This window comes from Triticum aestivum, chromosome 6B, assembly GCF_018294505.1.
Source record: "Triticum aestivum cultivar Chinese Spring chromosome 6B, IWGSC CS RefSeq v2.1, whole genome shotgun sequence".
NCBI lineage: Eukaryota > Viridiplantae > Streptophyta > Magnoliopsida > Poales > Poaceae > Triticum > Triticum aestivum.
The window spans coordinates 434,655,299-434,799,477 of NC_057810.1; positions in this window are offsets into that span (position 1 = coordinate 434,655,299).

A 144,179-nucleotide genomic window follows, 5' to 3' on the forward strand; every position below is an offset into this window, starting at 1 on the left:
TTTTGAAGGGTCTTTGTCTACTACATCAATTGGCAATTGCTCTACTTGCGAGCCATTAGATTCATCAAACTTCATGTCTACCGTCTCTTCAACCTTTCGGGTGAAATAGTTATAGAGACGGTAAGTGTGAGAGTTTGAGCCATAACCGAGTAAGAAACCCTCATGAGACTTAGGAGAAAATTTAGGATGACGATGCTTATCAAGAATATAGCACTTTGAGCGGAATACTCGAAAGTATCCTACTTGGGGTTTGTTACCGGTGAGAAGCTCGTATGTTGTCTTGCCGAGTAGCTTGTGAAGATATACACGATTTAATGCATGACAAGCTATCTCACCCGCTTCCGCCCAAAAGTGTTTTGGTGTCTTGTATTCATCAAGCATCGTTCTTGCCATCTTAATAAGAGTACGGTTCTTCCTCTCAACAACTCCATTTTGTTGAGGCATATACGTAGCGGAGAACTCATGTGAAATCCCTTCTTCGTCAAGAAAGGTATCCACATTTGCGTTCTGGAACTCCGTTCCGTTGCCGCTGCGAACCTTCTTGATCTTTACTTAAAATTGATTTTGGGCCTTGCTAGCGAAGTTCTCGAAGATCTTTTGGACCTGCGATTTATCATCAAGAAAGAACACCCACGTAAATCTTGAAAAATCATCTACTATGACTAAACCAAACGAGTTTCCACCGAGACTCTTATAGGCGTTTGGACCAAAGAGATCCATATGAAGTAGCTCGACCGGTCTTCTCATGGTCATGATGTTCTTCACGGGGTGGCTACCTCCAACTTGTTTTCCTTCTTGACAAGCACTGCACAATCTATCCTTGTCAAATATAACATCTTTCACTCCAAGGATATGATCACCTTTAATAAGCTTATCAAGATTTCGCATGCCCACATGACCTAACCTTCTATGCCACAACTAGCCTTTAGAAGATTTAGCAATTAAGCAAGTTCTAGGTTGAGCCTTTTTAGTGAAACAACAATGTAAAGATCACCTCTACGTATACCAGTAAAGACCATATTGTGATTATCTCTTCGAAACACTTGGCAATCAAGTTCAGTAAATAGGACATTGAAGCCAAAATCAGCTAATCTAGATTCGGAAAGTAAATTATAGACAAGAGATTCAACGAGCATAACATTTTGTATGGAGCTATCCTGTGAGATGGCAACCTTAACAAGGCCAACCCACTACTAGGAAAAGGGCTATAGATGATATGGACACTAATGGCGCACCAGACATGTGGTGCGCCACTACTATATACTAATGGCGCACCATGTGTTGGTGCGCCATTAGTGTCCAAATACTAATGGCGCACCACATCCACGGTGCGCCATTAGTAACAAATTTTTTTGCAAAACTAGTAATGGCGCACCAGGGGATAGTGCGCCATTACTAGTTTAACTAGTAATGGCGCACCACATCCACGGTGCGCCACTAGTAAAAAAAATTCAAATTTTTTTTATTTTTTTTAAAACTAGTAATGGCGCACCAGGGGATAGTGCGCCATTACTAGTTGAACTAGTAATGGCGCACCACTCCCACGGTGTGCCATTACTAACTATTTTTTCAAAAAAAAATTCAAAATTTTTTACAATTTTTTTAAAACTAGTAATGGCGCACCATGGGTGTGGTGCGCCATTACTAGTTTAACTAATAATGGCGCACCACTCCCATGGTGCGCCATTACTAGTTTTTTCAAATTCCACCGAATGCACCCCCCCTATGGACCGCCTTTCCAGTTTTAGAAAAACTAAAAGAAAATGATGAAAATGTCAAAAAAATAAAAGAAAATAAGTTTCCCATGTGATATGTGGTCTAGTTGTTGGGAAAATTTACAAATATGAATTTCGACTTTATTTGCAAAATCTCTCTGAAATTTGTAAAATGGGCATAACTTTTGCATACGAACTCGGATTAAAAACTTTTTTATATGAAAAATCATCTATTCAAAAAGTTACATCTAAATTTAATCGGGGGAACCTCGTTAAACATTTTCAAAATCCTCAAAAACCTAACAGAAAAAAAGTTACGGGGCTTTTAAGATCTGGAGGCAAAAAAATCAAAAAAATTCAAACTTACTAGTGGCACACCGTTTGCTAGGTGCGCCACTAGTAACAGAAAAAAAATTAGATTCGATTTTTTTCGGGAATTTTTTTTAAAATATGATACGTAATATGAACGGAAGTTTGAAATATTTTTTCAAAATTTCATCACACTCATGAACATGAACAAAGTCCTAAACATCAACAAGGTTTAATACGATTGATACGCTACATATATCAACAAGTGCCTGTGAAGTGAGCTGGTGCTGGGGTTGGATACAACTTTGAAGTTAAGCGTGCTTGGGCTGGAGTAGAGTGAGGATGGGTGACCTTTTGGGAAGTTTTACCATGGAGTGCGATTTGACCTAAGATTAAGCATATTGACCCGAGATTAAGCCATAGTGACCCGAGATTAAGAAAAAAAAATTAAAAAAATATGAAAAAAAAATTGAAATTTTTTTTTGAAAAAAAATTATTACTAATGGCACACTTCTATGTGGTGCGCCATTACTAAGTCAGATAGTAATGGCGCACCTTAGTATCTTGTATACTAATGGCGCACCTGTGGTGCGCCATTGGTAAAAAATACTAGTGGCGTCGTACTAGTGGCGCACCAGTAGTGCGCCAGTAGTAGGCAAAACTGGTGCGCCACTAGTAGGCCTTTTCCTAGTAGTGACCACCTTACCCTTTGAGTTATCACCAAAAGTGACATACTTTCGAGGGCCGTCGTTTTCAGCTAGCTCACGAAACATATCCTTGTCTCTGGTCATGTGATCGGTACATCCACTATCAAGAACCCATTCCTTTCCTCCAGCCATGTAGCCGCAGAGATTAGCCATAAGACCAAAGTGTCTCATAGACTCATCGAGATCAAAGTCACTATCATCATCCTCATCATAGTATCCATGTTCAACATAGTCTTGTGATTGATCATTTCCTAGAGAGAATGATTCATTAGATAAGTGATCATCACAATGTTCATCTTTATGAATTCTAATGGCTTCGGAGATGATATTGCTAATGATTCCAACATCTCCTTTGGCACGCATAAGGTCACAAAGCTCAAACAAACAATCACAAAACTTAGGATCATTGGAATTCATCTTACTTAAGGCAATTGACTTATGAAGAATCACAACTAGATTTAGCAGGGAATAGTTTGGAAATCGTTCCTCAAGAAATCTACATATAGTGTGTATGCACAATCAAGAGTAGGCAAGCAACCAATCAAGTTTCTAGGTAAACCTCTAGTGGTAAGATTGACAGTTCTAAGGTTGTGGATCATGTCAATAGACTCATTGAGAGTAGGATGCAAGGGATCAACAAGGGCGCACAAGGAGTAGTAATGTACTTGTTCAAATGATATTCATTGAAAATCTCAAGCATCTCATTTTTCCACTCACGAAAGAACTCTCCATCAAGAATAGGCACTCTATGTCTAAGACTCCCTAGCGTAGACTCATCCATCTTCCTCCAATGGTGATTAAACCAAAGCAATGGAGACCAATGCTTTGATACCAATTGAAAGGATCGAGAACAGGTGTCTAGAGGGGCGTGATTAGACCCTCAACAAAGAAAAGTAGCAGTTTTTAATTTCTTCAAGTTAAGGTGGAGTTTTAGCACAAGTTTAAACATTCACAATACATTTCAAGCAAGCACGGCAAGAGTATATGATCAGCAGAAAGTAAAGCATGCAACTTGCGAGAATGTAAAGGGATGGGATTGGAGTGTGCAAACGCAATTGGAGACATGAAGATTTTTTCCGTGATTCCGATAGGTGGTGCTATCGTACATACATGTTGATGGAGACTTCAACCCACGAAGGGTAATGGTTGTGCGAGTCCATGGAGGGCTCCACCCACGAAGGGTCCACGAAGAAGCAACCTTGTCTATCCCACCATGGCTATCACCCACGAAGGACTTGCCTCACTAGGGTAGATCTTCACGAGGTAGGCGATCTCCTTCCTGTACAAACTCCTTGGTTCAACTCCACAATCTTGACGGAGGCTCCCAAGTGACACCTAACCAATCTAGGAGACACCACTCTCCAAAAGGTAATAGATCACTACTGCATGTTGCTGCTAACGTGACACTACGATCAGAGACCCTTCGACAAAACTATGTGTGATGCATTAATCGCAATGGTGGTGTGAAAAAACCGTCAAAAAAGGTGCAAAACGTTTGTGATGGAGGATGCATCAAACACGGTTCAGATTATAGTTACGTGTGTGATGCTGGGCATACGGTTAAGTTCAATTTACTGTTTGCGATGTGGCAGAACAAAAGAAATAGGCAGCCAGATGAAGGCGTGTGCGATATACAGCTTACGGTTCACTTGGATGAACTGTTTGTGATTAGGCAACACAAAAGAAACGGTCAGCCAGATCAAGGTGTGTGTGATATACGGCATGTGGTTCACTCGGATGAACTTTTTGCGTTGAGACAAGTGAATAGAAACGGTTCAATATATCAAGATGTGTGTGATACATGGCAAACGGGTCTCTAATCAGAAATGTGTGCGAAGACCAATAATAACACAAGCGATTGCTTCTAATAAGACGTATGTGTTATGCACTGTCTACACAACATGTTCTGGTGCTAGCTCAATGTGGTTCGTGTTCATCTGATCATCATCTACTTCTTGTGTTAGCTCGAAGTTCCTTCTATGCTAAGTTTCCATTAATTGATGGTGTTTTATGAACACACCACCGTTTCCCGCCATTACCTCACCTGTTTCCCGCCACCCAGCAATATTGCGCATAAACCTAGGCGATGAAGGAAATATGCCCTAGAGGCAATAATAAAGTTATTATTTATTTTCTCATATCATGATAAATGTTTATTATTCATGCTAGAATTGTATTAACCGGAAACATGATACATGTGTGAATATATAGACAAACATAACGTCACTAGTATGTCTCTACATGACTAGCTCATTAATCAATTATGGTTATGTTTCCTAACCATAGACATGTGTTTTCATTTGATTAACGGGATCACATCATTAGGAGAATGATGTGATTGACATGACCCATTCCGTTAGCCTAGCACTTGATCGTTTAGTATGTTGCTATTCCTTTCTTCATGACTTATAAATGTTCCTGTAACTATGAGATTATGCAACTCCTGTTTACCGGAGGAACACTTTGTGTGCTACCAAACGTCACAACGTAACTGGGTGATTATAAAGGAGCTCTACAGGTGTCTCCGAAGGTACATGTTGCGTTGGCGTATTTCGAGATTAGGTTTTGTCACTCCGATTGTCGGTGAGGTATCTCTGGGCCCTCTCGGTAATGCACATCACTATAAGCCTTGCAAGCAATGTAGCTAATGAGTTAGTTATGGAATGATGCATTATGTAACGAGTAAAGAGACTTGCCGGTAACGAGATTGAACTAAGTATTGGATACCGATGATTGAATCTCGGGCAAGTAACATACCGATGACAAAGGGAACAACGTATGTTGTTATGCGGTTTGACCGATAAAGATCTTCGTAGAATATGTAGGAGCCAATATGAGCATCCAGGTTCCACTATTGGTTATTGACCGAGAATAGTTCTAGGTCATGTCTACATAGTTCTCGAACCCGTAGGGTCCGCACGCTTAACATTACAATGATAGTTTTATTATGAGTTTATAAGTTTTGATGTACCGAAGATTGTTCGGAGTCCCGGATGTGATCACGGACATGACGAGGAGTCTCGAAATGGTCGAGACATAAAGATTGATATATTGGAAGCCTATATTTGGATATCAGAATGGTTCCGGGTGAAATCGGGATTTTACCGGAGCACCAGGGGGGTTACCGGAACCCTCTCGGGGGTTAATGGGCCTTAGTGGGCCATGAGGGAGAAGAGGAGGGACGGCCAGGGCAAGCCGCATGCCCCCACCCCCTAGTTCGAATAGGACAAGGAAGGGGGCGGCGCCCCCCTTTCCTCTTTCCCCTCCCCCCTTTCCTTCTCCACCAAGGCAAGAGGGGGGAGTCCTACTCCCGGTGGGAGTAAGACTCCTCCAGGTGCACCCCTAGGGGGCCGGCCGCACCTTCCCCCTCCCTCCTTTATATACGAGGGCAGGGGGCACCTCTAGACACACAAGTTGATCTTCGTGATCGTTCCTTAGCCGTGTGCGGTGCCCCCCTCCACCATATTCCACCTCGGTCATATGGTCGCGGTGCTTCGGCGAAGCCCTGCATCGGTAGAACATCATCATCGTCACCTCGCCATCGTGCTGATGGAACTCATCCCCGGCACTTTGCTGGATCGGAGTCTGGGGATCGTCATCGAGCTGAACGCGTGCTGAACTCGGAGGTGCCGTACGTTCGGTGTTTGGATCAGTCGGATCGTGAAGACATACGACTACATCAACCGCGTTGTCATAACGCTTCCGCTTACGGTCTACGAGGGTACATGGACAATACTCTCCCCTCTCGTTGCTATGCATCACCATGATCTTGCGTGTGTGTAGGAATTTTTTTGAAATTACTACGTTCCCCAACAGTGGCATCCGAGCCTAGGTTTTATGCGTTGATGTTATATGCACGAGTAGAACACAAGTGAGTTGTGGGCGATACAAGTCATACTGCTTACCAGCATGTCATACTTTGGTTCAGCAGTATTGTTGGATGAAGCGGCCCGGACCGACATTACGCGTACGATTACACGAGACTGGTTTTACCGCCGTGCTTTGCACACAGGTGACTAGCGGGTGTCTATTTCTCCAACTTTAGTTGAACCGAGTGTGGCTAGGCCTGGTCCTTGCGAAGGTTAAAACAGCACTAACTTGACGAACTATCGTTGTGGTTTTGATGCGTAGGTAAGAACGGTTCTTGCTCAGCCCGTAGCAGCCACGTAAAATTTGCAACAACAAAGTAGAGGACGTCTAACTTGTTTTTGCAGGGCATGTTGTGATGTGATATGGTCAAGATGTGATGCAATATTTTATTGTATGAGATGATCATGTTTTGTAATCGAAGTTATCGGCAACTGGCAGGAGCCATATGGTTGTCGCTTTATTGTATGAAATGCAAATGCCCTGTAATTGCTTTACTTTATCACTAAGCGGTAGCGATAGACGTAGAAGCAATAGATGGCGTAACGACAATGATGCTACGATGGAGATCAAGGTGTCGCACCGGTGACGATGGTGATCACGACGGTGCTTTGGAGATGGACATCACAAGCACAAGATGATGATGGCCATATCATATCACTTATATTGATTGCATGTGATGTTTATCCTTTATGCATCTTATCTTGCTTTGATTGACGGTACCATTTTAAGATGATCTCTCACTAAAAATTATCAAGAAGTGTTCTCCCTGAGTATGCACCGTTGCGAAAGTTCTTCGTGCTAAGACACCACGTGATGATCAGGTGTGATAGGCTCTACGTTCAAATACAACGGGTGCAAAACAGTTGCACATGCGGAATACTCAGGTTAAACTTGACGAGCCTAGCATATAACAGATATGGCCTCGGAACACAGAGACTGAAAGGTCAAACGTGAATCATATAGTAGATATGATCAACATAGTGATGTTCACCATTGAAACGACTCCATCTCACGTGATGATCGGACATGGTTTAGTTGATTTGGATCACATGATCACTTAGATGACTAGAGAGATGTTTGTCTAAGTGGGAGTTCTTAAGTAATATGATTAATTGAACTTAAATTTATCATGAACTTAGTACCTGATAGTATTTTGCTTGTCTATGTTTGTTGTAGATAGATGGCTCGTGCTGTTGTTCCGTTGAATTTTAATGCGTTCCTTGAGAAAGCAAAGTTGAAAGATGATGGTAGCAATTACACGGATTGGGTCCGTAACCTGAGGATTATCCTCATTGCTGCACAGAAGAATTACGTCCTGGAAGCACCGCTGGGTGTCAGGCCTGCTGTTGATGCAACTGACGACGTTAAGAACGTCTGGCAGAGCAAACTTGATGACTACTCGATAGTTCAGTGTGCCATGCTTTACGGCTTAGAGCCGGGTCTTCAACGACATTTTGAACGTCATGGATCATATGGGATGTTCCAGGAGTTGAAGTTAATATTTCAAGAAAATGCCCGGATTGAGAGATATGAAGTCTCCAATAAGTTCTATAGCTGCAAGATGGAGGAGAATAGTTCTGTCAGTGAACACATACTCAGAATGTCTGGGTATAATAATCACTTGATTCAACTGGGAGTTAATCTTCCTGATGATAGTGTCATTGATAGAATTCTTCAATCACTGCCACCAAGCTACAAGAGCTTCGTGATGAACTATAATATGCAAGGCATGGAAAAGACTATTCCCGAGCTCTTTGCAATGCTAAAAGCCACGGAGCTAGAAATCAAGAAGGAGCATCAAGTGTTGATGGTCAACAAGACCACCAGTTTCAAGAAAAAGGGCAAAGGGAAGAAGAAGGGGAACTTCAAGAAGAAGAGCAAACAAGTTGCTGCTCAAGAGAAGAAACCCAAGTCTGGACCTAAGCCTGAGACTGAGTGCTTCTACTTCAAGCAGACTGGACACTGGAAGCGGAACTGCCCCAAGTATTTGGCGGATAAGAAGGATGGCAAAGTGAACAAAGGTATATGTGATATACATGTTATTGATGTGTACCTTACTAATGCTCGCAGTAGTACCCAGGTATTTGATACTGGTTCTGTTGCTAATATTTGCAACTTGAAACAGGGACTACGGATTAAGCGAAGATTGGCTAAGGACGAGGTGACGATGCGCGTGGGAAATGGTTCCAAAGTCGATGTGATCGCAGTCGGCACGCTACCTCTACATCTACCATCGGGATTAGTTTTAGATCTAAATAATTGTTATTTGGTGCCAGCGTTGAGGATGAACATTATATCTGGATCTTGTTTGATGCGACACGGTTATTCATTTAAATCAGAGAATAATGGTTGTTCTATTTATATGAGTAATATCTTTTATGGTCATGCACCCTTGAAGAGTGTTCTATTTTTATTGAATCTCGATAGTAGTGATACACATATTCATAGTGTGGAAGCCAAAAGATACAGAGTTGATAATGATAGTGCAACTTATTTGTGGCACTGCCGTTTAGGTCATATTGGTATAAAGTGCATGAAGAAACTCCAAACTGATGGACTTTTGGAATCACTTGATTATGAATCACTTGGTACTTGCGAACCGTGCCTCATGGGAAAGATGACTAAAACGCCGTTCTCCGGAACTATGGAGCGAGCAACTGATTTGTTGGAAATCATACATACTGATGTTTGTGGTCCAATGAATATTGAGGCTCGTGGCGGATATCGTTATTTTCTCACCTTCACAGATGATTTGAGCAGATATGGGTATATCTACTTAATGAAACACAAGTCTGGAACATTTGAAAAGTTCAAAGAATTTCAGAGTGAAGTGGAAAATCATCGTAACAAGAAAATAAAATTTCTTTGATCTGATCGTGGAGGAGAATATTTGAGTTACGAGTTTGGTTTACATTTGAAACAATGTGGAATAGTTTCGCAACTCACGCCACCCGGAACACCACAACGAAATGGTGTGTCCGAACGTCCTAATCGTACTTTACTAGATATGGTGTGATCTATGATGTCTCTTACTGATTTACCGCTATCGTTTTGGGGTTATGCTTTAGAGACGGTCGTATTCACGTTAAATAGGGCACCATCAAAATCCATTGAGACGATGCCTCATGAACTGTGGTTTGGCAAGAAACCAAAGTGGTCGTTTCTTAAAGTTTGGGGCTGCGATGCTTATGTGAAGAAACTCCAACTAGATAAGCTCGAACCCAAATCGGAGAAATGTGTCTTCATAGGATACCCAAAAGAGACTGTTGGGTACACCTTCTATCACAGATCTGAGGGCAAGATTTTCTTTGCTAAATTCGGATCCTTTCTAGAGAAGGAGTTTCTCTCGAAAGAAGTGAGTGGGAGGAAAGTAGAACTTGATGAGGTAACTATACCTGCTCCCTTATTGGAAAGTAGTCCATCACAAGAACCGGTTCCTGTGACAACTACACCAATTAGTGAGGAAGCTAATGATATTGATCATGAAACTTCAGATCAAGTTTCTACTGAACCTCATAGGTCTACCAGAGTAAGATCCGCACCAGAGTGGTATGGTAATCCTATTCTGGAAGTCATGTTACTTGACCATGGCGAACCTACGAAATATGAGGAAGCGATGATGAGCCCAGATTCCGCAAAATGGCTAGAGGCCATGAAATCTAAGATGGGATCCATGTATGAGAACAAAGTATGGACTTTGGTTGACTTGCCCGATGATCGGCAAGCCATTGAGAATAAATGGATCTTTAAGAAGAAGACTGACGCTGATGGTAATGTAACTGTCTATAAAGCTCGACTTGTTGTGAAAGGTTTTCGACAAGTTCAAGGGGTTGACTACGATGAGACTTTCTCACCCGTAGCGATGCTTAAGTCTGTTTGAATCATGTTAGCAATTGCTGCATTTTATGATTATGAAATTTGGCAAATGGATGTCAAAACTGCATTCTTGAATGGATTTCTGGAAGAAGAGTTGTATATGATGCAACCAGAAGGTTTTGTCGATCCAAAAAGGTGCTAACAAAGTGTGCAAGCTCCAGCGATCCATTTATGGACTGGTGCAAGCATCTCGGAGTTGGAATAAACGCTTTGATAGTGTGATCAAAGCATATGGTTTTATACAGACTTTTGGAGAAGCCTGTATTTACAAGAAAGTGAGTGGGAGCTCTGTAGCATTTCTGATATTATATGTAGATGACATGTTATTAATTGGAAATGATATAGAATTTCAGGATAGCATAAAGGGATACTTGAATAAAAGTTTTTCAATGAAAGACCTCGGTGAAGCTGCTTACATATTGGGCATCAAGTTCTATAGAGATAGATCAAGACGCTTGATTGGACTTTCACAAAGCACATACCTTGATAAAGTTTTGAAAAAGTTCAAAATGGATCAGCCAAAGAAAGGGTTCTTGCCTGTATTACAAGGTATGAAATTGAGTTAGACTCAATGCCCGACCACAGCAGAAGATAGAGAGAAAATGAAAGATGTTCCCTATGCTTCAGCCATAGGCTCTATCATGTATGCAATGCTGTGTACCAGACCTGACGTATGCTGAGCAATAAGCTTGGCAGGAAGGTACCAAAGTAATCCAGGAGTGGATCACTGGACAGCGGTCAAGAACATCCGGAAATACCTGAAAAGGACTAAGGATATGTTTCTCGTATATGGAGGTGACAAAGAGCTAGTCGTAAATGGTTACATCGATGCAAGCTTTGACATTGATCCGGACGATTCTAAATCGCAAACCGGATACGTTTTTTTATTAAACGGTGGAGCTGTAAGTTGGTGCAGTTCTAAACAAAGCATCGTGGCGGGATCTACATGTGAAGTGGAGTACATAGCTTCTTCGGAAGCAGCAAATGAAGGAGTCTGGATGAAGGAGTTCATTTCCGATCTAGGTGTCATACCTAGTGCATGGGGACCAATGAAGATCTTCTGTGACAATACTGGTGCAATTGCCTTGGCAAAGGAATCCAGATTTCACAAGAGGACCAAGCACATCAAGAGACGCTTCAATTCCATCCGGGACCAAGTCTAGGTGGGAGACATAGAGATTTGGAAGATACATACGGATCTGAATGTTGCAGACCCGTTGACTAAGCCTCTTCCACGAGCAAAACATGATCAGCACCAAGACTCCATGGGTGTTAGAATCATTACTGTGTAATCTAGATTATTGACTCTAGTACAAGTGGCAGACTAAAGGAAATATGCCCTAGAGGCAATAATAAAGTTATTATTTATTTCCTCATATCATGATAAATGTTTATTATTCATGCTAGAATTGTATTAACCGGAAACATGATACATGTGTGAATATATAGACAAACATAACGTCACTAGTATGCCTCTACTTGACTAGCTCATTAATCAAAGATGGTTATGTTTCCTAACCATAGACATGTGTTGTCATTTGATTAACGGGGTCACATCATTAGGAGAATGATGTGATTGACATGACCCATTCCGTTAGCCTAGCACTTGATCGTTTAGTATGTTGCTATTGCTTTCTTCATGACTTATACATGTTCCTGTAACTATGAGATTATGCAACTCTCGTTTACCGGAGGAACACTTAGTGTGCTACCAAACGTCACAACGTAACTAGGTGATTATAAAGGAGCTCTACAGGTGTATCCAAAGGTACATGTTGGGTTGGCCTATTTCGAGATTAGGTTTTGTCACTCCGATTGTCGGAGAGGTATCTCTGGGCCCTCTCGGTAATGCACATCACTATAAGCCTTGCAAGCAATGTAGCTAATGAGTTAGTTATGGAATGATGCATTACTTAACGAGTAAAGAGACTTGTCGGTAACGAGATTGAACTAGGTATTGGATACCGACGATCGAATCTCGGGCAAGTAACATACCTATGACAAAGGGAACAACGTATGTTGTTATGTGGTTTGACCGATAAAGATCTTCGTAGAATATGTAGGAGCCAATATGAGCATCCAGGTTCCGCTATTGGTTATTGACCGAGAATAGTTCTAGGTCATGTCTACATAGTTCTCGAACCCGTAGGGTCCGCACGCTTAACGTTACGATGACAGTTTTATTATGAGTTTATAAGTTTTGATGTACCGAAGATTGTTCGGAGTCCCGGATGTGATCACGGACATGACGAGGAGTCTCGAAATGGTCGAGACATAAAGATTGATATATAGGAAGCCTATATTTAAATATCGGAATGGTTCCGGGTGAAATCGGGATTTTACCGAAGCACCGGGGGGTTACCGGAACCCTCCCGGGGGTTAATGGGCCTTAGTGGGCCATGAGGGAGAAGAGGAGGGCCGGCCAGGGCAGGCCGCGCGCCCCTCCCCCCTAGTCCGAATAGGACAAGGAAGGAGGGGCGGCGCCCCCCTTTCCTCTTTCCCCTCCCCCCTTTCCTTCTCCACCAAGGCAAGAGGGGGGAGTCCTACTCCCGGTGGGAGTAGGACTCCTCCAGGCGCACCCCTAGGGGGCCGGCCGCACCTCCCCCTCCCTCCTTTATATACGGGGGCAGGGGGCACCTCTAGATACACAAGTTGATCTTCGTGATCGTTCCTTAGCCGTGTGCGATGCCCCCCTCCACCATATTCCACCTCGGTCATATTGTTGCGGTGCTTAGGCGAAACCCTACGTCGGTAGAACATCATCATCGTCACCACGCCGTCGTGCTAACGGAACTCATCCCCGACACTTTGCTGGATCGGAGTCTAGGGATCGTCATCGAGGTGAACATGTGCTGAACTCGGAGGTGCCGTACGTTTGGTGCTTGGATCGGTCGGATCGTGAAGATGTACGACTACATCAACAGCGTTGTTATAACGCTTCCGCTTACGGTCTACGAGGGTACGTGGACAATACTCTCCCCTCTCGCTGCTATGCATCACCATGATCTTGCGTGTGCATAGGAATTTTTTTTGAAATTACTACGTTCCCCAACAGGTGACGCACGACGCACGGAGGCAAGCGCAACCTGTAGCACATCCACATTTTCCAAGCATGCCAACCCACCAAAGCGCTGCCTCTTCCATCAACCTCATCGACGAGGAAAGCACGCAGGCGCCACAGCCCATCGAGGCCGAGGCGCTCCCCGGCAACGCGACGAACGACGCCGTGATGTGCGTCATCGCTAGGGTTGAGCAGACCTTTGGCGCATGGCGCTTGAGCGCCGCGGATCAAGATAGGCATGTCAGAGCCAACAGGCTGCAGCTCACCACACAACATGATCGATGGCACACCGCAGAGCAAGCTAGGCGCGTCCGCCCTGATAAGTTGCGGCTCGCCGCACGGCGAGACCGTTCGAGTGCCGCAGAGCGAGAGGCTCCACGCACCACACATCAAGAGCGGATCCATCGGCGCTTGCCTGCTGTCGACACGGCATCATAGCTGGGTACACGTCCCGTCAGTACCCCCATTCCTCGCCAGGAGTGGGCAGAGGCCCTCAGTGTCGTACTTGCACTAGAGGCCGGCTGCGTCGTACTTGCACTGGACACCTGCCGTGCCGTTCGCATGGGGGCCGCCATTCGCCTTCTCCAAGCCCCGCTGGATGCCAACGCGCTGGCCCGTAGACTCGACCGCCTCCTTGGCCCAGGTGTCCACCTGGGCGCAGTAGAGGAACATGGCCGTTGCATCCTCGAGCGGGTGATTTCCGATGAAATAGCCAACTTGGAGCTCTAGATCGCGCTCCAGATGTACCGCGAGTGTGTCGACCGCTTGGACGAACGCCTGCACGAGTCCAGGCAAAGCCAAGAGCTACCGTAGGCAAGGGCTGCTGGTTATGGTCTCATGGACGTGTTTTATTTTCTTGAGTCGTTTCCACGTGGATAGCTATGTATTCACAGGCATCATAGTATTGCTCTGTTTATTCCTCTGTTTCAATGTGTGTACTATGTTTTCCGTTCTTATATGTTATGTTTCAATGTGTGTATATATGCTTTCCATTCTGTATACGTGGATGATAACAACTAGATTCAAATTAGTATGCAAAAACAAATAGAAAATGCAATTCATAATATATATATATATATATATATATATGTGTGTGTGTGTGTGTGTGTGTGTGTGTGTGTGTATTGTCAGGACCCCGATCCTATGCCACACCGATCTAGCATCTAACACCTCATATCACTTTGCGGCCTCACGCACGGTATTCCCACGGGTGTCGCCTTACCAGGCCGGGACCGTTTGCGCCTTTTGGCTCACGTATATGATAGTGTCGCTAGCATCCATATGACAGAAGACCCGGGCTGACATGGCTAGTCGTAAACCCAAAGTGGCACTAACTTACAGGGACATGCATACATGACCCAACAATGAACGTGTCGGTCATCAGCGAGTGAATCCGGGTTGTAGCAACTGGGCTAGCAGAACTCCGGTAAACCGGGCTGTAGCAGGCTAACAGGACTCCGGTAGACACCGCGTGACATTTCCCCAAAGGGACAGACACAGGAAGAAGAAGGATACATGCCGGCCAGCCTAGGTGTTCCGGAGCAGTAGCAAGCTACCAGGGCTCAGTGGAAGCACTAGGAGACATTTCCCGGTAAGAGCGGCTACCAAGGATAAACAACTAGATAGTCAGATCTCACACATACCAAGCATTTCAATACCATACACACAATATGCTCGATATGTGCAAATACAACATGGAATCACAACATGACTCTACAACTCAAGTATTTTATTCAATAGGCTCCGAGGAGCGAGATATTACAACATGGGTCTCTCGACCCAGCATTCAGAGCATACAAGTCAAAGCACATGCGGAAGCTTAACATGTCTGAGTACAGACATCTACAAATGAAAAAGGCTGAAAAGCCTGACTATCTACCAGACCCTGCCGAGGGCACAAGATCGTAGCTGAGGTAACAAGCTAAACGTCGAAGTCCATGCGGAACTACCAGCGAGACCGAAGTCTCTCTGCAAAACATAAAATAGGCAAAACGTGAGTACAAATGTACCCAGCAAGACTTACATCAGCACTAACTACATATGCATCATTATCAACAAAGGGGATGGTGGGGTTTAACCGCAGCAAGCCAGCTTTGACTCGGTGGCTATACTGAACTACAACTGCAAGTAACTCTGTTGAGGTGGTGTACACGAGTCCACATATTCACCAACCGATACACCACTATGGATCCGCTCCCGTCTCCCTACAAGAAGGCCATCCATAGCACTCACGCTTATCTTGCGCATTTTAGAGTATCCACTTTCACTTGTCTATGAACTGTATAGGCAACCCAGAGGTCCTTTACCGCAGACACGGCTATTCGAATAGATGATGTTAACCCTGTAGGGGTGTACTTCTTCACACACGCTCTCACCACTTACCGCCGTTTACACGACATGTACTCGGCAACATTCAAGCAGAAGCCCAACGAGGGTGTCGGACACGGCCTACCTAAGCACTCAAGTCTCTAGTCCAGGTTTATCGCCTATTCAGGTTCCATCTGTAGGGAGTCCGGCCGAGGTTTCCACATACGACCCCGAACGATGTGTACAGGGTTCCGCAACACCAAACGGGCGCCCGGCATACCCGGCCACGTGCCTACCGCATCACAGCCCACCCCTCCAGTCAGCGCCGCCCATGGCCTCCAGCATACTACAAACACCAAAAATGACTTGCAACTCCTGGACAGAGGACAAGGGTGATTAAGAAGTCGAGAGGGTCCATTGTTTTCGGGCCCAATGCGTGGTAGTAACTGTTTCATGGATCACAAACACAGAACTCAGTTCCTGAGGACGGCTTCAATGAGACAACCCACCACGTACTCCTACATGGCCTCTCACCGCTACCTTTACCAAATCGTGTTCACATACTTAGCTCACACACAGTAGGACATGTTTACACACCTCCGATTCATCCCCGATGAATCAGACCTGACTCAACTCTAAGCGGTAGCAAGCATGACAAACAAGCATGAATGAGTAGGCACATCAGGGCTCAAGCAACTCCTACTCATGCTAGTGGGTTTCATCTATTTACTGTGGCAATGACAGGTCATGCAGAGGAAAGGGGTTCAACTACCGCAACAAGTAACAGATGAGTCGTTGTTGTCCCAACGCAATAAAAGAGAGCAGGAGCGAGAGAGTGGGATTGTATCGAAATGAACAAGGGGGTTTTGCTTGCCTGGCACTTCTGAAGATAATATAGTTCTTCATCGGTGTCATCGAACTCATCATCGGAACCACGCCTACTGAGAGGGGACAAGTACAGGCAACAGAGAAGGAAACACAATCAATGCAATGCACAATATGATGCATGCTCATGACATGGCAATATGAGTGTGTTGGCCTAATGCAACTACAACCATATGGATTTGGGTCATATTGAACCAAAGGTTCAACCCCAAATTCAAATTATGAATTCAAATAGTGCCTTATCATGTTTTGATATAAACAACAGGTTTAAGTTTCTTAAACATGCATGAAACGAGTGCAGATGGATAGATTGGATTTTTCTGATCATTTTTCATACATAACTTATTTCATTTGGAGTTACGGTTGAATTTCTGTGATTTTTAGAAGTTTAGATCATTTTTTGAAATTTATAAATCATTTCTGATTTATTTTAATTCCAGAAAATGTTTACTACATCAGCATTAGGTCATGCTGACGTCAGCAGGTCAACAGGGCTGCCCCGGGTCAAACCTGACCAGTGGGCCCACTGGTCAGTGACTCAAGGGGGTGATTAGCGCGGCCATTAGCAGCTACTCACGACGCCACGTCAGATACGCCGGTGATGAGTCGCCGGTGACCACAGTACATGGCGGCGAGCTTTGGAAATCGCTGTTCAGCGATGGTTTGGTGCGCGACTAGGCTCTACGGAGAGCTTGGAGTGCTCCGCGTCCAGCGGTGCGGGTTGTTGAGCGTCCGGTGGCCGGGAACGACGTCGGCGAGCGTTTGGGCGGCAGCCGGCGCTCGGGTGAGTTGCGGGTTCGGTGTTGCAGCGCGCAAACAAACCAACTAACGCGCTAGCCATGCTCTGTGTGCAGCCTCGAGTTCGTTGGACACTGGTGCATGACCAAATGGTCACCGAACTGACGCCGGCGTTGAGCTTGCGCGGCGGTGGGTTTCGGCCTTGATGGAATCGGTGGCCAGAGTGAGCAAAAGAGAATGGGGGTAGGGGTGAACGATGGCAGGGCTCACAGGGGGTCGGTTGGAGGGCCCAGCGGCTCGGGGGAGACGTCGGAGGTGGCGAGCAGGCGCCGGCGATCTTGGCCGTCCGAGGTTGAAAAAGAGGGCCATGCAGACACTTCGGTGCGCCCCCGGTTGCATGGGTCGTCGAGGAGGAATACAGAGCTATGGCGGTTCTCCTGGACACGCTTGAGGGGCGAGGGAGGGCCGGTGGCCGAGGTGAATGGTGTCGGCGACGACGAGCTCTCCTCGGTGACGCTCGGGGGAGAGGGGCAGACGAGGGAGAGACACGGGAGAGAGGGGGAGAGTGACCAGGGGGTTGCGTGGCGCTCATAGGCGCGTCGGGGTAGCGGCGGAAGCAGGAGGTGGCGCAGCGCGTGGCAGCACACAGCAAGCACGCGCTCGTCCTTCTGTCCAGGGAGTAAGACGACAGGGGTGTTGCGGTGGTGGGTTGGGCCGGTCAACTGGACCGCCAGGTAGGTTTGGGCCAGGTAAGTTTTCTCTCTCTCATTTCTTTTTTTTGCTATTTCATTTTCTGTTTGATTTAGTTATAATACTAAAGCATTTCATAAAATCCTGCAAATAATTATGGATGCTCTCTAAATTATTTCAGTGACCCTTAACAATTTCCAACATTTTTGGAGCATCTACAATATATATAGCATTTAAATATCTCCAATTCAAATATGTTTGAATTAATTCAAAGTCGAAATATGTCGTGCAAAAATGTGAACCATTTTTGGTAGATGCTTCCACCTTGATCCAGAAATGGTAGACATTTTTAAGGGCATTTTGAAATCATTGAAAAAGATTTTAGTTGAACCTATTTGAATTCCTTTTTATGCTAGGGTTTGAACATCCCCATTTCAAATTCATTTGAAACTTTAAACATGATGCACACATGAAGCTAGCCTAGTGCATTGCCAGAAGCTAGGGATGTGATATATATATATATATATATATATATATATATATATATAATCATCACATATACGTGATGGTACTTAACTACTAGGTACAACGCATAAAGTTGAAAATGAACAATACTAAAACTAATAATCCCTCCTGGGCCAGTATTCAGGCAGCCCCTTGCCAGCAGCTGCCTGGTGCGTGGCGTCTTCCCAGTGCGGAGGCAGTACTCCGCCTCCTCCGCCTCGCAGCGCTTGACATACCGATCTGCCTCTTGCTGGCGGACGCGCGCGAATGATCTTGCCATTTTGTTGGGCGCCCACCTGAGCTCCTTGTCCATGGCACGCTGGAGCTTATCGGCCCACCTCCATGCTGCGACGAGGCGCCCAGCGCCTATGACCTTCCTCGCGAAGTACCCGTCTTCGTACACCTCCTCGGCACGATGATGTGCCCGCCCCCAAAGCTCTGCCGCCTCCTTTTTCCAGGTGGCATCACGGGCTTCACAGGCCGCCTGGTACCTAGCTTCCTCCTACGCCACCTCCTTCTTGAACGCCACCTGCCTGGCTTTCTCAGCTGGCGGCAGTGACTTCCACAGATAAAGATTGTACTAGCCCCAAAACCAATACAAATTTGGGGGGTCCGGCGCAACCTCGTCAGGCGGCGCGTAGGGGTCCTCGTCGCTGCTATTCTAGTGAGCGTCCTTGGAGGGCGGCGACTCCTCGTCGGCGCGTGGGCAGACCAGCGGCGCCATGGCAGAGATTTGTGGGGGAGAGAGAGGGCGAGCAAGGGGAAGATGTAGATGAGAATGCAGGCGGAACGACGTGAGCAAGGGAGTATTTATTGGCTGCCGGAATCTAGATCGACGGGGACAGTACACACGCCGGTTGCCGGAATTTACGAGTACTGTAGTTTGAATTACACACGATTCCCGCAGCAAAGTCCATGTGTGAACCTAATAGCTGACAATTTCCAATATAGAACCGTGTCTTATTAGCGATCCCCGCCACTCACCTACCAAACCTCGGGCCACGAGATAGAGTGTCAATCGTGTGGGGGGCAGTTGTCTTGCCAGATCTTTACATTTTCTTTTTTGAACACCGGATATTTACATCGTCTGATGATTTTTTTAACTCGCACACAAGTACATAAATATATGATTTTCAAACCGTTATGGTTAGGCGTTGCTTGTAGATGTAGTTCAAATTTGAATTACGGTCATTAAATGGTTAGAAAATCACTTAGATGTCTTTAAAAGGTCAAATGACCTTTGAAATTTTCCAAATTTCACATGACAGTTGTATTAGTGCACCTTAAACATAGAAAAAATTAAAGTTCGTAAGAGGAAGCTATCTCCCGTTCGTCATCAAACATACATTGTTCCCTCTTGGAACCATGAACCTTCTAGTGAGTTGCTCTGGTTTGTGAGGGGTGTGTGTCCAAACTTTCGTCAAACAGGCCAATTTGTTTACCACATCATCTTGGTGGCATGACATTAAATCAAGCAAGGTTTCATGCTTTTCTGGTCATTTTTTAATTTTTTTGGAATTAAAATGCCATGGCACTCCATGCATGTAACTATGCCTTGAGACCAATATGTTTGAAAACTCATTCTAATTTACTGCACATGGAATTAACTCACCCACAAGTACACAAAAATATGATTTTCCAAACCGTTATGGTTAGGCATTGCATGTAGATGTAGTTCAAATTTGAATTACGGTCATTAAATGGTTAGAAAATCACTTAAATGTCTTTAAAAGGTCAAATGACCCCTGAAATTTTCCAAATTTTCACATAACAGTTGTTTTAGTGCATGTTAAATGTAGAAATAAAATTGAAGGCCGTAAGAGGAAGCTATCTCCCGTTCGTCATCAAACATGCGTTGTTCCCTCTCGGAACCACGAACCTTCTAGTGAGTTGCTCCGGTTTGTGAGGGGTGTGTGTCCAAACTTTCGCCAAACAGGCCAATTTTTTTACCACATCATCTTGGTGGCATGACATTAAATCAAACAAGGTTTCATGTTTTTCTAATCATTTTTTAATTTTTAGAAAATAAAATGCCATGGCACTCCATGCATGTGCCCATGCCTTGAGACAAATATGTTTGAAAATTCCTTCTAATTTACTGCACATGGAATTAACTCGCACACAAGTACACAAAAATATGATTTTTCAAACCGTTTTGGTTAGGCGTTGCATGTAGATATAGTTCAAATTTGAATTACGGTCATTGAATGGTTAGAAAATCACCCAAATGTCTTTAAAAGGTCAAATGACCACTGGAATTTTCCAAATTTTCACATGACAGTTGTATTAGTGCACGTTAAACATAGAAAAAAAATTGAAGACCGTAAGAGGAAGCTATCTACCGTTCGTCATCAAACATGCATTGTTCCCTCTCGGAACCACGAACTTTCTAGTGAGTTGCTTCGGTTTGTGAGGAGTGTGTGTCCAAACTTTCGCCAAACATGCCAATTTTTTTACCACATCATCTTGGTGGCATGACATTAAATCAAGCAAGATTTCATGTTTTTCTGATCAATTTTTAATTTTTTGGAATTAAAATGCCATGGCACTCCATGCATGTGCCCATGCCTTGAGACCAATATGTTTATAAATTCCTTCTAATTTACTGCACATGGAATTAACTCACACACAAGTACACAAAAATATGATTTTTCAAACCATTTTGGTTAGGCGTTGCATGTAGATGTATTTTAAATGTGAATTACAGTCATTAAATGGTTAGAAAATCACTTAAATGCCTGCCTACCGCCCCGCCGCGGCTCCTCCGTCGCCACCCCGCTCTCCTACCACCCTGCCTACCGCCCAGCTGCCAAGAGGTCATCGACGCCGAGCGCGCTCTGGAGCGAGCGCTGCTAGTCATCGTCGCAGGTCGACGCACTGGTGTTTCTCATGAAGAGATCACTGATGCCCTTCGCTGCCAGTGCGACCTCGCCAACGGCGACTTCTCGGTCCACCGGCATGGTCCAGAGGATTTTCTCATCCGCTTCGCAGATCCTGGGCTCCGCGCCCGTGTCGCCACCAGCCGGGTGCGCACGCCCCGCTTCCGCCTCATCTTCCATCCTTGGGGCCGGGCGGTGGGCTCCGAGCCGGTGAAGGATGTGTTCCTTGTCTTGCTGGAGTTATTTGGTGTCCCGGACCATGCCTAACATTGTTCCACCGCTGAGACCTTGCTCTTCCCGTTCTGCAAGATTGAGCACCGTGCGCCTGAGACCCGAAACATGTCCGACATGTATGTCTTCAAGCTCACGGTTTGGACCATCAACCCCGACGCGATCCCGCGCTACTCCGAGCTACTCGTGCAAGATGATGATGCGGTGGACCTCGACGCCGACCCGGATCGTGCCGAGCGCGTGGCGCTCGGACTTGCGCGCTTCCCCGTCCGCATTCATGTCGCCTCCTGCCTCAACTAATGCCGCCCGTCTCCGCCACCACCGCCTCTGCCGCCCGCCATCGGCGATGCTGACTCGGGGCCGAGCTCGCGCCCACTCCCCCCTCGATGGCGGCAATAGCATGACTTCCCTCCCGCCCAGCCGGACAACATGCGCCCTTCTTCTTCTTGCGACGGTCGCCAACGTGGACGTCGCTGGACGCACGCGCCTCCGTCGTGCCGCAAGTGGGCTGGGATCCTGGGGCCCCACCCTAGGAATCTCCCACCTTGTGACCGGGTCCCCGCGCGTCAAAGGCTGGGGCGCCTCGTCAGCCCACCGCCTGTCGTTGGGACCCACCCGTCCACTCCTGTGCAATCCTGTGGGACCCATGGGGCTAGGGACGTTCGTGTTTTGAACGCGCCAATCGCAAATGTGTCTTCTCTGCCAAGAATCGAGGATTCTGCCGTTGTGCCCCTCCCGACCGCGCCTGCCTCAAGCGGCCCTCCCACCCCGCCCTCGGATCCCGCGCTGATCCTGCTTGGCGCGGATTGGCCGGCCGGCTCGGCCTTGGATGCCCCGCCTCGCTTGGCCCCAGCCATGGGCGCTGCTTTTGGCATGCTTCGGGTCCCTGGGGGCGACGTGCATGATTCTGTAACGTCCCCTAGGCCCGCGCCCACCCCACCGCTGCATGGTGCGTCTGTCGCCGCTCCACGCCCTGAGCCATGTATGGCGATCGTCCCATTGCCTGGCATCCTGGCCCGAACTCAAGCTAAGCCCCACCTGCTACTGTCGTGGCACAACTGCCCAACCCGGAGCCAGCTACGGCTGTGACTGACGACCTGGCCATGCAACCCATGCAGATGGCCATGAACGACGCCCCCCTCGCCTCCTTTGTTGATGCTATCTCCGTCCGGGCCTCCTCCCTTCTACCTGCTCCCAAGCCCCGATGTATACGGAAGGAATTGCCAGTGAACTTCATGCCACGGCGTAGCTTTCGGACCTCTCGTGCCGATCTTGGCCTTAGCTCGAAGATGAAAGTAAAACGGGTTCTCCTCCGGCGCCTTGGCCTCATCGAGGATGATGATTCTCCTATCTCCAACGACATTCTCGACAAGTATGCTCTCCTCTTCAAACAGCCACTGGCCGTGGACGTCCTACAGGCCTTCGCAAACTTTTTTGGATGGCAACTACCGGCAACGCTGCCTGCGACCACCCGCGCGACGAGCGCGCGGCTCATCGAGGCTTAGCGTTGATGGGCTTGTAACTCCAACGCCTATAGCTTCTTTGTCATGGATTGCAACTTTAAGGCTATTTTCTGGAACGTTCGCAGTCTTAACTCCGGCACCAAATGTATGGCTTTTCGCAGCGTGATCACTGCTGCCGCCCCTTCCATCGTATGTCTTCAAGAGACTAAACTTGCACTCGTCACCGATTCCATTGTGCTTGACACACTTGGTCCACTCTTCGAGGATTACTTTTTCCTCCCCGCAACTGGCACCGGTGGGGGCATTTTTCTTGCCTAGCGACGATCGGACCTCTCCATCTCAAATCCTCCCATCGGCACGCATCATCTCACGGCTCTAGTTACCCCTTCGGCCCCTTCGGCTGGTGATGGCCACTCGTGGATCACCGGGGTCTACGGGCCACAAGAGGACGAGGCCAAGCTCGAGTTCCTGGACGAGCTGGACGATGTGCGTGAGTCCCGCATAGGCCCGTGGCTCCTCGGCGGTGATTTCAACATGATCGTCTCGGCGGCCGAGAAGAGCAATGCAAATCTTAACCACCGTGTCATGGGTCCATTTTGACGTTTCATTGCCGATGAGGAGCTTCGTGACTTATACATGCACGGTCGTCGTTATACTTGGTCTAACGAGTGCGACAACCCTACCCTGGTCCGCAACAACCACATCCTCTGCACCTCTGGATGGGAGATCGCCCACCCACACTGACTCATTCAGTGCCTCTCTTCGGCATCCTCGGATCACTGCCCGCTCTTGGTCGACTATGTGGTGCGGCCACCGGGGGTTAGATGCTTCCATTTCGAGAGATTCTGGCCAAAGCTTGAGGGCTTCCATGATGTGGTCTTTGAGGCCTGGACATCCGTTCCGCCTGACACCGACCCTTTCAGAAGGATCGTGACACGTCTCAAGGCTACGACACGACGGCTCCAGCGCTGGAGTGCACGTATGATTGGTAACGTTTCCTTGCAGCTCAAGGTTGTGTGGGAGCTCATCGCGTGCCTAGACGCGGCTCAAGACTCTAGGCCACTCTCTCACCTTGAGACTTGGCTACGCCGAGAGCTCAAGGCCTCGTACCTAGGCCTCGCTTCCCTTGAAAGATCCATCGCATGGCAGCGCATGCGCCTTTCCTGGCTACATAGTGACGATGGCGTGCTCTCCTACTACAAAGTCCATGTGGCCCACCGCAAGCAGCACAACGTCATGACGAGCCTCCTGGTTGGCTCCACCATTGTCACCGATCATGATGCCATGGTGGACGCCGCCTTCAACCACTTCTCCGAGGTTCTCAGCACCGCCGCCGAGCACGATATCACGCTCGATCTTCAAGCTCTCTAGGTTCCATGGTTCGACTTGCTCGAGCTTGATGCGCTCTTCACCGATGATGAGATTTGGGCCATCGTCAAAAGCCTGCTGGCCGGCAAGGCGCCCGGCCCCGATGGCTTTACCTCTGAGTTCCTAGTTGCCTATTGGGACACGATCAAGCACGACTGCCACGAAGCCTTCGACAAGATTTACTCCATGAACGGCAGAAGCTTTAAAAAACTTAACAAGGCATTAATCACTTTGCTCCCAAAGCGCGCAGACGTGAGATCACTCTATGACTACCGGTCGATTAGTCTCATCCACATATTTGTCAAGATTGCCATGAAGCTGCTCTCCCTTCGACTGGCGCCTCACCTTGGATCCATGGTTTCTACTAACCAAAGTGCATTCATCGGAGGACGGTGCATCCATGACAACTACATGCTCATACAACAGACGGCCCGTCTCCTCCACAACCTCAAGGCGCCAGGCATGCTCCTTAAACTTGATATCACGCGGGCCTTTGACAGCATGTCTTGGCCATTTCTCCTCCAAGTCTTGAGGCACCTAGGCTTCAGACCACGGTGGCGCGACTGGATCTCTATCCTACTCTCTACGGCCTTGACGAGGGTACTCATTAATGGTCACCTAGGCCCCTCAATTGACCATGGCCACGGCCCGCGGCAAGGTCACCCGGTCACCCATGCTCTTCACGATAGTGATCAATGTCCTCAACACTATGTTGCTACGTGTTGTGGATCCCAGCCTCCTCCATCGCCTTACTACTCGGCATGCGGCATCTAGCATATCTCTCTACGTAGACGATGTCGTCGTTTTCTGCCACCCAGACAGCCATGATATTGCTACCGTGCGCGCCCTCCTCCATGTCTTCGGCAGAGCTACCGGACTGCACACCAACTTCAGCAAATGCTCGGCGACCCCGATCCAGTGCACTGATGATCACATCACCATGATCACCTCCGAGATGTAGTGCTCCGTGGCCCACTTCCCCATCAACTACCTGGGGCTGCCCCTCGCCATCCGCAAGACCAACTCGAGTAGCTTGGAGCCGATCTTTGACAAGCTCTGCTTCAAGCTATCCACCGTAAAGCTTGCGTCTTCGACAGAGCCACTCCTTCGCTCACCCACATCACCTACACCATCAAAGAAGAGGCGCGTCTTTGGGCCAAGGCCAGCGCCAAAGGGCTACTTAACATCATCCCTGGCACGTGCTAGTCTTGACACTTAGGGCCGAGCAAACCCCTTGTTCTAGTTTGCTCCGATGCTTGTGGACCATGCCTACTGCATACATGGCCTTGTATGCGTTGTAATATCATGCTACATTCTCCTTATATCAATACAAAGATACGCAGCTTGCGTATTCGCGAAAAAAATGACCCCTGAAATTTTCCAAATTTTCACATGATAGTTGTATTAGTGCATGCTAAACATAGAAAAAAATTATAGGTCGTAAGAGGAAGTTATCTCCCATTCGTCATCAAACATGCATTGATCCCTCTCGGAACCACGAACCTTCTTGTGAGTTGCTCCGGTTTGTGAGGGATGTGTGTCCAAACTTTTGTCAAACATGCCAATTTCTTTACCACATCATCTTGGTGGCATGACATTAAATCAACCAAGGTTTCATGTTTTTTTGATCATTTTTTAATTTTTTGGAATTAAAGTGCCATGTCACTCCATGCATACGTATGCATGTGTCCATGTCGTGAGACAGATATGTTTGAAAATTCCTTCTAATTTACTGCACATGGAATTAACTCGCACACAAGTACACAAATATGATTTTTCAAACCGTTTTGGTTAGGCGTTGCATGTAGATGTAGTTCAAATTTGAATTACGGTCATTAAATGGCTAGAAAATCACTTAAATGTCTTTAAAAGGTCAAATGACCCCTAGAATTTTCCTAAATTTCACATTTCAGTTGTAGTAGTGCACATTAGACATAGAAAAAAATTGAAGGCCGTAAGAGGAAGCTATCTCCCGTTCATCATCAAACATGCATTGTTCCCTCTCGGAACCACGAGCCTTCTAGAGAGTTGCTCCGGTTTGTGAGGGGTGTGTGTCCAAACTTTCGTCAAACATGCCAATTTCTTTACCACATCATCTTGGTGGCATGACATTACATCAACCAAGGTTTCATGTGTTTCTGATATTTTTATTTTTTGGAATTAAAATGGCATGTCACTCCATGCATACGTATGCATGTGTCCATGTCGTGAGACAAATATGTTTGAAAATTCCTTCTAATTTAATGCACATGGAATTAACTCGCACACAAGTACACAAATATGATTTTTCATACAGTTTTGGTTAGGCGTTGCATGTAGATGTAGTTCAAATTTGAATTGTGGTCATTAAATGGCTAGAAAAACACTTAAATGTCTTTAAAAGGTCAAATGGCCCCTAGAATTTTCCAAAATTTCACATTACAGTTGTAGAGTGCACATTAGACATAGAAAAAATTGAAGGCCGTAATAGGAAGCTATCTCCCGTTTGTCATCAAACATGCATTGTTCCCTCTCGGAACCATAAGCCTTCTAGTGAGTTGCTCCGGTTTGTGAGGGTTGTGTGTCCAAACTTTCGTCAAACATGCCAATTTCTTTACCACATCATCTTGGTGGGATGACATTACATCAACCAAGGTTTCATGTGTTTTTATTTTTTTTGGAATTAAAATGCCATGTCACTCCATGCTTAATTGTGTCATAGCCGTTAGACCAATATGTTTGAAAATTCCTTCCGATTTACTGCACATAGAATTAAATCGCACACAAGTACACAAAATATGAGTTTTCAAACCGTCGTGGTTAGTTGTTGCATGTACATGTAGTTCAAATTTTAATTATGGACATTAAATGGCTAGAAAAACACTTAAATGTCTTAAAAGGTCAAATGACCCCTGAAATTTTCCAAAATTTGACATCACAGTTGTATTAGTACTAGAAAATTTCTCGTTCATTTAAAACACCATCCGTTGCCACTTTACTCCAAATTTGTCTTTCACAGCTAATAAAAAATATCTACAACATCACACACAGTTGTAGTAGTTGCGATGAAAATATCTGGGTCTATTTAAGTCTCCCTCCTTAAGCTTCGCCGGCTCATCTATTCCAGTGCGGGCAACCCCCGAATCCACGAATCCCGATTGTCGGTGTCAAAACTGGCGGATCTCGGGTAGGGGGTCCCGATCTGTGCGTCTTAGGCTAATGGTAACAGGAGGCAAGGGACACAATGTTTACCCAGGTTCGGGCCCTCTTGATGGAGGTAAAACCCTACTTCCTGCTTGATTGATATTGATGATATGGATGTTACAAGAGTTGATCTACCACGAGATCACAGAGGCTAAACCCTAGAAGCTAGCCTATGATGATTATGATTGTGATCGTCCCTCTAAGGACTAAACTCTCCGGTTTATATAGACACCAGAGAGGGCTAGGGTTTACACGGAGTCGGTTACAAAGAAGGAAATATAATATGCAGATCACCAAGCTTGTCTTCCACGCAAAGAAGAGTCCCATCCGGACACGGGACAAAGTCTTGAGTCTTGTATCTTCATGCTCCAATAGTCCGGCCAAAGTATATAGTCTGGCTGTCCAGATACCCCCTAATCCAGGACTCCCTCAGTAGCCCCTGACAATGAGTCCGGCGCGCAGTTTTGTCTTCGGCATTGCAAGGCGGGTTCCATCTCCGAATTTTCCAAAGTAATTATTGAACACCTAAATCGTGTTCGGATCTGCAAGATGATCTTCACATGCCGCCGTAGAGAGCATAGCATAATCTGATATGCAGGCAATTTTTGTACATCGTGCCCCTGCATCATGGCCCGGCCCAACACGAACCAGTTTTTCTTAGCCCGCTTCAATACGCGTTGCGAGGCGGTTTTATTGGCACGCCCTGCCAAAGCAGAGATCGTGTTCCCCTTATCACGGGATCTTCCATCAATACGGGTGTGCGCAACCCCACGACGACTGTTGGCATGACTCTGTGTCTTTAGATAAGTCTCAAGTGGTCACGCTGAGGACTCTTGATATTCACCCCATTTATAAAGGGGCCGAGGCCTATACCTCTTTTCCACCACCCTTGCCCCTTTTCGCATCTCGAGTTCTAACACCCGAGACCCAAGCTTAAACACCCCGGATCCTCCACTATAACCGGATCCAACCTTCAAGGCCGGTGGGTGGCCTCCTCGGTCATAGAGGAGGACATTGTGAAGCTTAGGGAGGTCGGGTATCTGACTGCCAATATCCAACATAGGCTTCCTGCTCCAGGGCAGGTCATCCCTACTCCCGAGCCCAATGAGAGTGTCGTGTTTGTTTCTCACTTCCTCCGTGGCTTGAGCCTCACCCTTGATCCCTTTGTGAGGGGGCTCGTGTTCTATTACGGGTTAGATTTTCATGATCTAGCTCCGGACGCTATCCTCCATATCTCTTTGTTCATCATTGTGTGTGAAGCTTTTCTCCACGTCACTCCCCACTTCGGCTTATGGCTCAAGACCTTCAATATGAGGCCGAAGATGATCGAGGGGTGACACGCGAAGTGCGGAGGCGCTGTAATAAGCAGGAACGCCAATGCCCCATGGCCAGAGGGCTCCTTCCCATAGGTGTCCAATCTATGGCAGCGGAGGTGGTTTTACGTCACGGCTCCTAGAGGCACGAAGTGGGTGGCTGCCCCCGACTTCCATTCGGGCCCTCCATCACAGTTGGCATCATGGACCGATGTAGGACGAGATTGAGGGTCTGCTAGCGATGTGCCAACATTGCAGAGTCGTATCCAGGGGCTTCTTGAGAGGGACATTAGCCTTGTTAGTGTAATTCAGGTAATGCTAATCCGATGGATGTTGTCGTGTAAACGCCGGCCTCTTCGGATGTGGGAGTTCAATCTGGAGGGTCTGCGGACTATTCTGCACTTCTTCGGCCTGACGCTCGAAGGGATGTGTAAATTATTCTTCGGACCACAAGTAAAGTGTCCGGACACCACCGAGGATGCGGGCCTGAGCTGCAATCGCCCAGATACCCAAGTAAGTAACCCTGAAGCCAAACACTTCATTTATATCTATCATAATCCTTATTCTGAAAAATCCCCCGTGGCCAGGAATGGCTCAGCAAGGCGGAGAGGATCAGGTGTCCGGTGCCACTTCCCGAAGGCTCGCCTAGTCCCACCATAGTAAAGATGCTTGGTCGGGTGCTAAGCAAAATGCCCTTAGGGAAAAGCGAAGGGAAGAACAGGGAAGCAGAACTTCACACGTTGCGCATCCAAAACGGGGGAATTGCTACCTCCCCAAAGAAGGATAGACGGGAAGGGGAATCTAAAGCCTCCTCCCCTCGCAGGAAGAAGAGGGCCGCCTCCAAAGACTTGGAGACGGAGGTGCCCAAACAGGGGAAGAAAGTTTCACCAGGGGGGGCTGTCCTGAAGGGCGTCCTCACCGCGTCATGCCCGCCAATGGGCCGGCCCTCAGCCGAGTTGTAAGTTAATCGTAAACACGAAGGTACTGCTTTTCTCCGAGAACAGTAACCAGGATCCATTCTTTGCAGTCCGGCTAGCAGCTCTTCTCGACAGAGTTCATCTTCGGGGGTTCTCCTTCTAGAGATGATGGAAAGTGAGACCCCACGAACCTCTCCGCCTCATGAGGCAGGCGACCCCGAGGTGTCGTCACGGAGGAGTTCGGATCTGCCGAAGCCAGAAGCTAATCCTTCGGCCGCCCTAAGCCCGAAGCATTCGGCTCCCACGGGGGGCAATGAGAAGGGTCCGACACAGTTCGGTGTCCGGCCGGACACACTAACGGGCCTTCTAGAGCGAGCTACTCTCTCGGAGGAGCACCGTTCATTAATGAGCACGGTGCTCGAGAAGATTTCATCCGCCACAAGCGGTTTGAATGAAGCATTTACGAGCCTGTTCAGAGGCTTTGAGGTATGTGATGAAAAATACATAATTTTTTGGCCATGACGCACGCGCTAGGTGTGCTCCATATGGATAGTAGCCCCTGAGACTCTGGTTGCCAGCCCTAGGCGGCAAACGGAGGATCATATCTTGGAGTAATGATCACGTTGTGCTTATGCGCAGGTGTCTAAGGATCCGGCAGCTGACCAGTCCGTTGAAGTTGCCGAACTAAGGAGGCAGATTGGAGCTATTGATGCCGATATCACACTGGTGAACGAGCGGCTTAACAAGTCACAAGGTATGTGCTCTGCTTTCCTTCTTATTTTGTATAGGAAAAGTTAAAAGGAGCATAATATTAATGCGATATGATTGGACTGTAGATGGTGCTTCCGCCGTGGAAGCCCTGAGGGCGGAACTTGCCCAGTCCAAGGAACAGGTTCGTGCTAGCAATGCGGCTGCCCTCAAGGCGGCCGGAGAGAGTCGAACAGGCTGCTCATCGCCGAAGCGAAGACAAAATAGCCGAGATGGTTGTAGAGCTGAAAAATGCCGCCAACCGGTATGAGCTCCTTGAAAAGGAGAATCAGGTGAACTTGGCTGACCTGAAGAAGGCACTTGATATGGCGAAGGAGACGCGGTCTGAAAGTAGGGATGCGCGGGAGGAGCTTCGCCATGCCGGAGAAATCGCGGCTGGAAACCCATAGTTATTGCGGATGAAGTTTTTAGATCCGAAGTATGCTCCCCTGGATCAACGTTGGAGCCCTGCAGACGCGTATGCGGACTTGGCGAAGAGTACGGCTGATGCGGCCAAGTTTTTCGAGGATAAAGGTGATAAAGAGGTGGAGAAGTTGTTCTGGTCGCAATTCAATGCTCCCGCGCGCCCATTGCCGTTGAGTGAGAAGATGGCTTGTAATGCCCCGGATCCGATGCGCCAGGTGTCTGCCAGTTATTCATCGTTGTTTCCATGTCATTTGCTTGCGTGTTGCACTTTGCCATGTCATCATCTACATTTTATATTGTCATCATGTGCATTTCATTTTGCATACGTGTTCATCTCATGCATCCGAGCCTTTTCCCCGTTGGCCGTTTTGCAATCCGGCGCTCCTATGTCCTCCGGCGTCCCCCTCTTCTCTCTTTTCATGTGCGGGTGTTAAACTTTCTCGGAATGGACCGAGGCTTGTCAAGTGGCCTTGGTATAGCGCTGGTAGACCGTCTGTCAAGTTTCGTGTCATTCGGAGGTCGTTTGATACTCCAACGGTTAACCGGGTAACCGCAAAGCCCTCTTTGAGTTGCAGCCAAACACCCCTTCCAAAGTGGCCTAAAACCCAGCAAACTCCCCTCCATGCTCTCGGTCGTTCGATCACGATCGCGTGGGCGAAAACCTCACCTCATTTGGACTCTCCTAGCTCCCTCTACCTATAAATTAGCCCCTCCCCCGAAATCTCGCAGTCCAAACCCTAAAAATTCGTCCCCGCGCTCGCCGGACACGTCCCACCCGCCCGGACGCGTCCGCTCCGCCGCCCAAGCCCAATCGCCTCCCGCCACGTGGCACTCCGCCGCCGTGCCTCGCCGCCGGTTTGCCGCTGCCGCCGCCGCGGGCGCGCCGCCCCGCGTCCCGCGCCTTCCCGCGCTCCGGCCGCCGCCTCTCACCGCCTCCTGCCGCGCCCTCGCCGGCCCTCGCCCGACCTCGCCCATCGCCGTCGCAGCTCCGGCCGCGAGCTCGCCGGAGCCCACGCCGCACCGCCTCCTCTCTCTGGCGGGAACCGGAGCCCCTCGCCGGAGCTCTCCCGCGCCTCCCTCGCTGCCCCTCGTCGTCTCCGGAAAGCCCCGTCGCCGGAGCCACCGTCCTCGACCTCGCCGGAGTTGCTCCGGTGAGATCCGGGGAAGTGGGACCAGATCCACCACTTCCCCGATCCAAACGCCGCCTCGTCCCGCGGGATCCCCTCGTCCAGTTTTCGGAGGTCTAATTTCCACGAAGTCCCGAATAGTTTTACATTATCATGCCATGTTTGACCTGCTATATCTCTGCGTCCGTAGCTCCGTTTCGTGCGTGTAATATGTCAGATTGTTCGCCTCGAAGAGTAATCCATTTCATTCCATTGCATCATTTTCATTTGAGCTCATCTTGATGCCCGAAATGCTGTTGGAAGAGTGCTAAGTGATGTTAATCTGCTGAAATGGTTATAACTTGCTCATTTGTCATTTTTGCCATGATTGATGTGTGCATGTTATGAGGTTGATGTCTTCATGTGTTTTGATCTATGCCATGCCATCTTTCCAGAGGTGCTATCCATGTATTTTTGTGATCAATGTGGTGACTAGCACAAGCATGCAAACTAGGCTTCGTGATATTGCTGATTTTAGTCCCTGTTCTGCTGTTATTTTTATGCCATGTAAACTTGATGCTACAGAGAGATCCATGCATATTTTAAGATACTTCAGTAAGGGTGTTTTGTACATGTGGTTATTGTATATCCATTCATGCCCTTGTTTGAAATTATGGAGTAGTCTAGCATGTCATTTTGGTGCTCTACTTTTGCTTCAAAATATTTCATGGCAGGTTGTTTACATGTTATTCAATTTGGCCAAGGTTGCTATAGTTGATCCTTGCATGCTATGGACTTGTTCTTGCCTTGGTTTGTTTCACAAAAATGCCTTCTTCATGATGCTATGCTTATACTGTCATGCAATGACTTGTGGTGAGTGATTCAAGCTTGTTAAGTAGTGTACATGATGTTGCTGTTTTGCTAGGCTGAATCTGTTATTTCGTGATGCTATATAAACATCTTGCTACTAATCATTATATGCATAATCTGGAGATGTTCTATAAACATGTTTTGATCTACATGTCATCCTATATCCTTCCATGCCCCTGGTTGCATTTATAGGTTGCTGTAGCTTGTTGTAATCTTGCTCTAAAGTTGCTTAATAATGTTGCTATCAGCCTGTTAACATTAAGTTCACTTGTTCCCATGTGTTTTGCTAGTGTTCCATGCACCCTATGAACTTGCTCTTGCCATGCTTAACTTCACAAATATGCCTTATTACTATTGGTTTCCTTGCCATGCCATTTATTGCTTTGTGGTGAGTGGTTCAAGCTCACCAACATGCCTTCATAATTCTGTTTCTGCCATGTTTGAATCTGTAATATAACTTGCTATGTTTACATGGGTGTCATCATATCTTCTAATCCTTTTTGACTCTTGGTCAGTAAGGGACTATTGTTCTATGAAACTAGTAGATTCATTCCATGCCTTTTTTCCCATGATAAGTTCCTGTAACATGTTGTTTTATAGCTCTGAACATTGCAACCTGATGTAATTTCTGCTAAAGTCTGTAACTGTTAATATTTGCAATCTTCCCATGTCCTTTTGAGTATGATCTAGTGATTTCTGGAGATAGCTCAGTGTTCATGTTTTGTTATGCTTTACCTGTACTTCATGCCCATGCCTTTTGTTATTATGTTGAGGTCCTGTAGCATGTTGTTTTGATGCTTGTAAGATGCCTAGTTGCTGTTATGGACGGATTGTTGCTATGACTTGTATAGTGTGTGTGTGTTGAACTGTTGCTCCATTTTGAGTGTGCTCTAAATGAAACTTGCTTAGTTTTGCATGTAGCTTCATATTATCATGTTGCATCCATATTTTGAGCTGTTTGCTTGATGTTTGAGTGCATTTTGCATCAATTCCATGCTTAACTTGTTTTGCTCCTATCTTCTAGGCCGTAGCTCCGAATCTAATGAACTTTATATGTAACTTGACTAGAATCTCGTGTAGATCATCTTGGTGCATCTTAACTTGATGTTTAACAACTTGAACATAAGGTTTGTTCAGATCTGGACCAATTTCGAAATTTGCATATGAGGACTTACCGGAATTGTTATATGTTGTTTCCGGCCTCATTTAAACTTGTCTTGATATGTTGCTCTTGTTTGCATCATCTCTTGCCATGAGTAGTTTCATGTAGCTTTGCCATGCATCATGCTTGTTGTGCATCATGTCTTGTCTATGTGTGGTGTGTTTACCTTGTTGTGTGCTTCTTTTCGATAGTTCCTGTTTTGTTGCGATCGTGAGGATTCGTTCGTCTACGGTTGGTTCGGCTTCATCCGTTCGTCTTCTTCATGGACTCGTTCTTCTTCCTTGCGGGATTTCAGGCAAGATGACCGCTACCCTGGATCTCACTACTATCATTGCTATGCTAGTTGTTTCGTTCTATCGTTATGTTGCGCTACCTATCACTTGTTCATCAAGCCATCCCATATTGCCATGAACCTCTAACCTTTGACACCTTTCCTATGCAAACCACTGTTTGGCTATGTTACCGCTTTTGCTCAGCCCCTCTTATAGCGTTGCTAGTTGCAGGTGAAGTTGAAGATTTCTCCATGGTGGACAGGATTTTGGTTGGGATATCACAATATCTCTTATATTATTAATGCATCTATATATTTGGTAAAGGGTGGAAGACTCGGCCTTTTGCCTGGTGTTTTGTTCCACTCTTGCCGCCCTAGTTTCCGTCATACCGGTGTTATGTTCCCGGATTTTGCGTTCCTTACGCGGTCGGGTGATTTATGGGACCCCATTGACAGTTCGCTTTGAATAAAACTCCTTCAGCAAGGCCCAACCTTGGTTTTACCATTTGCCTCACCACCACCTACCCCTTTCCCTTGGGTCGGCCAACCCGAGGGTCATCTTTATTTTAGCCCCCCCGGGCCAGTGCTTGTCTAAGTGTTGGTCCGAACTGAGCTGCCTGCGGGGCCACCTCGGGGCAACTTGAGGTTTGGTTTTACTCATAGCTAGTCTCATCCGGTGTTGCCCTGAGAACGAGATATGCGCAGCTCCTATCGGGATTGTCGGCGCATCAGGCGGCTTTGCTGGTCTTGTTTTACCATTGTCGAAATGTCTTGTAAACCGGGATTCCGAGTCTGATCGGGTCTTCCTGGGAGAAGGTCTATTCCTTCGTTGATCACGAGAGCTTGTCATGGGCTAAGTTGGGACACCCCTACAGGGTATAATCTTTCGAAAGCCGTGCCTACGGTTATAGGCAGATGGGAATTTTTTAATGTCCGGTTGTAGATAACTTGACACCAGATCCGAATTAAAACGCATCAAACGTGTGTGTAGCCGTGATGGTCTCTTCTCGGCGGAGTCCGGGAGGTGAACACGGTTTCTGGGTTATGTTTGACGTAAGTAGGTGTTCAGGATCACCTCTTGATCATTGCTAGTTGACGACCGTTCCGCTTGTTTCTCTTCTCGCCCTTATTTGCGTATGTTAGCCACCATATATGCTTAGTCGATGCTGCAACCTCTCCACTTTACCCCTTCCTTTCCTATTAAGCTTTGCTAGTCTTGATACCCATGGTAATGGGATTGCTGAGTCCTCGTGGCTCACAGATTACTACAACAACAGTTGCAGGTACAGGTTTTCCGATGATCATGACGCAAGAGCGATGCTTGCTTGCGTTGAGTTCTTCTTCTGCTTCTTCGATCAGGGGATAGGTTCCAGGTCGGCAGCCTGGGCTAGCAGGGTGGATATTGTTTGAGTTCCTGTTTATGAGTCATCCGTAGTCGGATGTTTTTCTCGTATGTTGTATTGTTGTATTCATGTGTCATTGTATGTATTGGATGTATCCCCACTATTATGTATTGTTGATGTAATGATATCCACCTTGCAAAAGCGTTCCAATATGCGGGTCTATCCTTGGTGGGACCTTCGAGTTCCTTTTGGATAGGGTCGCATATTGGGCGTGACAAGTTGGTATCAGAGCCTCGACCGACCCTAGGAGCCCCCTTGTTTGATCGTGTAGTTTGGCCGTTGTTAAGTCTAGAAGAAAACTATTTTCGGAGTCTAGTTATATCGGAGAGTAGGATTCTTTTACTCCTCTGCCCCTTCGTCGCTCTGGTGAGGAATCTTGACGTAGGTGTTTTCAACTACTTCTCTTCCCTTCAAATTTTTCTTAGGATCACACAGTTGGTTTTCCGATCGTTGTTCCTCAGCTATTTGCATCCGGTGCATTTCTCGTCAAGTTGACTCGAGCCTCTTCATCGTTGCCAAGTTCAATCCTTAGTTGTTTTTATTTTTCCCACCCGCCCTCCCTTTTTCTTCTCGGAACCGGAGTCCGTAATCGAGTATCCATCCTACTCGTGCGAAGTCCTTGCCTTCTTTCTTCAATGTTTTCAACCGGTGTTTTTCTCTTCAAGTTATTCATTGATTTTCCCCTTCCAAGTTGCCTTTGTTTTCCCACCCTCCCACCCTTTTCTTCCAGGAGTCTGACTCTCTCTCGACCATCTATCTCATTCATGTGGAACCTCTTCAGTCTTCCCTCAATCATTTCAACCGGTGAATTCTCTTTTGTTCGACATTCTTCATCTCTTTTCCGGTGCACTCAATTCAAGTTTTTCCGGTCGATCATATTCTTTTCCTCGACTCAAGTGTTTTCCCTGCTCGTTCTCCTCTCGTCAGTTTATCCTTCCGGAGTGTTCAAGACATCTCAGAAGATTCGTGTTTGCATTCATTTAATTCGAGGTTGTCACCTCATTCAAATATTTCAATTGTTCCGGTGCTTCATCTATCTGTTCAAGAATCCTTTTCAACGGTGTTATCTCTTCAGTGGGCCCTAACCCACAGGTCTTTTTCCAGGATCTTACCTGACTCTTCTACTTCCCCGGAGTTATTCCAAATTCTTTCAAGTTTGACGTAAGAATGGATTCCATCAGTCAGATGCCTTTCCAAGAACGCGTTCAAATCATTTCATTGTTGGCTCAACCTCTTCGCTTTTCATCCTCCCGGAGTATCCTAGTAATTTTGGTGGTGTTTCTCATCGTCATTTGAAGACCGAAGAAGAGTTTTTCCTCTCAATCTTGCCCGTTCTCTCGAAGTTTCGTGGTTCTAGCTTCATGTTACCCTCTCATTTTGTTCCGTTTGTCGGATATTCTTTTCTTATCCATCCAGAGTATGCCAGGAGTTGTTTTTCCATTTCTTTTTACCGGAGGCCATCATTCCAGTATCGTTCTCTATTTACCCCGGTGCTTCGTTCAAGGGTACTTTAATCAGCTTGTTATCTCTTCGTTCTTGAGCATCTAAATCCCCTCTAGCATATTTGTTCTTCTAATTATTCTCGGTGATTCATTCTCTTTCATCAACCATTTTCTAATTCTTACTGTGGTTTGTTCAAGATCCTCTTTCCTTGATTATCTTTTAATTCATTCGTTCTTTTCAATCCTACCGGTGGTTAATGAAGACTTTCTCAAGTTTTGTGCTATTCTCTCCTTAATCCTTTTCAAGAAGAATAAGTAGGATGTAAAATCCATTGCTTGTCATCAATTTAATTTGATGAAGGATAAGCATACAATAAATCTTATTCTTATTTCATCAGAGTGAGTAATCCCATCCTTCAGAGTTTGTTCGTGAGGAATAAATTCTAGTTCCAAGTGTTCTCATCTATTCTTTCCGGAGTTCAAATTTCCTCGGACATTTCGTCGGAACCTCCATCTAAATCATCGCAATGCTCATCTTGTTCTTTCATCCTTCATTCTATTTCATCATCCTTTTGTTACCGGAGTTCTTCATGGTGGTTCTTCATGATTTAATTCATTCTTCAAGAGCTATCAAGTATCATTCCATCCTCTCTAGTTCATGTTCTATTCTTTCCATGTTCAGCCGGAGTGCTGCCTAAATCCTTTCAGTCTTATTCATTTCTTTTCTCATTCTAACCACTCCGGTTAGAATGAGTGCTTTCAGAGTCTCTCGTGATTCCGTGAGCTTTCGATTCTCGTCATTCTCGTCGTTCCTTTCTTCTTCTCGAGTGCTCTCGTTTCTTTGCTTCTTCTCTTGAGTTCTTGTTTCTCCTCGTCCATTTTTCCCTTCCGTCTCGGTCCTAAGATCTCGGGACGAGATCTCTTGTTAGTGGAGGAGTGTTGTAAAGCCCCGGATCCGATGCGCCAGGTGTCTGCCAGTTATTCGTCGTTGTTGCCATGTCATTTGCTTGTGTGTTGCACTTTGCCATGTCATCATCTGCATTTTATCTTGTCATCATGTGCATTTCATTTTGCATACGTGTTCATTTCATGCATCCGAGCCTTTTCCCCGTTGTCCGTTTTGCAATCCGGCGCTCCTATGTCCTCCAGCGTCCCCCTCTTCTCTCTTTTCATGTGCGGGTGTTAAACTTTCTCGGAATGGACCTAGGCTTGTCAAGTGGCCTTGGTCTAGCGCCGGTAGACCGCGTGTCAAGTTTCGTGTCATTCGGAGGTCGTTTGATACTCCAACGGTTAACCGGGTAACCGCAAAGCCCTCTTTGAGTTGCAGCCAAACACCCCTTACAAAGCGGCCCAAAACCCAGCAAACTCCCCTCCATGCTCTCAGTCATTTGATCACGATCGCGTGGGCGAAAACTGCACCTTATTTGGACTCTCCTAGCTCCCTCTACCTATAAATTAGCCCCTCCCCCGAAATCTCGTAGTCCAAACCCTAAAAATTCGTCCCCGCGCTCGCCGGACACGTCCGACCCGCCTGGACGCGTCCGCTCCGCCGCCCACGCCCAATCGCCTCCCGCCATGTGCCACTCTACCGCCGCGCCTCGCCGCCGGTTTGCCGCTGCCGCTCGCCGCCGCCGCCGCGGGCGCGCCGCCCCGCGTCCCGCGCCTTCCCGCGCTCCGGCCGCCGCCTCTCGCCGCCTCCTGCCGCGCCCTCGCCCGACCTCGCCCATCGCCGCCGCAGCTCCGGCCGCGAACTCGCCGGAGCCCGCGCCGCGCCGCCTCCTCTCTCTGGCGGGAATCGGAGCCCCTCGCCGGAGCTCTCCCGTGCCTCCCCCGCTGCCCCTCGTCGTCTCCGGCAAGCCCCGTCGCCGGAGCCGCCGTCCTCGACCTCGCCGGAGTTGCTCCGGTCAGATCCGGGGAAGTGGGACCAGATCCACCACTTCCCCGATCCAAACGCCGCCTCGTCCCGCGGGATCCCCTTGTCCAGTTTTCGGAGGTCTAATTTCCACGAAGTCCCGAATAGTTTTACATTATCATGCCATGTTTGACCTGCTATATCTCTGCGTCCGTAGCTCCGTTTCGTGCGTGTAATATGTCAAATTGTTCGTCTCGAAGATTACTCCATTTCATTCCATTGCATCATTTTCATTTGATCTCATCTTGATGCCCGAAATTCTGTTGGAAAAGTGCTAAGTGATGTTAATCTGCTGAAACGATTATAACTTGCTCATTTGTCATTTTTACCATGATTGATGTGTGCATCCTATGAGGTTGATGTATTCATGTGTTTTGATCTATGTCATGCCATCTTTCTAGAGGTGATATCCATGTACTTTTGTGATCAATATGGTGACTAGCACAAGCATGCAAACTAGGCTTCGTGATATTGCTGATTTTAGTCCCTGTTCTGCTGTTATTTTTATGCCATGTAAACTTGATGCTACAGAGAGATCCATGCATATTTTAAGATACTTCAGTAAGGGTGTTTTGTACATGTGGTTATTGTATATCCATTCATGCCCTTGTTTGCAATTATGGGGTAGTCTAGCATGTCATTTTGGTGCTCTACTTTTGCTTCAAAATGTTTCCTGGCAGATTGTTTACATGTTATTCAATTTGGCCAAGGTTGCTATAGTTGATCCTTGCATGCTATGGACTTGTTATTGCCTTGGTTTGTTTCACAAACATGCCTTCTTCATGATGCTATACTTATATTGTCATGCAATGACTTGTGGTGAGTGATTCAAGCTTGTTAAGTAGTGTACATGATGTTGATGTTTTGCTAGACTGAATCTGTTATTTCGTGATGCTATATAAACATGTTGCTACTAATCATTATATGCATAATCTGGAGATGTTCTATAAACATGTTTTGATCTACATGTCATCCTCTATCCTTCCATGCCCCTGGTTGCATTTATAGGTTGTTGTAGCTTGTTGTAATCTTGCTCTAAAGTTGCTTAATAATGTTGCTATCAGCATGTTAACATTAAGTTCACTTGTTCCCATGTGTTTTGCTAGTGTTCCATGCACCCTATGAACTTGCTCTTTCCATGCTTAACTTCACAAATATGCCTTATTACTATTGGTTGCCTTGCCATGCCATTTATTGCTTTGTGGTGAGTGGTTCAAGCTCACCAACATGCCTTCATAATTCTGTTTCTGCCATGTTTGAATCTGTAATATAACTTGCTATGTTTACATGGGTGCCATCATATCTTCTGATCCTTTTTGACTCTTGGTCAGTAAGGGACTATTGTTCTATGAAATTAGTAGATTCATGCCATGCCTTTTTTCCCATGATAAGTTCCTGTAACATGTTGTTTTATAGCTCTGAACATTGCAACCTGATGTAATTTCTGCTAAAGTCTGTAACTGTTAATATTTGCAATCTTCCCATGTCTTTTTGAGTATGATCTAGTGACTTCTGGAGATAGCTCAGTGTTCATGTTTTGTTATGCTTTACCTGTACTTCATGCCCATGCCTTTTGTTATTATGTTGAGGTCCTGTAGCATGTTGTTTTGATGCTTGTAAGATGCCTAGTTGCTGTTATGGACGGATTGTTGCTATGACTTGTATAGTGTGTGTGTGTTGAACTGTTGCTCCATTATGAGTGTGCTCTAAATGAAACTTGCTTAGTTTTGCATGTAGCTTCATATTATCATGTTGCATCCATATTTTAAGGTGTTTGGTTGATGTTTGAGTGCATTTTGCATCAATGCCATACTTAACTTGTTTTGCTCATTTCTTCTAGGCCGTAGCTCCGAATCTAATGAACTTTATATGTAACTTGACTAGAATCTCGTGTAGATCATCTTGGTGCATCTTAACTTGCTGTTTAACAACTTGAACATAAGGTTTGTTCAGATCTGGACCAATTTCGAAATTTGCATATGAGGACTTACCGGAATTGTTATATGTTGTTTCCGGCCTCATTTAAACTTGTCTTGATGTGTTGCTCTTGTTTGCATCATCTCTTGCCATGAGTAGTTTCATGTAGCTTTGCCATGCATCATGCTTGTTGTGCATCATGTCTTGTCTATGTGTGGTGTGTTTACCTTGTTGTGTGCTTCTTTTCGATAGTTCCTGTTTCGTTGCGATCGTGAGGATTCGTTCGTCTACGGTTGGTTCGGCTTCATCCGTTCGTCTTCTTCATGGACTCGTTCTTCTTCCTTGCGGGATTTCAGGCAAGATGACCGCTACCCTGGATCTCACTACTATCATTGCTATGCTAGTTGTTTCGTTCTATCGCTATGCTGCGCTACATATCACTTGTTCATCAAGCCATCCCATATTGCCATGAACCTCTAACCTTTGACACCTTTCCTATGCAAACCACTGTTTGGCTATGTTACCGCTTTTGCTCAGCCCCTCTTATATCGTTTCTAGTTGCAGGTGAAGTTGAAGATTTCTCCATGGTGGACAGGATTTTGGTTGGGATATCACAATATCTCTTATATTATTAATGCATCTATATATTTGGTAAAGGGTGGAAGACTCGGCCTTTCGCCTGGTGTTTTGTTCCACTATTGCCGCCCTAGTTTCCGTCATACCGATGTTATGTTCCCAGATTTTGCGTTCCTTACGCGGTCGGGTGATTTATGGGACCCCCTTGACAGTTCGCTTTGAATAAAACTCCTCCAGCAAGGCCCAACCTTGGTTTTACCATTTGCCTCACCACCACCTACCCCTTTCCCTTGGGTCGGCCAACCCGAGGGTCATCTTTATTTTAGCCCCCCCGGGCCAGTGCTTGTCTAAGTGTTGGTCCGAACTGAGCTGCCTGCGGGGCCACCTCGGGGCAACTTGAGGTTTGGTTTTACTCATAGCTAGTCTCATCCGGTGTTGCCCTGAGAACGAGATATGCGCAGCTCCTATCGGGATTGTCGGCGCATCAGGCGGCTTTGCTGGTCTTGTTTTACCATTGTCGAAATGTCTTGTAAACCGGGATTCCGAGTCTGATCGGGTCTTCCTGGGAGAAGGTCTATTCCTTCGTTGATCACGAGAGCTTGTCATGGGCTAAGTTGGGACACCCCTACAGGGTATAATCTTTCGAAAGCCGTGCCTACGGTTATAGGCAGATGGGAATTTTTTAATGTCCGGTTGTAGATAACTTGACACCAGATCCGAATTAAAACGCATCAATCGTGTGTGTAGCCGTGATGGTCTCTTCTCAGCAGAGTCCGGGAAGTGAACACGGTTTCTGGGTTATGTTTGACGTAAGTAGGTGTTCAGGATCACCTCTTGATCATTGCTAGTTGACGACCGTTCCGCTTGTTTCTCTTCTCGCCCTTATTTGCGTATGTTAGCCACCATATATGCTTAGTCGCTGCTGCAACCTCACCACTTTACCCCTTCCTTTCCTATTAAGCTTTGCTAGTCTTGATACCCATGGTAATGGGATTGCTGAGTCCTCGTGGCTCACAGATTACTACAACAACAGTTGCAGGTACTGGTTTTCCGATAATCATGATGCGAGAGCGATGCTTGCTTGCGTTGAGTTCTTCTTCTGCTTCTTCAATCAGGGGATAGGTTCCAGGTCGGCAGCCTGGGCTAGCAGGGTGGATATTGTTTGAGTTCATGTTTATGATTCATCCGTAGTCGGATGTTGTTCTCGTATGTTGTATTGTTGTATTCATGTGTCATTGTATGTATTGGATGTATCCCCACTATTATGTATTGTTGATGTAATGATATCCACCTTGTAAAAGCGTTCCAATATGCGGGTATATCCTTGGTGGGACCTTCGAGTTCCTTTTGGATAGGGTCGCATATTGGGCGTGACATGGCTGCTGTGGCTGAGCTTCATAGGTTGTCCTGTCTTGCAATGCGGTCTGTAATAGACCATCTTTGGCCGAAGGAGCCTAAGCCGGGCAGTTATTTTGGTTTAGTGCAACAATTCCTTGGTGTCGTATCACGGATCGATGCCATGAGGAGGTCGGCGTGTATAGAGGGTGCACGGATGGCTCTTGCCCGCGTTAAAGCATATTGGACAGGTATTGAGGCCACCATCTTTGCGACCCAGAATCCGACAGGAGGCCAGGATCCGGCCGAGCACTACTTGGAGCAGGTAACAGAAGGTGCTTGTTTAATAGAGGCTCAGTGCTCGAAGAATATCATGTTCGAGTGAAAAATCGTGTTTATTGTAAAAACAATGTTATTTTGATTATGAGGCTATATTTATACTTTTTGCTCGAAAGTATTATTGTCCCTCCTGAAAGTTAGCAGTCGTTGGCTTCAGCCCCCACACATACAATGCGGGGGTGTTCGCGAAAAATATGCGTAATCACACCTGATCTAACGTCTTGGTCCATTAAGGAGGTGATCGCACGTCGAACTTGTTGGGGAACGTAGTAATTTCAAAAAAAAATCCTACGCACACGCAAGATCATGGTGATGCATAGCAACGAGAGGGGAGAGTATTGTCCACATACCCTCGTAGACCGTATGCGGAAGCGTTATGACAACGTGGTTGATGTAGATTTACGTCTTCACGATCCGACCGATCCAAGCACCGAATGTACGGCACCTCCGAGTTCAGCACACGCTCAGCTCGATGACGATCCCTGGACTCCGATCCAGCAAAGTGCCAGGGATGAGTTCCGTCAGCACGACGGCGTGGTGACGATGATGATTGAGGGAGTCCTGGATTAGGGGGTGTCCGGATAGCCGGACTACCATCATCAGCCGAACTATCATCGGCCGGACTATCATCATCGACCGGACTCCAAGACTATGAAGATACAAGATTGAAGACTTCGTCCCGTGTCCGGATGGGACTTTCCTTGGCGTGGAAGGAAAGCTTGGCGATACGGATATGTAGATCTCCTACCATTGTAACCGACTCTATGTAACCCTAGCCCTCTCCGGTGTCTATATAAACCGTATGGCTTTAGTCCGTAGGGAACAACAACAACCATTACAATCATACCATAGGCTAGCTTCTAGGGTTTAGCCTCCTTGATCTCGTGGTAGATCCACTCTTGTAAACATCCACAATATCAATATCAATCAAGCAGGACGTAGGGTTTTACATCCATCAAGAGGGCCCAAACCTGGGTAAAACATTGTGTCCCTCGTCTCCTGTTACCATCCGCCTAGACGCATAGTTCGGGACCCCCTACCCGAGATCCGCCGGTTTTGACACCGACATTGGTGCTTTCATTGAGAGTTCCTCTGTGTCGTCACCGATAGGCTTGATGGCCTCTTCAATCGACAACGACGCAGTCCTGGGTGAGACTTTTCTCCCCGGACAGATCTTCGTATTCGGTGGCTTCGCACTGAGGGCCAACTCACTTGGCCATCTGGAGCAGATCGAAAGCTACGCCCCTGGCCGTCAGGTCAGGTTTGGAAGCCTAAACTTCACGGCCGATATCCGCAGGGACTTGATCTTCGATGGATCTGAGCCACAGCCGAGCGTGCCGCGCTGTCGCGATGGGCACGACCTAACTCTGCCGCCGGACAGCACCTTGGAGGCCGCACACGAATCCGCTCCGACCCATAGTCCGGAGCCGATCGCTCAGATCGAGGATGAATGGTTGGACACCGCCTCGGGAGCTGCAACTTCTACGGTGATGGAGCCGAACACTTACCTTGTCCCGCATAAAGCTCATGACTCCGAGGTGCCGGACTCTCTGCCGGACTCCGAACCTCCTGCGCCCCTGCCAGTCAAATCTGATTGGGCGCCGATCATGGAATTCACCGCTGCGGACACCTTTCAGCACTCACCCTTCGGGGATATCTTAAATTCGCTGAAACATCTCTCACTATCCGGAGAGCCCTGGCCGAACTACGGCCAGGATGGTCGGGACGCAGACAATGAAGAAATTCAGAGCCCACCCACCACCCACTTCGTAGCCACCGTCGACGATCTAACCGACGTGCTAAACTACAACTCCGAAGACATCAACGGTATGGACGACGATGCCAGAGACGATCAAGAACCAGCGCCTACAGGGCACTGGAAGGCCACCTCGTCACATGACATACATATGGTGGACATCCCAAAGGGAAGCGATACCGAGGAACAACGGGACGCGGCAGAGGATAATCCCGCCGATAAATAACCAAAACGGCGACGTAGACGCCGCCCTAAGCCCCGCCTCGATCAAAGCAGCATTCCTAACGACCCAGCGATAAAGCAGGGCAAACCAGCGGACGACGAACAGGACAAACCGGATAATCAACCCCTTCACGGAGCAATCAACAGTCCGGACACACCACCGGAGCATAAGAACCTTCACAAAAGACTTGTCGCCCCTGCAAGAAGTTTGAAGAAGGAAAAACGGAAGCTCAAAACAGCGGAAGACATACTCAGAATGAAGTGGAGCAAAATACTCAAGACCGCAGACAAATATGGCAATGGCCATCAAAGAAAGAGCTACCCGAAGCGCAAGCTGCTGCCAGAATTTGACGAGGAAGCCATAAAGCCCTCACAGTCAAAAAATAAAGAGGCCGCTTGGCCGGATAGACGGCCAGATGACAGGCCAAAAGCGACAAGCGGCACCGCACACAAGCCGCCTTATGATCTTGGGAAAACGGACGGCCCAACTAGGTCCATCTACGGGCCAAAAAGGAGGGCCCCAGGAAGTAACACAACACAACAAGTGTTCGAAGACAGCGGCACACCCAAATACAGGGGCGCCGCACACCCGCTATGTTTTACTGATGAGGTGCTGGATCATGAATTTCCAGCAGGATTCAAACCCATAAACATAGAGGCATACGACGGCACAACAGACCCAGGAGTCTGGATAGAAGATTACATACTACCCATACATATGGCTAGAGGAGATGATCTCCACGCCATAAAATACCTACCCCTCAAGCTCAAAGGGCCATCTCGGCATTGGCTCAAAAGCCTCCCAGAAAACACTGTTGGAAGTTGGGAAGAGCTTGAGGACGCGTTTAGAGCAAATTTTCAAGGGACTTATGTCCGCCCTCCGGATGCAGACGATCTGAGTCATATAACCCAACAGCCCGGAGAGTCAGCGCACAAATTCTGGAACAGGTTCCTTACCAAAAAGAACCAAATAGTCGACTGTCCGGACGCGGAAGCCTTAGCAGCTTTTAAACACAACGTCCGAGACGAATGGCTCGCCATACACCTCGGCCAAGAGAAGCCAAGAACAATGGCCGCGCTAACAAGCCTCATGACGCGCTTTTGCGCAGGAGAAGACAGCTGGCTAGCAAGATGCAGCACCAGCGACCCGAGTACATCCGAGATCAGAGATGGAAATGGAAAATCACGGCGCAGGAAAGATCAGCGCCAGAATAAAGAAAAAAGCCCAAAAGGCACGGCGGTCAACGCCTGATTCAAAAGCTCGCGGCCAAACAATAAAACACTGCCTCTTAAGGACAACAACGATGAGCTATCAAATTTAAACAAAATTTTAGATCGGATATGTCAAATCCACAGTACCTCCGGAAGGCCTGCAAACATACCAACCGAAATTGTTGGGTTTTCAAATAGTCCGGCAGACTCAACGCCGGACACAAGGGGCTCGATGCGCCAAGCGAGGACGATGACGAACCCCAACAGCAGAGCACCGGAAGTCAAAAGACTTTCCCACAAGAAGTGAAAACAGTAAACTCACTTCATGTGATAGTACGGAAAACCAATCACTTTCGACCATCTGGATTAGTCCAGAAGTATCCGGAACGCAGGATAGACTGCCCTGATATTGGATCCCGTAATAGACGGACTGCAATTCACGCAGGTTTTGATGGACGGCGGCAGTGACTTAAACCTGCTATATCCGGACACAATCCGCAAGTTGGGATAGACCCCACTACAATTCGGCATAGCCGCACTTCCTTCAAAGGAGTGGCGCCAGGCCCTTACGCCAGGTGCACAATTTCATTATCACTAGAAGTTGTGTTCGGGTCACCTGACAACTTCCGACGAGAAAAGCTAACCTTTCATGTCGCCCCATTTAAAAGTGGCTATCAAGCATCACTGGGACGGGAAGCTTTCATCCGCTTCAATGCAATACCACATTACACGTCTCTTACTCTTAAAATGCCCGGTCCACGTGGCATCATTTCATTAAAAGGTCGCCTGAGACCCCGGACACGGCTGGACGAGTCTGGAATAAATAAGCTAGGGGCTACCTAGCCGCACACCCCTTCACAAGGGTTTGTACATATAAGCCATGATGAGCTAGCATAGGCTCAGCTTTATTAATCTATATTTCAATTTTTATGCACTTTCTCGCACGATTTCTTTTCAAACTAAGTTTCTCTCTTTTTACAGATGAACAGCATGCACACCCGTCCAGGATACGGCACAACGGAGACACAGGCGCAGACGTGTAGTAGGGACCCGTTGCAAGGACTCTTTTCAGACTAAGACCCTACATAAACCTTTCTTACTGTATCTTGTTGCTATAATCCCCTGGTTTCTCATTATAACCAGAGTGGAGACTGGCGTTTTGGCATCGGCCGCGCCAGAAGAACTTGCCCGCACCTAGACACAAGGGGCTTAGGGCATTGTTTTGCCCGCTATTGTAAAGACCGAACACCTTCGGGAGTGTTCGGCGTCTCGAGTTAGGCCTTATATGCATCAGCTCCGAATCATGTCTTTGGTCAAATGTTGGGTTTGCCCGGCTCATGTGTTTTGCTGCCTTACGTTCCGTATCATCGGCTAACGCGGCACCTGGAGAACTACTGCGATTGTGCCCCATTTCGGCTGGGCGAGCACCTCAGTAGAGAAAGCCGAAAACTGACTGTCATGATACAGCGAGAGACTGGTCAACCACTCGATCGACCATGGGAATGTTTAGAATTCCTCCGCTTTAACGAAGGGCCGTTTCCCGGTCAGGCACATACGCGCCCCAAATTTGGAGAGCGCGGTGCCCCTAGGGGCTATGTCATAGCCCCACCCTCGAACTCCATGGCTAAGTGAAAGTGATAAAGCATTATAGTCCGGTTGCCTCGTTTGCTACGCTACCACCTCCTTTACAGGACCGAGACGTCGGATTAAGTGTGAAAACGCGCTATTTTTTGCGAACACCCCCGCACCTTGTGCGTGGGGGCTGAAGCCGACAACTGCATCTTTCAGGTTATACACACGTATACATGAACGACCGCATAGGAGATATTCTATTACTTGAACGCACAAGTATAAAAGGCGCTTACATCATAAATATTGTTTTACATCATAAAAACGTTCATTCGAACGTAACATTTTTTGAGCACTGCGACTCTATTACACGAGCACCACGCCGCACTTCTCCAAAATAGTGCTCGACGGGTAACCGGTTATCATCCGAACCCGGGGTCGCAACAGCGGTGGCATCCATCTCTGTCCAATGTGTCTTCACACGGGCGAGTGCCATCCGCGCACCCTCTATGCAGGCCGACCGCTTCATCGCCTTGATATGCGGCACCGCTCCAAGAAATTGCTGCAATAAGCCAAAGTAACTCTTTGGCTCGGGCCTATCCGGCCAGACATGGGTCACTATATCCATCATAGCAAGCCCGGACAACCTATTTAGCTCGGCCCATTCGGCCAAATGGTCGGTCAGCGAAAGTGAACACTCCGGACTATGGAATTGAGACCAAAACAGCTCTTCCGTCTTGTGATCCTTCTGGCTTCGAAAATGCACAACGGCTTCCGCCGCACTCACTGCTAAGTCATTAAAAGGGTCCTCCGGACCCCACAGTTGGCCCAGCTGAGCATACTTTGGATCCGTAAACCTTCGGCGCAGCAGAAAAGGCTTGCCAGCTACAATTTCTCCGGCCTGGCACAGCTCTTCCTTTACAACCCGCATTGCAGAGCGGGCATCCTTGGCTTTGGCGGTTGCCTTCTCCAGGTCTTCTTGCCCCGCTAGGCGCTCCTTCCCAAGAGCCTCATTACGGTCGGTAGCATCTTTTAACTTCACGGCCATTTCGGCCATCTCTTCCCTGCTCCGGCAGTGTGCGGCCCTCTCGGTCGCTAACTCCTCGGCCGCCCTCGAGGCTGCCGCATTACTCCTTCTGGCCTGCTCCTTGGCTTGAGCAAGTTCGGCCCGAAGGCTCTCCACAGCAGCGGCACTATCTGCATTTCACATACATGTTGTAAGGAGCTGGCTTCGGCTCCCTTAACAGGTGACCGCACAGAAACACTTACCTTGTGACTCATCAAGTCGCCTGTTGACCAGCGTGATGTCCGCATCCGCAACAGCGAGTTGCCGCTTTACTTCAGCAACTCCATCAGTCCGTCTGGCCCCCGGACGACCCGCCACCTGCATCAGAACGGCGGAAATTTAAACCTGCGATTTTGATCCTCGGCACGCTGTCGATTTCGACAACCTACCGAGTCTCAGGGGCTACTATCTATACAGGGGGCATTCTATATGCAAAACTGTTAAAAGGTGTGTCATTTTTACGTACCTCGAACCCCGCCAGCAAGCTCCTGACGGCATTATGCAACCCGCCTTCGGCGGACGAAATCCTTTCAATCACCATGCTCATCAATGCGTGGTGATCTTCTGAGATAGACGCCTTCTCAAGCAGATCCTTCAGCCGTACACCAGTTGGCGCCGAACTATCCGACTTTGCCAAACCCGGGGGCTCCCTCCGTGACAACACTTTAGGCTCGTCCGCCCTATCCGACGGCGCCCCAGACGGAGGCGTCTCGCTCTCCATCATCTCCGGATGAAGGTCCCCCGAAGACGAGCTCATTTGCGAAGGACGGAGATCCGAACTACAAGGTAAAACCTTTAGTTATCCTCAGAAGCACAAATAGGTATGTCCCTTATTATGAAACTCCTTTCTTTCTTTCTACTTACGGCTCGTTGGAGGGCTGATTCTCAAAGGGAGATTGTGCGGCCGGGGCCTCCCCGGACGCAGGGCCCTCTGGCGAAGATTTCTTCCCCCGTTTAGGGGCTTTTGCCCCCGGGTCCTCGGAGGCAGTCCTCTTCTCCCCTTGGAGGGAGGGATTCTCGATCCCCCCTCTTTCAAGAGCCTCCTTAGGCGAGGCAGTAGCTTCCCTGCTTTCCCCTTCGCCTTCCTCTGGAGGCGCAACCTCAAGCATCCGGACCAGCATGGAATCCGGCACGGTCTCGGGGAAGGGGGCCGGACACCATATCAATTTTGCTTCCGCTATCCACTCCTGTTTAGAAGGAAGTTAATCATAAGGCAAATCATCGAAAGGCAAACAAACGGACTTGGAACTACTTACTTGAGTATCCGGGCGATTGCAGCTTAGGCCGGCATCCTCGGTCAATTCCGGACGCGCCTCTTGCGATCCGAAGAATAATTTGTACATCTCCAGGGGTGTCATACCCATGAAGTGTTGAAGAATCCATGGGCCCTCCGGATTGAACTCCCACAGCCGGAGAGGGCGGCGTTTGCAGGGCAGGAGACGCCTAATCAGCATAACCTGCATTACCACCACCATATCAATCTCCCTCGTTTGGAGATCTCGAATCCGGCCCTGCAGTAGGGGCACGTCCTTTGACGGCCCCCAGTTGAGCCCTTGAGTGACCCACGACATCAACCGTCGTGGAGTTCCCAGGCGGAATAAGGGCGGCGGCTTTTGTCTGCGGCCCCTCGGAACGGTAATATAGAACCACTCTTGCTGCCACAGGCCGAGCTCCTCTTGGAAGGAGCCAGCGGGCCACGGGGCATCGGCCCTCCTACTTATGGCCACCCCGCCGCACTTCGCTTGACGCCCCCCGATCATCTTCGGTGCCACATTGAAGGTCTTCAGCCACAGGCCGAAGTGAGGGGCGACGCGGAGGAAGGCTTCGTAGACGACAATAAATGCGGAAATATGGAGGATGGACTCCAGAGCCAAATCGTGGAATTCCAACCCATAGTAAAACATGAGCCCTCTCACAAAAGGATCCATCGGGAAGCCTAAACCCCGACAGAGGTGGGATACAAAAACGACATACTCGCCGGGCTCGGGGGTGGGGATGGCCTGCCCTTCGGCAGGCAACTTGTGTGAAATCTCATAAGCCAGGTACTTGGCCTCCCGCAGCTTTAGTACGTCCTTCTCCGTGACGGAGGAGGGCATCCACCGGCCCTGGAGGTCGGAACCGGACATCGTTGAAGGTCCGAAGCGCTCGAATCTGGAGCTCTAGGTGCTGGAACTTGGAGCAGGAGAGGATTCGGTGGAGGATTGAAGAAAAGAAACGAGCCTTGGTCCCGTTATAAAGAGGGAGAATACCAGGAGCCGTCTCCGTGACCGTTTGGGACTCGCCTTCGATAGAGGGGGCGTGGCGACGGGCGCGGTTGGGTTACCCACGTCCGTATTGATGAGAATCCCGAATTAAGGGGGAACACGATCTCTGCTTCGACAAGACGTGCCAAGGAAACCGCTTCGCTAAATGCGCTGAGGTGGTAAAGTAAAAAACGATTCAAGTAATGGCTTGGTAGTGGCGTGACGGCATGCCGCAAAAAACGTCAGCAGATTGAACTTGTGTATATATTATTCTCTCTACGGTGGAATGTGGAATTTATTTTGCAGAGCCGGACACTATCCTGGTGTTCACCATCTTCTATTATTCGGAGGAGGAACCCGCCTTTTAATGCCAAGCAATATACGCGATGGACTTATCGTCATTGAAGCCTGGTTCAGGGGCTACTGAGGGAGTCCTGGATTAGGGGGTGTCCGGATAGCCGGACTACCATCATCAGCCGAACTATCATCGGCCGGACTATCATCATCGGCCGGACTCCAAGACTATGAAGATACAAGATTGAAGACTTTGTCCCGTGTCCGGATGGGACTTTCCTTGGCGTGGAAGGCAAGCTTGGCGATACGGATATGTAGATCTCCTACCATTGTAACCGACTCTATGTAACCCTAGCCCTCTCCGGTGTCTATATAAACCGGATGGCTTTAGTCCGTAGGGAACAACAACAACCATTACAATCATACCATAGGCTAGCTTCTAGGGTTTAGCCTCCTTGATCTCGTGGTAGATCCACTCTTGTAAACATCCACAATATCAATATCAATGAAGCAGGACGTAGGGTTTTACCTCCAACAAGAGGGCCCGAACCTGGGTAAAACATTGTGTCCCTCGTCTCCTGTTACCATCCGCCTAGACGCATAGTTTGGGACCCCCTACCCGAGATCCGCCGGTTTTGACACCGACAATGATGTTCTATCGACGCAGGGCTTCGCCTAAGCACCGCAACGATATGACCGAGGTGGAATATGGTGGAGGGGGGCACCGCACATGACTAAGGAACGATCACGAAGATCAACTTGTGTGTCTAGAGGTGCCTCCCTGCCCCCGTATATAAAGGAGGGAGGGGGGAGGTGCGGACGGCCCCCTAGGGGTGCGCTTGGAGGAGTCCTACTCCCACCGGGAGTAGGACTACCCCCTCTTGCCTTGGTGGAGAAGGAAAGGGGGGAGGGAAAAGAGGAAAGGGGGCGCCCCCCCCTTCCTTGTCCTATTCGGACTAGGGGAGGGGGCGCACGGCCTGCCCTGGCCGGCCCTCCTCTTCTCCCTCATGGCCCACTAAGGCCTATTAACCCACGGGAGGGTTCCGGTAAACCCCCGGTGCTTCGGTAAAATCCTGATTTCACCCGGAACCATTCCGATATCCAAATATAGGCTTCCAATATATCAATCTTTATGTCTCGACCATTTCGAGACTCCTCGTCATGTCCGTGATCACATCCGGGACTCCGAACAATCTTCGGTACATCAAAACTTATAAACTCATAATAAAACTATCATTGTAACGTTAAGCGTGCGGACCCTACGGGTTCGAGAACTATGTAGACATGACCTAGAACTATTCTTTGTCAATAACCAATAGAGGAACCTGGATGCTCATATTGGCTCCTACATATTCTACGAAGATCTTTATCGGTCAAACCGCATAACAACATACGTTGTTCCGTTTGTCATCGGTATGTTACTTGCCCAAGATTCGATCGTCGGTATCCAATACCTAGTTCAATCTCGTTACCGGCAAGTCTCTTTACTCGTTACGTAATGCGTCATTCCCTAACTAACTCATTAGCTACATTGCTTGCAAGGCTTATAGTGATGTGCATTACCGAGAGGGCCCAGAGATACCTCTCCGACAATCGGAGTGACAAAACCTAATCTCGAAATACTCCAACCCAACATGTACCTTCGGAGACACCTATAGAGCTCATTTATAATCACCCAGTTACGTTGTGATGTTTGGTAGCACACAAAGTGTTCCTCCGATAAACGGGAGTTGCATAATCTCATAGTTACAGGAACATGTATAGGTCATGAAGAAAGCAATAGCAATATACTAAACGATCAAGTGCTAGGCTAATGGAATGGGTCATGTCAATCACATCATTCTCCTACTGATGTGATCCCGTTAATCAAATGACAACACATGTCTATGGTTAGGAAACATAACCATCTTTGATTAATGAGCTAGTCAAGTAGAGGCATACTAGTGACGTTATGTTTGTCTATGTATTCACACATGTATCATGTTTCCGGTTAATACAATTCTAGCATGAATAATAAACATTTATCATGATATGAGGAAATAAATAATAACTTTATTATTGCCTCTAGGGCATATTTCATTCAGTCTCCCACTTGCACTAGAGTCAATAATCAAGATTACACAGTAATGATTCTAACACCTATGGAGTCTTGGTGTTGATCATGTTTTGCTCGTGGAAGAGGCTTAGTCAATGGGTCTGCAACATTCAGATCCGTATGTATCTTGCAAATCTCTATGTCTCCCACCTGGACTTGGTCCTGGATGGAATTGAAGCGTCTCTTGATGTGCTTGGTCCTCTTGTGAGATCTGGATTCCTTTGCCAAGGCAATTGCACCAGCATTGTCACGGAAGATCTTCATTGGTCCCGATGCACTAGGTATGACACCTAGATTGGAAATGAACTCCTTCATCCAGACTCCTTCATTTGCTGCTTCCGAAGCAGCTATGTACTCTGCTTCACATGTAGATCCTGCCACGACGCTTTGTTTAGAACTGCACCAACTTACAGCTCCACCGTTTAATAAAAATATGTATCCGGTTTGCGATTTACAATCGTCCAGATCAGTTTCAAAGCTTGCATCGACGTAACCATTTACGACTAGCTCTCTGTCACCTCCATATACGAGAAACATATCCTTAGTACTTTTCAGGTATTTCAGGATGTTCTTGACCACTGTCCAGTGATCCACTCCTGGATTACTTTGGTTCCTTCCTGCCAAGCTTATTGCTAAGCATACGTCAGGTCTGGTACACAGCATTGCATACATGATAGAGCCTATGGCTGAAGCATAGGGAACATCTTTCATTTTCTCTCTATCTTCTGTTGTAGTCGAGCATTGAGTCTGACTCAATTTCACACCTTGTAATACAGGCAAGAACCCTTTCTTTGCCTGATCCATTTTGAACTTTTTCAAAACTTTATCAAGGTATGTGCTTTGTGAAAGTCCAATCAAAGTTCTTGATCTATCTCTATAGATCTTGATGCCCAATATGTAAGCAGCTTCACCCAGGTCTTTCATTGAAAAACTTTTATTCAAGTATCCCTTTATGTTATCCAGAAATTCTATATCATTTCCAATTAATAATATGTCATCTACATATAATATCAGAAATGCTACAGAGCTCCCACTCACTTTCTTGTAAATACAAGCTTCTCCAAAAGTCTATATAAAACCATATGCTTTGATCACACTATCAAAGCATTTATTCCAACTCCGAGATGCTTGCACCAGTCCATAAATGGATCGCTGGAGCTTGCACACTTTGTTAGCACCTTTTGGATTGACAAAACCTTCTGGTTGCATCATATACAACTCTTCTTCCAGAAATCCATTCAAGAATGCAGTTTTGACATCCATTTGCCAAATTTCATAATCATAAAATGCAGCAATTGCTAACATGATTCGGACAGACTTAAGCATCGCTATGGGTGAGAAAGTATCATCGTAGTCAACCCCTTGAACTTGTCGAAAACCTTTCGCAACAAGTCGAGCTTTATAGACAGTTACATTACCATCAGCGTCAGTCTTCTTCTTAAAGATCCATTTATTCTCAATGGCTTGCCAATCATCGGGCAAGTCAACCAAAGTCCATACTTTGTTCTCATACATGGATCCCATCTCAGATTTCATGGCTTCTAGCCATTTTGCGGAATCTGGGCACATCATCGCTTCCTCATAGTTCGTAGGTTCGCCATGGTCAAGTAACATGACTTCCAGAATAGGATTACCATCCCACTCTGGTAGATCTACGAGGTTCAGTAGAAACTTGATCTGAAGTTTCATGATCAATATCATTAGCTTCCTCACTAATTGGTGTAGTTGTCACACGAACCGGTTCTTGTGATGGACTACTTTCCAATAAGGGAGCAGGTACAGTTACCTCATCAAGTTCTACTTTCCTCCCACTCACTTCTTTCGAGAGAAACTCCTTCTCTAGAAAGGATCCGAATTTAGCAACGAAAATCTTGCCCTCAGATCTGTGATAGAAGGTGTACCCAACAGTCTCTTCTGGGTATCCCATGAAGACACATTTCTCCAATTTGGGTTTGAGCTTATCTAGTTGAAGTTTCTTCACATAAGCATCGCAGCCCCAAACTTTAAGAAACAACAACTTTGGTTTCTTGCCAAACCACAGTTCATGAGGCGTCGTCTCAACGGATTTTGATGGTGCCCTATTTAACGTGAATGCGGCCGTCTCTAAAGCATAACCCCAAAACGATAGCGATAAATCAGTAAGAGACATCATAGATCGCACCATATCTAGTAAAGTACGATTACGACGTTCGGACACACCATTTCGTTGTGGTGTTCCGGGTGGCGTGAGTTGTGAAACTATTCCGCATTGTTTCAAATGTAAACCAAACTCGTAACTCAAATATTCTCCTCCACGATCAGATCGTACAAATTTTATTTCTTGTTACGATGATTTTCCACTTTACTCCGAAATTCTTTGAACTTTTCAAATGTTTCAGACTTGTGTTTCAATAAGTAGATATACCCATATCTGCTCAAATCATCTGTGAAGGTGAGAAAATAACGATATCCACCGCGAGCCTCAATATTCATTGGACCACAAACATCAGTATGTATGATTTCCAACAAATCAGTTGCTCGCTCCATAGTTTCGGAGAATGGCGTTTTAGTCATCTTGCCCATGAGGCACGGTTCGCAAGTACCAAGTGATTCATAATCAAGTGATTCCAAAAGTCCATCAGTATGGAGTTTCTTCATGCGCTTTATACCGATATGACCTAAACGGCAGTGCCACAAATAAGTTGCACTATCATTATCAACTCTGCATCTTTTGGCTTCCACACTATGAATATGTGTATCACTACTATCGAGATTCAAAAAATACACCACTCTTCAAGGGTGCATGACCATAAAAGATATTACTCATATAAATGGAACAACCATTATTCTCTGATTTAAATGAATAACCGTCTCACATCAAACAAAATCCAGATATAATGTTCATGCTCAACGCTGGCACCAAATAACAATTATTTAGGTCTGAAACTAATCCCAATGGTAGATGTAGAGGTAGTATGCCGACTGCGATCACATCGACTTTGGAACCATTTCCCACGCGCATCGTCACCTCGTCCTTAGCCAATCTTCGCTTAATCCGTAGTCCCTATTTCGAGTTGCAAATATTAGCAACAGAACCAGTATCAAATACCCAGGTACTACTGAGAGCATTAGTAATGTACACATCAATAACATGTATATCACATATACCTTTGTTCACTTTGCCATCCTTCTTATCCGCCAAATACTTGGGGCAGTTCCGCTTCTAGTGTCCAGTCTGCTTGCAGTAGAAGCACTCAGTCTCAGGCTTAGGTCCAGACTTGGGTTTCTTCTCTTAAGCAGCAACTTGTTTGTTGTTCTTCTTGAAATTCCCCTTCTTCTTCCCTTTGCCCTTTTTCTTGAAACTGCTGGTCTTGTTGACCATCAACACTTGATGCTCCTTCTTGATTTCTACCTCCGCGGCTTTTAGCATTGCGAAGAGCTCGGGAATAGTCTTGTCCATCCCTTGCATATTATAGTTCATCACGAAGCTCTTGTAGCTTGGTGGCAGTGATTGAAGAATTCTGTCAATGACACTATCATCAGGAAGATTAACTCCCAGTTGAATCAAGTGATTATTATACCCAGACAATTTGAGTATGTGTTCACTGATAGAACTATTCTCCTCCATCTTGCAGCTATAGAACTTATTGGAGACTTCATATCTCTCAATCCGGGCATTTGCTTGAAATATTAACTTCAACTCCTGGAACATCTCATATGCTCCATGATGTTCAAAACGTCGTTGAAGACCCGGTTCTAAGCCATAAAGCATGGCACACTGAACTATCGAGTAGTCATCAGCTTTGCTCTGCCAGACGTTCTCAACGTCGTCAGTTGCATCAGCAGCAGGCCTGGCATCCAGCGGTGCTTCCAGGACGTAATTCATTTGTGCATCAATGAGGATAATCCTCAGGTTACGGACCCAGTCCATGTAATTGCTACCATCATCTTTCAACTTTGCTTTCTCAAGGAACGCATTAAAATTCAATGGAACAACAGCACGAGCCATCTATCTACAACAAACATAGACAAGCAAAATACTATCAGGTACTAAGTTCATGATAAATTTAAGTTCAGTTAATCATATTACTTAAGAACTCCCACTTAGACAGACATCTCTCTAGTCATCTAAGTGATCACGTGATCCAAATCAACTAAACCATGTCCGATCATCACGTGAGATGGGGTAGTTTCAATGGTGAACATCACTATGTTGATCATATCTACTATATGTTTCATGTTCGACCTTTCGGCCTCCGTGTTCCGAGGCCATATCTGTTATATGCTAGGCTCGTCAAGTTTAACCTGAGTATTCCGCGTGTGCAACTGTTTTGCACCCGTTGTATTTGAACGTAGAGCCTATCACACCCGATCATCACGTGTCTCAGCACGAAGAACTTTTGCAACGGTGCATACTCAGGGAGAACACTTCTTGATAATTTTTAGTGAGAGATCATCTTAAAATGCTACCGTCATTCAAAGCAAGATAAGATGCATAAAGGATAAACATCAAATGCAATCAATATAAGTGATATGATATGGCCATCATCATCTTGTGCTTGTGATCTCCATCTCCGAAGCACCATCGTCATCACCATCGTCACCGATGCGACACCTTGATCTCCATCGTAGCATCATTGTCGTTACGCCATCTATTGCTTCTATGACTATTGCTACCGCTTAGTTATAAAGTAAAGCAATTACAGGGCGTTTGCATTTCATATAATAAAGCGACAACCATATGGCTCCTGCTAGTTGCAGATAACTTCGGTTACAAAACATGATCATCTCATACAATAAAATATAGCATCACGTCTTGAACATATCACATCACAACATGCCTTGCAAAAACAAGTTAGACGTCCTCTACTTTGTTGTTGCAAATTTTACGTGGCTGCTACGGGCTGAGCAAGAACCGTTTTTACCTATGCATCAAAACCACAATGATAGTTTGTCAAGTTAGTGCTATTTTAACCTTCGCAAGGACTGGGCGTAGCCACACTCGGTTCAACTAAAGTTGGAGAAACAGACACCCGCTAGTCACCTGTGTGCAAAGCACGGCGGTAAAACCAGTCTCACGTAAGCGTACGCGTAATGTCGGTCCGGGCCGCTTCATCCAACAATACCGCTGAACCAAAGTATGACATGCTGGTAAGCAGTGTGACTTGTATCGCCCACAACTCACTTGTGTTCTACTCATGCATATAACATCAACGCATAAAACCTAGGCTCGGATGCCACTGTTGGGGAATGTAGTAATTTCAAAAAAAATCCTACGCACACGCAAGATCATGGTGATGCATAGCAACGAGAGGGGAGAGTATTGTCCATGTACCCTCGTAGACCGTAAGCAGAAGCGTTATGACAACGTGCTTGATGTAGTCGTACGTCTTCACGATCCGACCGATCCAAGCACCGAACGTACGGCACCTCCGAGTTCAGCACATGTTCAGCTCGATGACGATCCCCGGACTCCGATCCAGCAAAGTGTCGGGGATGAGTTCCGTCAGCATGACGGCGTGGTGACGATGATGATGTTCTACCGAAGCAGGGCTTGGCCTAAGCACCACAACGATATGACCGAGGTGGAATATGGTGGAGGGGGGCACCGCACACGGCTAAGGAACGATCATGAAGATCAACTTGTGTGTCTAGAGGTGCCCCCCTGCCCCCGTATATAAAGGAGGGAGGGGGAGGTGCGGTCGGGGAAAGAGGAAAGGGGGGCGCCGCCCCCCCCCCCTTCCTTGTCCTATTCGGACTAGGGGGGAGGGGGCGTGCGGCCTGCCCTGGCCAGCCCTCCTCTTCTCCCTCATGGCCCACTAAGGCCTATTAACCCCCGGGAGGGTTCCGGTAAACCCCCGGTGCTCCGATAAAATCCCGATTTCACCCGGAACAATTCCGATATCCAAATATAGGCTTCCAATATATCAATCTTTATGTCTCGACCATTTCGAGACTCCTCGTCATGTCCGTGATCACATCCGGGACTCCAAACAATCTTCAGTACATCAAAACTTATAAACTCATAATAAAACTATCATCATAACATTAAGCGTGCGGACCCTATGGGTTCGAGAACTATGTAGACATGACCTAGAACTATTCTCGGTCAATAACCAATAGCGGAACCTGGATGCTCATATTGGCTCCTACATATTCTACGAAGATCTTTATCGGCCAAACCGCATAATAACATACTTTGTTCCCTTTGTCATCGGTATGTTACTTGCTCGAGATTCGATCGTCGGTATCCAATACCTAGTTCAATCTCGTTACCGGCAAGTCTCTTTACTCGTTACGGAATGCATCATTCCATAACTAACTCATTAGCTACATTGCTTGCAAGGCTTATAGTGATGTGCATTACCGAGAGGGCCCAGAGATACCTCTTCGACAATCGGAGTGACAAAACCTAATCTTGAAATACGCCAACCCAATATGTACCTTCGGAGACACCTATAGAGCTCCTTTATAATCACCCAGTTACGTTGTGACGTTTGGTAGCACACAAAGTGTTCCTCCGGTAAACGATAGTTGCATAATCTCATAGTTACAGGAACATGTATAAGTCATGAAGAAAGCAATAGCAACATACTAAACGATCAAGTGCTAGGCTAATGGAATGGGTCATGTCAATCACATCATTCTCCTAATGATGTGATCCTGTTAATCAAATGACAACACATGTCTATGGTTAGGAAACATAACCATCTTTGATTAATGAACTAGTCAAGTAGAGGCATACTAGTGATGTTATGTTTGTCTATGTATTCACACATGTATCATGTTTCCGGTTAATACGTTTCTAGCATCAATAATAAACATTTATCATGATATGAGGAAATAAATAATAACTTTATTATTGCCTCTAGGGCATATTTCCTTCAGAACTAGGCAACCGGACTATATAGATGTAACACTTTCACTTAGCCATAGGAGTTTGACGGTGGGGCTACTATGTAGCCCCTGGTACCTTCGCGTGCATCCGAATACAGGTGCATGTGTACATGACCGGGAAACGGTCCTTCGTTAATGCGGAGGAATCCTAAAGATTCCGATAGGTCTTCGAGTGGTTGAACAGTCTCTCGCTGTATCATGACAGTTAGTTTTCGGCTTTCTCTACTGAGGTGCTCATCCGGAATAACCAGGGCACAATCGCAGTAGTTCTCCTTTGGCTTCCTTAGCCGATAAGAACGGAACGTAAGGCGGCAAACCCAGGAGTCGGGCAACCCCAACATTTGACCAAAGACATGATTCGGAGCTGATGCATATAAGGCCAAACTCGCGACGCCGAACACTCCCGAAGGTATTCGGACTTTGTAACATATACTGGGCTGAGTAACGCCCTTAACTATGAACCTTGTATTTCCAGGTACGTGCATTAGTCTGTCGTGGCGAAATGCCAATAACGTCAGTATCCTTTGTGGGTGTAGTACCCATGGGATGTATAAACAACAAGAGGCAATAAAAAAGGTTTACACAGGGGCTTAATCTAAAGAGAAACCTTTGAGCGGGGCCCTGCTGCCTGTCTGCGCCTTTGTCTCTGTTGTGCCGTGTCCTTGAAGGGTATCGCACGAATGGTGTCTGTAAAAAGAAAAACTCATGTAGAAGAGCATAATGTGAGCGTGTGATGGATAGTAAAAGTGTAAGACATTGGCCTGTTAATGAGGTCAAGCCAATAGTGGGGCTGTATTAAATATCTATAGCCCCTGGTGTCCTCTATGGAATTACGTGCATGGTGCCCTGGCTTAGGTTTATCCGGGCTGCCGGACTCGTCTAACTGTGTCCGTGGTCTTAATGACCAGTCATGCTTTCTGGTATTCGAGGCCGCTTAGAGTCCGGCTTCTGGAGTTGTCGCGTATTCCTCCGCGCGTGAGGAGCGCTCTGTGTTTTCGTTAACAGTGATGACGCCACGTCGACCGGGCATCTTGAGTGTGAGGTAGGCGTAATGCGGTACTGCGTTGAAGCAGGCGAATGCCGTTCTCCCAAGCAATGCGTGATAGCCACTTTGGAGGGGTTGGATGGTGAAGAGTAGTTCTTTGTTTCTGGAGTTGCTTGGGGAACCGAATGTTACCTCCAGTACAACGGAGCCCCTGCCGTAGGTTTCAATGCCTGGTATCACCCCTTCGAAGGTGGTCTTACTTTGGCTGATTCTGAATTGGTCTATCCCCATCCTGCAGAAAGTGTCCTGGTATATTAAATTAAGACTACTGCCGCCGTCCATGAGGACGCGAGTGAGATGGTATCCGTCGATTATTGGGTCGAGCACCAAGGTAGCTGATCCTCCGTGTCGCATACTAGTCGGGCAGTCCCTGTGATCAAAGGTGATCGGGAAGGCCGACCAGTGGTTAAGTTTGGGGGCCACGGGCCTTACAGCGTATGCGTCTCTGAGTGCGCGTTCTCGCCTTCTCGTGGGTGTGTGAGTCGCGTGGATCATGTTTACTGTTTTTACCTCTGGTGGGAATTTTTTCTGTCCCCCAGTGTTTGGCTGGCGAGGTTCATCCTCGTCTTCACTTGGTGTTTCCCTTCCCTTGTATTCGGCATTTAATTTACCGGCCTGCTTGAAGACCTAGCACTCTCTGTGAGTGTGGTTCACAGGTTTGTCGGGGGTGCCATGAATTTGGCATAGTCTGTCCAGGACTTTATTCAGGCCGGACGGTCCCTCTTTGCTGCCTTTAAATGGCTTCTTTTGTTGACCGGGTCGAGAGCCCCTGAATCTGGTGTTGACCGTTGTGTTGTCCAGACTCTCTTCCTTGTTTTGCTGTTTGTTTTTATTGCGCCGTGGCTTCCCGTTGCCATCCCTGATTTCGGATGTACTTGGGTCGCTGGTGCCTTTACGGTGCAACCAGCTATCTTCACCTGTGCAAAAGCGGGTCATAAGGCTTGTTAAGGCTGCCATTGTTCTCGGCTTTTCTTGGCCGAGGTGTCTGGCGAGCCACTCGTCCCGGATGTTGTGTTTGAAGGCTGCTAAGGCTTTGGCATCCGGACAATCGACAATTTGATTCTTCTTAGTGAGGAATTTGTTCCAAAGCTTGCGGGCGGACTCTTCGGGCTGTTGAATTATGTGACTTAAATTGTCCGCATCCGAAGGCCGGACATAGGTCCCTTGAAAATTGGCCCTGAAAGCGTCCTCGAGTTCCTCCCAACTTCTAATTAAATTTTCAGGGAGGGTTTTCAACCAGTGTCGAGCTGGTCCCTTCAACTTGAGGGGAAGGTATTTGATGGCGTGGAGGTCGTCCCCACGAGCCATGTGTATATGCAGGATAAAATCCTCGATCCAGACCCCTGGGTCTGTCGTTCCGTCGTATGCCTCTATGTTCATAGTTTTAAAACCCTATGGAAATTCATGGTCCAGTACCTCTTCGGTGAAGCACAGGGGGTGAGCAGCCCCTCTGTATCTGGACGTGTTGTGGCATGCCATCGGCTGTTGTTGTGTCCAGTGCTGATTCTGAACTGGTATCCGATCGGTATGATCGTTTTGGTGACCATAGTCCTGCGCCGGGGTGTGTCCTTTAGATTGATAGATGGACCTGGTCGCGCTGGGTTTTTTATCCAGGAGCTCGCTTAAATCGTGTGCGGTGACGGTAGCTGCTCTTTTGCGGTTATGAAGTGGTTTGTCTGGCCTCCTGGCCGTGTTGTTCTTTGGTGGAACGGCCTCGTCATCGAATTCTAGCAGCAGCTTGCGTTTTGGATAGCTCTTTGTATGGCGATCGTCGCCGTACTTTTCTTCAGTGTCTAGCACTTTATTCAATCTGCAGTTGAGCGTTTCCTTGCGGCCTTTAGCCGTTGCTTCTACTTCTTTAGACTTCTCACAGTGGCCATAAGCCTTCTGTGGAGGTTATCTCGTTCCAAGCGTGTTTCCGGGATGATGAATGCATCGTCATCCAAACTACATTCTTGTCCCGGGGCGGTTTGCTGAATTCGTCCCTCGGGATCATTGTGATCGGGCGTCTGCTCCGAGCTGTGTTCGGCGTGACCTAGCTCATCCTGCTCCATTGCTGGGTCCATATGGTCATTGTTGCCTTCGGAGTTGACCGGGGTGTCGATCTTTATGGCGCTCTTATCGCTAATTTTACTGTTGCTAGACTTGGAGCGGCGTCTGCGCCTTCGTTTTGGCTTTTGCCCAGGGGTTTTATCTTCCGGATTGTCATCGTCGTCCTCCTTAGGTGTATGCACCATGTATATATCGTATGATGAGGTGGCAATCCAGCGCCCTGTTGGTTCTGAATCGTCTCCTGCGCCGACGTCCATACCGTCGATTTCATCATAGTCGAAATCAAGCATGTCTGATACATCGTCGACACTGGCTGTGAAGTGGGTGGTGGGTGGGCAACGAATTCCTTCATCGCCTACTTCCCGTTCGAGCCGGACATAGTTCAGCCGAGAGTCTCCTGACAAAGAGAGGGACTTTAAAGAGTTCAGCATGTCTCCAAAGGGCGAGTGCTGGAAGATATCCGCAGCGGTGTACTCCATTACTGGAGCCCAACCAGATTCGGCGGGCTTGGAGGCGCGCGGACTGGAACCTACAACCGGATACGAGTCCGGGGGTCAGGTGTCACAGGCTTCTTCGGGGGTGAAGTCTGTGTTTGGCTCTACCGCCGATGAGTGTGTGGCCTCTGGGGCGGGGTCCATCCACCCGTCCTCAGACGACGCAATCTGCTCCGGATTTAGGTCCAGGGCTCCTGCAGGGGCGATATCCCGAGCATTGTCCGCCAGCAGGTCTAGGTCGTGCTCGTCGTGACTGTCCGGCGCTCTTGGCACAGGCCCGAATCCGTTGAAGATCAAGTCTCTGTGGATATTGGCCGTGTAGTTCAAGTTTCCGAACATGTCCTGGTGGCCAGGGGTGTAGCTGTCGGTCTGCTCCAGATGGCCAAGCGAATTGGCCCACAGTGCGAAGCCACCGAACATGAAGATCTGTCTGGGGAGAAAAGGCTCACCCTGGACCGTGTCGTTGGTGATGATTGGAGGAGCCATCAAGCCTTGAAGGGACGACACAGAGGAACTCTCAATGAAAGCACCAATGTCGGTGTCAAAACCGGTGGATCTCGGGTAGGGGGTCCCGATCTGTGCGTCTTAGGCTAATGGTAACAGGAGGCAAGGGACACAATGTTTACCCAGGTTCGGGCCCTCTTGATGGAGGTAAAACCCTACTTCCTACTTGATTGATATTGATGATATGGGTGTTAAAAGAGTTGATCTACCACGAGATCGTAGAGGCTAAACCCTAGAAGCTAGCCTATGATGATTATGATTGTGATCGTCCCTCTAAGGACTAAACTCGCCGGTTTATATAGACACTGGAGAGGGCTAGGGTTTACACAGAGTCGGTTACAAAGAAGGAAATATTATATCTGGATCGCCAAGCTTGTCTTCCACGCAAAGGAGAGTCCCATCCGGACACGAGACGAAGTCTTGAGTCTTGTATCTTCATGCTCCAATAGTCCGGCCAAAGTATATAGTCCGGCTGTCCGGATACCCCCTAATCTAGGACTCCCTCACCGATCCCCATTCCCGCACCCCCTTCTTGCAAAGATGACACCGTGGAAATGCTTCATGAAGGCCCGTACAATGGTCGTGTCCCCCCGAGCGCCGCATCCGCACTGAGCGCGACCGCTTCCGCCGAGAGGGCGTCTGCGGTAGCCGAGAGGGTAGTTGCAGCAGCCGAGACGACTGTAGCTGCTGCTGGGCTGCAAACGCCAAGAGTGCTCAAGCTGCCATCCGTGTTGCCGATGTCGCCCTGGCCCGGGTCGAGGCCATCCACGCCAAGATAGAGGATGCATAGGCCAAGATATTCCAGGCCACCTCAGACTCCAACATGCAACCCATGTCTGAAAAGGCAGCGGTGGCCATGAAGCACCTGCTTCCTCATGAAGTCACCGAGCGGGAGCTGGAGATGCAGGAGGCGGCGTAGATCGAGGAGCGCCGGGAGGAGGAGTTGTGCGTGGCCGAGGTCGAGGTAGAGAAGAGTTTGTCCATCGAGGAATCAGCGGTGGAGTGCCAACATGAGCTCTGGCGCAACTACTACTACAAGTACTACAACCTTGAGGGCGGCGCCGAGGACGAGGACGCGGTCAACTTCGGCAGGGGGGCGCGGAGTCCACCAATGGTGGCATGTCGCTAGGACAAGTCATCGACGTCTCATCTCACACTGGCGATGCAAAGGCCGGCACAATGACTGATTTGTTAAAATTGTGCATACTTCGGCTTTGTTTTTAATGCTCGTCTTTTGTTAAAGCAATGTTTAGGTCAACTGGCTCTGTTTGATTACTAAAACTGCTCGATTCAGTAAGTGTGGTATGTCTGCTATACGCTCTTTTGTGTGCCCAAATTAGCAAGTGATGTTAAATTATACAATGACGTGCCTGGGGAAATTTCCACCAAAATTGGAATTATCAAACTCATCCCATGCGCGTAAAGCAGAAGAATTGTTTGCGATGCACACAATCGTTCAAAGTGAATGGTCCGGCGGCACCACGCACAAAGTTTCCCTCCACATTTCCAAAATTTTGGCCTACCGCCAAAATATCTACCCGTGCCCCCTTCCCCCCTTCCCCGCCCCCTTGTCTCCCCGTCCACAAGTCACATTTCCCGTGTTTCCTCCTTCCTTCCTTCCTTCCTAAGCTATAGCCGCTTCCTCGCTCTCACCGTCTCGCATCCTACCGTCGGGGTCGCCATGGTCTTCTTCAAAGACCTCTCCAGCGGTTCCTCCTCCGGCGACGACTCCTTCACCACCCGGGTATGCCTCTCTTCTCTCTCTCTCTCGGGCCATGACCTGGAATGAAGGACTTTTACCCGGCGGTCGATTTGAGTCATTTCTTCCTCCTGTACCTCCCTAGGACCATCAGTGGCAACGAATGGAGCGGGGTGGCTGAAGATCTATCTGCTCGTTGTCACCATCAATCTCCATGCGTCAAGCTAGTTGCATTTGAATCTATGGACAGTGGGAGGAAGTTTCTGGCATGTGTAGAGAAGGTTAGACCCTCTTTCGTTGTTACAAACCATTTGTTAGATGTGATTCAGACACTGTCACGGTCGCAACCCATTCATACCACACCTTCAACCAAACACATCCTAAGACAGTGTCACAGTTTGTACCTAGTATCTTAAATTTTTGCCATATCATCAGCGTTCCATTAGAAAATTATTTGGCACCGCTTCAGCAGTTTGTGCAGCCAATTTTGGTCCACACATCCGAGCAGCCAAGCACTAAAATACTAAATCTTTATGGCACGAAGGAACTGGGCATCGGAGCAACTACGTGCTTCAGAGTCCGGGTCCCTGATTTTTTTCCGCTGCATCGGCTCACCAGTGCAGTGCACCAGTGCGAGATGTACCAACAGTTGTCTTTACCCCAGTTTTGGCATACATAGTGGACGGCCTTAGTGCTATTAGTTCTATGTTACTAAATTTGTGCATGTACACACCTGTTAGTATCAATTAGCTATCATCCAAACACTGTCGCTATGATGTTGCAATTATATTTACCTTCCTCATAAAATGTTCAATTTGTTATTTATTGTACATGAGTAAGAACTTAGTTAATTATAGCTTCTAATGTTCTTGAATTTGGTTGTTGTCTCAGTAGCAATTAATTCATTTGCACATTGATCTTTTTGAGAAGATATGTCATAATTACCATGTTTCTTCAGTTTTTCAAAGTAAGCATTGGTGATTTTCTATGTTTCTATAAACCCATTTCTCCTAGAATTGTTACTGGTCTAGTTTTAAATATTATAGGATGAATGGAAGTGTTCTTACTTGGAGTGGGTTGATCAAGAGTGGCCACAGTCTTTAAAGATGTGCCTAGCGAAGCTCTAGAGCATGTATGAGGAAGAGAACAGATGTAGGCTTAGAGAAACTGTTGTCAATGCTGAAGAATATTTGAAGATGCGGGATAAAAAGTTGAAGGTGGAGAATGAGCCCAGATTTTTTAAATCAAACTTTGCTAAGATGGTGTTGGCGAAGGAGGAGGCACTTTCCTAGTTGGCCCATGCAAAACAGGTTCTTACTGAACTGAAAGCAGAGGTGGATAAGACGAGCCTGGATGATCTCGATTAGGGAAATGAATATATTGTTCTTATGAAGTTGAACTAGCTATATGTTGTACTATGCTGTTTTCATGTAGCTACCGTACTGTGATGTGCCTGATATGAAATTGGCAAAGAGCCGTTCAATATGAAATGTGAATTTGCGTAATACTGGAATTATTAATTGTAAACTAAGAAACCTGCTAAATGTGTCATGGACCTTTGCAAACGGTTCTAGCAGTAAAACCGCTTGCGATGGATAGCCCAATGCCACATAGTTTTCTTCATCAAATCGTGTGTGATATAGTTGATAAAAGCAAACAGTTAACCAAGGCAGATTGTGTGTGATAGTTACACTTTTCACACACGAGCCTACACATAAAACTGTGTGGGATGTACGTATGAATGGAAAGGTTTTCCCTGGATTGACTGTGTGGGGTATACATAAGAATTGAAACATATTCCTTGGATTGACTGTGTGTGATATACATATGAACGAAAATGTTTTTCTGGGATTCACCGTGTGCGATGTATCCTACGTATTGAGCTTGCGTTGGTTTTCCTTGAAGAGGAAAGGGTGATGCAGCAATAGTAGCGTAAGTATTTCCCTCAGTTTTTGAGAACCAAGGTATCAATCCAGTAGGAGGCTCCTCAAAAATCCCACGCACCTACACAAACAAACAAAGAACTTGCAACCAACGCAATAAAGGGGTTGTCAATCCCTTCACGGCCACTTGCGAAAGTGAGATCTGATATAGATAGTATGATAAGATAAATATATTTTTGGTATTTTATAGTATAGATGCAAAAATTAAAGATGCAAATAAAAGTAGATTGAAAGCTTATATGATAAAAGATAGAACCGGGGGCCATAGGTTTCACTAGTGGCTTCTCTCGAGATAGCATAAGTATTACGGTGGGTGAACAAATTACTGTCAAGCAATTGATAGAAAAGCGAATAATTATGAGATTATCTAGGCATGATCATGTATATAGGCATCACGTCCGTGACATGTAGACTGACTCCTGCCTGCATCTGCTACTATTACTCCACACATCGACCGCTGTCCATCATGCATCTAGAGTATTAAGTTCACAAGAACAGAGTAACGCATTAAGAAAGATGACATGATGTAGAGGGATAAACTCAAGCAATATGATGTAAACCCCATCTTTTTATCCTCGATGGCAACAATACAATACATGCCTTGCAACCCTTTCTGCCACTAGGTAAGGACACCGCAAGATTGAACCCAAAGCTAAGCACTTCTCCCATGGCAAGAAAGATCAATCTAGTAGGCCAAACCAAACTGATAATTCGAAGAGAATTGCAAAGATAACTCAATTATACATAAAATAATTCAGAGGAGATTCAAATATTTCTCATAGATAAACTTGATCATAAACCCACAATTCATCGGATCTCGACAAACACACTGCAAAATGAGTTTACATTGAATAGATCTCCACAAGAGAGGGGGAGAACATTGTATTGAGATCCAAAAAGAGAGAAGAAGCCATCTAGCTAATAAGTATGGACCCAAAGGTCTGTGGTAAACTACTCACAACTCATTGGAGGGGCTATGGTGTTGATGTAGAAGACCTTCGTGGTCGATTCCCCCTCCGGCGGAGCGCCGACGAAGGCTCCAAGATGGGATCTCGCGGATACAGAAGGTTACGGTGGTGGAAATTGTGTTTCGTTGGCTCCCTGGATGTTTTCGGGGTACGTAGGTATATATAGGCGGAAGAAGTACATCAGTGGCTGCCTGTGGGGCCCAGGAGATAGGGGCGTGCCCAGAGGGGGTGGGCGCGCCCTCCTGTCTCCTGGCCGCCTCGCAAGCTTCTTGACTTGCACTCCAAGTTCTCCGGATCACGTTCGTTCCAAAAATCACGCTCCCAAAGGTTTCATTCCGTTTGGACTCTGTTTGATATTCCTTTTCTTCAAAATACTGAAATAGGCAAAAAAATAGCAATACGGGCTGGGCCTCCGGTTAGTAGGTTAGTCCCAAAAATAATATAAATGTGTAAAATAAAGCCCATAAACATCCAAAAGGGGTAATATAATAGCATGGAACAATCAAAAATTATAGATACGTTGGAGGCTTATCAAGCATCCCCAAGCTTAATTACAGCTCGTCCTCGAGTAGGTAAATGATAAAAACAGAATTTTTGATGTGGAATGCTACCTAGCATAATTCTCAATGTAATTTTCTTTATTGTGGCATGAATGTTCAGATCCAAATGATTCAAGATAAAGGCTTATAAAACATAAAAATAATAATGCTTCGAAGCATACTAACAAGTAATCATGTCCTATCAAAATAGCATAGCCAAAGAAAGCTTATCCCTACAAAATCATATAGTTAGGCCATGCTTCATTTTCATTACACAAAATACTCCCATCATGCACAACCCCGGTTTCGGCCAAGAAATTGGTTCATACTTTTTAACGCGCTTCATCTTTTTCAACTCTTATGCAATACATGAGCGCAAGCCATGGACATAGCACTATGGTGGTATAAGGTGGTGGTTGTGAGGACAAAAAGAGGGAGAAGATAGTCTCACATCAACTAGGCGTATTAACGGGCTATGGAGATGCCCATCAATAGATATCAATGTGAGTGAGTAGGGATTGACATGCCATGGATGCACTAGAGCTATAAATATATGAAAGCTCAACAAAAGAAACTAAGTGGGTGTGCATCCAACTTGCTTGCTCACGAAGACCTAGGGCATTTTGAGGAAGCCCATCATTGGAATATACAAGCCAAGTTCTATAATGAAAAATTCCCACTTAGTATATGAAAGTGACAACATAGGAGACTCTCTATCATGAAGGCCATGGTGCTACTTTGAAGCACAAGTGTGGAAAAGAGATAGTAGCATTGTCCCTTCTCTCTTTTTTTCTTCTTTCTTTTTTTTCTTTTGGCCTTTCTCTTTTTTTGGCCTTTCTCTTTTTTCTTTCTTTTTTTTCTTTTTGTAAAGTCCGAAGTCTCATCCCGACTTGTGGGGGAATCATAGCCTTCATCATCCTTTCCTCACTGAGACAATGCTCTAATAATGAAGATCATCACACTTTCATTGATTTACAACTCAAGAATTACAACTCAAAACAAGATATGACTCGATATGAATGCCTCCGGTGGTGTACCGGAATATGCGATGAATCAAGAGCGACATGTATGAAAATTATGAAGGTGGCCTTTCCACAAATACAATGTCAACTACATGATCATTTAAAGAGCAATATGACAATGATGGAACATGTCATAATAAACGGAACGGTGGAAAGTTGCATGACAATATATCTCGGAATGGGTATGGAAATGCCATAATAGGTAGGTATGGTGGCTGTGTTGAGGAAGGTGAATAATGGGTGCATGATACCGGCGAAAGTTGCACGGTATAATAGAGGCTAGCAAAGTGGAAGGATGAGTGTGCGTATATCCATGGACTCACATTAGTCATAGAGAACTCATATACTTATTGCAAAAGTCTACTTGCCCTCGAATCAAAGTACTACTATGCATGCTCCTAGGGGAAGGGTTGGTAGGAGTTAACCATCGCGCGATCCCGACCTCCACTCATAAGGAAGGCAATTAAAAGAGCACCTCATGCAACAAATTTGTCACACAACTTTTACCATACGTGCATGCTACGGTTCTTGCCAACTTCAACACAAGTATTTCTCAATTTCATAATTACCCACTAGCATGAATCTAACATTAATACCTCTATATCTCAAAACAATTATCAAGCATCAAATTGATCATAGCATCCAATTCACTTCCTATGATAGTTTTTATTATACCACTTGGATGCCTACCATTCTAGGACCAATTTTATAACCATAGAAAATACAATGTTGTTCTAAAAGACTCTCAAAATAATATAAGTGAAGCATGAGAGACTAGCAATTTCTTCAAAATTAAGCCACCACCGTGCTCTAAAAGATATAAGTGAAGCACTAGAGCAAAAACTATCAAGCTCAAAAGATATAAGTGAAGCACATAGAGTATTCTAGCAAATTCTAATCAAGTGGGCTTCTCCCAAAAGGTGTGTACATCAAGGATGATTGTGGTAAACTAAAAAGCAAAGACTAATATAATACACGACGCTCCAAGCAAAACACATATCATGTGGCGAATAAAAATATAGCTCCAAGTAAAGTTACCAATGAACGAAGACGAAAGAGGTGATGCCTTCCCGGGGCATCCCCAAGCTTAGGCTTTTGGCTATTCTTGAATATATTGGGGTGTCATGGGCATCCCTAAGAATAGGCTCTTGCCACTCCTTATTCCATAGTCCATCAAAGCTTTACCCAAAACTTGAAAACTTCACAACACAAAACTCAACAGGAAATCTTATAAGCTCCGTTAGTGAACGAAAACAAAACCACCACATAAGGTACTGTAATGAGCTCATTCTTTATTTATTTTGGTGTTAAACCTACTGTATTCCAACTTCTCTATGGTTTATAAACTATTTTACTAGCCATAGATGCATCAAAATAAGCAAACAACACACGAAAAACAGAATCTGTCAAAAACAGAACAGTCTGTAGAAATTTGTAACTAACGCAAACTTCTGGAACTCTAAAACTCCTACCAAAATAGGAAGTCCTGGGAAATTTGTCTATTGATCAGCAGCAAACAGAATCAACGCAAAATCACGTTTCAGTGATTTAACAAAACTAATTTCGTGCGCGCAAAGTTTCTGTTTTTCAGCAGAATCAAATCAACTATCATCATAGGTTATCCTATAGGTTCTACTTGGCACAAACACTAATTAAAACATAAAAACACATCTAAACAGAAGGTAGATGTAAAATTTATTACTAAACAGGAACAAAAATAAAAACACAAATAAAATTGGGTTGCCTCTCAACTAGCGCTATCGTTTAACGCCCCTAGCTAGGCATAAAAGCGAAGATAGATCTAAGTAGTGCCATCTTTGGCACTCAATTCATAAGTAGCCCGCATGATAAATTCATAAGATAATTTGACTTTCTTTCTTGGAAAGTGCAACATGCCTTTCTTTAATGGAAGTTGGAATCTAATATTCCCTTCCTTCATATCAATAATCGCACCAATCGTTCTAAGGAAAGGTCTACCAAGAATAATAGGGCAAGAAAGATTGCAATCTATATCAAGAACGATAAAATCTACGGGCACCAAATTTCTATTTGCAACAATGAGAACATCATTGATCCTTCCCATTGGCTTTTTAATGGTGGAATCCGCAAGGTGCAAATTCAAAGAGCAATCATCAAGATCATGGAAACCTAGAATATCACATAAAGTTTTCGGAATCATGGAAACACTAGCACCCAAATCACACAAAGCAAAACACTCATGATCTTTAATTCTAATCTTTATAGTAGGTTCCCACTCATCATTAAGTTTTCTAGGTATAGAAACTTCCAAATTAAGTTTTTCATCATAAGATTGCATCAAGGCATCAACGATATGTTTGGTAAAAGCTTTATTTTGACTATAAGCATGAGGAGAATTAACAACGGATTGCAACAAGGAAATACAACCTTCTAAAGAACAATTATCATAATCAAATTCCTTGAAATCCGAGATAGTGGGTTCAATACTATTTAAAGTCATGACCTCTCCAATCCCACTTTTACCAAATTTAGCATCAAGATCTAAAAACTCCGAATTCTTGGGACGCCTTCTAACTAAAGTTGACTCATCTCCAGTCCCATTATTATCAAGATTCATATTGCAAAACAAAGATCTAATAGGAGACACATCAATAACTTTAAGATCTTCATCATTATTTTCATTGAAACTAGAAGAACACGCCTTTACAAAGCAATCTTTCTTAGCACGCAATCTAGCGGTTCTTTCCTTGCACTCATCAATGGAAATTCTCATTGCTTTGAGAGACTCATTGATATCATGCTTAGGAGGAGTAGATCTAAGTTTAAGAGAATCAACATCAAGCGAAAGTCTATCAACGTTCCTAGCCAAATCATCAACTTTGAGCAATTTTTCTTCAAGCAAGGCATTAAAATTCTTTTGAGAAATCATAAATTCTTTCACACTATTCTCAAAATCAGAGGGAATATTATTAAAATTACCATAAGAATTATTGTAGGAATTTCCATAATTATTAGAGGAATTACTAGGGAACGGTCTAGAATTAAAGTTTCCTCTATAAGCATTGTTACCGAAACTATTCCTACCAACAAAATTCACATCCATAGATTCATTATTATTCTCAATCAAAGTAGACAAAGGCATATCATTGGGATCAAGAGGAGTATTTCTAGTAGCAAACAACTTCATAAGTTCATCCATCTTTCCAATCAAAACATTGATTTCTTCTATAGCATGCACTTTTTTACTAGAAGATCTTTCGGTGTGCCATTGAGAATAATTAGCCATAATATTATCAAGAAGTTTTGTAGCATCTCCTAACGTGATTTCCATAAACGTGCCTCCCGCGGCCGAATCTAAAAGATTTCTAGAAGCAAAGTTCAAACCGGCATAAAAAATTTGTATGATCATCCATAAATTCAAACCATGAGTAGGGCAATTGCGAATCATCAATTTCATTCTTTCCCAAGATTGGGCAACATGCTCATGATCAAGTTGTTTAAAATTCATAATATCGTTCCTAAGAGTGATGATCTTAGCGGGAGGAAAATACTTAGAGATAAAAGCATCTTTGCACTTGTTCCAAGAATCAATACTATTTTCAGGCAAAGACGAAAACCAAACTTTAGCACGATCTCTAAGTGAAAACGGAAATAACTTCAATTTAACAATATCATTATCCGTCTATTTCTTCTTTTGCATATCACACAAATCAACAAAGTTGTTTAGATGAGTAGCGGCATCTTCACTAGGAAGGCCGGCGAATTGATCTTTCATAACGAGATTCAGCAAAGCAGTATTGATTTCACAAGACTCAACATCATTAAGAGGAGCAATCGGAGTACTAAGGAAATCATTATTATTGGTATTGGAGAAATCACACAATTTGGTATTATCTTGCGCCATGGCAACAAGTAATCCAACACACAAGCAAACAGAAAAAGGCAAACGCAACAGAGAGGAGAAGATTGGGAAAGAGAGGGCAAATAAAACGGCAAGGGTGAAGTGGGGGAGAGGAGACGAGAGCCAAATGGCAAATAATGTAAATGCGAGGGAGATGAGTTTGTGATGGGTACTTGGTATGTCTTGACTTGAGCGAAGACCTCCCCGGCAACAGCGCCAGAAATCCTTCTTGCTACGTCTTGAGCTTGCGTTGGTTTTCCTTGAAGAGGAAAGGGTGATGCAGCAATAGTAGCGTAAGTATTTCCCTCAGTTTTTGAGAACCAAGGTATCAATCCAGTAGGAGGCTCCTCAAAAGTCCCACGCACCTACACAAACAAACAAAGAACTCGCAACCAACGCAATAAAGGGGTTGTCAATCCCTTCACGGCCACTTGCGAAAGTGAGATCTGATAGAGATAGTATGATAAGATAAATATATTTTTGGTATTTTATAATATAGATGCAAAAAGTAAAGATGCAAATAAAAGTAGATTGAAAGCTTATATGATAAAAGATAGACCCGGGGGCCATAGGTTTCACTAGTGGCTTCTCTCAAGATAGCATAAGTATTACGGTGGGTGAACAAATTACTGTCGAGCAATTGATAGAAAAGCGAATAATTATGAGATTATCTAGGCATGATCATGTATATAGGCATCACGTCCGTGACAAGTAGACCGACTCCTGCCTGCATCTACTACTATTACTCCACACATCGACCGCTTCCAGCATGCATCTAGAGTATTAAGTTCATAAGAACAGAGTAACGCATTAAGAAAGATGACATGATGTAGAGGGATAAACTCAAGCAATATGATATAAACCCCATCTTTTTATCCTCGATGGCAACAATACAATACGTGCCTTGCAACCCTTTCTGTCACTGGGTAAGGACACTGCAAGATTGAACCCAAAGCTAAGCACTTCTCCCATGGCAAGAAAGATCAATCTAGTAGGCCAAACCAAACTGATAATTCGAAGAGACTTGCAAAGATAACTCAATCATACATAAAAGAATTCAGAGGAGATTCAAATATTTCTCATAGATAAACTTGATCATAAACCCACAATTCATCGGATCTCGACAAACATGCCGCAAAAAGAGTTTACATCGAATAGATCTCCACAAGAGAGGGGGAGAACATTGTATTGAGATCCAAAAAGAGAGAAGAAGCCATCTAGCTAATAAGTATGGACCTGAAGGTCTGTGGTAAACTACTCACAACTCATCGGAGGGGCTATGGTGTTGATGTAGAAGCCCTTCGTGGTCGATTCCCCCTCCGGCGGAGCGCCGGCGAAGGCTCCAACATGGGATCTCGCAGATACAGAAGGTTACGATTGTGGAAATTGTGTTTCATTGGCTCCCTGGATGTTTTCGGGGTACATAGGTATATATAGGAGGAAGAAGTATGTCGGTGGCCGCCTGTGGGGCCCAGGAGATAGGGGCGCGCCCTCCTGTCTCCTAGCCGCCTCGCAAGCGTCTTGACTTGCACTCCAAGTTCTCCGGATCACGTTCGTTCCAAAAATCACGCTCCCGAAGGTTTCATTCCGTTTGGACTCCGTTTGATATTCCTTTTCTTAGAAATACTGAAATAGGCAAAAAAACAGCAATACGGGATGGGCCTCCGGTTAGTAGGTTAGTCCCAAAAATGATATAAATGTGTAAAATAAAGCCCATAAACATCCAAAAGGGGTAATATAATAGCATGGAACAATCAAAAATTATAGATACGTTGGAGACGTATCAATGTACATACCTATGGAAATGTTTTTCTCTGATTACCGTGTGGGATGTATATACCTACGGAAATGATTGGGTTTCGATGCCTCGCCCGATCACACATGACCCCAGCTTGTGTCCCAGGAGGGCCTATCCCCGACAATTTCTGGTTCGTGTGGGAAGGACCCCCCTGTCACCCACACTCACTTGGCGACGGTTCCAAATGACGTCGCGGAAATGGCTTAAAAACCGTTTGTATAGCATCGACGCGCACCAGTGGATGGTGTGTTGATGATGAACTCCTTGCTCTTGTGCTTCAAATGATAGTCTCCCCAACCCTCAACTCTATCTCACAGATTTGGATTTGCTAGAAAGATGATTTGAGTGGAAAGCAACTTGGGGAAGGCTAGAGATCAAGATTCTTGTGGGTGGATTGAAATATCTTGGTCTCAACACATGAGTAGGTGGTTCTCTCTCAGAAAATGAATGCTGGAAGTGTAGGCACATTCTGATGGCTCTCCTCATGAATGGAGGAAGGGTGGAGGGGTATATATAGCCTCCACACAAAATCTAACCATTACACACAATTTACCAAACTCGGTGGGACCGAATACTGAAACTTGGTCAGACCGATTTAGTTCAAAATGTGAACGTTAGGCTTTTCGGTGGGACCGATATGATCAACTCGGTGGAACCGTGTGCTAGGGTTAGGGTAAAACCGCAACTCGGTTTTCCGATTACACAAACTCGGTGAGACCGATTTGGGTAATAGGCAAAACGAAGAATTGTTCAAGCAAACTCGGTGTCGGTGTACTAAAGTAGGGGCACTCCTTTGTACCCCTTACTTGTGCACGGGCAGTCAGAGCCATGGGCCGAAGCCACATTTAGCAGGGCAAAAGGGAGGAGTCGAAGCCGCAAGACAAACAAGGCTACGCCAAGACCAGCAACACCAAAGAGCAAGAGGGCGAGGTGGAATCCCCCGGCAAGACCCTTGCCGGGGTGACCTCCCCGGCTCTGACAAGAGCCTTGCCGGGGCAGCTTGCCCAATGCCAACGGAGAGAGCCACCCTTGACCCGAAGGGTTCCAACATCACCAACAACTACGATTAGGCCCAGGGCTCGGGGGGCACCTTCATAGTCGCATGCAGTTCTTCGTCAAGATCATGAACATATGAGATCAGATGAGGATTGGAAGACGATGACCCTCGGCAAGATCCTTGCCGAGGGAACCCACAAGACCCCCGGCAAGATCCTTGCCGGGGACGACAGCACGCCACGGCAAGACCCTTGCCGGGCCACCCGGCAAGGCCCTTGCCGAAGGCGTTAGCGGGGCCAGTGCCAGGCCCGCACCAACCAAGTCTCCACCGCCGTTCGCATGCAGCTGCCAGCCCAACTAGCTAGGCAGGCACCTGCGTGGCAACATGCAGCCTCCAGGCCAACTCAGCACACGCTTGCGTGGCAGCATGCAGATCTTCGTGAAGGCTCCACCACCGCGCCACCTTAGCTGCTTGCCTGCCTACATGGCGCCGCATGCATCGCAGGCCAGGGCGCATGTTGAAGCGAGGAGGAGCGTCGACGGACGAGACGGGCCTCGCTCCCGTCCCTGATAAAGCAAGAGGACACCTAAGCTACGCATTAAATGTGCCTTGTCCTATAATATGAGCGATAAGCTCGTAGCACTGTAGGCCTTTCCACCTCCTGTGTGCCACTGTGGCAGCCCCTTTCGACTATAAAAGGAGGCCCATGGCATACTGGAGAGGGATTCGGCTCTTTTGAACCACGCAGCCACCGCAGCTAGTTCAATAGCTCAAGAACACTCAATACATCCACCAAAGCAGGACTAGGGTTTTACACATCCTCGCGGCCCAAACCTGGGTAAACGATCCTTGTGTTGATTGCTAATCCTGCTCTTCTCACAACCCCGCACCCCCGCAACCACAGAAGGGATCCTCGTGTGATCCCATAGGTGTCGTTTGCCACCGACATCTTTGGCGCACCAGGTAGGGGGCGTGCAATTGTGAGAATCTGGTCTAGTAGTTGTTCTAGCAGTTCTTCATCGCCACGGCTCCCACGGAGAAGGTGGCCAAGAGAGTGGTGCTGCCTGCGAGCGCGAAGGATGCCAGGACGGCGACGAGAAAGCTAAGTCATGCCAAACTTTAAACTTTTCCCCTTAATATAAGGTTATTGTCCTCAGAGATTCTGTCTATGTATGGAAAACCTGTACGCAGAGGGGCCCTCCCGCAATTGGCAACGCCCTTGTTCTGTTTCGAGTCCGCTCAAAAGCTCAAGCAGCCGCGTCGAGAGCGGCAAGGTAGCCTTCCGCAATTAGCAACGCTCTCGACTCTGACTTGATCAAGCTCGACAGTTCGAGCGGCCGCGTTAAGGGTGACAAGGTGGTTCGCCCGACAACAAGCACACCCGGCAAGACGCCACCCTGGGTTTACGCACCGGCAAGCCTACCCAGTTAGCGTGGGATGGACATACAAAGGAAAATCGAACAGGAAAATAACATGCATAATGTCAGGAGTACGACAGAGTTATATTACAGAAATTGTCGCCGCGCTTCTAACTAAAGATAGCAATTGTCTTGGTCTTGAACCTGCAACAGCGATAAGAAACGGGGTGCCTAGTACCGGCGCTGGCCCTCCAACCTCTTGATTCCGTCGATGCGGCTGATGATGGGCTTGATATGCTCCTTGAGCGCCGCGATGTCCGCATCCTCCGGCAAGCTCTTCAGCGTAGCCTCGAAGTCGAGGTCAGGATGCTAGTGCGCTATCTTGGCAAGCACCTTGGTCATGGCGCCCCAGCAGAGCATCCGGGACTCCTAGGCCAGGGAGGCCGCCCGGTTGGAGTGAAGCCTCTCCAGAGCGCCGACGACCCTCTCAAAGAACAGGGTCAGGTTGGCGTTGGGGCTCAGGCTCGTCTCTGGGGCGTACCTCACGTCCGGCATCCCCATGGTGGCCAGCTGCGTGGTGGCCGAGTTCACGACAAGGGCAAGGCATTCGAGCCAATGGTTTTCACCCTCCACGTGGTCCCTGAGGTTGGTGGCCTCATTCCTCCGCAGCTGCTTCTCGGTCTCCAGGTCCTTGGTCAGGGTCCCCTCCTGGTCCTTGGCCTCCGACAGCATCTTCTCGAGACCCTCCAACTTTAGCTTGAGGTCTCTGATGGAGTTGTTGGCCTCGGAGAGCTCTTCGGCCCTGCTGACGGCCGCGCCATGCGCCTCCGCCAGGGTGCTGTTGAGCATATCCTTCTCCTTGGATAGCTTCAGAGTTTGGTCCTTCAGCTCATTCCGCTCCGCCTCCAACTCCTTCACCCTGTTGGCGTGAACCAGAGCCTGGGCATCGAGTGCCTCCCTGTGCCTCTACTCCAGCTCTTGGGTCCGCTGTACGACGAGCTTGTCCATCTCTTCATCCTTGCCGCGGAGCGTGGCGGCGAGTTTCTCCTCGCGCGTGGCAAGGTCCTCCTCTTGGGAGTTTAGTGCGGCCTCGTGTTGGGTCCGGGCGGCTTCGATGGTGGCGGCCAAGTTCCTCGCCGTCTCTTGGGCCTTCTCGATGTTGACCAGCTTCATGGTGAGATCCACATCACGCTTGGACAGCTCGCCCTGGGCAGCCTTCGGTTCGTCTTGAGCCTGGCGAAACCAGTCCTGTGCCTCGGCGACGCGCTCATGGAAATCTGCCTCCGCCTTCTCCACCACCACCGTCCTGGACTTGGCCTTGTCCAAACGGACGCAGTGGAGCACCTGGAGCTTCCGAAAGCTGGCGCCCATGGCCTGGAGCAGCTGCTCCTCCTGGGAGCCGTCGCCATCAATGCTCGGCTCATCGACGACCTCGAGCCCGACCGTGGCAAGCACTTCGTCGTCAAACACCTCTCCCTCGACGGGTGTCCTGGTGCTCGACGCACCTGGGAGGTGGATGAACAAGTCGCCACCCACCCTCAGGTACCTGCTGGAGCCGCAGGCGGCGGAGGAGGAGGGCTGGTCATCGACCACCTCCTCCTCGGCAGCGGCCTTGCCGGCCTCCCCGGCAGGCCCCTTGCCGGGCTCTCCGGTCGGCCACTTTGCGGCATCCTCAGCAGAGCCCTTGGCGCTCTCCTCGGCGGCGATCTTCTTGGCCTGCGCCGCGGCGTCCATGGCGACATCCTCGATGATGGTATGGACCTCCACTGGGTCCATCTAGGGAAAGTCTGAATGCCAAGAAGGGGATAGGACGGGGCCAAGATCAAAAGCCAGTAAAAAAGAAGAAATAAAGAACGCAAGCATAAACGAAAAGCGAGTAGCTTACCCATGCCAAGCCGAGAAGCAGAAGTCCCTTCTCCGCCAAGGTTCAGCGTCGAGGCGAAGCCACCGGCGCCTGCGTTCTCCTCCTCCTCCTCTGTGTGCATGGGCTCGGTGCTTGGTGCCCTTGCCGAGGACGCCCCTCGGGGCGGCGTGGTCGATGGGTGCAGCGTGTTGGGAGAAGCCCTCTATGGCTCCCCTTGCTGCTGCTCCTCTCCTACATCCATAGCATGGTCAGTACCAAAGTATCGTACCCCTAGCGCACGTCGTCGAAGGACGGGTGATGGACTCACGCTAGGGGCTGGGCCGGGGGCCGCTGTCCGGGCTACTCAACACCACCAGCGGCGTGCGGGAGGTGCCTGCCGGGGGCTGGCTGCTCGTTGAAATCCTGGCCCTCTTCGCCCTTTGGGCCATCGTCTCCATGTCCCTGCGGGACGAAGATGATTTAGAATAGGCGGCACCATTTGAGGAAATGGAGAAAACAAAAAAAGAAAAGAAGGGGGAAAAGCAGATCTTACTCTTCCTCCTCCTCCTCCTCCTCCTCTGCTGCTTTCCTCTTCCTCTCCGGGCTGAGGGGTCCAAAGTCAAAAGCGATCCCGGCGCCAACGTCTACCGGCGAGGGGGGAGGCGGTGGCGTCTGGGCGCGCTTGGACGACGAAGAAGCGGATGCCTTCTTCTTCGCCTCCACGGCCTTCACCGCTTTCTTCGTCGCCACAGCCCTTGTCTGGCGCGCGCACACGTCTCCTGGGCCTGCTGCAGCTGCGCGGCCCGGTCGGGACGGACCGGCTCGCTGGAGGTGGCCCGCCGCAAGACTGCCCCCCTTCAAGTGACTGGAAGATTGGTGGCCGCGGTCTCCTCCCCCTCGGCCTCCTCCTCCGACGACTCGTCGACCATGTCCTTGACAAGGGGAGACCCGGTGCCGGTGCCGCTGGCCTCCCCAGCGGCTGCCGCCCACTGTGCAAGCTCTTCTTCATCCGCTTCCGCCGCGGCCTTGTCCTCCACGCCGCCGGCGCTGCCGGCCTCCTCGGCGGGCTTTGCCTCTGCCACCCTAGCGGCGATGTAGTCTAGCTCCGCTTGAGAGGTGTCCTGGGTGAGCCGCGGTTCGGCGGTGACGTACCCCTCGTGCAAGGTGTCGAAGAATTCCTGCACTTAGAGCTCGTCCGGCTCGACCCAGCTCGGGTCAAGGCCGTCCGCATTGAAGTATGGCATAATGGCGATGATGTCGGACCGGCGAGAATTGTTGCACAACGGGACCACTCCCGCCGGCAACTTGAAAACGGGCTCTTTGGCAACCTTGTCGGCCTTCGCGGCAGCCCTCGCAGCCATGCCGGACCGCTCAACCTCGCCGTCATCATTGACCTCAAGCTGGAAGATCGGTTGGTAGAGATGGGCATGCCTCAGCACTATCAGGTTGTGGTCGAGGCCGGGGCGGAGCCTCATGATGTCAGCAGCATTCATGAAAAGCCAGGTTGGCCTCCCCTTGTTGTGCAGAGAGCGATTCAGCGACGGATGAAGTCCGCCCCGATCATTTTGAGGGTGAGCCCGGCCTCGGTGAGCCGAAGGATCCTGGTGGTGGCGATCGTGAGCTTCTCGTCGGCGGCGTTGACGTTGCCCCAGTCTTTTTCGCGGACCGGCGGCTCCCGGCGAACCTCGCAGAATGCTAGAGGCTCCTCCTCCTCAATCCAGCACCACCGGCCCTGCCACTCTTCCCACCTCTCCTTCGTGGCACCCTCCAGGTACATCCCCTTGGCCCTCAGAATCCAGGCGACGCAACCGGAGATGGCGCCCCCCTTTTGGATCCAAGGGGAGAAGTAGTGGCGGAAGAGCGCCGTGTTGGGTTGCACCCCGGCGAAGCCCTCGCATATGTGTGCGAAGAGAGCCATGCACGCCACGGCATTCGGAGTGAAATCCAGAAGATGGAAGCCATAGGTGTGCATAACATCTTTAAAGAAATCAGAGAAGGAGGGACAGAGCCCGCAGGAGAAGTAGTCGACAAAGAAGGGGTACCAATTTGGGGTGGCCTCGGCGCTGGTGGGGATGACGCATGTGGCTGGATGCCCCGTCGTTTCTCCCCCCGTCTTCACCCCCCACAGAGATTTGAAGAACTCCTGGAGCTCGGACACGTCGACCGTCGAGGGGAAGTAGGCGAACTGCGCCCGTCGCGCCACCAGCTCGCTCTCCGGCTGCTCCGTTGCCCCAGCATCTTTGGCCGCTCCCTTGCTTTTGGTGGATTTGCGCGCCATGGCGGATGCGAGAAGCAAGAGGGTAGAGGATGACGGAAGCGCAGCGACGGTGGACGAGGACGGGGGGCTCGAGAAGGAGGAAGAAAGGGGGCGTCGGTTCCTAGATTGGAAAAGACGCAGGGAAGGGGTAAAGTGAGCAGCGTGCCCACGGTTATTCCCTTTTATGGGAAGGCACGGGCTGCCTCCTCTCCCATTAACTGCGATACGACGCATGCGTGTGGGAACCACCGCATGCATGCCCCCCTCCCACGTCACGCACGCTCCTCCACGACCCGCGTTCGACGCGGGTCGTGGGGAAGCGCAGCGGACGAAGCAGTTACCGCGGTAAAATCCGCCCCGCCTGCCCGCGCACCGTTCTGGGCCTGGCCTAGGCCCGGGGGCTCCTGTTGGTGTACTAAAGTAGGGGCACTCCTTTGTACCCCTTACTTGTGCGCGGGCAGTCAGAGCCACGGGCCGAAGCCACACTTAGCAGGGCAAAAGGGAGGAGTCAAAGCCGCAAGACAACCAAGGCAACACCAAGACCAGCAACACCAAAGAGCAAGAGGGCGAGGTGGAATCCCCCGGCAAGACCCTTGCCGGGGCGCCCTCCGCGGCCCCGTCAAGAGCCTTGACGAGGCAGCTTGCCAAATGCCAATGGAGAGAGCTACCCTTGAGCCCAAGGGTTCCAACATCACCAACTACTACGATTGGGCCCAAGGCTCGGGAGGGACCTCCGTAGTGGCATGCAGATCTTCGTCAAGATCATGAACATATGAGATCAGATGAGGATTGGAAGACGATGACCCTCAGCAAGATCCTTGCCGAGGGAACCCACAAGACCCCCGGCAAGATCCTTTCCGGGGACGATAGCACGCCACGGCAAGACCCTTGCCGAGCCACCCGGCAAGGCCCTTGCCGAGGGCATCAGCGGGGCCAGTGCCAGGCCTGCACCAACCAAGTCTCCACCGCCATTCGCATGCAGCTGCCAGCCCAACCAGCTGGGCAGGCACCTGCGTGGCATCATGCAGCCTCCAGGCCAACTCAGCACACGCCTGCATGGCGGCATGTAGATCTTCGTGAAGGCTCCACCACCGCGCCACCTCAGCTGCTTGCCTGCCTACATGGTGCTGCATGCATCGCTGGCCAGGGCATGTGTTGAAGCGAGGAGGAGCGGCGACGGACGGGACGGGCCTCGCTCTCGTCCCAATAAATCAAGAGGACACCTAAGCTACGCATTAAATGCTATTTGTCCTGTAATACGAGCTATGAGCTCATAGCACTATAGGCCTTTCCACCTCCTGTGCGCCACCGTGGCAGCCCCTTTCGACTATAAAAGGAGGCCCATGGCATACTGGAGAGGGATTCGGCTCTTTTGAACCACGCAGCCACCGCAGCTAGTTCAAGAGCTCAAGAACACTCAATACATACACCAAAGTAGGACTAGGGTTTTACGCATCCTCGCGGCCCGAACCTGGGTAAACGATCCTTGTGCTGATTGCTAATCCTGCTCTTCTCACAACCCCGCGCCCTCGCAACCGCAGAAGGGATCCTCGTGTGATCGCATAGGTGTTGTTTCCCACCGACACTCTGTGGGACCGACTGCATATCTCAGTGAGACCGAAATGGTTGCAACAGGCAATAGAGAGTTTGCAAGCCCATCTCGGTGAGACCGAGATCCCATAGGTGAGACCGAACTGATTAGGGTTTCTGGCAGTGGCTATGTCAAATGAACTCGGTGGCGCCGGATAGATCAAATTGGTGGGGCCGAGTTTGATTTTAGGTTTAGGACATATGTGGATATGAGAAAGTGGTTGAGGGCTTTGGAGCATATCGCTAAGCACTTTGAGCAAGCAAGCCATTAAGCAACACCTCATCCCCTTTTAGTAGTATTGGCTTTCCTATCGACTCAATGTGATCTTTGGATCACTAAAATGAAAATGTAGAGTCCTGAGCTTTTGAGATTTTGTCAATCTTCTATCCTTAGCATCTTGAAGGTGTTCCTCATCCTCTTGTCCATGCCACGCCTTTGTTGAACTCTCTGAAATACACTAGATAAAAGTATTAGTCCAACAAGAAATATGTTGACATTAATTACAAAAATCACCCAGGGAGCACTTGTGCTATCATTATCCCCACGTGGGTCCCCTCACTTATCTCTTTAGCCCACACCTTCTCCTTCCTCCAGAAAAAAATCACCCGATCTCTCTCTCTATCTCTCTCTCTATCTCTCTCTCTCTCTCTCTCTCTCTCTCTCTCTCTCTCTCTCTCTCTCTCTCTCTCTCTCTCTCGTGTTCTTGCTCTAAAACCCATGGATTTTGACCTCTTTGCTTGAAGCTCCGCTTCTGAAACTATTTTGGGGGATTGCTACTTTGTATGTGACTCCTCCATTGCTCCAATTAGTTTTTGCTTTAGTGGTTTATATTTTGAATAATTAGCTACTCTTGGTGCTGCTGTAAATCGGCTTGCACGTTGAATTCTTAATGTTCTAAGTAGTTTTAATGCTCAATATGGCCTCTAGGCATCCTTATGAGTAGTTACTATATCAATCCTATCAAGTTTTGTTGACAAAATTTTTGTGGACTAAAATTTTTCAGAAATTGATTTATAGGAATAAGATGAGTTTCTTTAGGAAGTTTTCTTCCAAGAAGAATGCTAAATGAGTCAATGAGGAATCATCGGACAATGACCTCAAATTTTCGAGAACGGCGGAGGTGTGGCCGTATGAATGGTCGCATAATGCCTTCATGGAGGAGGTCGTGTTCCATCAAGAGTTTATCCAATTCATTGCAAATGCTGGGATGACCAACTTCCTCGCAGCTGAGTGTGACCAACACCAACTCCTTACAAATTCCTTTGTGCAAAATTTTCATTTTCTGAGTACGAATAATCCCCCTGAGGTGCAGTTTAATTTATATGTTGAAACCCATCAGATACCACTCACTGACTTTTGTGATATATGCTTGATCCCTTTTAACAGAGAAATAAGAGAGCCTAGACCTGCAGAGTTTGAGGACTTTTATCGTACTTTGACAGTGGGAGATGAGAGAGGCGTATTGAGTGTCACCGCCACTAGTTTACAGTTTCCTTCTTTGTGTTACTTTGCACTATTTATCGCAAAGTGTTTACCTGCTAGGGAGAAGGTAGGTGCACTCAGTGCCCCTGACTTCGCCATTTTACACTGTGCACTACACAATGATCACACTTTTAGCATAGGGGCTATATTGCACGTCATTTGCACCTCAATAGGACTAAGGGCAAAATTCATCGTGGTATTTATGCTACTCGCTTAGTGAGTCGGTTTACTATTCAGATACGCCAGCATGATTATCCTTTGCTCTGACTTTATCCAGATCACCAGACAATGGAACATCACCAGTTTATTGACGCTATTGATTCTCTGCATAATATTTGTTACAACTTGGTTTTTAGTGTGGAAACTCGTGATATTATTATGTTGCCTCCACCTGCTTTGTTTGATTCTATTGCCAGGGGCGGATACAGGGTCATGCCTGAGGACATTGTTGTTGTGGCACCCCGGCTCAGAGAGACCAGAACGCCCCGTATTCCAGCCCAGAGATCGAGGTAAGTCTCTGGAATACGACACTGCTTGGCATAGAACAAATCAGCTCTTTATTACAACCGATATGGGTACAATGGAATTACATCGGCACGACGAGACTACACCTGCCAGGGTTGTTCTATGTAAGCAGCAGAACAACACATAGCAGCGGAATAACTTCTATCAGTGGAACAATGATGACGATGATGGACTCCACTCCGCAAGGACTCTGGCTGGAATGTTTATCCTAGCTCGCAAACTCAAGATCCTCGGCAAACAGGCAAGCAGAAAAGACATGACCTGCAAACTGGCATGACACACCAGGTGAGTACATTGAATGTACTTGCAAGCTCACAGCAACCAAAGCAATCAAGACACACATCAGCATGGCATTTCAAGGTTACTTAGCAATGTTGAACATGATACTATCAGAACACATGGCATATACAAGATGAACATGATACAGCTAGAACAATATGAACATGGCATGAACATAAGGACCTGATGATATTAGCATGCAAATGTTAACAATATCATGCACAAACTTACCCTGTTTGGGGTTATCTCGTAACCACCACATGAATCACTTACCATCATGGTCACCACACGATCATCTCAGGATCAAATCAAGATTGGTATTAACAATACCGTAGTAATCATTACATGACCACAAGGAGCTTGATCTTTACCCTTGATTTTCGCATAACACCATAAATCTCAACCTTCTTCGGTATCCTCGATACCACTGTGATCCTCTCGCGATCACATAAGGATCAACGACTTCTTTCCATCGTCGAACTGGGGTTGTTATTATATAGGTTATTATTACTGTTGACTCGTAGGGTGACCTACTACAAACTGGGCCCTTATCCATTGGCACGGCTATCGATATATTAAACACACTCTGCAGAGGTTAGCACACTGTACCCACACTACGGAACCCAAGGCCTTGTACTCCCATTCGGGTGGACCAATGGCATTCCGAAAAAACTGATTTATCACCATGACACTCTACCGACCACTCGTCATGGGTGGCCCTGATGTCACCTCGTGACATCCAACGGCCACTGTCGTGGCAAAATGAAACGATCCCAAATGGGGACAATGGTACCATACAACAACGGGCACACAAGGCTTATGGCCACCTACCTGATTAGGGTACTGTGCGCACATAACCTTCCCTAGTTGGAGGCACCGGCAAGAGGCATGACAATAGACCAAATTAGGGCCTTCCCATAAAGGCAAATGTGGCTGCACTGGTTAGTTCGATTTCGATGGCACTATGACTCAACCAACAAGTGTTCAAGTTTAATTAATGTCCAGTTAAACTTGAACGCAAAAGATGTTGAGTCATAATATGATGAAATAATAATGCACATGAGCATGATATTAACATAAGCATGGAGGAGCAACATAACCATATGAATCACTAGCATCAATAATAATGCAACACTTAGACTACTGGATGCAAATGAACATGGCATAGCGATGATCATGCATACACAGATACTTTTCATAACTAACGATAATCATGCATCAGATGAACATCACTATCACTAGCATGACATAAGTACCAGCATGAAATACGAGAGCAATACTACTAGCAAGTAACCATACGACAAATAGAGTGCGGCATAGCATAACATGATGATAAGCATGGATCCACAATTATAACTGAAACAACATCATCAGAAGTAAATGAGCAAACATTTATTAAACATTTTAACTAGAATCCATGGCCACTATAATACATCATGCAAGTGGCTGTCGTGGCCTGCCTGGGGTTGTCGGATACTCCGGGAAGAGGTGCGGTGAAGTCACTGGATGATTCACCGGACGCTTCACTCTCGGAGGGGGCTAGAATAGGGCAAGGTCATAATTGTCATTTTATAGTGGGACCACCTAGTGAAAATGATACCAACATATAGAGCTCGGCGAGACAAAGAAGTAGCCGTTGGATTCACCTCAATCGGAGTTACGGTCGCGAAGATATGGAGTGTAGAAGAAGGGGGACTTTTCTAGAAAAATATCGTCACAAACAAGTCCCTGATAGGAAAATAGAAAGCGTCTTCTGGAGAAATACATTCTCTGAAAAGAGAAGCGTATTTTTAGATGCAGTAGTACCGAAGTACGCTTTCCAGAAGCAAAAACGTATTACAAAGAATACATTTCCACTTAACGTACCTGGGCCCGGCCATTGTCTCACTTGCAAGCGGGGCCTACACGACAGGGGGGCCAGGCACTCGTCTTCTTCCTCCCGCTGCTCCCTCCCAACGAAGCAGAGGAGACAGGGGAGCAGCACGCTGCCGGCGATGGGCCCGGCCAGCTCCGGCCGTCTCCGACCAAGGCGAGGCCACCGTCGGGGTCATGGCGGAGTGTCGCACCCGTCCAGGGGGCCAGCTGCACCGGGAAGGGGCAGGGTTGAGGTGGCGCCAAGCATAGTGGGATCACGTGGCGACGCGGGTTAGCGGGGACCCGCAGCCACAGTGGCTCCGGCGGAAGAAAGAGAGGGTGGGGCGGGTCGCCGGAATGAGAGTAAGACGATGGTGGTGGTGGAACAACAAGAGGATGGCTAGACTCACTGGAACCGAGGAGGAACCACGGCGGCCATGGCGGATGAAGATGGATTTGGTGAGCTTCGGTGGGGGAACGGGGAGAAGGAGCTGCCATGGGGCTGCGGTAGGGAATGGAGGACCTATATATAGGCAAAGGAGGGCTTCGGGAGAGCTCGGGAGCTCTCCAGCTTGCTTCCAATGGAGGAGCAGGGCCGAGCGCATCACATGTGAGCTTCACGACAACCAAATGGAGGTGAGACAGGGAGGGGAAGCAACGTAGGGTGATGTAGGCGATCACGGGGAACCTCTATGACAAGGAGAGGCGTCGAGACAAGGAGGAAGGAAGCGTATACAAGGCACGCAGTTTTCCTGAGCGCGTGCTTTGACCTGTCTGCCCCATGGTCACCGCATGCACTGGTGCACATGATGCACTCCGAGCGGCCAAATCCTGTTTGGGCGATAGAACATACTGCCTTGAGTGCCAAGGAAGAGACAAGCAAGGGCAGGGGCAAAGAAGAGAAAAGCAGTTGGCTCCAAGGCAGAGCAGCAACAACATGTTTATGTTGTGCTGGGGGGACACACTCTTGAGGATGAAGGAACTGGTTTGTCTAGGGTAGATCACATGCTAAGACGGATGTGCTAGCCAAAAATCGGACGAAAAGGAGATGTCTAGATGTCACTTGTAGTAGAAAGTGCTCCACTGGTCAAATTTGCAAAATATGAAGAGGAACTCTCATACTTGCTTGGATTGAGCTGAAACTTGGCAAGGAACAATTATTTGGCCATATGAAGATTCTATAAAAGTTTCATACTATTTGGACTTTCCAAAATAGTACTTGCTTCACAAAGCATCCCACTGGACAGAAATTTAGAAAATTTGCACAAGGCAAATGGCTAGATGAATTGAGCCCAAATTATTGTCGATGGAGTTAATATGGATAGGTGAATGTCCTGCTAAATTTTCAGCTTAAGTGAAGCAACATAAAATATAGTAGCTTCACAAACTTAAAATCTGACCAGAAACCAAGAATTGATGTTGAGCTCACATGGAGAGGTGTCATGAGCTCAAATTTTTAGGAGAGCTATGATTTGATCATATGAAGGATGTGGCAAAGGTTCAACTCATTTGAATATGCCTAGCTTGTACCTCCTTCACAAAGTTTCTTTCTGGACAGAAACTTTGGAAATTAGCTGAAAAATATTTGCTAGGCAAATTGAGTTGAATCATGGCATGAGGCAATGATATGGACAGGGAAAGGTATCCAAACATTTTGAGGTCAAACAAGCAAAGATAAATAACACTTCCTTCACAAAGTGACATTTACGGCAGAATAGGAAAAGAATTATTTGAGGATTATTTTTTAACATGGCAATGAAAACATTTGCCATATTTGAGGAAGATATGACTCAAACAATTTATAAGAATTATTTGGGAATTTTTAGAATGAAAGAAATATAGTTTGCTTCACAACCTAGGGTAAATAGGGTTATTCCTTTAATGGAAAAGGAATATTCCCAATAAGAAAATTTTGGGGTGGGGCTAGGATGAAAATGACATGAGCTAGGGATGGTTTTTAGGATGACAAGCCACTATGAAACCTAGGAAGACATGATCTTCCCAAGTTTTAGGATCATAGAGCCACGGATAAACAAACCAAGGCAACAACTCAAAGGAAATCAAAAGAAAAAGAAAAGGCCAAAATCCAGGGTGTTACAAACCATCCCCCCTTAAAGAAATCTCATCCTCGAGATTTGTTTGCTCAGGGATGAAGTCAATATTCCGACTCAAGGAAACTGTTTCCAACTCGGGTTTTCCTTTATATTATGTTCCCATTAAATTTCATCTAACTAACTGTCTTGGTCGGGGTGGTTTGCTTCACTATATCTGACATTCTGACTTACCTCATATGCTTAGGTTCAAACTGGCTCCAATTTCTTTCATATCTGCTGACTTAGCTGAGGTCTGAAAGATTATCATAACTAACATACATGTCCTTTTCAATAGTGATTCTTGAAGGAAGTATTATTCTTGTATCCAGTACCTAGAATATTCCACGGCGTACATCTCCTTGGGGAACAAGGAACCTCTTCTATCCAGGTATCAGATTACTTAAATATATGCATGTCCTCCGGGTTCAAAATAGTGATGTGAATCATACATGTTATCCTGATGGATTCTGACTTCTCGCGGCAGTTTCGGAATGATCTTGACTGGCTTCACAGTCTTGAGTATCCAATCCGTACCAAATAATTGGTTGTCGCTTGTCGTGACTGACAAAAAGGGTACCACCTTGTGGCGATAATATTCACAGACTTCGCAAGCGGTGTTTTGGGCAAAAGAATCTTCTCCACGACAGGCTATTCTTTAATCAATTACCATAGGTGAGGTTGCATGCTATGAGACTGTCGTTCAACATCCGGATTACCCATTCTGTCGGTGTATTCATGTGGATGGTAAGCCATGTGCTACCATAACACGGTTGCTGGAGTTGATTTGTTGAGTTGGTGTGAGGTCTAACATGACAGGCCGAGATATTTGATTCTGACAATACGGAGCGCATACGGTTTGTTGAGTGGGTTACCTTGCTATGAGGTCCTTATCAAAACAGAGTAGACCCCTTAGGTGTATCTTCATGGTGATCGGTACAGACTCAAACTGTTCGGGGTATCTGTCCCCTGTTGGTCATGCAACCATGATCATACTTGTATTGCCGATCTTGCTCCTTCGTTATTGTTTTATTAGTCTGGATCCTTTATTTGAAAGAGAATGGCCATATATATTCTTGATTCTTCGTGTGACCATGGGTGTTGTCATATGCAATATTTGGCAATCATACCTTGGCCTTGTTCATGTCTTGAGTCTCGGCTATTTGCCAGGTTCACATGTGCTTGTACGATGCTTATTGTTGTCGTTAATCAAACAGTGACAACGGTTAATAATATCACTTCGTCGGGTGTGAGGAGGTTGATCTTGATAAACAGTGCCAAGATAGTTGTCTCAACGTTGCCTTCCTTTAAGACTTGTCAATTCTTACATCACCCACTCGCTTTCTTTCTCTTGCATAACTAGTGAGGTTATCGGATGCTTACCTGGAATTCTTCCTTGTACGAGGGTCTTGTAAGAACTTGGCAGCATGCTCATTGTATATAGGAATATCTTATTCAAGAGGTATACATGTGTTCTGTCCGATTTCTTGCTTTTTGAACAATCCGTTGCAGATCTGAGACTTGTGATGCACTGCCATATGCTTGCCAACTCATTAATTAATATCTTATACTAGTGCCGTACTGAGAAAGCTTAGGCAGCTTGTGATGGAAGCCGTCGAGAGTATCGTGCTGAGGAAGACTGGATGGCTTACACTAGAAGCTTTCGTCACATAGCTTGCTGAAGAAGATTGGGTACCGTACCTCAGAATCTTCCCCCTTAGTGACTTTCTAGGGAAGACTCAGTACCTTATGCTAGAAGCTTTTGCGGTATCTTACTGAAGAAGACTCGATATCATGCACGGGAAGTCATTCATACCTTACCGAGGAAGATTGAGGAATCTTGCTTGGTACGCTTTGCGGGTTTATTTTTCTTTGCAAATGGAATGCCATATATATATTCTGGACACTCCGTTTGTTGATTACTTGTATGACAAATATTGCCTGATTGTCCTTCTTGTTGAATTCATCACATATTTGGACTGTCTTCTGGGTGTAGCATGTTTCAAATCTTACTCATAGCAAAATAAAACCATGCATTTGACTTGAAATGTTCGGTTGGCCTTGGTCCCAAATTTGTCCTCCTGCTAGGTTAATCATTGTTGTAGTCAAAATGTCTCTCTGCCGGGTACCTGATGCTGAAAGTCTGAGAGGGATATAATTGGTATTCAGACCAGATGTCTGCAATACGATGTTGTCAGCTGACAGTCTCATTTGTTTAACTGAGCTTCCTAAGTATATATATATATATATATATATATATATATATATATATATATATATATATATATATATATATATATATATATATATATATATATATATTTCTCATGTCTTCTTCTGTTCCGGTGTCAGTTGATGAGCAACTTCCATAAGGGGAAAATAGGGTAACACCGAAGATTCAAATAAAGAAGCACAACAAACGATCGATTGCAACAAAGCATACATCATACAAGTTACATAACTACTCCACACAGCCACACATAAGCATGATACTACAACTGATGCAACATGCACTACACAAATGCCTACACCTTACGCTTGGACAAGCGCTCGGGGGCTGATGAAGAAGCTAAAGGAGTAGCAAGTGTAGCGGTTGACTTCGAAACTCAAGTGGAATTAGGTGGAGGGATCGGTGGAGAAGCCGACTGAGATTGATTTAGAGTAGCGCCAAGCAGTCTCCTAGCTCTGGTGGCGTCTCGGACTAACTCAGGAATAAGAAGGCACTCGGCCGTCATGTAATGGGACATGGCAAAGATGGCCGCATCATCCTGAGGATGAACGGATGGGAACCTGGTCTGCTTAGGATTCTCGATGAGGGTAGGATAGTACTGATAAGCATGATTCTCTTGCGCCATACTCTCTTGATGACGAAGACCCATGACTCCTGCCATTGCGGCTAGCTGAACGGCACGTTCATGAGTAGCACCATAACCACCATGGAAACTGTAGGTATGCCTACCAACAGGAATCGCGGCTGACAGATGAACATGTGCAACGAATTCCAGGAGGCTTCCTCCAATTTGAAATTGGAAGATTTGATAATTAGGTGGATCTCCATTAGGATAAAGACTGCGCCACATGTCGCGAAGTACGGAGGTGAAGCTGAGAGGTGCAGGGGCAGTGCTGAAGGCAATGAGAACAGCATTGGGATCACTGGGGATGGTGTTGAACTATATGGAGGCACCAGCCATCTATACGCACGGAATAAACGGTTAGGGGTGAGGAAATAAACCTACATGCATGCTATGCGGCAAACAAATGCACAACCAATGCAACAGACATGAACAACAAACAACTGGACCCTATACTACTGTTTCCTAACGTTCGCGCGGACTAGGACGTTCTGCAGCCAGACCTACTCTGATACCAAGCCTTGTGGCACCCCGGCTCAGAGAGACCGGAACGCCCCATATTCCAGCCCAGAGATCGAGGTAAATCTCTAGAATAAGGCACTGTGTGGCATAGAACAAATCAGCTCTTTATTACAATTGATATGGGTACAAGGGAATAACATCGGCATGATGACACTATGCCTGCAAGGGTTGCTCTATGCAAGCAGCAGAACAACACATAGTAGTAGAATAACTTCTAGCAGCGGAGCATAACAAAAAGTTTACTATTCACGACCAAAATACAAAGAAGTAACTAATGTTGGGGAGGTCCGGGGGCCCTGCTGCCCCCCCCCCCCCCTCGTGCCTCCGCCACTGGATTCGCTGGAACCGAGAAGGAACCACGGTGGCCATGGCGGATGAAGATGGATTCGGCGAGCTCCGGTGGGGGAATGGGGAGAAGGAGCTGCCATGGGGCTGCGGGAGGGAACAGAGGGCTTCGCTCGGGAGCTCTCCAGCTCGCTGCTAATGGAGGAGCAGAGTCGAACGCATCACGGTCGAGCTCGACGCGTCCAAACGGAGGCAAGACATGGCAGGGAAGCAACGCATGGCGATGCAGGCGATCACGGGGAAGCTCTAGGACAAGGAGATGCATCGAGACGAGGAGGAAGGAAGCAACTACAGGGCACATGGTTTGCGAGAGCGCGTGCTTTGGCATGTCTGCCCCGTGGTCACCGCGTGCACTGGAGCACACGGTGCACTCCGAGCGGCCAAATCCTGTCTGGGCGATATACCATTCTGCCCTGAGTGCCAAGGAAGAGACAAGCAAGGGCAGTGGCAAAGAAGAGAAAAGTAGTTGGCTCCAAAGCAGAGCAGCAGCAGCTTGTTTGTGTTCTGCTGGAGGGCACACACTTGAGGATGAAGGAGATGGTTTGTCTGGGGTCGATCACATGCTAAGATGACTGTGCTAGCCAAAAATCAGACGAAAAGGAGATATCTAGATATCACTTTTTGTAGAAAGTGCCCCACTGGTCAGATTTGCAAAATATGAAGAGGCACTCCCATACTTGCTTTGATTGAGCTTAAACTTGGCAAGGCACAATTATTTGGACATATGAAGATTCTATAAAAGTTTCATACTATTTCGACTTGCCAAAATAGTACTTGCTTCACAAAGCATCCCATTGGACAGAAATTTAGAAAATTTGCACAAGGCAAATGGCTAGATGAATTGGCCCCAAATTTTCGTGGATAGAGTTAATATGGGTAGTAGAATGTCCTGGTAAATTTTCAGCTTAAATGAAGCAAAATAAAATATAGTTGCTTCACAAACTAAAAATCTGACCAGAAACCAAGAATTGATGTTGAGCTCACATGGAGAGGTGGCATGAGCTCAAATTTGGAGGAGAGCTACGATTTGATCATATGAAAAACGTGGCAAAGTTTCAACTCATTTTAATATGCCTAGCTTGTACCTCCTTCACAAAGTTTCTTTCTGGACAAAAACTTTGGAAATTATCTGAAAAATATTTACTAGGCAAATTGCGTTGAATCTTGGCATGAGGCAATTATATGGACAGGAAAAGGTGTCCACACATTTTGAGGTACAACAAGCAAAGATAAATAGCACTTCCTTCACAAAGTGCCTTTTAGGGCAGAATAGGAAAATAATTATTTGAGGATTATTTTTTAACATGGCAATGTAAAGTGTTTCCATATTTGAAGAATATATGACCCAAAAAATTATAAGAATTATTTGGGAATTTTTATAATGACGGAAATATATGTTGCTTCACGACCTAGGACAAATAGGGTTATTCCTTTAATGGGAAAGGAATATTCCCGATAAAAAGAATATTGGGGTTGGGGCTAGGATGAAAATGACATGAGCTAGGGATGGTTTTGAGGATGACAAGCCACTATGAAACCTAGGAAGACATGATCTTCCCAAGTTTTAGGATCACAGACCCACGGAAAAACAAACCAAGGCAATAACTCAAAGGAAATCAAAAGAAAAAAAGGCCAAAATCCAGGGTGTTAAAGTTGCTTACCGGAACAACCAGTCCGTTGTTGAGGAGGAACCAAAGGAGTGGGACGCTCAGGTACACGCACCACAACACTTCAACGTGGGACCAGATGGCTACTACGAGTGGTGATTACAAAGCTAGCCCAAAAGCCTATGTTTGGGGGAGTATGTATTTCCACCGACATTATATTCATGTTCACACATTTCATTCCAATTATCGGTGTTCACAATTTCCCATTGTATTATCCATGGTAGATTTATTTTCTCGCTTTCTTCTTGTGTGTTTTAAAAACTTTGAGAAAATCCAAAAAAATATTTCTTGCTTCTTTCCGGTTTTTCTTTCTACTTTGATTAGTTGTAGCATTAAAAGAAAACCCGAAAAGATTTCTCTATTATTCTTTTGCCTGTTGGGAGCTTTCCCGTGTAAATATTTTTTCTTGTTTTTGTTTTTCCCTCTTTAATTTGCCTTCTTCAAGAAAAACTAAAAACTACAAAAATATTTTAGTGTGTTTCTTTGAAATTCTTTTCTTTTTGTTGAGTTGTGCCAAGGAGAAGACCACGATGAAAATGTTGAGTGGCCCTCATATGCATTATTTTTTATCTAACACAAGCCCAAATTACCTTGTCTTCTTCTTTTGAATAAAGTGTTTGCAGATTCCAGCTTAGTCCACAGGACTCTTGCACTATTATTATTTTCATTTCATTCGGTCGTGCAAGTGAAAGGCAATAATGATGATATTTGATGAAGTGAATGTGGCAGAGAGAAGCGGGTATGAACTCAACTTGTTTTTGTTTTTGTAAATATGTTTAACTAGTATCCATGATTCAGCCTATCATGATCAAACATGTTTGAAATGACAATTAGAGATTATAGTTTCCCATGCCATGTTTAAGTAGCTAGGAGTGGATAATGATTTATCTTGGATGTCAACATGCCTTAAAATGATTGTGATGTAGTATGCTCACATGGTATCCTCCTCTGAATGTTTCAAGTGGCTTGACTTGGCACATGTTCATGCGTGTAGTTGAATCAAAACCAACATAGCCTCTACAATATTTATGTTCATGGTGTCCATATCCTACTCATGCTAGTAGTCAATGTTCATTATTCATAATGCATGTTCAAGATCGTTTTTGCTCTCTAGTTGGCCGCTTCTCAACCTATTGCTAGCCTTCGCCTGTACTAAGCGGGAATACTGCTTGTGCATCAAAATCCTTAAACCAAAACTTATTCTAGATGAGTCCACCATATCTACCTATATGCGGTATTACCCTGCCATTCTAAGTAAAATTTGCATGTGCCACCTCTAAAAATTCAAATGAACATCTGTTTTTTGTGTGTCCGGATTGTTCATAGAGCGACAGGGGGTAGTCAATATCTTCCATGTTAAGCGCGTTATTCTCATGATGAGTGTTTATTCACTCGTCCTTGCACGAGAGGGGCAGTAAAAAGGATTCCCGGTCCCGAAATAAAAATCACAAATAATTAAACAAAAAATTCCCCAGGAATGTTGTTGGTATGGATGACACCCGTGGATTCAGCTAGCCGTGGAGTGTGTTTGTTGGTGGAGGGGGTAAACCTTTACTTTTATCGCTTGGGAACCGATACTAATTTGTTTAGCATGGAAGGTATAGATAATTATTGGTCATGACGTAAACAGGAAGGGTGCATTTTGCAAAATTTCATTTATCTCTAATTTAAGCTTCGAGCTCTGGCACCTCTACAAATCCCCGCTTCCCTCTACGAAGGGACTATCCATTTACTTTTATGTTAAGTCATCACCTTCTCAAACAAGCGCCAGACCTGAGAGCACTATTGTCATCCTAATGCATTTTGTATAGTTAATGTTGGATGCATCATGATTGGATCTTTTCTACCATGAATTACAATGTTTAGTCGCTGCTTAAACTTTGGAGGTGCTCTGCATTTATGTTTTGCAGTCTCAAAAAGGGCTAGCGAGATACCGCTATTATCATATTATATCATGATTGTTTTGACAAAGTGTTGGCATTTGAAATATTTTATTATTACTCGTTAGTTGCTTATGCCATTAATATGAGTTAATATAATTTATAAGAGCTATTGTTGACATGGTTAGTCATGATCTTTGCTGGAAACCTGGGTGCTACTTAAGCTTATTTATGTAAACAAGAACAAAAGAGTTCGTAAAAGTTTTTCTTTATCACTTTCAGTTTGTCAACTGAATTGCTCGAGGACAAGCAATGGTTTAAGCTTGGGGGAGTTGATACGTCTCCGTCGTATCTACTTTTCCTAACACTTTTGCTCTTGTTTTGGACTCTAATTTGCATGTTTTGATTGAAACTAATCCGGACTGACCTTGTTTTCAGCGGAACTACCATGGTGTTGTTTTTGTGCATAAATGAAAGTTCTCTAAATGGAATGAAACCTTTTTGAGAATTATTTTATAATAAAAGAAAAATACTGGAGCCAAGAAGCACCGGAGGGGGGGCCTACATGGGCTAAAGACACCACGGTGCCCCCCCCCTCTAGCGCGCCCTGGTGGGTTGTGCCCACCTCGTGGCCCCAAAAGTCGTAACTCCGACTCTATAAATACCTATTTTGGAGAGATAAATAGAGAGGAAGAATTATGACGCTTCACGAGACAGAGCTGCCTCCACCTCCTATTCTAAATCGGGAGGCCAGATCTGAAGTTTGTTTGGGGCTCCGGAGAGGGGAATCTTCGGTCTTCGTCATCACCAACCCTCCTTCATCGCCAATTCCATGATACTCCCCATCGGGTGTGAGTAATTTCTTCCTAGGCTCGCTGGTAGGTGAGGAGTCAGGTGAGATTCATCATGTAGTCGATTTAGTTTTGTTAGGGCTTGATATCTAGTATCCACTATGTTCTGAGATTGATGTTGCTATGACTATGCCATGCTTAATGCTTGTCACTAGGGCCCGAGTGCCATGATTTCAAATCTGAACCATTTATGTTTTCACCATTATATCTATATTCTAGATCCAATCTTGCTAGTCATATGCACCTGCTATGTGTTATGATTCTTCAACCCCGGGGTGACAATAATCGGGATACTTCCCGGTGATGACCATAGTTTGAGGAGTTCATGTATTTGGTAACCCACAAGTATAGGGGATCGCAACAGTTTTCGAGGATAGAGTATTCAACCCAAATTTATTGATTCAACACAAGGGGAGCCAAAGAATATTCTCAAGTATTAGCGTTGAGTTGTCAATCCAAGCACACCTGAAAGACTTAATATCTGCAGCAAAGTATTTAGTAGCAAAGTAGTATGGAAGTAGCGGTAATAGTGGCAAAAGTAATAGTAGTTTTTTTGTAGCAATCCTAACAGTGGCAATGGAAAAGTAACAAACCAAGATCAATATATGAAAAGCTCATAGGCAATGGATCAATGATGGATAATTATGTTGGATGGCATTCATCATGCAACAGTTATAACCTAGGCTGACACAGAACTAGCTCCAGCTCATCAATATAATGCAGGCATGTATTCTGAATATAGTCATACATGCTTATGGAAAACAACTTGCATGACATCTTTTGTCCTACCCTCCCGTGGCAGCGGTGTCCTATTGGAAACTAAGGGATATTAAGGCCTCCTTTAATAGAGTACCGGACCAAAGCATTAGCACTTAGTGAATACATGAACTCCTCAAACTACGGTCATCACCGGGAGTGGTCCCGACTATTGTCACTCCGGGGTTGCCGGATCTTAACACGTAGTAGGTGACTATAACTTGCAAGATCTGAAATCATGGCACTCGGTCCCTAGTGACAAGCATTAAGCATAGCAAAGTCAGACAACATCAATCTTAGAACATAGTGGATACTATGGATCAAACCCTAACAAAACTAACTCGATTACATGGTAAATCTCATCCAACCCATCACGGTCCAACAAGCCTACGATGGAATTGCTCACGCACGGCAGTGATCATCATGAAATTGGTGATGGAGTATGGTTGATGATGATGATGGCGACGGATTCCCCTCTTTGGAGCCCCGAAGACTCTAGATCTATCCTCCCGAGGAAGAACAGGGCTTGACGGTGGCTCCGTATCGTAAAACATGATGAATCCTTCTCTCCGATTTTTTCTCCCTGAACGTGAATATATGGAGTTGGAGTTGAGGTCGGTGGAAGTCCAGGGGGGCCACAAGGTCGGGTGGCGCGCCCCAGGGGGTGTGCGCGTCCCCCACCCTAGTGGCCAAGGTGTGGGCCCCCTTCACTTGATGCTTTCGCCAATATTTTATTAATTCCAAAAATAAGCTCCATGAAGTTTCAGGTCAATCCGAGAACTTTTTATTCTGAACAAAAATAACACCATGGCAATGCTATGGAAACAGCGTCAGTCCGGGTTAGTTCCATTCAAATCATGCAAGTTAGAGTCCAAAACAAGGGGGAAAGGTTTGGAAAAGTAGATTCGATGGAGACGTATCAACTCCCCCAAGCTTAACCCATTTCTTGTCCTCAAGCAATTCAGTTGACAAACTGAAAGTGATAAAGATAACTTCTACAAACTCTGTTTGATCCTGTTGTTGCAAATATGTAAAGCGAGTATTCAAGTTTTCAGTATAGATTATGAACTAACCATATTCACAATAACATTTAGGTCTCACATTTACTCATATCAATGGCATAATCAACTAGCGAGCGATAATAATAAATCTCGGATAACAACACTTTCTCAAAATAATCATGATATGATATAACAAGATGGTATCTCACTAGCCCTTTCTGAGACCGCAAAACATAAATGCAAAGCACCCCTGAAGATGAAGGACTTAGTAGACATTGTAATTCATGGTAAAAGAGATCCAGTCACAATCATACTCAATATAAATTAATAACAATGCATACAAATGACAGCGGTGCTCTCTAACTGGTGATTTCTCTAAGAGTATGATGACTCGGCAATAAAAGTAAATAGATAGGCCCTTCGCAGAGGGGAGGAGGGATTTTCAGAGGTGCCAGAGCTCTAGTTTTTGAAACAAAGATAAATAATATTTTGAGCGGTATGCTTTCATTGTCAACATAACAACTAAGAGATCTCGGTATCTTCCATGCTACATACATTATAGGCGGTTCCCAAACATAATGGTAAAGTTTATACTCCCCCACCACCAACAAGCACACTCCACGGCTGGTTTGAAACAATGGGTACTGTCCACCTAACATCAGTCCTGGGGAAGTTTTGTTTGCAATTATTTCTATTTGATTTGAGCATGGGACTGGGCATCCCAGTTACTAACCATTTTCTCATGAATGATGAGAAGAGTCCACTCATCGTGAGAATAACCCACCTAGCATGGAAGATATGGACAGCTCTAGTTGGTACATAAGCGATTCGGGCATAGAAAACATAATTTCATTTGAAGGTTTAGAGTTTGCCACTTGCAAATTTACTTGGAACGGCAGGTAAATACCGCATATAGGTAGGTATGGTGGACTCATATGGAACAACTTTGGGGTTTATGGAAGTGGATGCACAAGCAGTATTCCCGCTTAGTACATGTGAAGGCTATAAAAAGACTAGGAAGCGACCAGCTAGAGAGCGACAACAGTCACAAACATGCATTAAGATTAACGAACATTGAGTGCAAGCATGAGTAGGATATAAATTACCATGAACATAAATATCGTAGAGGCTATGTTTATTTTGTTTCAACTACATGCGTGAACATGTGCCAAGTCAAGCCACTCAAATCATTCAAAGGAGCATACCATCCTATCATACTACATCACAAACATTTTAAAGGCATGTTGGCACGCAAGGTAAACCATTATAAACTCCTAGCTAATTAAGCATGGCATGAGTAACTATAATCTCTAATTGTCATTGCAAACATGTTTCATTCATAATAGGCTAAATGAGGAACGATGATAGGTCGAGTTCATACCAGCTTTTCCTCATCTCAATCATTTCATCATATATCGTCATTATTGCCTTTCACTTGCACGACCGAATACTGAGGATAATAATAATAGTGCACGTGCATTGGACTAAGCTGGAATCTGCAAACATTTATTCAAAGGAGAAGACAAGGTAATATGGGCTCTTTGTTAGATTAACAATAATGGATATGAGAGCCACTCAACATTTTCATCGTGGTCCTGTCCTCTCGACCCCCAAAGAAAAGAAAAAAATTCAAAGAAACACACTCAAATATATTTTTGGAGTTTTTGTTTTTCTGAGGAAAGTAAAACAAGAACGAGAAAAACAATTTACACGGGAAAGCTCCCAACAAGCAAAAGAAGAACGAGAAATCTTTTTGGGTTTTCTTTTAATATTACAACTAAGCATGCATAGAAAGTAAACTAACTACATCTAATTTTTTTGGTTTTTCTTAAGGTTTTTTGAACACACAAGAAGAAAGTGGGAAAAAGAAATAAACTAGCATGGATAATACAATGAAAGAGTATGAACACCGACAACTGGAATGTCTTTGTGAACATGAATGTAATGTCGATGAGAAATACGTATCCCCAAGCTTAGGCTTTTGGCCTAAGTTGGTCTAAGCCCATGGATCAAAGTAGTTCTCTCCGGTGTACTGAGGAGGATCCTGAGGGTTCCACTGGTTAGCAAGCTCCTGCGACCCCCACTAATAAATAGACTTCTGATATGGATCAGGTGATGGCTCTGGCTCAGGAGGTGGGGATCGTGCCCCTCCCAGTATGCATGAACGTTTGCGGCCAAAACAAAGTACCTGCCTGAATGAATATCAAACAAAATAGGTGCAGGCAAGGTAACAATCTGAAAAGTATTCTCGTTAAATACTAAGTTATATATGAGCCTATTTTCCACATCATGGCGAATAAACTTATGTGCTACCATGTTGTCATAATCTAAATATATAGTGGGTAGCAGTTTCTCCTCTTTTTCGTAATGCCTAATGGGTATCTCAAAGTGTTTGGCAAGGCGGGAGGCGAAGATACCTTCGAAAATAGGACCCTTTGTATGCTTCATACTCAACTGTTTAGCTACCATAGCGCCTAAACTGTAAGGTATATATCTATGTAAAGCATGGCGCAAAATAGCAAGGTCTGGAGCACGAAGGCCTCCACTCTCCCATCGTCCAATTAAACATCTCCCAACAAATAATGAGTAATAGCGTAAAACAGGGAAATGTATAGTAGCCACTCTTGCTCCCGACACTCCTCTGTTTTCCCCTACGGTAATTTCAGCAATAAAACCTTCCACATCACTAGGACGTGGTTCCTCGATGCTACCCTCATAAGGTAATTTACATGCCTCACAAAAGTCATAAAACATCATTTCCTTGTACTCATCATATAAGTAAAAGTCTAATGTGGGTGGTGATTTCCTAGCATGAAAATGAAAAATTTGCATGAAAGTATTAGTGAGTAGGAGATATTGATCGCATGGGTCGAGGAGGAAGTCGGTGATGCCTGCATTCCTAGCCAAATAATAGAAATCATCAAAAATTCCGGCTGCTTGTAAGAATGCATCACATAACCATTCACACGGCCAAATCTCCGCGGCGCGAGGAAGATTATACTTGGGCTTTTCCTTCTCCTCATTTTCTTTTTCCTTCGAACCCCGACTCGAGGAACCTCTCAACAATCTTCTCATCATTTTCTTCCTCTGAAAATTTCTGAAATTTTTAGTGACTCAAATAAAAGTGAACCAAACTCAACAAGATTATAGCAACTACTCCTACAAGTGCCTAGAGGCTATATCATGCATCTACTTTGGACCATATTAATTTGACATGTAAGCTCAAGAACAGGGTCACCACAGTAGCAAAAAATGCAATGAATAAAGCACTAGAACAAAAATTAATTGGACCATTGGAGGAGTCACATACCGAAGAACAATCCCCCAAAGAAGTTTTGTGAATGAAGCTTTCAGCAAGGAGATCGAAAATGGCAACAAGATGAGCAAGAACACGAGTTTGAGCTATGGAGTGATTTTTCTGGAGGAAGGAGTGGATGGTGCTGGAATAAGTGGAGGGGGGCCAAGTGGGACCCACAAGGTCAGTTGGTGCACCCCAGAGGGGTGGGTGTGCCCCCCACCCTTGTGGCCAGCTAGTGAGGCCCCCTGGTGTGTGTTCAGTGCCAGAAATTCTCAAATATTGTATAAAAAACATACTAAATTTTCAGGGCATTTGGAGAACTTTTATTTTCGAGACAATTTTTTATTGCACGGATAATTCAGAAAACAGACAAAAAATGCTATTTTTGCTTTATTTAATGTAAGTAAAGAAAGTCAAAATGGGTACAAAGAGTTGTGCCTTCTAAATTCATCCATCTCATGCTCATCAAAAGGAATCCATTAACAAGGTTGATCAAGTCTTATTAACAAACTTCTTCCGAATGACATGAAACCGGATAATTTTCAAATAACACTAGGTTACCTCAATGGGGATATGCATGTCCCAAACAATAAGAATATCATATTTCTCTTTGGCAGTAGGTTGAAGGAATTCAAAACCTCCAATAGTAATAGTTGAAGTTTTTCCAATAGAATTGATATTATGAACTTGAGGTTGTTTCTTCGCAAAGTGTACCGTATGCTCATTACCATTAACACGAAAAGTGACATTGCCTTTGTTGCAATCAATAACAGCCCCTGCAGTATTCAAGAAGGGACTACCAAGAATGATCGACATATTGTCGTCCTCGGGAATATCGAGAATAACAAAGTCTGTTAAGATAGTAACGTTTGCAACCACAACAGGCACATCCTCACAAATAACGATGGGTATAGCAGTTGATTTATCAGCCATTTGTAGAGAGATTTCAGTAGGTGTCAACTTATTCAATTCAAGTCTATGATATAAAGAGAAAGGCATAACACTAACACCAGCTCCAAGATCACATAAAGCAGTTTTAACATAGTTTCTTTTAATGGAGCATGGTATAGTTGGTACTCCTGGATCTCCTAGTTTCTTTGGTATTCCACCATTAAAAGTATAATTAGCAAGCATGGTGGAAATTTCAGCTTCCGGTATCTTTATTTTATTTGTAACAATTTCTTTCATGTACTTAGCATAAGGATTCAGTTTAAGCATATCAGTTAAACACATACGCAAAAATATAGGTCTAATCATTTCAGCAAAGTGCTCAAAATCTTCATCATCCTTTTTCTTGGATGGTTTTGGAGGAAAAGGCATGGGTTTCTGAACCCATGGCTCTCTTTCTTTACCGTGCTTCCTAGCAACAAAGTCTCTCTTATCATAACGTTGATTCTTTGATTGTGGGTTATCAAGATCAACATCAGGTTCAATCTCTACATCATTATCATTACTAGGTTGAGCATCAACATGAACATTGTGACACCCTCGATTCAATCGTACACTAATCATACACGCAAATTTGTACGATCAAGATCAAGGACTCACGGGAAGATATCACAACACAACTCTAGACACGAATTAAAATAATACAAGCTTTATATTACAAGCCAGGGGCCTCGAGGGCTCGAATACATAAGCTCGAAAATACAAGAGTCAACGGAAGCAACAATATCTGAGTACAGACATAAGTTAGACATGTTTTCCTTAAGAAGGCTAGCACAAAAGTAGCAACGATCGAAAAGGCAAGGCCTCCTGCCTGGGAGCCTCCTAACTACTCCTAGTCGTCGGCGGCCTCCACATAGTAGTAGGCATCGACGGTGGCATATGGCTCCTGGGCTCCGACATCTAGTTGCATCAACCGGAAAGAAAAAGGAAGGGGGAAAAGGGGGAGCAAGCAACCGTGAGTACTCATCCAAAGTACTCGCAAGCAAGGATCTACACTACATATGCAACATTATCAAAGGAAGGCTGTATATATGGACTGGGCTGCAGAAATGCCAGAATAGAGAGAAGGCCTAGTCCTATCGAAGACTAGCATCTTCTGGAAACCACCATCTTGCAGCAAACAGGAGGGAGTAGAGTAGCATAAAGTAAAGTAGTAGTAGTGTTATCAACCTCAGCCAGAGATCCTTTCTCGACTCCCTGCGAGAAAGCAATCCCAAAGCCATACTATCCATTTCCCATATCCATGTCTCATCTCAAGTATCCAGTTCTAGTTGTATCGATCGGGATACAACTCCAAGTGTCTATTACCGTAGGATAGGCTACCGATAGATGTTTTCTTACCTACAGGGGTGCACCAACTTACCCACCACGCTCGATTAACTCTGGCCGGACACACTTTCCTGGGTCATGCCCGGCATCGGCCAAACAATACGCTGCAACCCGACCTAGGCTTAATAGAGAGGTCAAGCATGCCGGACTAAACCTATGCCCCCAGGGGTCATGGGCCATCGCCCCGGGAACTCCTGCACGTTGCGTACGCGGCCGGTGAGCAGACCTAGCTACCTCCTTCAAAAAGGCAGGTGCTTACCAGTCCAACCCGGCGCGTGCCGCTCAGTCGCCGACGTCTATTAAGCTTCGGCTGATGCATACGACACAGAACGCCCATACTATGCCCACATGATGGTTAGTGCTATCAGGCCAGAGGCCCCTCGGATCAAATATCCAAATCGTAGTGGATTAGGAACGCGCGGTAACAAGAAGAGACTCACGAAAGATGTGACCCCGTTGCCCCGTCTCGAGGACTTGCGGCAAGGGCTAAGAATGCCCGGCCACGCCTCGTAATTATCTCTCTGGCACCTTCCAGGTCAACCCGTCTCCACATCACTCGCAATTATGCTCGTGCGGGTACCCCTCAGGGTTGACCCGTCTTTAGTAACATGGTTCAGTGTAAAGTCATAGTAACCATAGTAACCGTGTGTCCAAACATCAAGGGGAAAACCCGAGGAATCACCCCCGGTGAATTCCACTCGATGTAATCATCAAGGTGAACGTAAGAGGAATCACCCCCGAGGTTCACACTTGAGGGGTTGCGCGACACAGTCGTATCGGAAGTGGTTAAGGCGGAATCACCCTCGATGACCACGACCGAATAGCTACACTGCAGGGTTAACATCAGAAGAGTTGTAGAGGTCTCATCCTCGTCCCCCGATAGTAACCCAGCAGTGTCGAGCAACAAAGGGGAAAGTGATGTGCGGTGCCGGGGCCTGGTATTCGATCCCGTTGATCGGGTCTTCGATGATGAAGTAGGGGCAACAAGGACAAGGTGGGGGTCACTGATGGATCACTAACCAACCTATACTAAGCAGTTTAGGATAAGCAGATAAGGTAACAATAAGCAGGTTACAAAAGTAGGTCGGACCTGTGTCACACAGATGACCGGAGGGGGAATGTTCCATGTTCAGCCTACTAGGGGCATGTGACATATGAACGGACCGCGTATTCGGATCCGTCTCGTTTTTTTGAGCAACTTTCATGTAGAAAACATTTTCATCCGAGTTACGGTTTATTTTATATGATTTATCAAAGCTTTAAAGATTTCTGAAATTTATTTAATTACTTAAATTGAACATTATCCAGAACAGTGAAAGGTGATGTCAGCATGATATCACCATGACGTCAGCAGGTCAAACCCAGCTGACCAGAGTCAAACCTGGCCTGTGGGTCCAGCGGGACCCACCTGTCATAGACTAAGGCTAACTAAACAGGGTTAATTAGATTAGTTAATTGATTAGGTTAATTAAACGCAATTAATTAAGTTAATTAATTAATTAATATATTTATTTATTTATTTATTTTAAAAATCTTTTTTCTAAGTGGGGTGGGGCCCCAACGTTAGTGGCCCGCGGGGCCTAAACGGGCGACGGGTTACGGGCGTGTGGGTGCGGGGCGCACCCTGGCGCCCGCCACGCGATGGGAGGCGAGGCCGGTCGATGCCCCGAGCGGCGCCAGCAGCCGCTGGCAGCCGGAGGTGGCCGAGAACGGGAGGCAGTGGCCGCGGTGGTGCGGCTCACAGGCAGGGAGGCTAGTGGGACGGCACGGCTGAGGCTGGCGCGGTCGGCTGAGCAGCAGCGGTCAGAGGGAGCGGGTGGCGCGGGAGGAGAAGCAGGGGGCGGCCGCGGGCGTCGCCGGGCGCGGTGAGGAGCAGTAGCAGCGTTACGCAGGAGCGGTAGCAGTACCAGCGTGTAAGCAGCAGCAGCAGCAGCTTAGAGAACGCATGCACACGTACGTGCAAGCTCTCGGGAGCTCGGTCCACGGCGAACAGTGGGGTAGAACGGCATGGATCGAAGGGGAAAACGAAGGGAATCGGTCGAGGAGCTCACCATAGAGGCACACGGAGGCCTGTTGGTGGCTTAGGAGCTACAGAGTCGACGGATCGACGAAGAACGACGGCGACGACCGAGGAAGGAGATGGTGTCGATCCGGACGATGCGGTGGCTCCGGGCTTGAGCTCGTGGGCGAGGAAGATGAAGCAGAAGATGGCGGTTCCGTGGGACCTCCTAGCTCGGCGTGGGGGTGACGATGGCCGCCAGGTGGACGGCAACAAAGGCGACAGAGGCGTTCGAGAGTGGGGCGGAACTGGATAGGGAATGGCTGGGAGAGGGAGGAAGTGGTTGAGAGCGGGAGTGAGGCCAGGGGGATCTGAGGCGCCAGGGGGCGGCCTTATCCTCCTGTCGGTACCGTACGGGGCGTGGCGCCGGGTCCGGCGGGGACGAGCGGGAGCCCCCTCCCGGTCGGTCGTACAGGGGAGGAGAGGGAGAGATGACCCGAGGAAGGGTTGGGCCGGTTGGTCCAGTTGGGTTGCCTTGTCCTTTTGGGCCAAGGGGACCAGGGGGTCTTTTTTTCTTTTCACCTTTTCTCCTTTTAGGCTTCTGTTTTCTTTTTATTTTATTAAAACAGAGACAGAGGGAAAAGTTTGGGCTACCAAAATACCTTGAAAATGGTGGGACTAGACTACTTAAATTCTTTGTAGTATTTGGCACTGCCACAAATAGTTTGAGGGACAATTGAATCCAATTGGAATTTTCACAAATAAAAATAGCATTTTAAAATGCTGAAATAGCACTATTCTAATCACTAAAGTCCATCTTGGCTTGGAGGTGATATTGTTTTCCTTAACAATTAAATGTTATGGAATTTTGGGTAAAAGATGAACTATTTTGCATCAACTTTTGTGCAACTTCATATTTCACTTGCAAATTGAATTTGACTTGAAAGTGGAAATTTCAAAGGATATTTGAATCAAAGGTGATCAAGCACTGTTTAGTAAAATGATTACCTTAATCAGAGTGGGTTACTGTAGCATGACACTGGGGGTGTTACAAACATCATTATTAACATTATCACTAGGTTCATGTTCATCACCAGATTGTGTCTCAGCATCAGAAATAGAAACATCATTGGGATTCTCGGGTGTTTCTATAGCAGGTTTACTAGCATGCAAAGTCCTATCAGTTTTCTTTTTCTTTTTATTAGAAGGACTAGGTGCATCAGTATTAGTTCTTTGAGAATATTGCTCAACTCTCTTAGGATGGCCCTCAGGATACAAAGGTTCATGGGTCATTTTACCACCTCTGGTCATAACCCTAACAGCATTATCATTGTTCTTATTATTTAAATCGTTAAGCAAATCATCTTGTGCCTTAAGTACTTGTTCTACTTGAGTTGTAACCATGAAAGCATGTTTACTAATGATCTTAAGATCAATAACAGTTCTACTCATATAATCAGCCAAGTGGCCAAGCATGTAAGCATTACGTTTCAATTGTCTACTAACATAAGCATTGAAATTTTCTTGTTTAACAATAAAATTATCAAACTCATCCAAGCATTGACTAGCAGACTTATTATGTGGAATATCACCTTCATCAAATCTACGGAGAGAGTTTACCTCTACTACCTATGTAGGGTTATCAAGACCATGTATTTCTTCAATAGGCGATAGATTCTTAACATCTTCAGCTTTAATACCTTTTTCTTTCATAGATTTGTTTGCCTCTTGCATATCTTCAGGACTGAGAAATAGAATACCCCTTTTCTTCGGAGTTGGCTTAAGAGTTGGTTCGGGAAGTGTCCAGTCATTATCATTACTCAATATATTATTCAATAGCAATTCAGCTCGCTCAACAGTTCTTTCCCTGAAAACACAACTAGCACAACTATCCAGGTGGTCTCTTGAAGCATCGGTTAGTCCATTATAAAAGATATCAATTATTTCATTTTTCTTGAGAGGATGATTAGGCAAAGCATTAAGTAATTGGAGAAGCCTCCCCCAAGCTTGTGGGAGACTCTCTTCTTCAATTTGCACAAAATTAAATATTTCCCTTAAAGCAGCTTGTTTCTTATGAGTGGGGAAATATTTTTGAGAGAAGTAATTGATACATCTCCATCGTATCTACTTTTCCAAACACTTTTGCCCTTGTTTTGGACTCTAACTTGCATGATTTGAATGGAACTAACCCGGACTGACGTTGTTTTCAGCAGAATTGCCATGGTGTTATTTTTGTGCAGAAATAAAAGCTCTCGGAATGACCTGAAATTTCACGGAGAATAATTTTGGAATATATAAAAAATACTGGTGAAAGAATCAAGGCCAGGGGTCCACACCCTATCCACGAGGGTGGGGGCGCGCCTACCCCCCTGGGCACACCCCCTGCCTCGTGGGCCCCCTGGTGCTCCACCAACCTCAACTCCAACTCTATATATTCATGTTCGGGGAGAAAAAAATTAGAGAGAAGGATTCATCGCGTTTTACGATACAGAGCCGCCACCAAGCCCTAAACTCTCTCGGGAGGGCTGATCTGGAGTCCGTTCGAGGCTCCGGAGAGGGGAATCCGTCGCCATCATCATCATTGACCTTCCTCCATCACCAATTTCATGATGCTCACCGATGTGCGTGAGTAATTCCATCGTAGGCTTGCTGGACGGTGATGGGTTGGATGAGGTTTATCATGTAATCAAGTTAGTTTTGTTAGGGTTTGATCCCTAGTATCCACTATGTTCTGAGATTAATGTTGTTATGACTTTGCTATGCTTAATGCTTGTCACTAGGGCCCGAGTGCCATGATTTCATATCTGAACCTATTATGTTTTCATGAATATATGTGAGTTCTTGATCCTATCTTGCAAGTCTATAGTCACCTATTATGTGCTATGATCTGTTAACCCCGAAGTGACAATAATCGGGATACTTACCGGTGATGACCCTAGTTTGAGGAGTTCATGTATTCACTAAGTGTTAATGCTTTGGTCCGGTACTCTATTAAAAGGAGGCCTTAATATCCCTTAGTTTCCAATAGGACCCCGCTGCCATGGGAGGGTAGGACAAAAGATGTCATGCAAGTTCTTTTCCATAAGCATGTAAGACTATATTCGGAATACATGCCTACATTACATTGATGAACTGGAGCTAGTTCTGTGTCACCCTATGTTATAAATGTTGCATGAATAATCGCATCCGGCATAATTATTCATCACCGATCCAATGCCTACGAGCTTTTCACATATTGTTCTCCACTTAGTTACTTTTCCGTTTCCACTGTTACAATTACTACAAAACTACTATTGTTACCCTTGCCACCGTTACCGTTACTTCCATACTACTTTTCTACTAAATACTTTGCTGCAGATATTAGGTTATGTAGGTGTGGTTGAATTGACAACTCAACTGCTAATACTTGAGAATATTCTTTGGTTCCCCTTCTGTCGAATCAATATATTTGGGTTGAATACTCTACCCTCGAGAACTGTTGCGATCCCCTATACTTGTGGGTTATCAAGACTATTTTTTGGCGCCGTTGCCGGGGAGCATAGCTTTATTCTTTGAATAACTTGGGATTTATATCTGCTGATCACTATGAGGAACTTGAAAGACGATAAAACCAAGATTTATCCCTCAACTACGAGGGGAGGTAAGGAACTGCCATCTGGCTCTGCACTTGATTCTCCTTCTGTTTTGAGTATACTTGCGACACCTAAACCTGCTTCTGCTATTAATTCTGATATGTCGCATGTTATTCATGATGCCACTTCTGCTATGCATGATACTTATGATGAAACTACTTCTATGCTTGATAATACTGTGCCACTAGGTGAATTTCTTGATGAACAACTTGCTAGGGCTAGAGAGAATGAAATTATTGAAACTGATAATATTGATGAAAGTGATGATGAAGATTCTCCCCCTAGATATGAATTGCTTGTTGTACCTGAGGGTTATGTTATGGATGAAGAAACTGCTAGAGACTTTCTTGCTTACAATGATACAAGTGATCTTAAGAAATTATTAGCTAAGCTTAAAGAAAAGTCTTCGAATGCTAGTATGAAATATGACCCTGCTTTTGCTACTTCACCTATCTGTGTTACTTATAAGGATTATGATTTCTCTGTTGACACTGAGATAATTACTTTGGTTGAATCTGATCCCTTCTATGGCTATGAATCTAAAACTGTTGTGGCACATCTTAGAAAATTAAATGATATAGCCACCCTGTTTACTAATGATGAGAAAACTCGCTACTACTATATCCTTAAATTATTTCCATTCTCATTAAAGGGTGATGCTAAAACATGGTTTTATTCTCTTGATCCTGGTTGTGTGCTTAGTCCCCAGGATATGATTTATTACTTCTCTGCTAAATATTTCCCCGCTCATAAGAAACAAGCTGCTTTAAGGGAAATATAAAATTTTGTGCAAATTGAATAAGAGAGTCTCCCATAAGCTTGGGGGAGGCTTCTCCAATTACTTAATGCTTTGCCTGATCATCCTCTCAAGAAAAATGAAATACTTGATATCTTTTATAATGGACTAATCGATGCTTCCAGAGACCACCTAGATAGTTGTGTTGGTTGTGTTTTCAGGGAAAGAACTGTTGATCAAGCTGAATTGCTATTGAATAATATGTTGACTAATGAAAATAATTGGACACTTCCTGAACCAACTCTGAAGAAAAGGGGTATTCTATTTCTCAGTCCTGAAGATATGCAAGAGGCAAAGAAATCTATGAAAGAAAAGGGTAGTAAAGCTGAAGATGTTAAGAATTTACCTCCTATTGAAGAAATACATGGTCTTAATTTGCCTCCTGTTGAAGAAATACATGGTCTTGATAACCTGACACAGGTAGTAAAGGTAAGTTCTCTCTATAGATTTGATGAAGGTGATATTCCTCGTTATAAGTCCGCTAGCCAATGCTTAGATGAGTTTGATAATTTTATTGTTAAACAAGAAAACTTCAATTCTTATGTTGGTAGAAAATTGAAACAAAATGCTTATATGATTGAAGACTTGAGTGATTATATGGCTAGTGTTAAAGGTGAACTTAAACTCATTAGTAAACATGCTTCTATGGTTACCACTCAAGTAGAACAAGTGCTCAAAGCTCAAAATGATTTGATCAATGAATTAAATAATAAGAAAAATGACTTTGTTGTTAGAGTTGCAACTAGAGGAGGTAAAATGACTCAGGAACCTTTGTATCCTGAGAGCCACCCTAAGAGAATTGAGCAAGATTCTCAGAGAACTAAAGTAGATGCACCTAGTCCTTCTAAGAGGAAGAAAATGAAAAATGATAGGACTTTGCATGCTTCTAGTGAACCTGTTGTTAACACACGTGAGAATCCCAATGATATTTCTATTTCTGATGCTGAAACACAATCTGGTAATGAACATGAACCTAGTGATAATGTTAATGATGATGTTCATGTTGATGCTCAACCTGTTGATAACGATGATGTAGAGATTGAACCTGATGTTGATCTTGATAACCCACAATCAAAGAATCAACGTTATGATAAGAGAGACTTTGTTGCTAGGAAGCACGGTAAAGAAAGAGAGCCATGGGTTCAGAAACCCATGCCTTTTCCTCCAAAACCATCCAAGAAAAAGGATGATGAAGATTTTGAGCACTTTGCTAAAATGATTAGACCTATATTTTTGCGTATGTGTTTAACTGATATGCTTAAACTGAATCCTTATGCTAAGTACAGGAAAGAAATTGTTACAAATAAAAGAAAGATACCGGAAGCTGAAATTTCCACCATGCTTGCTAATTATACTTTTAAAGGTGGAATACCTCAAAAACTAGGAGATCCAGGAGTACCAACTATACCATGCTCCATTAAAAGAAACTATGTTAAAACTGCTTTATGTGATCTTGGAGCCGGTGTTAGTGTTATGCCTCTCTCTTTGTATCGTAGACTTGATTTGAATAAGTTGACACCTACTGAAATATCTTTGCAAATGGCCGATAAATCAACTGTTATACCTGTCGGTATTTGTGAGGATGTGCCTGTTGTGGTTGCAAACGTTACTATTTTAACGGACTTTGTTATTCTTGATATTCCCGAGGATGATAGTATGTCTATTATTCTTGGAAGACCCTTTTTGAATACTGCAGGGGCTGTTATTGATTGCAACAAAGGCAATGTCACTTTTCAATTTAATGGTAATGAACATACGGTACACTTTCCGAGGAAACAACCTCAAGTCCACAGTATCAATTCTATTGGAAAAATTTCATCGATTATTATTGGAGGTTTTGAATTTCCTCTTCCTACTGTCAAGAAGAAATATGATATTCTTATTATTGGGGATGTGCATATCCTCGTTGAGGTAACATAGTGCTATTCGAAAATTCTCTAGTTTCATGAGATTCGGAATGAGTTTGTTAACAAGACTTGATCAACCTTGTTAGTGGATTCCTTTTGATGAGCATGAGATGGATGGAGTTAGAAAGCACAACCTTCTGTATCCTCCTTTTACTTTCTGTTATTTAGATTAAATAAAGCAAAAATAGTATTTTCTGTCTGTTTTCTGAATTATCCATGCAATAAAAAATTACCCCAAAAATAAAAGTTCTCCAAATGCCCGAAATTGAAATATGATTTTTTTTCTAGAATATTTGAGAATATCTGGCACTGAGAACACATCAGGGGGAGCAAGCACCTGGCCACGAGGGTCCAAGACGCGCCAACACCCCCTGGGCGCGCCCCCCTGCCTCGTGGGCCCCTAGTGGCTCCCCTCCACTTATTCCAGCCACCACACACTCCTTCTTCATCCCAAAAAAAACCACCAACCAGCTCAAGCACGAGTTCTAGCTCATCTTGCTGCCATTTTTGATCTCCTTGCTCAAAGCTCCACTCACAAAACTGCTTTGGGGGGGATTGTTCTTCGATAGGTGACTCCTCCAATGGTCCAATTAGTTTTTGTTCTAGTGCTTTATTCATTGCAAAGTTTTGCTTCCTAGGTGACCCTGTTCTTGAGCTTGCATGTCAAATTTATATGGTCCCAAGTAGTTCTAATGCATGATATAGTCTCTAGGCACTTGTGGAAGTAGTAGCTATCAATTTTGTTGAGTTTGGTTCACTTTTATTTTGAGTTACTAAAATTTTCAGAAATATTTTAGAGGAGGAAATATGTTTAGGAAATTGTACCAAGGTGGTTCTTCAAGGAAGCAAGGACCCAGGCTCACAATGCGTGAGCCGGACCATGAACTACCCAGAGAAGCTCAAGTGCGACCTTGTGAATGGCCGTCAGACGATTTCATGGTCCGAGCAGGAATTAAGGAGGAATTCGATGCATATGTGCATAATGCCGAACTTGAGGGCTTCATGCTAGATAAGTGCTCTCAGTATTATCACCTAACTGATTCATTTGTGAGAAGATTCAAATTTTCATCTTCATGTAATTCTCACACTATCCTATTTTATATCTATGGCAAATCTTATACTATGGACTTAGAGGATTTTAATACTGCTTGCAAACTTCCACAATGGGGTAGTGCTAGTGAACCTCCCAAATCTGAGTTTAAAGATTTTCCTGCTAGTATTACAATGGGGGAATCTAGAGATATAACACAAGCTACCATAGGGAGCATTCATTTTCCTGCTATACATTATTTGCTCTCTTTATAGGTAGGTGCATAAATGGTAAGGATGAAGCATGTCACATGTGTGTCCCTGATCTTAGTGTTCTCAAGAGTGTTGTTTTAGGAGATAAACAATATAACTTGGGGGCCATTGTTGCACGAAGGTTGCATAATAATGGTTTAAGTGGAGACTTGTTTGGTGGAATTTATGCAACCCGTGTGGCTAATTTTCTTGGGATACCCATACATGAAAATGATATGGAATTGCCTCCCAGTTATCTAGGTTATGAGGCTATGGTTCGCCATCAGTTTATTGAGAGGAATGAACAACCTCTCCAGTACCGACTAATGTTTGACAGGCGCCGCATTTTCCATGTTGCTCTCCCTGCTCCTACTTTCTTTTACTTTCAGACAAAAGGGAGATATATTATAACCATGGAGGAGGCGAACAAGTATAAGAGGAGGACGGAGATAGCTCGCCTCCAACCGGCAGCTCATGAGGCAATAGCTGTTGCATCAAAGTACAACCCCAACTACAACTTTGGATATCCGCCAGGCCAGCCGTGGCCCTAGACCAACTTAGGCCAAAAGCCTAAGATTGGGGGAGTACGTATTTCTCACCGACATTATCTTCATGTTCACACACTCATTCTAGTTATCGGTGCTCATACTTTTTCATTGTACTATCCATGCTAGTTTATTTTCTTTTTCCTGTTTTCTCCTTGTGTGTTTGAGAAACCTTAAGAAAAACCAAAAAAAATAGTTGTACCTTTTAGATAGTTTACTTTCCATGCCTGCAGTAGTAATAATTAAAAAAACCAAAAAGATCTCTCGTTCTTCTTTCGTTTGTTGGAAGCTTTCCCGTGTAAATAGTTTTATTTTATTTCTTTTCTTTGGGGGTCGAGAGGAGAAGACCATAATGAAAATGTTCAAGTGACTCTTATATGCATTATTGTTGATCTAACAAAGAGCCCATATTACCTTGTCTTCTCCCTTAAATTAAATGCTTGTAGATTCCAGCTTAGTCCAATGCATGTGCACTATTATTATTATCCACACCATTCAGTCGTGCGAGTGAAAGGCAATAATGACGATATATGGTGGACCGATTGAGATAAGAGAAGCTGGTATGAACTCGATCTCTCTTGTTTTTGTAAATATGATTAGCTCATCATTCCTGATTCAGCCTATTATGAATAAACATGTTTGCAATGACAATTAGAGATTATAGTTGCTCATGCCATGCTTAATTAGCTAGGAGTTTATAATGGTTTACCTTGTGTGCCAACATGCTATTAAAATGGTTGTGATGTGGTATGATAGGGTGGTATCCTCCTTTGAACGATTCGAGTGACTTGACTTGGCACATGTTTACACATGTAGTTGAAACGAGATCAACATAGCCTCCACGATATTTATGTTCATGGTGGATTATATCCTACTCATGCTTGCACTCAATGTTTATTAATTTTAATGCATGTTCATGAATATTGTCGCTCTCTAGTTGGTCGCTTCCCAGTCTCTTTCTAGCCTTCACTTGTACTAAGCGGGAATACTGCTTGTGCATCAACTCCCATAAACCCCAAAGGTATTCCATATGAGTCCACCATACCTTCCTATATGTGGTATCTACCTGCCGTTCCAAGTAAATTTGTATGTGCCAAACTCAAAACCTTCAAATGAAATTTTGTTTTATATGCTCGAATAGCTCATGTATCAACTAGGGTTGTCTGTATCTTCCATGCTAGGCGGGTTATTCTCAAGAGGAGTGGACTCCGCTCCTCACTCACAAGAAAATGGTTGGTCACCGAGATGCCCAGTCCCATGCTCTAAGCAAATTAAATCAAAATAATTGCAAACAAAACTCCCCCGGGACTGTTGTTAGTTGGAGGCACCCGTTGTTTCGAGCAAGCCATGGATTGATGCTTATTGGTGGAGGCGGGGTATAAATTTTACCGTTATTTTTGGGAACCGCCTATAATGTGTGTAGCATGGAAGATATTGAGATCTCTCCGTTGTTATGTTGACAATGAAAGTATGCCACTCAAAATATTATTTATCTCTATTTCAAAAATCGAGCTCTAGCACCTCTACAAATCCCTGCTTCCCTCTGTGAGGGCCTATCTATTTACTTTTATGTTGAGTCATCACCCTCTTATTAAAAAGCACCAGCTGGAGAGCACCGCTATCATTTGCATCCATTACTATTAATTTATATTGGGTATGACTATGACTAGATCTCTTTTACCATGAATTACAATTGTTAGTCAGTCCTTGATCTTCAGAGGTGCTCTGCATTTATGTTTTGCGGTCTCAGAAAGGGCTAGTGAGATACCATCTTGTTATATCATATTATGATTGTTTTGAGAAAGTGTTGTCATCCGAGATTTATTGTTATTGCTTGCTAGTTGATTATGCCATTGATATGAGTAAACATGAGACCTAAATGTTATTGTGAGTGTGGTTAGTTCATAATCTTTGTTGAAAACTTGAATGCTGGCTTTACATATTTGCAACAACAAGACCAAACAGAGTTTGTAAAAGTTTTTATTTATCACTTTCAGTTTGTCAACTGAATTGCTTGAGGACAAGCAAAGGTTTAAGCTTGGGGGAGTTGATACGTCTCCATCGTATCTACTTTTCCAAACACTTTTGCCCTTGTTTTGGACTCTAACTTGCATGACTTGAATGGAACTAACCCGGACTGACATTGTTTTCAGCAGAATTGTCATGGTGTTATTTTTGTGCAGAAATAAAAGTTCTCGGAATGACCTGAAACTTCACGGAGAATATTTTTGGAATATATAAAAAATATTGGAAAAAGAATCAAGGCCAGGGGGCCCACGCCCTGTCCACGAGGGTGGGGGCGCGCCTACCCCCCCCCTCCCCGGCGCACCCCCTGCCTCGTGGGCCCCCTGGTACTCCATCGACCTCAACTCCAACTCTATATATTCACATTCTGGGAGAAAAAAATCAGAGAGAAGGATTCATCGCGTTTTACGATACGGAGCCGTCGCCAAGCCCTAAACTCTCTCGGGAGGGCTGATTTGGAGTCCGTTCGGGGCTCCGAAGAGGGGAATCCGTCGCCATCATCATCGTCAACCTTCCTCCATCACCAATTTCATGATGCTCACCGTCGTGCGTGAGTAATTCCATCGTAGGCTTGCTGGACGATGATGGGTTGGATGAGATTTATCATGTAATCGAGTTAGTTTTGTTAGGGTTTGATCCCTAGTATCCACTATGTTCTGAGATTGATGTTGCTATGACTTTGCTACGCTTAATGCTTGTCACTAGGTCCCGAGTGCCATGATTTCAGATCTGAACCTATTATGTTTTCATGAATATATGTGAGTTCTTGATCCTATCTTGCAAGTCTATAGTCACCTATTATGTGTTATGATCCATTAACCCCGAAGTGACAATAATCGGGATACTTACAGGTGATGACCGTAGTTTGAGGAGTTCATGTATTCACTAAGTGTTAATGCTTTGGTCCGGTACTCTATTAAAAGGAGGCCTTAATATTCCTTAGTTTCCAATAGGACCCTGCTGCCACGGGAGGGTAGGACAAAAGATGGCATGCAAGTTCTTTTCCATAAGCACGTATGACTGTATTCGGAATACATGCCTACATTACATTGATGAATTGGAGCTAGTTCTGTGTCACCCTATGTTATAACTGTTGCACGAATAATCGCATCCGACATAATTATCCATCACTGATCCAATGGCTACGAGCTTTTCACATATTGTTCTCCGCTTAGTTACTTTTCCGTTGCCACTGTTACAATTACTAAAAAACTGCTATTGTTACCTTTGCCACCGTTACCGTTACTTCCATAATACTTTGCTACTAGTAGTAAATCATATCCTGGGGATACGCACACAACCAGGAGCAAGAGAATTAAACCATAACTTAGCATCACCCTTTAACGAGAAAGGAAACAATTCAAGAATATAATAGCGAATTTTTCCTCATGAGCAAATAGGGTGGCTATATCATTCAATTTAGTAAGATGTGCCACAACAGTTTCAGATTCATAACCATAGAGAGGATCAGATTCAACCAAAATAACTAACTCGGGATCGATAGAGAATTCATAATCCTTATTAGTAACAAAGATAGGTGAAGTAGCAAAAGCGGGATCATATTTCATTATAGCATTCAAGGATTCTTCTTTGAGCTTAGCTAACAATTTCTTAAGATCTTCTCTATCATTGCAAGCAAAGAAGTCTCTCGCAGTTTCTTCATCCATAACATAACCCTCAGGTACAACAGGCAATTCATATCTACGGGGAGAATCATAATCATCATCTTCAATAATATCAATAGTTTCAGTAATTTCATTCTCTCTAACCCTAGCAAGTTGTTCATCAAGAAATTCACCTAGTGGCACAGTATTATCAAGCAGAGAAGTAGTTTCATCATAAGCATCATGCATAGCATAAGTGTCATCATCAATAACATACGACATATCTGAATCAATAGCAGGTGTAGGTGTCACAAGTTTACTCAAAATAGAAGGAGAATCAAGTGCATAGCTAGATGACAGTTCCTTACGTCCCCTCGTAGTTGAGGGAAAAATCTTGGTTCTTTGATCTTTCAAATTCCTCATAGTGATCAACAGATATAAATCCCAAGTGACTCATAGAATAAAGCTATGCTCCCCGGCAACGGTGCCAGAAAAAGGTCTTGATAACCCACAAGTATAGGGGAGCCAAAGAACATTCTCAAGTATTAGCAGCTGAGTTTTCAATTCAACCACACCTGAAAGACTGAATATCTGCAGCAAAGTATTTAGTAGCAAAGTAGTATGGAAGTAACGGTAACAACGACAAAAGTAATAGTAGATGTTTTGTAGCAATCATAACAGTGGCAACGGAAAAGTAACGAAGCAAAGATCAATATGTGAAAAGCTCATAGGCAATGGATCAATGATGCATAATTATGTCGGATGGCATTCATCATGCAATAGTTATAACCTAGGGTGACACAGAACTAGCTCCAGTTCATCAATATAATGTAGGCATGTATTCCGAATATAGTAATATGTACTTATGGAAAAGAACTTGCATGACATCTTTTGTCCTACCCTCCCGTGGTAGCGGGGTCCTATTGGAAACTAAGGGATATTAAGGCCTCCTTTTAATAGAGTAACAGACCAAAGCATTAGCACTTCGTGAATACATGAACTCCTCAAACTACGGTCATCACCAGGAGTGGTCCCGACTATTGTCACTCCAAGGTTGCCGGATCTTAACATGTTGTATGTGACTATAACTTGCAAGATAGGATCAAGAACACAAATATATTCATGAAAACATAATAGGTTCAGAGCTGAAATCATGGCACTCCGGCCCTAGTGACAAGCATTAAGCATAGCAAAGTCATAGAAACATCAATCTTAGAATATAGTGGGTACTAGGGATCAAACCCTGACAAAACTAACTCGATTACATGGTAAATATCATCCAACCCATCACAGTCCAGCAAGCCTATGATGGAATTACTCACGCACGGCGGTGAGCATCATGAAATTGGTGATGGAGGATGGTTGATGATGATGATGGCGATGGATTCCCCTCTCTGGAGCCCCGAACGGACTCCAGATCTGCCCTCCCGTGGAAGAACAGGGCTTGGCGGCGGCTACGTATCGTAAAACACGATGAATCCTTCTCTCCGATTTTTTTCCTCCTCAAACGTGAATATATGGAGTTGGAGTTGAGGTCGGTGGAGGACTAGGGGACCCACAAGGTCGGGTGGCACGCCCCAGGGGGGTGGGCGCCCCCCCCCCCCCCAACCTTGTGGCCAGGGTGTGGGCCCCCTTCACTTGATCCTTTCGCCAGTATTTTTTATTAATTCCAAGAATAAGCTCCATGAAGTTTCAGGTCAATCCGAGAGCTTTTTATTCTGCACAAAAATAACACCATGGCAATTCTGCTGAAAACAACATCAGTCCGGGTTAGTTCCATTCAAATCATGCAAGTTAGAGTCCAAAACAAGGGCAAAAGAGTTTGGAAAAGTAGATACAATGGAGACGTATCAGTATTCACTATGTGTTAATGATTTGTTCCGGTTCTCTATTAAAAGGAGGCCTTGATATCCATTAGTTTCCTTATGGACCCCGATGCCACGAGAGGGTAGGACAAAATATGTCATGCAAGTTCTTTTCCATAAGCATGTATGACTATTTATGGAATACATACCTACACTATATTTATGAACTGGAGCTAGTTTTGTATCGCCCTAGGTTATGAATGTTATATGATGAATATCATCCAACGAATCATTGATCCAATGCCTACGAGTTTTCCACATATTGCTCTCGCTAAGTTACTATTGCTATTGCTACTGTTACACTTGTTACAAAACCATTCCTATCACTGTTACTGTTACTATTACTATTACTATTACTACTCTATCAAAACTATCATATTATTGTGCTACTAATTATCTTGCTACAGATATTCAATCTCCAGGTGTGGTTGTATTGACAACTCTCAACTGCTAATACTTGCAAATATTCTTTGGATCCCGTTGCGTCGAATCTATAAATTTGGGTGGAACACTCTACCCTCGAAAACTATTGCGATCCCATATACTTCTGGGTTATCAACTACTCATAAGGATGCCTAGAGGCCATATTAAGCAGTCAAACGACTTAGAATTCTAAGAATTCAACATGCAAGACCATTTCCACCAGCACCAAGAGTACCTAATTATTCAAAATATAAACCACTAAAGCAAAAACTAATTGGAGCTATGGTGGAGTCACATACCAAGTAGCAATCCCCAAAATAGTTTTGAAAATGGAGCTTCGAGCAAAGAGATCAAAAATTCAGGTTTGAGAGCAAGAACATGGGGGAAGAGCTAGGAGATTGCATGGGCTAAAGGGATAAGTGAGGGGACCCACGTGGGGACCACAACCCACCAGGGCGCGTGTGGGCTGTCTTGTGGACACTAGGAGCACCCCCCTGATGTTATTTATACCAGAAATTCAGAAATATTCAGAAAAAAATTCGTATTAAAATTTTTGGGCATTCTGAGCACTTTTATTTTTGACCAATTTTTTATTGCACGAAAAATCCAGAAAACTGGATAAACATGGCATTTTATTTTATTTAACTAGGAAAAATAGAAAACAAAATGTAGGGAGAGAAGGTTGTGCTTACTAAATTTATCAACTCCATACGTCTAAAAAATGATCCATTATTAAGGTTGATCAAGTCTTATTAACAACCACTTTTGATTAGCATGAAACCGAAGAACATTCGTACAACACTAAGTTACACCAACGGGGGTATACACATATTTCTTCTTGGCAGTAGGTATAGGTAGTTGAAAACTTCCAATAGTGAGTGTGGGAGATTTTTGAATAACATTAATACCATTTACTTGAAATTGTTTCTTCGGGAAGTGCACCATATGCTCATTACTATTGATATGAAAAGTGACCTAGATTTTATTGCAATTAATAACAGCCCCTACAGTTTTCAAAAAGGGTCTACCAAGGATAATCGACATGTTGCCGTCCTCGGGCTTCTTAAGAATAACAAAGTCTATTAAGATAGTAACACTTGCAACAACAACGGGCACATCCTCACAAATACCGATAGGTATGGCAGTTGATTTGTCAGCCATTTGTAAAGATATTTCAGTAGATGTGATTTTATTCCAATCAAGTCTTTTATATAAAGAGAAAGGCATAACACTAACACTAGCTCCTAGATCACACAAGGCAGTTTTGACATAATTTCTTTTGATGGAGCAAAGTATAATTGGTATTCCTGGATCTCCAAGTTTTTAGGTACTCCATCCTTAAAAGAATTATTGGCAAGCATGGCGGAGATCCTTCAGGTATTTTTTTTGTTTGTTTGTAATGATGTCTTTCATGTATTTTGCATAAAGAGACATCTTCAAAATATCAATCAAGCGAGTACGCAAAAAGACAAGCCTAAGCATTTCAGCAAAAATAGTTCAAATTCTTCATCATCTTTTTTCTTAGATGGTTTAGGTGGAAAGGGCGTGGGTTTCTAAACCCATGGCTCTCTTTCTTTTCCATGCTTTCTAGCCACAAAGTCTCTTTTATCATACCGTTTATTTTTAGGTTGTGGGTTATCAAGATCAACAGCAGGTTCTATTTCAATATCATTATTTGGTTCTTTATCATTATCTGGTTGAGTATCTTCATGAACATCATCATTATCATTTTCATTATCACTAGGTGAATGTTCATTACCAGATTGAGTTTCAGCATCAGAAATAGAAACATCATTGCTATCTTCAGAAGTTTTTTCTATCTCAGGTTCACTAAAAAGGTACGCAAAGTCCTATCATTTTTATTTTTCCTTTTCTTTTTAGAAGGACTAGGTGCATAAGTATTAATTCTTTGAGAGTCTTGTTCAGTTCTTTTTGTGTGTCCCTTAGGATAAAGTGGTTCCTGAGTTATTCTACCTCCTCTAGTCACTACTCTAATAGCATGATCATTCATATTATTATTCATTTCATTTGGCAATTCTCTTTGAGATTTAGCAACTTGTTCTAGCTGGGTTTGAACCATAGAAGCATGCTTTCCTACACCTCTAACATCAATAGTGATTCTAAATAACAAGTCACTCAAGCGAGCAATCATATCAGAGTTATATTTCAATTGTTTCATAACATTTGCATTAAAGTGATCTCGTTTTCAAATGTAGTTATCAAACTCCTATAAGCATTGACTAGGACGTTTATTGTAAGGGATGTTAGCTTCATCAAATTTCATTAAAGAGTTTACCTCTACCATCTGTGGAGGTGGTGGTGCATCAAGACCATGTATTCCTTCAATAGGTGGTAAATTCTTAACATCCTCAGCTTTAATACCTTTTTCCTTCATACATTTCTTTGCCTCTTGCATATCTTCAGGACAGAGAAATAAGATACCCCTCTTCTTCAGAGTGGGTTTAGGCGATGGTTCAAGAAGAGTCCAATCATCATAATTCTTCAATATATTATTCAATAATTCCTCAATTAGTTCAACAGTTCGTTCCCTGAAAACACAACCAACACAACTATCTAGGAAGTCCCTAGAAGCATTAGTTAGTCCATTATAGAAGATATCAAGTATTTCATTTTTCTTAGGTAGATGATCAGGCAAAGCACTAAGAAATTGGAGAAGCCTCTCCCGAGCTTGTGGGAGACTCTTCTTCAATTTGCGCCAAGTTAAATATTTCCTGTAAGGCAGCTTGTTTCTTATGAGCAGGAAAATATTTTCAGAGAAATAGCAAATCATATCCTGGGGACTACGCACACAACCAGGAGCAAGATTATTGTTCCAAATCTTAGCATCACCCTTTAATGAGAACAAAAATAATTTGAGGATATAGTAGTAACGAGTTTTCTCATCATGAACAAAAAGGGTGGCTATGTCATTTAGTTTAGTAAGATGTGCCACTACAGTTTCAGTTTCATAGCCATGAAAAGGAACAGATTCAACCAAAGTAATCAACTCTGGGTCGACAGGGAATTCATAATCCTTATCGGTAACAAATATAATTGAAGTAACAAACTTAGGATCATATTTCATTCTAGCATTCAAAGATTTCTCTTTCAATTTGCATAATAATTTCTTAAGATCATCCCTATCATTGCAGGCAAGAAAGTCTCTAGATGTCTCCTCATCCATAATATAGACCTTAGGTATCTTAGGTAATTCAAATCTAGGAGAGCTAGGTCTAATAGGTGTTTCATAATTCTTAGTTTCAAGGATTTCATCTGTTTCAGTAATTTCATTCTCTTTAGCTCTAGCAGTTTGTTTATCAAGAAATTCACCTAGTGGCACATTATCCCCAAGCAAAGTACTAGCATCATCATAAGTATCATCCATAGCATAAGTAGCATCATCAATAACTTGCGACATATCAGGATTAATAGCATGTGGTGGTGTTGCAAGTTTACTCAAAACAAAAGGTGAATCAAGTGCAGAGTGTGATGGCAGTTCCTTACCTTCCCTCGTCCTAGAGGGAAGGATCTTAGTTTTGGTATCCTTCAGGTTCTTCATAGTGATAAATAGATAATAATCCCAAGTGACTCAACAAATATATCTATGCTCCCCGGCAACGACGCTAGAAAAAGGTCTTGATAACCCACAAGTATAGGGGATCGCAATAGTTTTTTAGGGTAGAGTATTCAACCCAAATTTATAGATTCGACACAAGGGGAGCCAAAGAATATTTGCAAGCATTAGTAGTTGAGTTGTCAATTCAACCACACCTAGAGATTAAATATCTGTAGTACAGTGATCAGTAGCATAGTAATATGATAGTTTTGATAGCACTGGTAACAGTAACAGTAACTGTAACAGTGATAGCAATGGTTTTGTAGCAAGTGTAATAGTAACAGTAATTTAGCAAGAACAATATGTGAAAAACTCGTAGGCATTGGATCGGTGAATTCACTGGATGATATTCATCATATAACAGTTATAACATAGGGCGACACAGAACTAGCTCCAGTTCATAAATATAATGTAGCCATGTATTCCGTAAATAGTCATAGTGCTTACGGAAAAGAACTTGGATGGCATCTTTTGTCCTACCCTCCCGTGGCAGCGGGGTCCTTAAGGAAACTAAGGGATATTAAGGCCTCCTTTTAATAGAGAACCGGAACAAAGCATTAACACATAGTGAATACATGAACTCCTCAAACTACGGTCATCACCGAAAAGTATCCCAATTACAGTCACCCTGGGTTTACGGATCATAACACGTAGCAGGTGCATATGACTAGCAAGGTCGGATCTAGAACATAGATATAATGTTGAAAACATAAACGGTTCAGATCTGAAATCATGGCACTCGGGCCCTAGTGACAAGCATTAAGCATAGCAAAGTCATAGCAACATCAATCTCAGAACATAGTGGATACTAGGGATCAAGCCCTGACAAAACTAACTCGATTACATGATGAATCTCATCCAACTCCTCACCGACCAGCGAGCCTACGAAGGAATTACTCACTCCCGATGCGGAACATCATGGAATTGGCGATGAAGGAGGGTTGATGAAGACGAAGACCAAAGATTCTCCTCTCTTGAGCCCCGAACGGACTCTAGATCTGGCCTCCCGATGAAGAACAGGAGGTGGCGGCGGATCCGTATCGTGATACGCGATGAAACTTCCTCTCCTATTTTTTCTGCAAAAATAGGAATTTATAGTGTTGGAATTAGGGTCAGGGAGGCCACAAGGGCCCCACAACCCACCAAGGCATGCCTGGAGGGGGTGGTGCGCCCTGGTGTATCGTGCCAAGCCAAGGCATCTCCTCTGGTGGTTCTTGGTTCCAGTATTTTTCTTTTATTCTAAAATAAATCTCCAAAAAGTTTCGTACAATTTCAAGAACTTTTATTTCTGCACAAAAACAACACCATGGTAGTTCTGCTAAAAACAGCGTCTGTCCGGGTTTCATTCCAATCATGCAAATTAGAGTCCAAAACAAGAGCAAAAGTGTTAGGAAAAGTAGATACGACGGAGAAGTATCACACGCTCACCGTACCGGGAAGTGAGAAGCGAGCGCTGCCAATTTATTACTGGTTTTGGTTTCGGCAACCTCGGGAAGGTATGTAGAACAGTCCTCCATTCTCATCTACAAGCACCGCCGCAAAGGATCGCCGCCTCCTGCGAGATGGAGGACGAGATTTCCAACAAATGGGGGCGAGTCGAGGCAGAACTGCAAGAGCCTTCAGCGAGCGTGGACTTCGTCAGTAGCCTCCTCAACGAGATGTTGGTAACCATCATATCCCTCCTTCCCATCAAATCTAGCGTGCGGACCATTGTCCTCTCCTGATGGTGGCGCCCCCTCTAGCACTCCACCCTGTGGACCACATCGACGACGATGAGCTCTACAGCAGGGAGCGCAAACGTTTGGACGCATTGTCCCACATCCTCGCCACGCACCCTGGGCCGTTCAGACTCCTTCCTATCGGCAAGTTCAGTTCCAACTGCAAGGCTGAACCTAGGTTTCACTACTTGTTCCTATCCCGAGCCCTAGATCGGCTCTAGGAGCTCAACTTTCATGCTGGACATCCACGATTGTTGCCGTTGTCCACGGTCCGCCTCACCCCCATGTTGTGCCACACTACGTTAGGCAGTGCCTTTTCCCCTTGATTGATGTCGCGCGTGCTCTTCATTTCCCTAAACTGAAGCACTTCGAGCTCATGGGCATCCGCATCTCAGAGGAGGATTTGGAGCACCTGCTCGGCAGCTGTACAATGCTCGAGTACCGTTGTCTTTAGGTGATGGATGGGTTCAGTAGCCTCCACATTACCTCGACGAATGCTCGTACGATTTATGTGCATTGTTGCCACCGCCCAAGGCTGTCAGTTGACGTATTTCACGATATGGTCATTGAGAATGCGCCTTTCCTCGAGAGATTGTATGTACTTGATAAATTTGGTCCAACAAGAATCAGGGTCATTTGCGCAACAAAATTGACAGTGTTGGGCTATCCATGTGCTGAATTCTCCGAACTTGTTACTGGATCATTACCCATTCAGGTACAACCGTCTTCTTCTTCTCCTCCTTGTATATATTATTGGACAACACTTTTTATCTATCTTTGTTGATCTATGTTCGCCTATCATCCAAAAAATGATTCCCACAAGCTTGACCCAGTCTCTACGCACAGTGAAGATCTTGGCACTACAATCAGTTCGGCCCGATCTGGATGAAGTTATTAGATTCCTTAGATGTTTTCCCTGCGCGAAGAAGCTATACATCAAGGTGATGCTCCTTTCCTGTTAATTGTTAACCACAATGGAGTTCAATTTGTTGTTACTTTTACCCATGATTACAATGACAAATGTAGTATGATTTCTAAAGAAAATTTGGAGGATTTCAATACATATATTTTTGAGATGTTAATTATGAACGGTTGAAGGTGGCATGTCACTCTTTTCGTGTATTTTATAAATCCTACAAATCAAAGAGGTCCGAAGTGTTCAAATTTGTAGCTAGGCACTAATGTGTTGTCTTCGTTTGCAGATACTAGCAGACGCAGACCCGAAAGTGGAAAATGTTGGGCAATATAACAATCCCATTGAATGCCTTAATCTTCATCTCACAGAAATTACTTTTAACGAGTAACGAGGCACCACACCAGAAATTAAATTTGCCAGGTTCTTTGTTGAGAAGGCAAGGTTTCTCAAGGTAATGAGGTTTGCCCTATATTTAGTGCATAGAAGTGAATGGTTTGCTAAAGAGCGCAGACGTCTACAGCTGAATGGAAAAGGTTCTGTAGAAGCTGAAATTTTAGTTTGTAAGTACATATGACAGATTATTCGGAAGTCACTGTATCAAGCTGCTATATGGCTTCTCGGTGGTTGATCCGTTCGTAGAAATAATGCATGAAAAAAATTCTGAAGAAGATGATTTTGATTTTTTAGAATAGTTTGAACCTTGTAATATTTGAATTTGGGTCTTGTAATGCTGAAATTTGAACCTTGCAATATATATGGTATTTGTTACATAACGTAATTGGATGCTTAATTTGGTTATGCAATCATGTCCTGTTATAAGTACGTATGTTGTTCTTCTGTAGACAGAGCATAGATGTTGTGCAGACAGAACATATCACATCACACACGAGCTAAACTATGGAACCCGTTGGTGATGATTTCATCAATCACTGACAATTGTATACAAGCAAGCATTTTCTCACAAGACACACGGCTTATTTCATCACAAACAACTTGTATGGATCAACTGTATGCCACGTATCGCACATGCAACTTTAATCTGAATAGTGCTTGATGTCTCCGCCATTGCATGCATAGTTCGTCTTATTTGCCACGTTATCACCGTGCCGGCCTCTGCTCGCGTCCCCCGGCACGCTCTGCTCGCGTCCCTCCACGCGCTCGGCTTGTGGGTGGTTTTTCCCTGCGTGTTCAACTGCTATATATGCATATGGTTACTCATCGTTGAGGCAGCCGTGGAGTGCTCTGCTCATGTCCCTCCGCGCACTCTGCTCTCGCGTCCCTCCGCGCGCACTCTGCCAATGGTTGGGGTCGGTGCATGATCACGTTGGGGGGCCCATATGCATGTTGTTGTGCCGCGCGCGTCGCAACGATACAGTTGTGTGCGACACGATGGAGTTACGCGCTGCAAAAACTACCATGCAAGCGTGCCGATATTCTAGGTCGTCCGGCTTCCCAATTAATTCCCGCAGCCATTATAACCTTAGGGCGTGTTTGGTTCCTTGGCTTGCATCTGCGTCGCACCCGCCATGCAAGTTTCTCCATGTTTGGTAGGCTGCACGTCTCACTGGGCCAAGCCCGACTAATGCAAAATCGGGCTCTCAGCCAGGCTGAGCGGAAACGCAGGGATCGGCCGTTTTCGCGAGCTAGGCCTGTGCCTGCACCCGCGCGTGCAAAGTCGTTGTATTCCCTCCCGCTCTCGCTGCCACTCTATCCTCTAGTGCGACGCGTTTGGATCTCGCTGTCCTGCCGCCGCATCTCCCTTCGCCGTCGCATGTCCTTGCTGGTGGCAAGGTACAGCTCTCCTCCCCCCTCCTCCAGTCCCAAGCTCTGACCCCTCCTTTCCGTCCCTAGCTTTTGGCGACCTGCATGTCGTCGCTCACCGCCGGCCGCCCATCTAACTACGAGAGCAAGCATGGGACTCCGGCGGTGCGTACACGTGCGCGCGTGCACCGGCCGAGTGCTCGCGGTCGCTCGCACAATCTGGTTGTGAGAGCTGTCGCCTGCTCGATCCACGCATGTGAGCAAGCAAGGGATCTATGCATTGTGCCCTTACTGGCGAGGAAGGCCTGGCCGTTGTAGATCATCTGGACCATGTGCTTGAGCAACTCGATGCCATGCTTGGTTTGGCCGTTGGCCTTGTACAGGCCTGATCTGGCTGTGAGGGCTACCTATGGATTAGAGATGATTCTACATATTTGTTCTGTTAACTCCACCAATAATTTGTGCATATCTTTTTCTTTTGTTTTGATCAGGAGGAAGAAGAACAAGAGATCATATAGCCAGAGGAAGAAGAACAAGAAAGAGAGAAGCTAGTTTTATTTTGTATTCGTGATGTTAGGATCAAGCGATCAGCTAGCTAGAATAGATGGACAGTAAAAGAAGTGTCTTAGGAGGGCTATCTGTTCCGTGTATGTATGCTAAATATAGGATCTCATGAATGCTGACAATGGAATACGCATAGAAGTACATGAATTTTCATTTGTTCCCCTATTTAGCCGCCTCTTTGATTGAAAGGATCTTCGTACGAAATTTATAGATTCAGAATATTATGATTTCTTATATGTATTTTATCATGTTCTTTTACTTCAACCAGCAAAGATATCTGAACTGGAGTGCATATCGCCAAAACAATCTTCTAATTATTTTACATACATGTACAAGCATCTAGAATCAAATTCCACGTCTATCATATTGTTTGATCTCATGCAGCATACCAAACAACATCTCGGGTAAGCATGGCCCATATCATGCAAGTATACCAAACACACATCTCAACTCCTACTTGCATCAGCTCAACCAGGCCAGCCCCAACCAAGCTCCTTCATGCGATGCAGGCTGGATGCACCCAGGGAACCAAACACGCCCTTAGTCTCTTTAACCTTTCGATCGCGCCCCATAACACAACAAGCACATCCACGACAACACATACGGAGAGGATATCTAGCGGCTCCCCAATGGAGTTCGGCGTGCATCAAGTGGAGACTCACATGAGGGAGACGGATCTCCCGGAGGTGTAAACCATCGACCAAGCTGTGGTGGAGGACTACATCAACACCGTGGAGCACTTGCTTGCTCGGGACAAGTCCAAAGTGGTCGGCATGGACCTCCGGTACACCGACGGTCATCCCGGGATAGATCAGAAGGTTGTCGTCGCCCAATTGTGTGTGCGCTATCACGTCCTCATCTACCAATATTGCATGTCCACAAAGCCTTGCGACCATTTCGCCAGGTTTGCCAACAGCACCGACTACAAGTTTGCTACAATGGAAACCACCAACAATGTAAAAGCGCTCAATTTTACGGGCTTGGCCTGCAAGAACCTTGTCGAAATCCGTGGCCACTACAAGTTCTGGGGCAGCACAAAGAAGGACACCCTGGTTGAACTCACCTCGGCCATCATCGACCCCTACTACGAAAAGATGAAGGAGGATGCCAAGGGCAAAATCCCGTATCCTGGCACAGGGCCTGAACGCCGAATGAATCTCACCTCAAGTTTGCTGCCAAGAACGTGTACGCATGCTACGAGATGCACAGGTGGATCGTTGACATGAGGGAGTGCCTCCTTCCCTTAACCGATGAGGGATCAAGCCACCAGCGGAGCAGTGGTGACAAGCATCACAAGAAGAAGTAGATGATGATCAAATGATCGTTTATCCTAGTTAATTATGTATGTACTAGTTTACTTTGGTGTGTGCAAATGTCATGTGTGTACTAGCCACCTATGTAATTGGGTGTTTAATTTGGTTGTGCAATCATGTCCTTATAAGTACATATGTTGTTATTCTGTATGCAATCACATCACACACAGACCATACTAGGGAAATTGTCGATGATGAATTCATCAATCGCTGACAATTGTATACCAGCAAGCGTTTGCCCACAACACACACAACTTATTAGCAGCAACCATCTGTGTTATTATCGGTCTTCGCACACATTTCTGATTACGGGCCTGTTTGCCGTGTATCACACATATCTTGTTAAGTTGAACCGTTTATGTTCTCTTAGCTCAACACAAACAGTTCATCAGAGTGAACTATATGCCCTCTATTTCACACACCTTGATCTGGCTGACCGTTTCAGTTGTGTTGCCTAATCACAAATAGTTCATCCGAGTGAATTGTATGTCGTATATCGCACACACCTTCATTTGGCTGACCGTTTCTGTTGTTATATTCATCGTAAACAGTTCATTGGAGTGAACTGTATGCCACACATCGCACACGCAACTATAATCTGAATCGTGTTTGACGTCTCCGACATCGCAAACGTTTCGTATCATTTTTGACTGTTTTATTACATCACCGTTTGCGATTCATGCATCGCACACAGTTTCGTCGAAGGGTCTCTGATTGTAGTGTCACGTTAGCAGCATCCTGCAGTAGTGTTGGGTGAAATTTTCTTGTGCAAACTTAAATCCTGTGGAAAATCTACATCACCCTTTGGCCGATGGGGATAACAGGGAAAAGACAAACCAGGAAACAAAAAAAACCAATAGAAAGGCACTCAATTCCACAGGCCATGGCGCAACTGCTCTAGGTGAGCATCTTCTGGACGGTCGCCGCATCAATCGTCATTGTATTGTCACCGCCTCTCAGCCATTGTTTGTGGAGGATCTGGAAATATGTTGAGCACCGAGGCAACAATAGCACATGCATCTGGGATGCGAAGAATCGTCGCCGAACATGACGAGATCCGCGAGACCGTGCCGACAACCGGGGTAGACAGATTCCAAGCTTTCCCAGGCACAGATCCTTTGTTGGCTGCCATCTTTTAGATTCATGGTTGATGTGGTGTTGGGTGTGAGAGGAGCTTCTAGGCGAAGGGGAGCTCGAGAGAAGGAGGAGGAAGTCCACTGGGCCATTACGGTCGCCGTCACAGAAGGGGAGGGGACAGACAACCGTCTCTTAGTTGCGAGAGCGAGACAGACGAGGCTCCTCCCCCGACCAGTGGAGGCGTGGAAATCTCAGTCGGGAAAAGGCCGCGAAAGGGTCGGGATCCCTCCCCTTCGTTGGAAACCAAATGCAGCGGTAGGCTCTCATGGCTCGATTTCACTCGGGGTTATCCCACCATGAGAAAGGAGGGGAATCATGGGAGGAACTATGGTTACCAAATGAGCCCTCAAATGGGGGACCTCCTAACTGACGCATTATGCGCCAGAAGACAGAGCTCATAGGTTAGTCTCCGCTGGGCCGGCCCATGCATGAGCAACAAACTATGTAAAAAGCACCACAAAAATGAGGCGCATTACCTCGGATTCGAACTCACGATCCACCTCTAATGGACTCACGTTCCTAACCACTTGAGCTGGTCAGTGCTAGTAATGGGTGTGCTGCGAGAAATACTTTAGTTCAAACTACATCGGCAGATTCGAATATTTTCCCTTTTTAAAAACATTTCATGAAAAATATGAATACTTTTTTAAAAATATTCAAAACAATTTATTAAAGAAGACAAACAAGTTTTCAAAACAGGAAGAACGTATGAATTCGTGCACAAAATTTTAAAAACATAAACATTTTTCAATTCCAATTTTTTCACACACACAAACAAGTTTTGAAAAAAAAATGTGACCAATATTTGAATTTTCAAACAAATTTTAAATCAGGATTTACACTAAATTTCTCATAAAAAATGAAAATCGAACTTTTTTGAAAACATGAACATTTTGGACAAAAGGGAACGTTTTTTGCATCTGTGGAAAAAATTGAAATTCTGAACAACTTATAATAAAAGCAAACATTATTTGAAATTTGCGAACATTTTTTGAATTTGTGAACTAAATTTTAAAACTGGAATATTTGATGAACTTATGTATATTTATCAAAAGGGAGAACATTTTTTTCAAATATGTGAACATTTTAAAAAACTCATGAACATTTTTTGAATTTGTGACAAAATTTGACAACATGACTGTTTTTGAACTTACGAACCTGTTTTCTAAGAAAAACATTTTCTAAATATTACAAACATTTTTTGAATTGTAATAAAAAAATTAAAAAATGGAACATTTTTTGCAATTTCAAACAATTTTTAAATTGTGAAAAACAAAAATAGATGCAAAGAACGAGAAGAAAAAGGAATTAAAAGATAACAAGAAAACAATCAGATAACTAAAAACAAGACAGATAAAAAAACGAAAAATGAAAAAGTAATGAGAAACTGAACAAAATCGTAAAAGAAACAACAGGAAAAAAATTAACGATAAAAACCCGACCTGGACAAGCTGGAAACCTTCTAGAAGTTTCCCAACACCGGGATGAGTGAAACATGCAAGCAGGCCGGCCCATGTAATGGCTCGCCTCGCCATGTTTGCGCGTTTGCATGACAAAGTTAGCGCTCGTGGCGCTCACAAGGACTGGTAGCTGGCCGGCCCAATAATCTGCTGTTTGAACGGCAAACAGAACTAAAAAAAATATCTTCTAGATAAATTCTGAGAGAAACGCAGACTCGAACTCAGCACACACATGATGACTACCGTAGCCAATAACCACTGGGCCGTATTCACTTAGTGTTCTTTAAGTAGGAAACAATACTATTTGACATTGTTATAGTACAACATAAATAAACATTATATGTCTAATAAATATACTTTTTGAAAATGAAAGCATAAATTTGAGAAAGAATTCTTAAAAATATTGAGAACAACCAAGAATTTGAAAATAAATTCACTAAATCTGAAAAAAAGTTCGTGAATTAGACAAAAGTTCAGTAGATTTTGAAAAAAACTTCACAAATTCCAAAAAAGTTCATCGACTTGATAAAAAAGTTCATCAAATTTTGAAAAAAAAATCAATGATTTTGAAACAAAATTGAAAAAAAATCATTGAAATTCAAAAAAGTTCATCGATTTTGAAAAAAAGTTCAACGAGTTGGAAAAAAGTTTGCCAATTTGAAAAAAAGTTCATCAATTTTGAAAAAAGTCAATGCATTTGGAAAAAGTTCACAAATTATAAAAAATAAAAAATATAGAAAAAAGAAAAGGTTCACAAATTTGAAGAAGGTTCATGAGATTCAAAAGAGGTGTGTGAATTTGAAATGTCTACGAATTTAAGAAAAATTACGAATTTTAGAAGAAGGAAGGAGAAAATGAAAAGAGAAAGAGAGTAGGCACAAATAGGCCGCGGTTTGTTTGATTTAATGATGTATAAGAAATCTAACTTGTTTTTGAGGGATATGAGAAAGGGCGCTGCTACACGTCCGTCGGCGGATGTTTAGATTTTATCCGTCGCCTCGACAGACGTTGGATGCCCGAGCTGATGACCGTTCGATCCGGTGTCTGCGCCCTGCATACCCACTCGTTATTTCCCGCAACAAACGCTCTGTTGCAGAAACAAGACAGTCTTGACCCGACCCCGACTGAGTTGCGCCCCGCGCGGCGCCGCCGCCAACCCACCACATAATCAGCCCGCCACGGGCGTGTAGGAGCTACTCTAGTTGTGGAACCTCCTCTTCTCTAATTTCCTGCAACAAGAGCTTTGTTGCGAAACTTTCTCATCTCTAATTTCCTGCAACAAAGCTCCGTTGCAAAAACTCCTATTCTCTAATTTTTTGCAACAAGACCCTTGTTGCAAAAATTGAAAAGACATCTCACGCCGCGCCTAATTTTCTGTAACAAGACCCTTGCTACAAAAATTGCAACATCTACAGCCGCGCTGCGTAGTCTTTGTTGCCGCCGTTCCGCAACAACGTTGTTGTTGCAGAAACTTGGAGTGTGCGTGGACGTAAGGCGTTGTGATGTGGTTGTGTCTAGTGTTGGTGGTGCCAGGACGGTGGTTGCCCAGAAATGCGGGGGGGATGGGAGGAGAGGGGGTCTTCGGTCCATACCTGTTGGAGTCGACGTCAGCTACCGCCGAACCCGTCACCGCCGCCCCCATGCTGGATATGCCCCGGTCGCCGAACGCCGCCGCCCCCGCCGCCCTCCCAAATCCAGAAGCGTCACCCTCATAGAGGCACGAGTCAACTGAGGCCAGTTGCACGAATGCTTATCCTGAAACAATAGCTCTGTTTCAGAAAACGAGTGTGTGTGACGCAGAAAGCGGGGCCGTCTGATCAACATGCGATACGACGGACATGGAGCCGACGGATGCGCGCGCGAGATTGGTCGGCTGAAGGTAAGCTTTTCCATATAAGGGCGCTGCTACACGTCCGTCGGCGGATGTTTAGATTTTATCCGTCGCCTCGACAGCCGTTGGATGCCCGAGCTGATGGCCGTTTGATCCGGTGTCTGCGCCCCGCATACCCACTCGTTATTTCCCGCAACAAACGCTCTGTTGCAGAAACAAGACAGTCTTGACCTGACCCCGACTGAGCTGCGCCCCGCGCGGCGCCGCCGCCAACCCACCACATAATCAGCCCGCCGCGGGCGTCTAGGAGCTACTCTAGTTATGGAACCTCCTCTTCTCTAATTTCCTGCAACAAGAGCTTTGTTGCGAAACTTCCTCATCTCTAATTTCCTGCAACAAAGCTCCGTTGCAAAAACTCTTATTCTCTAATTTTCTGCAACAAGACCCTTGTTGCAAAAATTGAAAAGACATCTCACGCCGCGCCTAATTTTCTGTAACAAGACCCTTGCTACAAAAATTGCAACATCTACAGCCACGCTGCGTAGTCTTCGTTGTCGCCGTTCCGCAACAACGTTGTTGTTGCAGAAACTTGGAGTGTGCCTGGACGTAAGGCGTTGTGATGTGGTTGTGTCTAGTGTTGGTGGTGCCAGGACGGTGGTTGCCCAGAAATGCGGGGGGAATGGGAGGAGAGGGGGTCTTCGGTCCATACCTATTGGAGTCGACGTCAGCTACCGCCGAACCCGTCACCGCCGCCCCCATGCTGGATATGCCCCGGTCGCCGAACGCCTCCACCCCCGCCGCCCTCCCAAATCCAGAAGCGTCACCCTCACAGAGGCACGAGTCAACTGAGGCCAGTTGCACGCATGCTTATCCTGAAACAATAGCTCTGTTTCAGAAAATGAGTGTGCGTGACGCGGAAAGCGGGGCCGTCTGATCAACATGCGATACGACGGACATGGAGCCGACGGATGCGCGCGCGAGATCGGTCGGCTGAAGGTAAGCTTTTCCCTATAAGAAATCTAACTTGTCACAAGCATATAACTAGTCCAGTTGGTTATTTCCTTTGGTCTGCGGTTCGAATCCCTTCACCCATGATTTTGGTTTTGCGATTTAATAGTCAAGAAGAAAATTATTTGTGGGCCGACAGAATAGCCTGTAACATGCGCCTGAAGCGTTAAATAGGGATTGCCTAGGGTTTTCTGTCAGATGGCGAAATCACTAATTGAGGAGCGCTCCCCGCAACGATTAGTCGGGGAGCGCTCCCCGCGCGCCAAGTGTCATGCGCGGAGCGCTCGTGAGACTTTTCCGAGGTGTCGCGCGCACGGCGTCTCCCATGATTTCCGGTTTCCGGTTTCCCTTTGTGGTTTTTCCTTTTTTCACTTTAGTCCTTGTACTTTTAAAGTTTTTGTAATATCTTTTGATCTGTTTTGAGATATGTTTCTCTCTGGTGTAGGCGAACCGTCGTCGTACACTATTCTTTCTTTGCCGTCATCTCTGCCCGTCGCGGCTGTCACTCTTGTCGCGTGGTTACGGCGACCCCTGTCCCGGCCGCCGCGCTTGTTGCCTGCTCTTACGGCGGTCCTTCTTTAGCGTCGACCATGCTTCCCCATTCGCGATATAATCGTTCCCTACTGGTTGCCTTTGTGGGTTCCCTGTTTCCCTTTCTTGTTTCTCTTTTTGTTCCCATTATATTTTCGGGATATGGAGATTTATGGGGTAGTTACGGGTGGGGACTACCAACACTAGTAGAAAAAGGGTGAAACGTGAAGCACATTAGTGCCGGTTTGTATTAGAGCCGACACAAATGTATACATTAGTGCCGGTTCCAACGGCTAGCCGGGCCGCTCTCATTAGTACCAGTTCGTGGCTAACCTTTAGCACCGGTTCGTGCCACGAACCGGTACTAATGAGGGTGGTGGCAGGATGTTGCCAGTCTGGACCCCCTCCAGCACCTTTAATACCGGTTCGTGCCACGAACCGGTACTATAGGTCCTCCTGCATATAAACCCTTCGTCCAGCTCGCTCTGTTCTTCCCCCTTTCCCCTCTCCTCTCCTCTCTGTTCTTCCTCTTCTCCCCTCGAGCTCATCACACATTTTGCCCAAAATTTGTCAAGATTTGAAGGCCCCCATCCATTCAAGTGATCACAAAGGTTAGCAACTTTGTCCTTTCATCTCTCATTGCTAGATTAGCTCTTGCAATGCTTTATATAGTTATTAATTTGTGAGTTTAGTAATTTGGGAGGAAATATATATATGTGCTAGTATTTGATTTATATGCAATTTGAGGTCAAAATAACACTTAGTTTGCATATGTAGGTGTGGTTTACTTAGTGCCTTCTAAATCTCCGTCGTAACCACCGTCGATCGCCCACATCGTCCCGTCGCCGGCACCACCTTGTGGTGAGCCTCTTGTTCATGAAATTTTATACAAAAAATTGATGTTTGTGTGATTTGGATATATAGTTACTCGTATAATAATTATCTTACCCGTACGTTCTTTGTTATACATAGTGCCATGGTTTTGATATCCGTCCCCGTCGGCCCTCGTCCTTGTTATGATTCGGATGTGGTATATTCTCTTTTAAAACTATTTGTTGCATTTCGTGTTTATGACAAATTATGCCCATCAAGTTGACATAGATATTTTTATCTAGGAGGTATGTGAACCGGAAATTCCAACCGACCCTATTGTCGAGAGGTTAAATTTAGTTGAAAGAGAAAATGAGTACTTGAAAGAAAAATTGAAAAGAATTGAGGGGGAGAAGATGGAATTGGAGTTGCATGTTGCTGATGTCGTCGATGATCACAAGATCAAGAAGGAGAAAATGTGTTTGAAGATTAGAAAGATTAGAAAATATGCCATCGATAGTGAGGCTTGGTATCATTATGCTGTTGGATCAATTGTTACCTTAGTTGCGATCTTGATCGCATTTGTTGTTGCATTTAAATGCTTTAGCTAGAGAGTTATTTGTTTGTTGCATTTAAGTGTTGTATGAACTTTATGTATGAACTTGTATTAATTTGGTCAATTCGGTGTTGTGTAATGAAGATGAGCCGGCAATGGATGTACGATGACCGATGCTCTCCCCAGTTCGTTGAGGGCGTGCATACTTTTCTGCTTGAGGCTGAGGCAAACAAGCGGGAGGATGGTTTTATGCCTTGTCCATGTGCTGGCTGTAAGAATGGTCGCAATTACTCTACGTCAAGAACCATTCACATCCACCTGTTTGAGTCCGGTTTCATGCCCCACTATAATGTTTGGACCAAGCACGGAGAAAGAGGGGTTATGATGGAAGACAATGAAGAAGAAGAGGACGACGACAGCTATCCTGGCCAAGGGTTCCCTGAATACGATGATACAACAATGGGGGAAGAAGCTGAGCCGGTAATGCGGGAAGAAGCTGAGCCGGCAATGCGGGAAGAAGTTGAAGAAGAGGCATCAGATGAGCCCGTTGATGATCTAGGTCGGGCCATTGCCGATGCAAAGAGAAACTGCGCAAGTGATTTGGAGAAGAAGTTACAACGCATGTTAGAGGATCACAAAAAATTGTTGTACCCGAATTGCGTAGGTGACAAGAAAAAGCTGGGCACCACACTGGAATTGCTGCAATGGAAGGCAGAGAATGGTGTATCTGACAGGGGATTTGGAAAGTTGCTGGTAATGATAAAGGATATGCTTCCAAATGACAACGAATTGCCCGAGAGTACGTACAAAGCAAAGAAGGTTGTCTGCCCTCTAGGGTTAGAGGTGCAGAAGATACATGCATGCCCTAATGATTGCATCCTCTACCGCGGTGAGTACGAGGATTTGAATGCTTGCCCGGTATGTGGTGCATTGTGCTATAAGATCAGCCGCGATGAGCATGGTGATGTCGAGGGCGAGCGCCCCAGGAAGAAGATTCCTGCCAAGGTGATGTGGTATTCTCCTATAATACCACGGTTGAAATTTTTGTTCCAAAACAAAGAGCATGCCAAGGCGATGCGATGGCACAGAGAAGACCGTAAGAAAGACGGAAAGTTGAGAGTACCCGCTGACGGGTCGCAGTGGAGAAAAATCGAAAGAAAGTACGGGAAGGAGTTTGCAGATGACGCAAGGAGCGTATGGTTTGGTCTAAGCGCAGATGGCATTAATCCTTTTGGGGAGCAGAGCAGCAACCATAGCACCTGGCCTATGACTCTATGTTTGTATAACCTTCCTCCTTGGTTGTGCATGAAGCGGAAGTTCATTATGATGCCAGTGCTCATCCAAGGCCCTAAACAACCCGGCAACGACATTGATGTGTACCTAAGGCCATTAGTTGAAGAACTCTTACAACTGTGGAATGGAACAGGTGTACGTGCATGGGATGAGCACAAACAGGAATAATTTGAACTAGAGGCATTGCTGTTCCTGACCATCAATGATTGGCCTGCTCTCAGTAACCTTTCAGGACAGACAAACAAGGGATACCACGGATGCGTGCACTGTTTGGATGATACCGACAGTATATATTTGAATAGTTGTAAGAAGAATGTGTACCTGGGACATCATCGATTTCTTCCGAGCAGGCATCCCGTAAGAAAGAAAGGCAAGCATTTCAAAGGTGAGGCGGATCACCGGACGAAGCCTCGCCACCGTACTGGTGCTGATGTACATGATATGGTCAAGGATTTGAAGGTGATATTTGGAAAGGGTCCTGGCGGACAACCTGTTCCAAAGGACGCTGGCGGACGCGCACCCATGTGGAAGAAGAAATCTATATTTTGGGACCTGTCATATTGGAAAGACCTAGAGGTCTGCTCCGCAATCGATGTGATGCACGTGACGAAGAATCTTTGCGTGACCCTGCTTGGCTTCTTGGGCGTGTATGGGAAGACAAAAGATACACATGAGGCACGGGAGGACCAGCAACGTATGCACGGAGAAGACGGCATATATCAGGGTCATGCAAGCTACGCTCTTACCAAAGAAGAGAAGGAAATCTTCTTTGAATGCCTGCTCAGTATTAAGGTACCGTCTGGCTTCTCATCGAATATAAAGGGAATAATAAACATGGCAGAGAAAAAGTTCCAGAACCTAAAGTCTCATGACTGCCACGTGATTATGACACAACTACTTCCGGTTGCATTGAGGGGGCTTCTACCGGAAAACGTTCGATTAGCCATTGTGAAGCTATGTGCATTTCTCAATGCAATCTCTCAGAAGGTAATCGATCCAGAAATCATACCAAGGTTACAGAATGATTTGGTGCAATGTCTTGTCAGTTTCGAGTTGGTGTTCCCACCATCCTTCTTCAACATCATGACACACGTCCTAGTTCACCTGTGCAAAGAGATTAATGTTTTGGGTCCTGTATTTCTACACAATATGTTCCTCTTTGAGAGGTTCATGGGAGTCTTAAAGAAATGTGTTCATAACCGTGCTAGGCCAGAAGGAAGCATCTCTAAGGGCCATCAAAATGAGGAGGTCATTGAGTTTTGTATTGACTTTATTCCTGACCTTAAGCCGATTGGTGTTCCTGAATCGCGGCATAAGGGCAGACTGGATGGAAAAGGCACGCTAGGAGGGGAACAAATAATATGTATGGACGGACATTCTCTCACTGAAGCACACTACACAGTTCTACAGAATTCCGCCTTGGTGGCTCCGTATATGGATGAACACAAGAATTTGCTACGCTCCAAACACCTGGAGCGGTCTGATGACTGGATTACACGTGAACAAACCAGGAGTTTCGCCAGCTGGTTGCAGACACGTACCATGCATGACACCTCTATTGAAGATGACCTGTACTTGCTGCCCAGTTACCATCTTCGAATATAATGACTTTCAAAGGGTACGAGATAAATGGTAATACATTTTACACGATCGCCCAAGATAAGAAGAGCACCAACCAAAACAGTGGTGTCCGCTTTGATGCAGAAACCAAGACGGGAAAGGAAACATATTATGGTTATATACAGGACATATGGGAACTTGACTATCGACGTGGTTTAAAGGTCCCTTTGTTTCGGTGCAAATGGGTCAATATGACACGAGGCGGGGTAACGGAAGACCCGCAGTACGGAATGACAACAGTGGATCTCAACAATCTTGCGTATGCAGACGAACCATTCGTCCTATCCAATGATGTGGCACAGGTTTTCTATGTGAAGGACATGTCTACCAAGCCAAGAAAAAAAAGATAAGGAAGCGAATGCATTGTACGATGAGCCAAAGCGGCACATAGTTCTTTCTGGGAGGAGAAACATCGTGGGAGTGGATGACAACACAGACAAGTCAGAAGATTATGAAAAGTTTGATGAAATTGCTCCATTCACAGTGAATATTGACCCGAGCATCCCGTTAAATGATGAAGATTTTCCATGGTTACAGCGCAAAGGGACACACGCGAAGAAAAAGTTTCACACCCAAAGATCTGGGATGTGATCGGCTTCACTAGCTATCATCACTTTCTTCTGTGTTTCGCACCGAGAGGGGAATCTCTGTAATAGTTAGGGTAGTTATGTGTTTTGGCATTTGAAATGCGAAGAAATTTTATGTGCAAACAAATTCTTTCATGCCTTTACTGATTTTTAAAGTTAAGTTATTCACAAACTAGTGATTCACACTAATTTCAAATAATTTAAAATTTAAACTATTCAAATTTGAAAACTACGGGCACTAACAGAAAGTTTGTAATTTTTTGTACCTAAAACAAAAATGTTCACAAAGAAACTCTAAATACACAAAAAAACAACACAAAAATAAATAAAGCAAAAAATAAAATAAAAAAAGCCCGCCTACTAGGACAGAGCGGCCTGCATACGACTAGAAACCCAACCTGTCGTTGGGCTAGGATGCAGGCCCGCAAAGGCCAAGTGGGCCCACAGGACTGCAAAGAACACGTAGGCCCAGTAAGCCTGCTTTGTAGAGGAGCTCGAGAGAGCGACCGCACGGGGGTTTATAAACCAGTGCGGTCGCCCCTCGGCTAGCGAGGTGGGACTAAACTTGTCGCACCGCATCTGCGCCAGCGCACCCCCTTTAGTACCGGGCCGTGGCACAAACCGGTACTAAAGGGGGGCCTTTAGTACCGGTTTGTGCCCCCACCCGGTACTAAAGGGGGTCGCTTTCCGCTGCTTGGCCTGGCCAAAACAGGCCTTTAGTACCGGTTGGTGGATCCAACTGGTACTAAAGGTGTCATCTATATATACAATAGCTACGAAAATTTCAGTTTTCCTCTCTGTTCGTTCCTCTGTTTCCGTCTCCGTCGCCGTCGCCGCCGCCCTCGATCGTCTCCGTC